Below are 134,849 nucleotides of genomic sequence, written 5' to 3' on the forward strand. Positions count from 1 at the left end.
TAATTAAACAACCATGTGATTCACCATATTATATCAACTGAAGTTTTTCTTTGCCGGTCAACTTCTTATCTTCATAAATAACGTTTTTTTTTTTTTTTAATCCTGGGATATATACAGTTTTATAGTTGGCATTAGCCTTTTTTTTTTTTTTTTTTTTTTTCCTGGGATATATATAGTTTAACAGTTGGCATTAGCCTTTTTTTTTTTTTTCCTTTTCCTGGGATATATACGGTTTTATAGTTGGCCTTAGCCACACATTGTAGGTCGGTCTGGCCTTTTTTTTTTTGTTAAATCAGCCTTTTTTCCCGGGAAAGTGCTATATCATCTCTACATACGTGTCTATCTAATGCGTGAATTGTGAATATGTGATAACTTATATATATATATATATATATATATATATGTAAGGACACGTTTCCTAACGAACCGTAACCGTGTTGGGTTCGCACGTAAAAATGCCCAAACAATATCATTTGTAGAGCGTGGGTTTGAAAAGTTAGGCCTCAGTCACCAGACGGTGGGTTTTTCGTAGTGTTCATACATGGTTAAGTCGTCTTCGCCCCTGGAGTCTTTCTCCTGAAGGCGGGCTGGGAGGCTTTGGTTTTTTAGCCATTTTTCCCCGCCTCTTCTATGAATTACTTACTTTTCCTTTTATACTAGCCTGTGTTTTTTTATCCTTCGTCCACGTGTAGGATCGACATTCCGAGACTGATACTTGTCCCATCAGCCCATACCTGGAGTGGTTGGGGGTGGTTGAAAAAGCTGGAGAGTATGGCTCTGTCAGGTGCAGAGTATTGAATGGCAGTAAGGGCAGCTTTCCCTGGTTGTTACACTTTCCAGCATACCCTTTTCTATTGGCACAGATATTTTAGATTTTTTCCCAAGTTGTTTCTATACCATTTTTGGTCTTTCTTCCGAGGAGACTTCGGACAGGCCAAGGACTGAATCGTCCTCGGCTGTATCCCAAGGCTACTTTGTACTTGTATTACCGAGCCTGGGCCATAACCTTCCTCGGCTTGGGCCTTTGGGCTCCAACGAATAAATGGAGCTGGCCCAAAAATTGTTGGGCCCCACAATAGTCCCTCAAAACCCTGCTGTCCGACCTCTTGGTTGGAGAGGAAGGTTTTGGTAATACCAAGCCTTTATTACGGCTTGTCTAACTTAGCCTATTTAATGTTGGCGTTCCTTCATCTGCCCGGGAAATGTACCGGTCTACGAGACATTCCTCTGAATTCATTCACAAGGCGTTCCTGCCGTTTGGTTATCCAAAACGTGCCTTTAATGACTTACCTTTACGAGACTATTTAAATTCGACGGTTTGTTGACGATGTGGGGAAGTGGAACGAGTATATTCTCGTTTACAGATTTTCTTGGAAATCTGGACTGATTAAATACCTTCCGCTCCACCCTTCATATAAGAAGGAAGGCAAGAGTTTATTTCTCTTGTACAGAGTCCCTTTTAATCCTTCTGAAATCTGAAACCTTTTAGCTTTCTCCAGAGTTTACTTTATCCACTAGTTGTATCTTAACTTGTGACACACTCGAGATAGGAGTAAGTAATGAGAGAACCATACCCCTCCTAGAAACACCACATTTTTACGAAACTCAAAATGGCTCGGTCAGGGCAAGGATGGCGGAGACTCAAGATCCTTCTTATCCTCCTTTCAGCCAAAATCCGAAGCAGGAGCTCGTCACGTCAAACTTTCGGCGTGACTGAGCTGGGGTCACCCATTATCAGTACCAGCCGCTCTCTTACGAGCATAGCTAACATGGCACCAGCATGTTAGGAGTCAGGACTAACGCAGGGATAAAATATCCCTGTTTCTTCCTCTCTTCCTCCACTGGTGCCTCTCTTCTTCTTTCTTTCTTCTTCTTTCCACCGCCAGATCCATCCTGACGCTTTTCTTTCTGCCTCTTCTTCTCCTCCTTCTTTCTTTTCATCTCCTCCCTCTTCTTCTCCTCCTTCTTTCTCCTCATCTCCTCCATCTTCTTCTGAAGAAGGTTCTTCTCTCAATATGGATGCTACTGGGGCAGAGTTTGGAAGGACTTCGGAGGCCAGTTTAAGAAGACATTTGACCGTTTATTTGTTATATTGTTGTTGTTTTCCTTTTATTATTTTTGTAATCCACTTTCTGTATAGGCTTGCTTAAGCCCTTCTTTGTACGTTGTAATACCTCTTTATATTAATAAAAGTTGTTATTGTTTTATCTCGCACATTCTATCTCTTTATTTCTGAAATGGGTACGCCGTGAATAGATATACTATCTTGTAAATTCTTTTTATCTTTACACTTTGACCGATGTCTAAAACCGAAATCCTAGTTAATAAAAAGATCTTACTCTGTGTCTATAGACACTATCCGACTTAATACTACTGAATCGAATTAGTGATATTTTAGGGTTGAAACCCCTATTAAGAAGAAAAAGAAAGGAACATTATGGTGAGCTTATTGAGGCGGCCTGGCACAATACCGCCGACCTTAGAGGACGATACTTAGGGCCGAAATCCCTTATCAAAGAAAAAGGCACTATTATGAACTTACGAGTGCTGCTCGGCACAATAATACAGACTTTGAACTTATGACACTTAGGGTCAAAATTCTTGCTAAGGAAAAGATATTATCACGACTTTTATAGAATTGTTTGGCACAGCAATGCCGGCCTGCAAAAACAACACTTACCCCAAAATAGCCGAGGTGACAACTGAATGCTCAGTGCGGTGTAGGAAGTAATCATCCGAAGACATACAACCCACAAAATAAACAGCCCCTCTAAGTTGCTGAGTAGTAGGGTGTTTCACCATCCTCTTAACAACTTTAATAGTTTTAATCTTTTATGGAATTTGAGCTGAGGATTGAGTAGCTTAGAATTTTTACTAAGTAGCCGATCTTACGAAACTCAATTTTTCTTCCAAAGCCCAGTTTTCTCATCTAAGTAGTTGGTTTCCCCATAGGTTTGAGTCCGAGGACCATACAATACCTTGATTCTGTCCAAAACTCAGTTTTCTCATCTAAGTAGTTGGTTTCCCCATAGGTTTGAGTCCGAGGACCATGCAATACCTGGGTTCTGTCCAAAACTCAATTTTCTCATCTAAGTAGTTGGTTTTCCCATAGGTTTGAGTCTGAGGACCATGCAATATCTTGGTTCTGTCCAAAACTCAGTTTTCTCATCTAAGTAGTTGGTTTCCCCATAGGTTTGAGTCCGAGGACCATGCAATACCTTGGTTCTGTCCAAAACTCAGTTTTCTCATCTAAGTAGTTGGTTTCCCCATAGGTTTGAGTCCGAGGACCATGCAATACCTTGGTTTTCTCGCGTGGGACCTTGGCTTTAGGGGAATTAGCTCCTCGGCCAAGCCCCTAGAACCATCCATACGGTTGACGCTACCAAGCGTAGCCCCTAGTCAGGAATCATAGCCCCTAGCGGAATTTAACACTAGAACTCTATAACCAGCTGTTAAAAATAACAAAGGAACTCTCTCGACCTACCGCCTATGCCAACACACAAGCCTTCCCCACAGACGACGCCAATTGTAAGGACACGTTTCGTAACGAACTGTAACCGTGTTGGGTTCGCACGTAAAAAGGCCCAAACAATATCATTTGTAGAGCGTGAGCTTGAAAGGTTAGGCCTCAGTCACCAGACGGTGGGTTTTTCGTAGTGTTCATACATGGTTAAGTCGTCTTCGCCCCTGGAGTCTTTCTCCTGGAGGCGGGCTGGGAGGTTTTGGTTTTTGGCCATTTTTTCCCGCCTCTTCTATGAATTACTTACTTTTCCTTTTATACTAACCTGTATTTTTTTATCCTTCGTCCACGTGTAGGATCGACATTCCGAGACTGATACTTGTCCCATCAACCCGTACCCGGAGTGGTTGGTGGTGGTTGAAAAAGCTGGAGAGTATGACTCTGTCAGGTGCAGAGTATTGAATGGCAGTAAGGGCAGCTTTCCCTGATCGTTACACTTTCCAGCATACCCTTTTCTATTGGCACAGATATTTTAGATTTTTTCCCAAGTTGTTTCTATACCATTTTTGGCCTTTCTTCCGAGGAGATTTCGGACAGAATGAGGACTGAATCGTCATCGGCTGTATCCCAAGGCTACTTTGTACTTGTATTACCGAGCCTGGGTCATAACCTTCCTCGGCTTAGGCCTTTGAGCTCCAACGAATAAATGGAGCTGGCCCAAAAATTGTTGGGCCCCACAATATATATATATATATATATATATATATATAACAATTAGGTAAAACGAATCAACACGTCGTCTAATAGTTCCCAGTTGTTTTAATCAAGTTTTCTGGTCCATGCTTGTCTTCATTTTTTTTTTTTTTTTTTTTTTTTGAGAAACTATTTGTCTTCATTGATTGCCTTTAAACTTCCCTGGATGTTTCCTTTTGCTTGAAAATTTTTTATAATGTTAAGTACATGTGTTTGACATTTTGATAAAAAGCATGTTAAAAAAAAAAAAGTGCAAATCAAATAGTGCTTGAAATATTTCAATTATTTCAAATAAAAATACATCAAGCATTTGAAATAAAAAGTGTTTTTTTTTTAATAACGAAATAAAGTGTTTTTTTATGTATACTTATAAGTGGGGATATTTGATGATTTAAAAAATTGGCCTGGGTCTAGCCCCTTTGGAATTGGACCCATCTGTCTCTCTCTCTCTCTCTCTCTCTCTCTCGACTCTTTCATGTTTTTTTTTTTTTTTTTTTTTTTTGGTGATGAATTTGGTTTGCATGTACCGTCAGTTAAAAGGGTTAATGGGTTTTTAATTTGCTTTTAGTTGGGCTGGGCTCTAGGATATTTGGGCAAGGCTGGAAACGGGGGCTAAGAATTTGGAACATAAGGGTGCATCAATTAAAAATACAAATTATACTTAATAAAAATAATAATAATAAATTTTTTTTTAAAAAAAAAGCAAATTACAACTTACCCACATGTAATTTGCTGAAATTTAAGTTACCTACTTATGATTTAAAATTTAACACTTTACCCACTTGAGATTTGACTAAAATTTAAGTTACCTACCTGTGATTTAAAATCTCATAATACAAGTATTCCGATGAATTCTTTTTAATCTTATTTGACCTTGTATTTTTATGTTTTTTGTGTTTTTAGAGGAGGGAAACATAAAAGTAAAGCAAAATCACATATTTAGCCATGTTTTTAACAGATGTGAGTTAAGGAAATCTAATCGAAGTAATCTCAGGTGGATAAAGTGTCAAATTTCAAAGTACAAATAGGCAACTTAAATTTTGGTCAAACCACAGGTAGGTAAGTTGTAATTTACCCTAAAAAAATCGTTGGTTGTTGACTGCTATAATTGCTTTGACCTCCCTTTTTCTTCCACTACGGATCTTTCTCACTATTTTTTCAAGTGAATTCCAAATTTGAGGTTCATTTTGTCGTTGAAGACTTACAAATGGCCTCACACAGAATTGCTCCATTAAAATATGAAAATGAAAGTTAACAAATGTCCTAACTCCTAAGCTAGTATTGGTTTAAAAAAAATTAATTTGTTTGTGGAAAAAGAAAAAAAATTAATTAATTTTTTCGGTTTCTTTTTATATTTCTCATTAAAGTGGTATTAAAATTTTCTAAAATGGACGATTAACCATTTTTTTTCTCCCCCACTCACAATCTATAGTATAGGATAGTTATAGCAAAATATGTGTGAAAAAGTGTGTGATGCATTATTGTTATACATATAATCCAAAGAACTTAGACAATTAGACCCCTAAACTAGTCGGCTTGCTTAAAAATATTCTCTTTTTTCTTTCTTTCTTTCTTTCTTTTTTCTTTTTTCTTTTTTTTTTTTTTTGAGAAAGAGCTTAAAAATATTCTGAAAAAGAAAATATTTCCAATTGTCGATGGAAACTAAACCCTATATCATAAATAAAATATTTTTAATTTTTATATATTACGGTAACTTTCTTTTATGTTATATTCACAGAATTGGAAGATTTGATCCACTGGCGGAGCCTAAGGGGGGCAAGGGGGGGCACCTGCCCCCCTTACTTCTCCTAAAATTTTTTAGCAATAGTAGTCTAAAGTAGTTACATTCTGACATGGAGGAAAAAAAATTGAAAAAAAAGGACTTCTACTTGGTTGAAAGTCACCAAACCATTGCTTTTGTCTTATCCTAATGCAACTTGCACCTATTTCACTATTTTTTATTTTTTATTTTATATCACTATTTACACCATTTTTAATATTTATGATACTTTTCACAGTATTTTATTCTTGAATGATGCTAGAGATATTACAAATTTTACTACTTATATCTTACAAATTGGCATGTCACCAATCACAAAAAATAATTTCTAACATTTATTCATTATATTTTTTTAAGTAACACTAATCGTATTCTTACTCTATCAGTTTATAAATTTTCTAGTAGCTATGAATTGGTTATTTTTGTTTATTTATTTTAATAATATGAAATATATTCATATTTTCTTACAACTGTTTATTTATTTTGTTATTATTGTTGGTTAATATTTTTTAGATTAATTTCACTTTTAATATCATCTTTTAATTTTGCCCCCTCTAGACTAAAATTCTGCCTCCACCACTGATTTGATCTAGAAGTATATTCGGTATCAATGCTTGAAAGTTTACAATTATATTTTTCTCTACAACCAAGAGGATGATTCTAATTGTCTCGAAATATCCTAGCATACAATAATTAAGAATTTTGGCCTAAAAAGGCCATTGGGCCTGTGTAATATTATATAAAAGGACGTAGTTAATTTTTTTTTTTTTTAATTTCTTTAAATTTTACATACCTTGATGTAGGTGGAGTGGATTAATTTCAATATTTCTTGTTCAACACAACCCATTTTTATACCAACACAAGAGAGCACCTTGCATCTGGCTAATAGATGGAAATTGAACTAGCAAGAGAGCTCCTTGGCAGATATCCATGTCCTTGTTTGCTTATCAAACTGGCAAGTGGCATCCAATGTCACCAAATGCAAAATTGACGTAGGAAGTCATCTGCAGACTCTTCTACAAGCAAACTTTATTAAATGTGAACTTTTGCTCACAACCTGAAGTATACACTAAAAAGTTCACTCCATCAACTCTTTGTTAATCGGATGAAGTAACTTCACTTTCATCACCAGATCTTCGAGAACATGAATTTTGATCTCCAGTTAACACTTTGAGAGAGCTTGGAAATCTCCTATCACATGCGTACACCACAAGACTCTAAAAAAGTCTTTAAAAGTGTGCATTAAGATTGCTTTTATACCTTTGCTTGAAAAACACGAAATCCTTACTTCATGACTGTTGATAAAAACAAATTTGGAATCAGCTTTTCACTAATCTTGATTAAACATATTGCTAATGTGGTTCACCCGTTGCAGTAAATAATTTCCCCTAATTGAGATGATCATGGATCAATAACTATTTCATCATTAAATGTTTAAATATTAAGTTTTTGTATTTTAAAATCACAAAAAATGAGTTTAAGAATTGAATTGTAAATAACATTTTATTAACATGAAATTTAGCATAAGTGTTAAAAATAAAGAGAAAATTGTAATTTAATAGTAGAATTTTCTCAAATTATTAATCCAATAAAACACTACATAGTAATGTATAGTTCTGAATCAAACCTAAACTTCTAAAATAATAATTTATTAATTTAAACCCTCAATATAATGCAAAACCAAACCACCAAATCAAACTTCAAACAACGTGTAGGTTTAAATTTAAATGATTTTAAAAGTCAATCCAATTTAAAACTAGCAAAATTATAATTTTTTTTGTTAGTAATAGTCTTAAATTTTAAATTTTAGTTTGAAACTTTTGAAACTATTTACCAAAGAATAAGAAGAAATGGGAAAAACAAAAAAAAACAAAAACAAAAACAAAAACAAAAAAAACAAACAAAAACAAAAACAAAAAACAAAAAACAAAAACAAAAACAAAAAACAAAAAAACATTATTGGGTTAGGTAGAATGGATAGGCTCTTCATACATTGGGTAAAAGCTAGACCGGCCCAAATATTAAGAACAGCCAGGCCTTATGCTCTTGATGGTCCAATGTATTATGTGTGAGGAAATGAGAGGCCCACTGTTGTTAAGTAACTCGTGCTTCAAGACTTTCCCATCTCGCACCATTCAGTTTGTTCAATGATGAATACTTGCATGAAAATGAAGCCCATATAATGTTCCCGCTCTATCTGATGTTAATTTGAAGTTTTTTTTTTTTTTTTTTTTTTTTTTTTTAAATTAATGTTTAATGAAAAATACAAGAAGTAACTATTAAAACAAAGGAGCAGAAATGTCACCTTAAAAAAAAAAAAAAAAAAAAAAAAAAAAAAAACTACTATACCCACGACACTTTCATAACAAATCGTAAATAACAAATTATTATTGATTGTAACAAGTAGGTAAAAAAGTAATTTTAATGATAGGTAAAAGATTTTTTTTTTTTAATAATAATTTTAATATGGGTTAAAATTAAAATCAATAACAACTTACTACCTAGATTTGTTAGGAAAATATTGTGGATAAATGTAGCAGTTCTCTTAAAGACAACATTTGATTATATAATAGAACAAAAAGGACAATAATTAATATGACTTGTCGGGAGTTGGGTTTTGAGCGTTTGATCATAGAAGGGGACTCAGAAGTCATCATCAATGCCATCAAAGATGGTGACGCTATGTTTTCATCCGAGCTTGGTCACATTTTGCAAGATATTCATTCACTCGCATCTTCTTTTCAGTCTGTTTCTTTCCAGCATGTAAGACGTTTAGGCAATTGCGTGGCGCATAGGTTAGCTAGAAGATCAATTTGTAATCCCTTTCTCGTATGGATGGAGGATGTCCTCCGGACATTATTGATGTTTACAACTATGATCATAGTCGAATTTCTTAATAAAATTGCCCATCTCTAAGGGGCTGTTTCTCAAAAAAAAAATAATAATAATATGACTTGTTATTGTTAAGCTAATCCGAATTCATCAAACACATAGTATTACAAAATTCCAAGAGCATGACTACCAAAGCCTGGCCGGTTAGACAAGACAATGTTTAAAAGATTTAATACAGTCTTAATTTTCGTCGCTAATTTAGAGCTAATGGTTTTTAATATTCCTACTCTTACTTTTCTTACCTTTTGATATAAACTTCATGATTGTAAAAAAATTGCTTGGATTCAGAAATTCTAATCATTACTCTGATGCGTTGAACCTAGCTCACAGTACCGACTTTTGAGGGAGGAATGAGAGATAGGTTACATAGAGCTAAGAACAATAATAGCTTTCGTGAATATTTGTAGCTGTCAATTACAGCACATCTTTCCAACCCAGATATTGGTGGCTCAAAACATCTGTTGTTGGCAGATGAGGTAGGTTGCATTGAATTGAATTAAGAACTAAAACCTTTATTAGCAAAATTTTGTTTATAGCTGTAGCTGTCTCGTGCAGCTCAGAAAGGTGTTAGAAGTTAGAACATCAGACTATGCTGGCATTCATTGATTTTCATTCTTCTAACTTCAGTGCAAAACTGCAAATGCCATGTTCCCCTGTTTAATCATCTCATTCAGTATTTCTATTCATTGTAATTACCTATCGTGATTATATAATCAAGCTAGTGAGTAGGAGTACAAGAAATGAAAAGTTTTATAATCATATTTCAACACTTTGACACATGCATTAAACTTGATGATTTTGTATTAGTATTGGCAAACTATGTCAAATTGTGTGTTAAATTGTGAGTTTTATTGTGTCTTAGAGTAGTAATTTAAGATCAAGTTGAAGACACAAAAACCTTTCAAGAACTATTCAAGAAAAGAGAAGTATTTGCCTCTTCAATAACAAGCTTGATTGCAACTCAATTCTTCTCGATCGGTCAAGCTACCTCGACTCCATCTCGGTAAGTTGAAATTGTGTAAATCAACAAAAATTAGCAATGTAAAAGGCCCAATAATCTGCCTATTTCATGCCCAATTTGAGTCCTACTTGTTGGGACTAAAAATGGACATTATAAGGGTTCTTAAAGATTTTGTGACTATTCCAATGATTCCCAAACACCAAATAGCAACAAGAAATTCAAAGAATTGTTTGTGTCTACTAGTTTTTAATCTCCTCTCATAAAATTTGATACATAGAGAGGTATAAGGATAGGTACGTAAGAGAAAGAAATAACAAACTTGTCTCAAGTTCTAGCAATCTCACTCGACTGAGCTGAAAGGCAAAGAGAGAGGCAAGATTGTTGTGCAATTGACTATCAAAATGCTTAGCTTACTTAACACTTTGCCTAACCCTCACAATTTTCGCTCCATTGAGATTCAATAGATTGTAGCTCTTAACCTCTTCAGCCCTTGACAAATAAACCCACAAATGTAAATGCTACAATGAAATTAAGTACTTGACAATTATATGTAAAGTTGGCAGAAAATATGCCAACACACTAAAATCCTAATAGAAGGTTTCCTTTGAATGGTTTCTCCTTTGGAATAGTCTTTACATTAGTTTTCCAAGATCGTTGTCTCCATTGTGTTTGATTTTGTGCAATTAATCACACATTATTTAATTTGCCATCACAATCTTAAATTGTTTCTTGTGAATTGGAAATTTGCATAATTGGATAAATTTAACCACATGACTAATTCACTTGTAATTCAACAACCGGGTTTAAACCCAAATCGATTCCATACAAACAAAAACTAATACTATACCAATGCTTAGAAGCAAAGATGGTGAATATATTTAATGACCTTGTTAAAGACTTGTAGTACTTAGCGATGCTTCACAAAAGCTAATTCTTGCTGGTGTAGGTACAGGCATATCTGTTGGAAGATTTGGCATTGTTGCCTCAAACTTAAGAACTTGAATTGCTTGCCTTATGGACGGCCTTAGATTTTGATCAGGGTGAGAACACCAAAGTCCAATGATCATCAAACACTCTACTTGTTTTTCATCAAAATTTGTTTGTAACTCCTTATACAAAGCCAAAAGAAGGTCCCCCTTTCCATGAAGATTCCAAATCCAATCTACCAACCCCATTTCAAAATCCTTTCCCATTGGATTAATTGACCTTCTTCCAATAACAATTTCTAAGTAAACTACTCCAAAACTATACAAATCTAACTCTTTACTAGCCCTACCCATTCTTAAATATTTTGGAGCCATGTATCCTAAAGTTCCAGCCACTCCAGTTGTTTGGGGACCTGGCTCATGATCCATAAATCGAGCTAACTCAAAGTCACCAAGCTTGACATTGAAACTAGAGTCTAACATGACATTGCTTGTTTTGATATCTCGATGCACCACACATTGTTCCCACTCTTCATGAAAATAAAGCAATGCAGAGGCCAATTCAAGAGATATATTGTATCTCAATTCTCAAGTGAGAGGAGTCCTCTTCCCAAAGAGGTGAGTATCAAGACTACTGTTTGGCATAAACTCGTAGATAAGTAAGAACTCACCTTTTTCATGACACCATCCTATGAGTTGTACCAGATTTCGATGCCTAAGCTGGTTAAAGATCTTCACCTCAGTTATGTATTCTTTCTTCCCCTGTTTAGACCCTCTTGAAATTTTCTTCACAGCAACTAGCATATCTAAATCAGCTAAGTAACCCTTGTAAACAACACCAAAACCTCCTTGACCCAACTTCGTCTCGTCTGAGAAGTTATTGGTAGCTGAAACAAGATCACTATAAGAGAACCTTCTTGGTCCTGCACCTTTCTCAAGATCCTCATTAATTGATGTTAAGTTTTTTGTTGCAGCTCTCTCCTTTCTCTTTCCCTTCCATATCCACAATATTGCAAATGCTATAACCATCCCAGCTATCAGAGCACCACCGGAAACGATCAGGTCCACTATGTGTGTGATGTTTCGCTTCTGTTCCACCATGTATATCCAAGCATGAATTGAATTCCCATGACAAAAGCGTATGTCGCTCAATATATTGACTGGTAGCAGCTAAAAAACCAATTGTGACCCACTCAGGCAGAACCTTAGTCAATTCAATTTGGTAAGAAAGACTAGTATCCTCCTTTGTGTTAGAGGTCCTTTGGTAGGTCCAAGAGACGCTCAAATTGTTAGTGACAGCGTTGTAGAGAATCGATACATTTGCAGTATCTCCACCGTGTAAACTAGCATTCCAAGTGGTGTAAACTGCAGAAGAAATTGAGTTGTTGTTAATTCCGACATGCTGAACTGTAGGATCCCATTCCTGGTTCACGAAAGAGTCGAACTCAACATGAACAATTTGGTTCTGAGATGAATCACTGTTTGTGGTATTGAATAGGCCCAGAAAGCCACCAACAGAATTTGGTGGGATCTCCAGCCCAACAGGAGCCAAGAAGAATGCAAGCCCATGACCATAATTAGGACTGCCTGCGTATCAATAATGAAGGAGAAACACGGCATAGAAAATTGACTTTATTCATCTCTATGGCTCGAACGGAAGGTACAGCATCTCCATGATATATTATGTTTGACGTATTAGACTCAAAGGGAGGCATTTGGAAATAAACTGAATGAGCAGAGGGAAGAAGATAAAGGAAGAAAATTAGAGGTAGCTTGAGTAAGTTGTAGAAAGTGGTAGCCATGGCTTGGAAAAGAGAGAGGACTGTGGGAGAACAAAACTGCCTATTTGATCTGAACTTTTATGTCAAGGCTATATGAATAAAAATGATAACCATTAACTTATGTCCTGATGATGTTCAAGTTTCAATGAAATAGAATTATATTTCTTCCTGCAAATATAGAGATAAACTTTCTACAAATTCATCGCCTGCAAGCAGCAAAATAGGGTCAACTATGAAATGGAGTGAAATTTAAAATAATAAGGTAAAACGCATCAATACGTCTAATACTTTCTGATTGTTTTGATCAAGTATTTTTCAAATAAAACACTTAAGCATTTTATATCAATTATCAAGTGTTGAAGATCAGTTTCTAAAATTAAAAACAAAGCTTTTTTTTTTTTTTTTTTTTAAAGAAAAAGTGTTGAATATAATTTTATAAAGGACGTACTGCCGGAGATTTTTTTTTTTGAGGATTAACAAAAATTGACCCGGGTTTTTCCCTGTTGGAATCGATCCACATATGTAGACAAGGGCATCCAACTCCAAAAAAATAAATAGAAACCAATGTTTTACTTTCCTCCATACATTTCCATAAGTTTCATTTTTGGTCATCTAGTTTTTTAACATCCTTTTATTATTATCCCTACTATCCTCTTGCTAACAAAAAATACTGATATGACTAACGAAATTTTAACATGGCACACTTAAAAATGACATAGTTATGAAAATGATTAAAAAATATTTAATTAACATTAAAAAAGCTACATAAACATTTTAATGAAAAAAAAAAAAAAATCCATGTCAAGAAAAAATCTTTGTTCCTTGGTTTGAAAAAATAAAAATAAAAAAAATAATAATTTTTTCCAAATTTCTCATGTCAAATGTTCAAGTCACTTTTCAGTTAATCCATATGAATGAATCAAAATAAGGTACTATCGGAAGATGGGTGTTGTAAGTTGTTTAACACATTTTTCATGTGTAATTAAGTTTCCAAATCTGTATCTTCTAGATTGAGGTGTGATTTTAGACTTTAGTTTAGCTTAGGATATTTTGTAGTTTGAATTTGGATATATAATCAATTAGACATAAATGACCAATCACAACTTAAAAATCTAATAGTAGGTGATGACTCACTTAAATGAATAAAGAATAAATGAAAAGATATATATGCACATACACCCACTCCAAAATCACACAATTCATGAATAGCAAATAATTTGTGTTGCCAAAACTCTAAGTGGAGAGGATTGATGTTGAAATTCAGCATCAACACACCTCACACACCACCACATGCTACTAATAGAAAAGAATCTACAATACATCCAATGCATGTAATACCACCTCCACTCACAGGTTCTACCCATTCACATGGGCTAGCCACATGCCTCACATATCTACCATGCACCAATCAAAATCCTCTTATACAAATGTAGCCACCCATCACACAAGCATATACCCACGTCAATTGTAGCCATATCAACAGAGCCCTATCATTTTAAAAAGAAAAATCCTAGGGTCATCACAATCAATTCCACACATATTTTTATTATATTTTGGTATAACTAATTGTGTAAGCAGTAGGAAAAAAGAAAATAATTAATTTATATTAAAGTAATAAGCAACCAATTAAAATTTACTACCTAGAACAATTGTGAAAATATACTTATAGAACTAATTGTGAACATGTGATTCTAAAATAACTACAACTTACTACCACAACAGTAATCATGTCACACCGACACGTGAGTTTGATGCCATGTCAACATTTGTGCCATGCCACCTTGCCACACCAACATCATGCAATGCAACCACACCATACAAAATTAGCACCCATGCCGCATCATCATTTTTGTCATGTGATGAAAGCCACATTGTTGGCGCGCCAACATTTATTGACGGTTGACTGCCACTATTGAATATTGATAGCTTTTAGACCTCATCAGTTTTTTTCTGTCACCAGGGATCTTTCTCACTCCATTTTTCAGGTAGATACCAAATTTACCTTGGAGTAGTCTTCGGCTTCAATGTCTCACACTTCCCTTTTCCCCCAAAAAAAAAAAAAAAAAAAAGTCTCACACTGCCATCTCTAACAGGTCCTCCAATACCACAACAACAATTTAGTTCCGAGGTGATTCATTGATTATGGTGTAGAATAGGAATAGATATATAGAAATCCACCAGCTGAAAGTTGGTGGAATTTCAAATCAAATGGAGAAGACAAAAAGAATCTCAGCCATTATCTTAGTGGAGATGCCTTGGGTGTCCATAAATATAATGAATGAGAAGTGCGTATTACAGTCAATGGATTTTCTTTAATTTAGGGTGGCAAAGTAAGCCCAAACTTATTTGTCCATTTAAATTTATCTACTCTAATTAAATTTAAATCCACCTAATTATTAGTTGAGTTAAATGGACATCAACCCAATTCAACCCAATGATTATTGGGTTTTATCTAAAAACCCAATGAGGCTCATTTAACTTAAAAACAATATACCTAAATTCAACTCAGTCCATCCCATTAAAAAAAAAAAAAAAAAAAAGACCTCAGACGTTTCAGTGTTTTGGGGTTTTCATTTTCCATCATTTTCTCGACCTCCAAACACTTCTCTCTCTCTCTCTCTCTCTCTCTCTCTCTCTCTCTACACAAAACCTCATAAAAAGACGAAATAAAATACAGAACACAAAAATATATACAGAAATGAAGCTCGCTCAATCGGTAATTAAGATCCAGATCCGTTGTTTCAAATAGCGACCCCTTCGTCGTCGAGTGGTTGACCCCATAGAGAGTAGAGAACATTGTTTGCAACGCACAGTTGACTTCCACGGTGGTCTTGTAGGGTTTTGGCAAAATATTGAACGCCAAAGCCAGCTCCAGCGGTATCAACAACTACGAAAATAGTGTCAAATCATCGATGCTCAGTAGCCCAACCTCCCATTCCGTCACTCGGTCTTCATCGCCGCCATTTCTACCGCCCACGAATTCGTACTCACTCATCTTCATCAACATCAAATCATATCTGAATACTCTTAGAATTTGTGAATTCGATATTTGGATCTAAAAGAAAAGAAAGAAAGAAATGAAAATAAAGAGAGATATTTTCTCTCTCTCTCTCTCTCTCTCTCTCTCTCTCTCTCTCTCTCTCTCCACCCTGTTTGGTTTCGTAGAAAGTGTGGTAAAATATATGGAAGAGAAAATTGATATACTTGTTTTGTAAAGTAAAGCGTGGGAAATGTTTATAAGAAAAGTTTTTTCTTTTTCCCGGGAAAGTAGAGTGGAGACTAGAGAGAGTGGAAAAGGGAATCTAAGAAAATGTTGGGGTTTTCACTTTAATGGCATTTTGGTAATTTTGATAATTGAGTAAGTTGGGGTTTACCCATAATAATTGAGTTGGGTTAGATTTGGGTTAGAAGAAATTAATTAAATGGGTTTTATATACCCAACCCAATTATGCCCACCCCAAACCCACCCATTTGACACCCCTAATTTTCTTGTATGAGGGTCCTATAAATAGAGGCACCCTCTTAGCATAAATGGCTCAACCTGTTTATCCACTCCTTATTTCTTTTTTTAATTCTTTTCTTTTTTGAGAAAATCCTTATTTCCTTATACGTTGTACCATTCCCATCCTTTTGACTAAGATAAAGTATTTATTTATTTTCTTAAGTTGAAATTGCTTGTTCGTTTAAACCCCACAAACAGATTGTTTAACCTAATTTATTAACCAAGATTACTTAGACTAATTCTCAGATTTAAGTTAAACACAAATGAATCATATCATGTAAAGATGTAGAAAAATAAATAACACCATGATATGATTACCCAAGAAAACCAATGAAATTAACCGTTTCAAGGTAAAAATTTGGGGAGGATTTGACCTAGCTATCCTCAAGGTAAACCAATTTTACTAAAAAAGAATTGAATTTTTTACAAAAGATTTAACCCAAAATCTAATGCAACCTCTAGTAGTAACTTACTGACACGACCACGTGCAAGCTCCGAATCTACGGACTCCTTCTCTTCTTGAACTTACAGCAACACAAGCCGCCTTGCTTGTGACTTTGAGATCCCACTCAAAGGTTTCAACAACACAAACTCTCCAGTTTGTGACTTCAAGACCACCCTTGAAGGTTTAGATCATCAGCAGTTGTTGATCTTGTTGCAGCAACTTCAGACCTATCGGATCTAATGATATGAGAATGATTTCTTGTAGTGACTTTAATAGAGGAAGGCACAATACCTTTTAGATCTCACAAGAGCACCTCCAAAGTCTCTCAAAAGTAGGGGTGTGCAAAAAACCAAAGAACCGAAAAAATCGATTCAAACCGACCGAACCGAAGCAAAAATTTCGGTTCGGTTTCGGTTCGGTTCGGTTTCGGTTTTATTAAATAAAAACCGAAAAGTTCGGTTCGGTTTTCGATTGCAAATTTTAATAAACCGAACCGACCGAACCGAACCGAAATATATTATTATAATATAATTTATATTAAATATAATAATATATAACATTTTGTAAATATTTAACTTATGACTACTGACTCACCTTCTGACGCTTTGGCTATTCCAAAAAAAAAGCAAAAAACACATACACGCTTTGGGGCATTGGGCAGTGTACTTCCATCACTTCATATTAAAACAATTCAGATTATTTAGTGATTTAAAATTAAATTTTCAGTGATTCAAAATTCAAACAAATGAAAATAATCTAACGTTGGTGGTCAACCAGGGGATATGATTTGGTCTAAAGTAGCTTTTTCAATTTTTTATTCTTTACTTTAGTCATTTTCTTGGCCTGCCACAGCTTTTATAATTTTTTATTAATTTCCTTTAGTCATATCTCTGGTTATGGCAGTGTTTAGCCTGCTTCTTGTCCTGTAGCTGAGGCGGATAGGCCTGTTGTGGCTCAAGCTCCTATTCTCATACTTTTGTACTCTTGCCTTTTTTAATATATCAATTTCTACATTCATACCTCACATTTTTCAGTTTACACCCTCAGACTTTCCACTCTCTCTCTCTCTCTCGTTCAGACTTCAGTTCAGACAACCTCCACAGTCCCTACCTCTCACGCCGAATCACCCTCTGCCGTCGCCTCCACACGCCACCCTCTCTTATCGCTGTGACTATGGCTGTGTGACGAAAATGGCATCAGCAGCAGGGTCTCCACCATTGCCACCACTCCAAGACAACGTCAACGTCGAGCGCCGCCTCCGGGAAGCCGAGGACCATCTCCGCGAAGCCATAGAGGAGCTCCAAATCTGCTTGATCATCGGCTTCTCATCTCAAGAGTCAAGACTCACAGTGAGTCTCTTTTGAAAATCTTGATACCCTCTCTCTGTTTTCTGTTTTGGGTTTTGTTTAATACTGAATCTGAATCAATAAAGTTATGGCTTTGAAAATAGTGAATCAAGATCAAGATCAAGATCAAGATGTTTATTTTTTCAAGTTTTATTTGTTAGGGATTTGAAAAAATGATAACCCATGTGCTGGGCTGAATCTCTGTTTTGTGTAACAACATACTGAATACTGCATTTTTTTTTAAGCCCAAAATAGAAAATTTTTGGAAAAAACCAAAGTCCCAATTGGCCCAAACTCCAGGCCCAAAAACTGAAACCGACCGAAACACCGACCGAAACCGAAACAAACCGAAACCGACGGTTTGTCAACTATTTCGGTCGGTTTCGACTGAGACTTTTACCAACCGAAAATTTCGGTTTCGGTTGGCTGGATAAAAAAAAACCGACCGAACCGAACCGATTACAGCTCTACTCAAAAGCTCATAAAACGTAGTTAGGGTTTTTCTTTATATACTAGAAGTGTTTCGCTTGAAACCCAAAACGTTTAAGCAAAATTTGGGCAGAAATAAAATTCTGCAGAAATTTCATGTCTGCAATTTTCAATCAGTCGGATCTAATTTTCAATTGGTCGAATTTCACTGAATTCAAATTCTCCTTTCTGCAGCTTGAATGTTCTTGTATTTTGACATGTAGTACCTTGAGCATTGTCTAATCAAACCTATAAATCTAGGAATCTATATCTAGACAAGTTTGTGCTCACAATTTACCAATTGTTCTAAACTTTAGAACCTAACAATCTCCTCCTTGGCAATCCGTGACAAAACTTACATACACAATGAAATGTTCAAATACAAGAACAACCCTATTACAATAAAATGCGCAATTATATCACAAATCCCAATCTAAGACTCCTAACCTAGAAGTTGCTAGAAGAGGTAGAAGGTCTTGATTAGGATGTGTCTGTCTTTCTTGAAACACTCAAAAGAGTACATCACCGCATGTGTGGAAATAAAGACAGATAAACAAAAAATAACATATATGCAAACTAACTCTCCCCCTAAGTTAGATACATCAAAAACAATAAAATTTATTTTCTCCCATTTTCAAAAACAATTTCATCTATTTCTCCCCCTTTTTGTTATGTATTGACAAAGACAACCCAATCAGAAGGTAGAATTAAACATACAAAATAGAGGATAAGAGAAAAAAGATAATCAAGGGAATACAAAACAATTTAACTCTATAGAAAATAGAGGCAACTCCCCCTATGAAGAGCAACAACTCCCCCTATAAAAATATGGAAAACAAAACAAGTTTTGGGAAAAGCAATTTTAGGAAAAATTTAGAAGGTGGAGAAAACTAAAAAGACACATTAGTTGAGGATACACATGAAGGAAAATATTTTCTTTCAATATATGCAAACTTGACACTATGTGACCCATAAACAAATCTCAACAGTAGAGAATATTTGCACATTTATTATCCACCATATCTCAAAAAAAATATTTCCAATTTTCATTAGTTCACACATCAAAAAAAAAAAAAAAAATAGCATATACTAAAATGTACAGAACTCAAAAATTAATCAACCAATTTTTAAATCAAGTTGAGTACCCAATTTAACAAAGTGTGTGCGTGATGTGTGTGAAAACAATGAGAGATATGACTACAAAAATGCAAGATAGATAAAGAAAACAATATAATGCATGTTAATCCTAACAAAAATGATGCATGAAAAGACAGATTGATCAAGAAACTAAAAACCGAAAATTTTCTAGTTTCAATCGGTCAAAAGAAATCGAGAGAACCCAAGACTTTTAAAAGAAAAGGCCATTTTTCTCATTCACAATTCGATCGGTCAAAAAACAGACTCGGTCGATCGAATTTCAAAGAGACAAATTTTGAAAAATTCTGGAAAATTTTTATGTAGAATCATTTGAAAAACTGTTTTTATGATATGACATGAATGTTCATGACTTCAAAACCAAATTTTTCAAAAAGAAATTCAACTTTAACAAATTTCCTCACTCTTATCTTTTCTCACCCTAAAAATGCATTAAACACTTCAAGAATTTTAATTTTGGTAGGCCATAAAACATAACATACAATCACATGTACAGAGTTTAACAAAGATTTGCTTGTGACGTGTGCAACTGCTAAGTGTATGAGATACTCACAAGGTGATATGTAAACAGAAAATAAGCACAATTTCTACAGTATTCATTACATAAGTTTGAAAGTGACTATCACCTAAGAAGTTACATCATATAACTCCCACATCTCTTAGAAAACACGCTTACACCCATGCAATTTTTTCTTTTTCTTTTTCTTTTGAAGCTTATTTTTCCTTTCTCTTTTTTTTCTTTTTTTCTTTTTTTTTTCTTTTATCTATTGTACAATAACATCTTAAGTATTTTGCTATGCAAGTGCTACACCTTACCGAGCACAGCTTTTATAATTTGCACATAGGTGTTCATGATTGGTGAGTAACAGTGGTGAGACGGTTATTTATGCCTTAATCCTTACAATCAAAAGAATGTGACTTCAAAATCAAGAGCATGTGATTAAAAACTATAAACAACTTACACAATATAAGCACTACATAGCACAAACTGGTAAAGTGCAAAAAAATAAAACTTATCAAAGCTAAATAAGGTACACAGTCATGAAATGTAAATTTCATAGGCCAACCTCAATTACACATCTTAAAGATGCATAATACCAAAAAAAAAAAAAGATTTTCAAATTTTCATAATGACCAAAAACAAAATGCACACATTATGCTAAATGAATAAAATGCAAAACAATGCATAACAATGCTCAACTAAGCTATAGAGGGTACACAAATAAGAAATATTAATTTCTTAATTAACCCATGAGTACATGTACAAACTAGTACATACTCATACAAAATTGCATTTATCTCAAAATAGTCATGAACTTAGTTATGCAATATACACTTTCTATGTTTCTCTACAATGTCAAGTATGTTCTAAATCAAGAGAGAGATATCATAATTCATGTAATCCTCAAGAAAACAAGGCACAATTTTTTTTTTTTTTTTTTTTTTTTTGTCTTTTTGAAATTTTTCAATGTTTTTGAATTTTTTTTTTAAACAAAACAACCTAAAAATAAAAAATAAAACAACCAAAAATGGAAAGTAAACATGTCCACAAATAATTGAAAGAAGTATATCAAGGATAAATAAACAATACTCACCTTAGAAAGTCTTTTCTCACCCATATAGCACGCGTCTTTGGCTTTGTAGGTGAAAAATCATGAGAACCAGAGTGTATATGAGGGACTACACACTTTTTCTGAGAGAGACAAAAATCCTGCAATTTCATTTCACAAGCCAACAATCTTATATTTTTCAAAAGCATATGAAACAATTTATTTGGACTTATGGTAGGAGAAATATCATCACATATCCTAAACTGAAACACAGAATGCTTAAATTTCAATATATGATAATTAGGACGAATGTGACTAGACACACCACAAAAGTGATAGACAAGAACAAATTTAGGAACATCAGTTTTCCTAATAGCAGATCTAGTCTCAGATTTTGGTTTTTGCCTCAATAAAGAAGAATTTGATCTAATATGATCAACAACCCCACAAAGATGATAGGTAAGCACAAAAACAGATTTCTTATGCAATCTATCAGTAGGTTTAGACTTAGATTTAGAAACTTTAGCATCTACATCAGAACTATTATCTTTATCTAACCTAACAGAATAAGCTTTTTCTTTATAAGTCCTCTTGAAAGGAGGAATATAAATTTTTTCAACTTTAGGCTTAAGAGAAACAGAAACAAATCTATCAACAACAGTAGACTTGGTACTAGTCAAATTTTTAAGTTTAGCTTTAGACTCAACTAACTCTTGTTCCAAGCTTTTCATCTTCTCATCTTTAGAGGGAAGTTGATTTCTCAAAAGTTCATTCTTTTTATTAGATTCATCTAATCTTATAATCAATTCCTCTTTTTCGAGATTAGCCAATTTTAAATCTTCCTTGAATTCTTAGCAATTTTCATAGATTTAGATAATTCCCTATGGAGAGTTTCACAAGCATCAACAAGATCAACAGAAACAATAGTGTCCTTTTTATTCAAATCATCACAAATATAAGCAGATAGACACTTAAAATTATCCATGATAGCAAGGATCAAGGATCTCACTCAGGACGTTAATCCAATCAAAGTGAACCCGCTCTGATACCACTTGTTTATTCGTTTAGACCCTTAAACAGATTTTTTAACCTAATTTATTAGCCAAGGGATTGCTTAGATTAATTCTTAGATCTAGGTTAAACACAAATGAATCATATCATGTAAAGATGCGGAAAAATAAATAACACCACGATATGATTACCCAAGAAAACCAATGAAACTAACTATTTTAAGGTAAAAACCTAAGGATGATTTGACCTAACTATCCTCAAGATAAACCAAATCCACTATAAGAGAATTGAAGTTTTTACAAAAGATTTAACCCTAAATCTAATGCTACCTCCAGTAGTAACTCATTGACACGACCACGTGTAAGCTCCGAATCCACAAACTCCTTCTTTTCTTGAATTTACAGCAACACAAGCAGCCTTGCCTATGACTTTGAGATCCCACTCAAAGGTTTCAGCAACACAGACTCTCTAGTTTGTGACTTCAAGACTACCCTTGAAGGTTTAGATCATCAGCAGTTGTTGATCTTGTTGCTACAACTTCAAATCTATCAGATCTAATGATATGAAAATGATTTCCGGCATTTACTTTGATAGAGGAAGGCACAATACCTTTTAAATCTCACAAGAGCAACTACAAAGTCTCTCAAAAGCTCACAAAACGTAGTTAGTGTTTTCCTTTATATACTAGAAGTGTTTCGCTTGAAACCCAAAACATTTAAGTAGAGTTTGGGCTGAAATAAAATTCTATAGAAATTTCGTGTTTGCAATTTTCGATCAGTCGGATTTCACTGAATTCGAATTCTCCTTTCTGCAGCTTAGATGTTCTTGTATTTTAACATGTAGTACCTTAAGTATTTTCTAATCAAACTTATAGATCTAGGAATCTATATCTAAGCAAGTTTGTGCTCACGATTTGCCAATTGTTCTAAACTTTAGAACCTAATAGAAATATCTATTTCTTTTTATTAGTACTCAAATCAAATTTACTCTATTGTTTGATCTTTGTAGGCATGTCCTACGAATTCCTCTCTCTCTCTCTCTCTCTCTCAAAAGTAACGTGAAAGAATGAGAGTTTCTCTTTTATCATCAAAATTTTCTTATTTATATTATATTATATTATATTATATTATATTATATATATATATATAAAATATAATATAATATAATTTGTGTCCTAATTTAAGAAAATATATATATTTAAAAATTTTATTTCAATAAAATTATATTACCAAAAGTTTGTGTAATTTAAAATAAAATTTTAATATTTACTTAATTATTTTGAGTATATATCATAATTTGTGTTTTAATATGGTAAAACTTATACACTATACACGATAGTTGCACTAATTGGCTCAAAATATATATATATATATATATATATATATATATATGTAAGTATTAAACATCATAAAAATTATGTTTTTCTAACATATGATTCATTAAATATTAAAATAGTTAATTTACTTTAGGTGAAACTCTATTAAAAATTTTAAGCAGATTACTAATTATTAATAGAGTTTCGATGATATTAGTAATATGTAGGGACACGATTTTTAACGACCCAAGGGTAACGTTGGGCTCGCATGTAAAGGGCCCGAACAATATGATTTGTAGAGAGTGGGTTTGGAAAGGCTTGCCCTTGAGCGCTGGGCAGCGGTCTGGTCCTGGTTTCACGAGAGCTAATACAAAGGCAGGTTTGGACAATATGACTGAGCCTTACATCGATATGGTTTGAGAGGTTTGGCTTCTCGGAATTAGTCTGAGGAGCATTACATTTTCACCATTCTTCCTCATTTTCTTTCTTTTGTTCCTCCCCCCCCCCCCCCCCGCTTTTTAGCTCTCTTTCCCTTTTATACTAGCATTCGCTTCCCGTTCTTCTCCCATGCGTCAGTCTTTCCTTGTTTGGGGCAATTACTCGTCCTATCAATCCTCACGTCAGAGTGGTTGGAAAAAGCTGGATAACATGGTATGGGGTATGGGCTTGTCAGGTGTTGGGCTCCACGTTATGGTGTTGGCAGCTTTCTCGCTTGTACTGCTCTTATACTGAGTTTGTCCTTTTCTTCAGGCGTTTTGTGAGGTGTTGAGCGTGAGATTGTCCTCGGCCACATTCTTGAGCCATTAAGGGGTTCTCATCATACATCCTCGGCAGTAGGGCTCCTCGGCTTGGGCTTTGGGCCTTTAATGTGAAGTAGGCCGGGATTCCAAATTTCAGACCCCACAATAGCCCCTCAAAATCCTGCTTCCCGACTTTTTAGTTAGGGAGGAGGGTTTTGGTGATGCTGAGCCCACCTCGTGACTTGCTCAAGTTCCGTACCTTACTGCTGCTTGTGTTCTTCCATTTGCATGGGAAATGTGCCGAATTAAGAGGCATTACTTTATTCATCATCCGCGCAGTGTCCTTTGACGTTTCAGTATTCGAGGCGCGCCTTCACGGGGACCTTTAAATCTTGTGGTGGCGGATAGTGTTGGAAATCGTGCCAGAGCTGCCTTGTCCGCAGCGTTCCTTGGGAATCTGCTCGAATTAAATGACATCACCTTACTCTTTATATAAGTAGGATAGGTGGTTATTCTCCTGGCGTATAAACCCTTCTGCTCTCTTCAAGATCTTAACCCTTTATCCATGACCAATTCCCACATCCAGTGTCGTTTTCCCTTAGTGCAATATGTCTGAGGCTTGGGTGGAGGTGGAGGAACTTCACCCGCCACAGAGGCACCGAACCCTTCCAAGACTTAAGGTGGTGTGGTCTGGGCAGGGGAGGCACAGGTTTAAGGTAACCTCCCGCTTGGATAAGGTGGGGACGATACCCCCACCTCTTTTAGTCAAAATCCGAAGCAGGTTCTGGTCACATCAGACTTTTGGTGTGTCAGAAGAAAGGTTTTCCGCCATCAGCATCGTCTGCTCTTTCGCAGGCATGGTTCCATGGAGGCTCATCAACTTCCGGTTCCCTGCACCTTTTCTTCAGCAGGGCTAGCCTCGAGTTGGACTCCCGGCACCTTTTCTTCAACGGTGCCGACCCGAAGTCGGGCTCTTTTGCTACCTGAGTTGTAGGCATGTAAAAGTATTGAGGAATGGCTCCCCTGGACGAAATTTTGAAGCGGCAGCACGTCTCTCCCCTGCACCTATTCTTCGGCTTTTTCTTAATTCCCTTGTATTTTCTCTATTTGTTTTGTGTAGTTAGTTTTAGTATGAGCTTATTTGAGCTCTTTCAATGTACGCTATACTGTTTCTTTGTCTTAATAAAAGATGAATTTATTTCTTTTTAAATATTTTTCCTTTCTGCAACAATTGTTTTGTGCATGGGTGTGCTACATGTGTGCTTTCCTTAGATGATATTTAGAGCAGGAAACCTTGAAACAGAAACCTACTAATTCTAGTTTATCGATATTACCAAGCATAATAATGATAATTCCCAGTAAATTAAAACTCATAAAACTAACCGGGATAATGGCCGAGTGCTTCGTAATGCATGCAAGGCGACCGTCCGAGAACGATAAACTCTAAATAATTCATCCGAGAGAGTAGCCGAGCAGTGAGGGACTTCGGCTCTGTGTTTTTGGCAACATATTGCCCTATATTGCATCAATCCTCTTGGTATTGAGAATCCGAGGATAAACCGGGGAATCCATGTAGTTTAGGGATTAGCCCAACTATTAATGGGGAATTCTCCTCGGATAGATTCTAAGGGCCATATAACGTCCAAGTCGTGTCCATAGCTTGTAGTTTTTCTGTTGAGTAGTTGGTTTCCCCATAGGCTTAAGTCCGAGGACCATACAAGGCCTTGGTTCTGTCCAAAACTTGTAATTTTCCTTTTGAGTACTTGGTTTTCCCATAGGCTTGAATCCGAGGACCATGCAAGGCCTTGGTTCTGTCCAAAACTTGTAATTTTTTCTTTTGAGTACTTGGTTTCCCCATAGGCTTGAATCCGAGGACCATGCAAGGCCTTGGTTCTGTCCAAAACTTGTAATTTTTCTTTTGAGTACTTGGTTTCCCCATAGGCTTGAGTCCGAGTACCATGCAAGACCTTGGTTCTGTCCAAAACTTGTAATTTTTCTTTCGAGTACTTGGTTTCCCCATAGGCTTGAGTCCGAGGACCATGCAAGGCCTTGGTTCTGTCCAAAACTTGTAGTTTTTTCTCTGTATTTATTTATTTTTCGAAGGTAAGCCCCTAGACTAGGGCGGGGAGAGCTGGCTTGAGGCCAGAAGCCCCTAGAGCTGCCCGCGCTATTGGCACTGCAAGGCGTAGCCCCTAGCAGAAGTTTATGTCGGAGCAACAACTACATGTCTCCGGAGATGGAGGAAACCCCGCGAACCTCTGCTTGCTAGAGAGTTGACTCCACCGCCACCTGCGCCAACGCGCAAGCCTTCCCACAGACAGCGCCAATTGTAGGGATACGATTTTTAACGACCCAAGGGTAACGTTGGGCTCACATGTAAAAGGCCCGAACAATATGATTTGTAGAGAGTGGGTTTGGAAAGGCCTGCCCTTGAGCACTGGGCAGCAGTCTGGTCCTGGTTTCATGAGAGCTAATACAAAGGCAGGTTTGAACAGTATGACTGAGCCTTACATCGATATGGTTTGAGAGGTTTCGCTCCTCGGAATTAGTCCGAGGAGCATTACAATCTCACCATTCTTCCTCCTCCCCCCCCCCCGCTTTTTAGCTCTCTTTCCCTTTTATACTAGCATTCGCTTCCCGTTCTTCTCCCACGCGTCAGTCTTTCCTTGTTTGGGGCAATTACTCGTCCTATCAATCCTCACGTCAGAGTAGTTGGGAAAAACTGGATAGCATGGTATGGAGTATGGGCTTGTCAGGTGCTGGGCTCCACGTTATGGTGTTGGCATCTTTCTCGCTTGTACTGCTCTTGTATTGAGTTTGTCCTTTTCTTCAGGCGTTTTGTGAAGTGTTGAGCGTGAAATTGTCCTCGGCCACATTCTTGGGCCATTAAGGGGTTCTCATCATACATCCTCGGCAGTAGGGCTCCTCGGCTTGGGTTTTGGGCCCTTAATGTGAAGTGGGCCGAGATTCCAAATTTCAGGCCCCACATAATATATTTTCTTTTATTTCATATAATTAGTTTTTTTTTTTTTTTCATTTGTAAGTTCTATATCATATCATATCATACACTATAAATAAAAGTTGGGTTTAAAAGTCATTGTTGCTCCAAGTGGCTAAACCAAATTGCAGAAATTTTTTTAATTTTTTTAAAATAGATATAATTAGTTGTTGTTATCTTCTTCTCTTATAATTTCTAAATTGATAAAAATCTTAATTTGACTACAATTCAAAGTCTTCGTCTGATCCTTTTATTATTCATTTATTTTTACTTAAATTATATTTGTTAGGACATATGTGATTCAATGTTAGGAACATATGTCATCATTTTATGTAATTGGCTAATCCTTTGACAAAACGCACTTTACTTGTAATTTGGTAGATCTAGGATGTGTTTAATACTTCAAGAAACAAGGTTTCTAGTTCAAATGTTAAAGTCATGCAAGTCTGTCCAAGAATCAAGCAATGAAGTACTGGATTTTAAAGCTCGACAGCTAGCATCTATCGAGATTTAAAAGCTGCTTAAGCCCATGGCTCGACAACTAGCGCCATCTATCAAGGTTTATGAAACTCAGTTTTTCAGAACTGATTTTCATTTAATCTGTGGGTATATGTTTGGGCTTTTTTTTCTCACAACCCTAAACATGTATAAGGATTATTTTGAGGGCCGTAAAAGGTTACACAAGTTGCAATAGAGCACAATTCCACAAGTGTGAAGAAAAGTGTAACCAGAAACCTAGTTTGCCCTAGTTCATCTTTCTCTTGAAGAAGCTGTTGTGTTTGTACACCTTAGGGTTTTGTGACCAAGCAACTTCATGATCTTCATCGTGTGATGAACTGAAGAATTTTTAACCAACATTCTTCTCAAGTTGGTGATTAAGTCGTGTACTGGGATCCGCGCAATTGGTTAGTCACGTACCAAGAATCGTGCATTGAAAATGAGAGATTGTCACTACAGAACAAGTCCAATTAGGTATTGGGGTAAAGGTTCAATTGTAGGTTGATATAAGGTACTAGGATTCCTTTACTTGTAACCGCTTGTTTTGATAATAGTGGATTCTCGGGAGTGGTGACCTTAAAATCACTTGGTAGGGTTTTTGTCTTATAGGTTTTTATCATACATAAACAAATCACCGTGTCAATTTAATTTCCGATGCATACTTAGTTTAATTGGTGATTTGTTTGTACTACCATGTACATTGCATCTTAATTTGAATAATTGATAAACTCGGCTAATTAATCAATTAATTTATCACAAGGGGTCAATACATTTTTGGTCTATCAATATTACTACACAGTCATAAAAAATAAAATAAATAAATAAATAAATAAATAAGCAATGTTATTGGTTCATATTCTATAAAAATAAAAATAAAAATACAAAACAAAACAAAAGATAGCAAGTCATTTGTTCATACCTATTTATCAAAAATGTTTTTGGATCAAGTTAAAAAAAAAAAAATTGTAAATAATGTAATAATTAAGCATTTGAGTTTAAAGTAAACACCTTTTCTTTCTTATAAAAAAAAAAAAAAAAAAAAAAAAAAAAAAAAAAAAAAAAAAAAAAATCAACTTCTATATGTAATGATGGAATATACATATACGTATATCAACATTTCCTCTCTTTTTTCCATAAAAAACGTTTTCTTTTTTCTTTTTTCTTTTTTGAGAAGAAACTTTCTTTTTTCTTTCTATTCATATGACCTTTTTTTTATTCCACTTTTTCTCACATACGTACCTAAATTCATGAAATCTACATTAGAAATTAACAGACAAATTAATCCAATTCATAATATTAAACTTTTGTACTCATTTGTTCTCTTCTACAATAATTGGTTCAAGTTTTTGTTACATATTCACACTTTCATCTCTTCAAATGATAGAAGAAACAAACATGTATATTTTGTGTGCGTTTAGATACCGCTTACTTTGCTATAAACTGAAAACTGAAAACAATAAAAAAAAAAAAATTTATGGTTACTGTTTATTATTATTCACTACTGTTCAGCACTGTTCATTGGCCTAAATACATTATTCATGTCCCATGAACAGTGCATTAAGCACTAGTCAAAAAAAAAAAAAAAAAAAGCCAAAAACGCCAGACGCGTGAACACGAACGCGCAAAGCAAACAAACACTCTTTGTTCTTTTTCTACATTTATATCTTAATTTATGATTTTTTTTTTAATTTCGTAATTTTAAATTATGAATAAGTTTGATTATATTCTTAATATTAAATGTAAATTATTTTTTATAAGTTTTTAGTTGTTTCTATACTACTAATAAGAGGATTATCCTATTTCGTCTTCAATTTTTGACGTACCAAAATATCCTCATACAAATTCTAAAATAACATACCCTTTAATTTAATTATTTTTCCTAAAAAAACAAAAAAATGTTAAAAGAGTAATACTATCTCATGTGCAAAAGGGAAAAAAAAAAAAAAAAAACTGTTATTCTCATTTGTATTCAAATGTTTGATACCTATCTATATTTGTTATCTATTTGAATTCAAATACATTTATTAAAAAAATACAAAATTACTTCTTCCAAAACAAACTCACTACCACACATAAAAACTAATCATTCTTATCTTGTATTTAAATGTCTGATTCCTATTTGTATTTGTTACCTATTTTGTACGTTTTTAAACCCCTTAAACACAAACAGATTAACCTAGTAATTTAGCCAAGTGATTAACTTAGGTAAATTATGCAGATCTAGGTTAATACAGATAAATCATATCATTGAAACAGTGCAGAAAATAAAATAACACAACGGTATGATAACCTAAGAAAACCAAATCGGTAAAAAAACCTAGAGAGGATTTAACCTAGCTATTCTCAAGGTAAAACAGATCCACTATGAAAGAATTGAAGTTTACACAATAGTAACTTAGACCACTAACATCCTATTGCTATCTCGAGTAGGAAAATTACTACCACGACCACATGACTGCTTCGAGTCCACAGATTACTTCTTTCTTGGATTCACAACAACCACAAGTACTCTCATTTGTGTTTTCTTTAAGCTCTTTATGCAGCAACTGAAACGATCACCAAGCTCTCGACATCAATCTTGCAATTGGAAACCCTAAGTATGTATGAAGGCAAACACATCTATATCTCATAAGAGATTCATACACACAGCATAAAAAACAACATTAAAATGTGGCTAGGGTTTTTCCTTTTATATTTAAGGCAAAACATAAAACCCTACACATCAAACGGGCTTGGGCTGAGTTGGAAAATTCTACAGAAAAATAATCTACACGAGCTTCGATCGATCGAGTCTAATTCTCGATCGATCGAGCTAGGCAGATTTACACAATAAATCCTACAGTACATTCGATTCCAACTTTACACATAAACATACTTTGAGCAATATTACAAAATGGAGTTCTAATACATTTAAACCTAAAGTCTTAGAACCCAAAAAACTCCCCCTTTGGCAATCTATGACAAAACACAAAATAAATAAAATGCTCAAAGTTTACAAAAACAACCCATTACAATAACATTGCCCAATAAAAACAAATTCATCCTAACTACTATCTATTAGTTGCAATTGTAGACAGCAGCACGACTGAATCAACTTGTATATTCCTGTAACACTTAACAAACACATAAACGCATATGTGAAAAATACAAATAAAACAAAATAAATTATTGATTTCACATAATCATAAACTACAAGACATATATCATGAATAACCTCATAAATATAAATCAATAATCAATGTAGCACAATGTGAAACAAGAGACAAAAATAAACACAAGATGTCTCCCCCTATCATATACAACTCATCAAAAAAAAAAAGACATCAAAATAAATACATCATGAGCCAAAACAAATAAGTACAAAGTGAAGCACCTAGATACAATCTAAAGCTCCAAAGCTCAACAACAACAACAACAACAACAACAACAACAACAAAAAAACTCTATCTCCATTCATATGTAATCCCCCTTTTTGTGACGAATTGCCAAAGGGCAATCAAGACTCATTATCAAAAGGAGGTGGAGGAGGTGACCGTCTAATGCTCGTCAAATTTGCTCTCAAGGTCTGAAGCTCGGTAAGCACGTCCACCAAAAGTTGACCATGAGCCGCATGAATGGTCATGATAGTGTCCAACGTACGACGAATGTTAGAAACATCCGAAGCAGAAGGTGGAGGATCAGCAGTAGTAGTCAAATCAACGAACGCATCAGTAGCTGGATCACTTGAAGAAGAAGAAGAAGGAGGTGCACCAGAGGAAGACTCTACTCTAGGGCATTTAGAGCTAGCTCGCATCTGAGCAGCCCTCTGCCTAAGGAAGGTAACACCTATACGAGCTATGATATGAACAGGCTCAGACGTCGGAAACTCCACTAAACCTAAATGTAAAAAAATCCAATGAATAAAAACGGGGAAAAATAGACCATGACCAGTAGAACAACTCCTATGAACCTCAACCAAAGAACAAATGAAAAGATGAGGAAAACTCATAGGAGCGTTTGTGACAAGAGCATACAAAAATGCACATTTCTCGATAGGAATTTTATGCAAATGAGAGATGGGCCCGATAGAATGGCAAGAAATCTGGAAAAAGAGATAATGAATCTCGGTCAACTTATGGGTGGTGAACAGAGGATCAAAACCCCATTGAATAGAAGTCCTAGTAAGATATGACATAATGTCATCAAGGGGAGGAGACTCATCGTAAGGATAAACAGGATGCTGGATCTTAGGCACCCCAAGAGTAGAGGCCACTACTGTAGGACTTATGGTGTACTCTTCACCCCGTATCCAACTTTTCACATACTGAGTGTTGGAATCATAGAGAGTTCGAGTAGAACTTTGTGATCAAGGTAGCCAGAGGAGGATGATCAACATCCAACAAAGGTAACCAACACCTACGCTCAAAGTTTCTCCTAATCTTCAGGTCAAGCTCATCTAAAACTACTTTCTTCTTAGCCCACACATTCCTAAGAATGTTCAGCTTGTCATAAGTTTCCTGATTTTTCTCACTAAGAAACCTCTCACTATCAAAAGATGGAGCAGAAGAAGAAGAGGATGTCCTATGGGCTCTAGTCTTCCTAACCATGATGCTAAAGAGCAGAAAGGACAAACAGAAAAGAGACAAAAGATAAAAACACAAGAGAGAGAAAAAACCAAGGGTGGACTGCATCAGACACAATTAGAGCAAAAAAAATATAGAAAATAACAATCTATATGATACATGAACAGAATTAATGCATGATGCATACTCTGATGCATTGAGAATAGTCCAATTACACTTTAGAAACACAAAATTGGCTTGAACATAGAGTTTATACCAAAAACCCCAAATTTTGAAAACCCTCTTTCAAAAATCCCAACAAATTGACCAATTGCATTACACAAGTTAGATAACAGAATATAATGACCAAATCAATCAATCAAACAAGTCAATTTCATCAATTAATGCTTAATTGAACAAAAGCCCCAATTCGGGTAGTTTCAAGTCCTAGAAAATCCAATTTTTCTCAATTCATCAAATTGATCAAATTAAACCTTAAAGAACAGTTTACTATCATCCAATAACAAAAACCCATTGATCAATTTTGAAAGAAAATAGCTAGAACATCAAAAACCCCAAATTTTATGAAGTCCAAAAATTTTCCCTTAAATGCATGAAAAATGAAAAGAAACTGAAAAAGGAAGGGTATAATAGTCTTACCGGTGCTAGAAGACAAAAACCCTTGAGAAAATATGAGGGAAAATGACAAACAAATTTGCTTTGAATCTGGACCGGTCGAAGAGAGTGAGAAAAGCTTTTGAAAAATTTTGAAATAGTGAAAGGCACATGAGAGAAAAAGCTTTTTAAAAGACCTTCAAACTGATTTTCAATTGATCGAAATACAGGTTCGATCAATCGAAAATTACATTCGATTGATCCAGCATCAATTGAGCCAGGCAAATTCAAACCAAATTTGTAATCGCAATTTCGATCGATCAAGAAACAGGTTTGATCAATTGAAATTCTAGAAAAAACAAATTTTTGAAAAACAGAGCATTTTAATGCAGAAACTCTTCAAAACACAATATATTATGAATAGAATAGATGAGTATGAGATGTAATGTTGTTCAAAAACACTTGTATTGAACCCAGATCTCCCAAAAATAAGATTTTCAATCAATATTTTCTTAAATCTCAAACTTCAAACACATTTTGCATTAAAATCAAGGAATTTTCAATCTTGGATGGCCACAACAAAATCACAAACAATAAAATGTACAAAGTTTAGCAAAGAGTAACTTGTGTAATGTGTGCAACTAGCAAAAACTTGAGATACATGTAAGGTGATATGTGAATAGTAAGCAATCACAATTTCTACAAAATTCATCACATAAATTTGAAAGAGACTATCACCTAAAAAGTTACATCGTATAACTTCCACATCTCCTAAAAAACAAGCTTACAATCATGTAAGTTTCTTGATTTGCTTCATAATGTACACACCAATTTTATTTGATCAGTTACTTATTAAAATAGCCAAGATAATGTACACACCAATTGTTGGGAAATTTAGACCCCGGTTGATAGAATTAACAAGTTTTAAACTCAAGTTGTTAATTAGATTTATTATGAATAAAACTTGTTAAAACAAACAAACATCAATATCATGTCAAAAACATGCAGCGAAAAAATAAATAAGATAAGATATAATGACCCAGGAAAACCAATGAAACAAACTAGTTTCACAATAAAAAATCTAGGGGAAAACCTTCCCGAAAGCAATTCACTATAGTAAAGAAAAGTTTCAGATCTAGTACAAAACATTTGTCCCTAGATTCTACAATCTCCGTAGATGAACTCACAATAGAAACCTTCTACCACTTTAGAACCTCTGAACTCTTCAATATATGAACGGCACCCTTTTTGTTGCACGGATCCTTATACGTGACAACCAATGATGCACGGATCTTAATACGTGACTAACACATCAACTAGAAGAAAATGTTGGCTGCAAAGTTCTTCACTTCATCAACAATGAAGATCAAGAAGCACTTGGTTACAAAACCCTAAGGCGCAAAGACGCAGTAGCTTCTTTCAGAGATAATAAGGCATCGATCACCTTTTGCATATGTTCTCCTTGTATTCTCTTATGTGACGGCCTCTAAAATAAGCCTTATAAAGGTCTAGGGTTGTAAGAAAAGAAACCCTACACATACATGTCAACATGGGCCGAAAATCAGATCTAAAAAACTGAATTTCGTAAAGCTCGATCGACCGAGGAGATGTCGAGCAGGTGTCGAAGTGACAGAAATTTGCTCGATCGATCGACGTAGCTACCGAGAGATGTCGAGATTGCGATAAGAAGCAACTGAAGAGCTCGACAGATAAGCCAAGTGTCGAGAGGTGTCAAGTAGCTATTGAGCTTTAAAATTCAACACTTTCTCACTTGATTTTTGGACAGACTTGCATGGCTTTAACACTTGAACTTGAAACAAGGTTTCTTGAAGTATTAAACACATCCTAAATCTTACCAAATACAAGTAAAGTGCATTTTGTCAAAGGATTAGCCAATTACATAAAATAGTGACATATGTTCCTAACAAGTGAATCACATATGTCCTAACACCAATTTTAATTAATTGAATTTATTATATCTCAATAATGTACACATCAATTTTAGGATTTAAACCAAGACTATACCTTATGCTCTTTTTGTGCATGTGCTACACTTTTCGAGAATAAAATCTTATGATGTGCACTAAGGTGTTTATGATTAGCTAGTAAACAATGACGAGATGGTTATTTATACCTTTCTCAATAAGTTCAAGTCCAACAATTAAAGGTATGTGATTTCAAGATCAAGATCAAGTGATCAAAAACTATAAACATCTTCCCACACAACATGCACTACAAAGCTCAAACTAGTAAAGTGCAATAAATAAGCTCATCCAAGCTAAACAAGGTACATAGACATGTTATGTAAAGATAATATGGCCACCCTTGATTTCAAATTCAAGAAAATAATGCAAAACACATTTTGCTTCCCTTTTCCTTTTTTTTTTTTTTTTTAAAAAAAAAAAACAAAAACAACCTAGCATGAAATGCATGAATAATATGCAATGCAAATCCTAGAAAAAAACAAAGAAAACACAAAAATAATAAAGAAGAATGGTCACAAAGAAAAGAGCGATGAAGCACAAGGACCATGTTAGACGGACTCAATTAAATTGAGTTTTTTGCATCCAAAACTTTTTAGATGCAACTTTTGCATTGGAGTTATTATTCATATTAGAATGCTGAACAACTCCAGGATTGGAATAAAGGTTTAGAACCTTTACCAACTCACCTACAAGTACCATAGGATCTTGTGCTTGAGGCACAGGTACTTTTGGCTTATTTACTCGCTTAGCAACTTGCAACTTGAAACAGTTTGGATGAATGTGCCCAAACTTTCCACAAAAATGACAAACCCAAGCATGTCTATCATACAACTTGTCCTTAGAAAGGGTAGAATTCTTAGGCTCAAACTCTATAAGATCAACCCTAATCTTCCTAGGAGGTGTAACTTCTACAAATTTGACAACCTCACTCACAGAGGGCTTAGAAGAAGGAACAAAGTTTGTGGAATGAGTTTCAGGCACAAAAATGGTTTCTACAAAACCTAAACCAGTTTTGTTTGAGGGAGACTTTTGAACACTCAGCATGTAATCAAGTTTGGAACTAGCAGACCTATTTGTTTGTTCTTTAGCAATAAATAATTCAAGTTCCAAATTCTTAGTTTTATCAAGCAAAAGCATGTTCTTAGTCTTCACATTATTTAATAATTCATTAGTATCAAACAGTTTCAAAAGGAAAATTTTCTTGTCAAGTTCAAGAGATGCAATTTTCTCTAAGCTTAAATCAACACTCATAACATCCTTTGCAACAACTTTGCAAAGTTTATTGTAGGTTTCTTGCAAATCTGCATCCTCAGAGAGTTCCCCATCAGAAGGAATCTCTTCAACAGCAACACTTTCATCAACTACAACAGTAGCTGTGAAAGTAATGAAGTTTTCATCCTCATCACTACTAGACTCATTGTCAGAAACTTCATCATCATTAAGGGTTACAACCATAGCCTTACCCTTAGACCTCAAGAATGTAGGACATTTTGATTTTACATGACCATACTCTTGACATCCAAAACATTGTTGACCCATAGAATTATTAGGAGTTTGACCTACTTTCTCTCTAGGTTTTTCAGTATTATTCACCTTAGTGGGATCATTCCTCCTAAAATTTCTAGGTTCAGCATTGTTTTTTCCTCTTGCCCTTTTGTTATTATTCCTAAGAAAATTTCTAAAGTTCTTGGCAAGGTAAGCAATCTCTGTAGCAAAGAACTCATCATCAAATCCATTCACATCAACATCATCAACAGACTTAAGAGCCATTGATTTGAATTTGCTTGTCTTAGGTAGATCCAACTCATAGGACTGAAGAGATCCTACAAGTTCATTAATAAGAATGGAGTCAACATCCTTGCTTTCAGTGATGATAGTCACTTTGGGTCAAAAGTCCTCAGTCAAGGATCTAAGAATCTTCCTAACAATTTTAGGTTGATCATATGAATTTCACCCATTTTATAAGCAGAGTTAACAATATCATTCAATTTAGTATAGAATTCATCAAAACATTTATCATCAAACATTCTATTACTTTCAAATCTAGAAGTTAACTATTGCAGTTTATTAATCTTAACTGCCTTTGTGCCTTTATGCACAGTTTGGAGAATATTCCAAGCAATATGAGCAACCTCAACATTAGAGATTCTCTTGAATTCCTCCATAAAAACAGTATTCATAGCTTTGCTATTAAAAGCAGCTGCTTCTTTCTGAGAATTTTGCCACTCATTAATTGGAGTAGTGGGCTTCTCCCATCCGTATTCAACGGAGTTCCAAACTCTAACATCAATAAATTTCAGGAATGCTTTCATCCTTATTTTCCAATAAGTATAGTTGTTCCCATCAAAGTGAGGTGGGATCACAAGAGAGTGACCGTGTTCCACAACAGCAGGGGTCAAGGATCAACTTTTAGATCAAAGGATCTAAAAAATGGAGCTAACCTGCTCTGATACCACTTGTACATTTTTAGACCCCTTAAACACAAACAGATTAATCTAGTAATTTAGTCAAGTGATTAACTTAGGTAAATTATGTAGATCTAGGTTAATACAGATATATCATATCATTGAAATGATGCAAAAAATAAATAACACAACGATATAATAACCCAGGAAAACCAAACCGATAAAAAAACCTGAAGAGGATTTAACCTAACTATCCTCAAGGTAAAACAGATCCACTATGAAAGAATTGAAGTTTACACAATAGTGACTTAGACTACCAAGATCCTATTGCTACCTCAAGTAGAAAACTTACTACCACGACCACATGACAGCTCCGAGTCCACGAACTACTTCTTTCTTAGATTCACAGCAACCACAAGTACTCCCACTTGTGTTTTCTTTAAGCTCTTTATGCAACAATTGAAATGATCACCAAGCTCTCAACATCAATCTTGAGATATATCTCACGAGAGATTCATACACATAGCATAAACAACAACATTAAAACGTGGTTAGGGTTTTTCCTTTTATACTTAAGGCAAAACATAAAACCCTACACATCAAACAGGCTTGGGCTGAGTTGGAAAATTCTGCAGAAAAACAATCTGCACAAGCTTCGATCGATCGAGTCTAATTCTCGATCGATCGAGCTAGGTAGATTTACACAATAAATCCTACAGTACACTCGATTTCAACTTTACACATAAACATATTTTGAGCAAGTCTAAAATAAGACTAAACGTTTTGATCATGGTTTGTCAATATTACAAAATGAAGTTCTAATACATTTAAACCTAAAGTCTTAGAACCCAACATATTTGAATTCAAATACTTCAATTATTTTTTAGCCTTTCTTCCTTTATCTTCTTCATTCTGCCTAAAATTTAGGACACTCTCTCTATCTCATTTTTAAACATTATTCTATATTACCTTACCATTCTTTTAAATATTATAACACTAAACCAAAAAAAAAAAAAACATTATTACACGCGCAAGGCGCGTGTGATGAGTCTAGTTTACTAATAATAGTTTTATCAGTAACTTTTTATTCAAGTGATTTTAAAAAAAAAAAAAAATGAATAGAGAGTTAATTTATTAAAAAAAGAAATAAAATAAAAGAGTTGATATCAAATTGGCAATAAAGCTAAATAGATAAGCCTAAGAAACTTTTACTAATAATAGTTTTATCAAAAAATTTTATTAACGTGATTTTAAAAAATGAATAGTGAGTTAATTTATTTACGTGATTTAAACTCTACTAAATCTTTTTAAGGGATTGGTTTAAAAAAAAAATCATTAATTTGCTAATTATTAAATACTATATGCCAACCTTTTTTTTTTTTTTTTTTTGAGAAAATACTATTTGCTAACTTCTACCTACCAAAATCCAAAATTAAAATATTAATCCATATGAGATACCACTTCCAAATATTAGTATCTTTGCTATTATATAATATACACTAATAATAAATTACAAGGTAAGCACAACCCATTACTTTACTATATAATAAAAGTTGATTTTAGAAGTCGTAGTTGCGCAAAGTGGTTACATCAAATTATAGCAAATCTTTAAAAACAAAGATTATGCCAAGTGGCTGCACTAAATTGCAAAAACAATTTAGAAAAAAAAAAAAAAAAAAAAACTTATTTATTCTTATCAACTATTACTTTCTATCACTTTTTTTTTTTTTTTTAATGAGAGTTAGCTGTGTTCTTGCAAGGAATTTTGAGAGTTATATGTGTATATATATATATATATATATATATTCCAAATTCTATTTGAATATTGAGATAATATCAATCTTAATGAGTTATAGTATAATAACAATTCCTAATTAGTATGGTATTCTACCATTTATATTTATCTACTATATATATATATATATATATATATATCAGCTAATAAAAAAAATGCATAAACAGAATAAGCTCATGCAATTACTGTAGGATGAAGAAGAGCACGAACTCCTAGGAGCTTAGACCATCTATGATAAGCAACTTCACAAGATGTAATCATGCAATAAGTGTTTCTGTGTTTATGATGTTATTTTGTTTAATCATGCTTATTTTCCTTTTCTTTTTCTACATATTATGTATGTTGTTGTCACACAAATTTTTTTGTTGGTTATTTCAGATGGCAAAAATTAAGGCAGTACTTGATACAATCTGGGTCTAGCGCACTTAAGGGCTAGGACCTACAAACCCCTAGATCACAACATTCAATAGAGCTTACTACTGCCACCTTAAAATTTTAGCAATACGCACGGGCTTTCTTTAAAGAAGTTGACACACACACGTCTCATTGTATGTCCTATTAGAGTTCATTTGAAAATTTTCTTTAAATACAATTGAATTGTTTATGCAATCATAGCATTTTCTGGCTATATAAGATTATTGATCTTTACCTATACAATGTTATGATCCTAATGCCCCACATAAATTGAGTATAAGTTTGACCATATGTTTATAAACTCTTGGGTACCCTTCCCTTGCAAGTCGGTTTTTAAAAATGAGTTCTACTAATGTGTTTGTAACATTTGGTATCAGAACCAACAACCACCCTGATTAATCTTTAATCTGGGGTAGCTCATTGTCAGCTACGGAGCATGGTGGTATGTTATAGAAATACACTAATATACTAAGAAATTGGTTTATTCTTCAATGATAGAAATATGATTACAAATATGTATTTATAGAACCAGAAAACTATTTTATTGGCCCACATGACTTTATCCTATTGGTCCTATTATTTCCCATATGCATTAATAATTTCAACATGTGTTAAATGTGGTTAACATGCTTGGAATTATAACTAACTAACTAATAAAATGCATTCTGTACCCAACTATGAGTTCCTAACATACAAATTATTGTATGAATGATTGTTATTCATGTATGTATAGATTTATGAATTTTAGTGTGGATAGATAGGCAATCATGGACCTCTTTTTTTAGGTTGAAATCATTATTACTATTCTATTTAATGTGGTTGGTAAAAATACATTATTTGATTATAAATTCTTGCTAATTTATCACATATTGTAGTATTGCAGTTTTCCTAGAAACAAGTAGTATCTATAGATGCTTCAAGGTTCATACCTATTTGTCTCCAAAAAAAAAAAAAAAAAGCAAACAAACAAACAAACAGTTGATCAGATATATGAAAAGAACATAAAACTATTTTTAAGGTAATTGGTTACATAAAACTATTTTCTATTAAGTCGTGCATCACACGGGCATAATACTAGTAATTAATTTGAAATTGAGTCTAAGAAACCATGGTTGCACCAAGAGGCTCAATATATGTGTTACACATCATATAATGAACTTTTATCATGTGATTCATTAATTAATAAAATATTTTACATGAAACTTCATTATGAATGATAACTGCTTCAATTAAATATATATATATATATATATATATACAAGACAACATTTTATTACATGTCAAGTGCATTGTAACTCAATTAATTGGCACTACCTAATGTTTTCAATTGAGACATACAAGATTGAAATCTCTCATTATAACTATCAAGTTATAATAAAAAAAATTAAATGCTAAATTGCAAATTACACCTCTAAAGTTTGAAAGTGTTTGAATTTTACACCTTGAAATTTCAGAATTTAAATTTTATCCCATAAAATTCTATTTTGTTTACATTAACAGCCCTTCCATATGTATTTTCCGTTAAATGTCATATACACTTGCTACACATGTTTAATTTCTACATTAAAATAATGTCACATTATTTTTGTAGTCTAAAAAAATATTAAATAATTAAAAATGACATGAGATAAAAATCATGGGTCCTTTATCATTAAAATTTTAATTTGGTATTTATTTTCTTTTCTTTCCTGTGTTTTTTCTTTCTTTCTTTCTTTCTTTCTTTCTTTCTTTCTTTCTTTTTTTTGAAAAGGAAACTTTCATTCAATTATAATAATGAAATATCATGAAACAAAGCAGCCAAAGCGGGTGGATGAGAATCCTCAATCCAAACTAAATCCTCATCTAAATTTCTAGCAAATTGGGCAAGAACATGTGCCATTGTATTCCCTCCCCTCCTAATCTAATTAGTCCTAGCCCAATATAGCCCATTTATCAAGTGGTGAATATCATCCACCACACATCCAAGATAAGAATTGTTAGGGAGAGATGAAGAAATGGCTTGAATGGCATTAGCATTATCACCCTCAATTATCAAACTTGAAAACCTAGCATCAATGGCAAACTCCAACGATCTTCTACAGGCCATCAACTCAGCTTCTTCATTGTTTTCTGCACTTGGTCCAATAGCAAACATTGCAGCCATAATCTCCCCCTTATCATTTCGAATAATGGTACCTATACCTATTCTGTTCAGCCCCGAAAACACAGCAGCATCAAAGTTTAGCTTGTAGACATCCAGCGGTGGAGGTTGCCACTGATCAGAAATATTTTGCTCAGTCCAAGCCACTGTCAACTGCACCTGAGCTTGCTGAAATTCCAGAATATAGTCCTCTGCTCACTTGTTAAGGCATTTAGGATCCTTTAATTTACCTCCATGCACAACACAGTTTCGCTGGTTCCAAATAATCCATGCCTGCACCCAGAACAGCTCCAGCTCTTCAACCGTTAACCTGTCCACTAGAAACTCCATTAGTTGAAGTGTATCACGAAAAACAGAGGGACCTTTCTGCAACTTGGAAATGCTACCAGCCCATACGTCTTGCACCGCAGCACATTCCCACAAAGCATGAGTTGTTGTCTCCACCTCTCCGGTACACAGTTGACAATTATCTTCATTTATGATTCTCCGACGTGATAGATTGTAGGATGTTGGTAAAATATCATGGCAAGCTCTCCATCCAAATATTTTGACTTTATTTGGAATTTTAAGCTTCCACAATACTAGCCAAATTATTCTCCCAGCACAGCCACTTGAAGTCTCGGCCCTGCCTCCATGGAGTTGAAGCTGTCTAGCAAGCTTATGCAGACTTAACAGAAAAATTACCGCTCCTATTGTGCAGCCAATAAATTGAGTCTGGAACATTTCTTTGACTGAGGGGGATTCTACAAATAGCCTTAGCATCTTCTCTATGAAACATTCCCATAATCATGTCTCTCCTCCATATATGTAATTCCGGATCAATCAAATCTGATACTGCTAAATCTCCAATCAACTCATGTCTTGGGTATAGAATTTTATTAGTGGGATGGTTAGGAAGCCACCTATCCCCTACAACACTTATAGAAGACCCATTACCAACTCTTCAACAAGAACCCGATCTAAGAATAGGCAAGGCAGCCAATATACTTCTCCACACATAGGAACACCCAGGGGATTCTTTGGCCTCTAGAAATGAAGTCCGAGGGAAATATCTTGCTTTGAAACACCTGTGTAGCAAAGAGTCATTCCCTTGGATCAATTTCCAACCCTGTTTAGCCAACATGGCTAAATTAAAATCTCTCAAGTCTCGAAAACCCATACCACCGTCCTTCTTTGGAATTGACAGCTTATCCCACCTCTTCCAATGGATTTTTCTTTCATCACCTACTTGACCTCACCAGAATCTGGCACACATGCTATTCAGTTCATCACAGAGTTTCCTAGGAAGCTGGAACACACTCATTGTGTAAGTGGAGATAGATTGGGCCACCGCCTTTATCAAAATTTCCTTACCGGCTCTTGATAACACTAAACCTTTCCAACCTTGCAGCTTCTTCCTTTTTTTTTGATAATTCCCCGTGGATTCTAGATGTCTATCTTATAGATTTAAAGTATGCTTGCTTGGGGTTTACTAAGGCATTAATTCTTCTTACGTACGCTTTAACGTTTGTGTCACGAATAATGGTTATGATCGATTTTGTTACATCTTTGAGACAACTATAGTTACTACCTGAGGTTGAGAAGAACTGAGGAGGAGTAATGATACTGATAAATTTTGTTACATCTTTGAGACAACTATAGTTACTACCTGAGGTAGAGAAGAACTGAGGAGGAGAAATAGCACCATATACAAAATCTCTAACATAAGCACAACCACAGACTGTATCCAGTTTAAGAAAGAAAAAAAAATTAGAATACATTCTAATTTTAAAAAAATTAAAATGATTTGTGTTTTGAAGATTTAGAACGCCAGTGTTTCTGATGAAGAGCATTTTGAACGTGGGATGGCACAATTATAATGGCATTTGGAGTGAAGAGAAAAGGGACAGACAAACCCTAATTACAAGGAGATAGGTTAAAGTGTAAATTGACAACAATATTGGAATCTATTCATCTTTCTAGACTCACCCATTAAAGTCCTCCATGCACAAGTACTGAAGGTTTTGTCCGGTAATATTACGTGAAGTTTTGCAACTCTGTCCCATCCATGAGCATGTGAGTTTAGGGCATCAAATGGACATACCTAGAAAAAAAACAGGCCATATCTACTTTACTTGGGTGGTGGAAATTGAAATTCATGATGAAGCTCATGTGCTCTCTTATTAATTTATGATTACCATTTTACATCACAACCTAAAAAGAAGTCATTTTCGATCAAGACTGTGATGACTCAGTGAAGCCACACAAAAATCCATTGTTGGGATGATCAACTAAGTGGAAATGTTAGCCAAATAACCTTTTTCTTGGTCTATGTCCAATTATGATTTTCTGATGATTGACACCTGGCCTAGATCACAGTAACAGGGATTAAATTATACTGTTTAATCTAGTCTAATCTAGAAGTACTCATCGATCAGTGACTCCTTAATTCAAGGGACCCATTTGAATTTCTAGAAAGATCGAATCTTATTGGTTTAACAAATCACATTCACGTGGGCTCAGCCAATAGGAAGTTGTGTTTACAGACAATCACCAGAACTTCATGATTATTGGTGCGTTAGCAACAGCCTAACCACTATATTAGTGCATATAATTAAAACTAAAACCTATATGCCCATATCTATTAAGATTTATGCTTAACTAATAAGCTACTTTATACCATATTGAGCATATTCAGCAAAAATAATAAGCTTCTCTATTTTTGGCCAGACAAAAACTCGCACACCATTGGCTTGTTGGTACGGTTTGTTTGCCAATGGGCTAAGCTCGATAAAGCGTGCGAAGACCCCCCCTCGATTGGCGGATATGGTGATTCTACCCCTTCACATGTGCGTCAATCAATCATCCAGTGACACATTCTGATCCAAATATAGTTCAATACTCATGGACATAACTTTTCATCCCAACCGTCCGATAGAGGGAAAAAAAAACAGTAACTTTTTAAGTTCTTACTCTTTTTTTTTTTTTTTTCAAATTTTTATCTTTTTTGATCATACGATTGTGATGAAAAGTTGAGTTTTTAACTTTTCATCTCAGCCATCCGTCAGGTATTGTATCCTATACAATACTTATACGAGATCTTTGCCTGACACATACTATTTCTCCACATACTACGCCTTTAAAGTTTGAAGAGATTCCTGAGTAAGGGAAACCAAAGTACATTGAAATTTCTTGGATCGGTAAATTCTTAAACGTTGTCTAGAAGTTACTAGTAATATGAATTATCAAATTAATGGTTAATTTATATGATCCAATTAAATTTGAATTTTTTTTTTCACAAATTAGCAGAATTCAAATTCTTATAAAGAAGACCGAGCAATATCACTGAACCATAAGTTTCTTACAAATAAATTTGGGTAATTTAAATGTTCGGGCACATGCTTATGTTGATTGATGTTTAAAATGAAGAAAGGAGATTGGTGCTGTTGAAGACAATCAAACATATATTAAACAATATATTGAAGAATGCAAAATTCACCTAATGACATGGTGACACATTATAGATGTACAAATTAAACTTTCTTTCAATCATTTCCATCAAGAGACTTACATTTCTTTGTTTATTAAAGAGCTTCTGTCTCAGTAAGTTTTATTTAATGGCTCTTTAAAATCAGTAACCATACCTCATAAACATTTATCTGGCCGGGCATAAGCAGGTTCCAGCATAAACTAGCTTGCATGAGTGTCAAAGTTGCATCTAGCTAGGTCACTAGAGAGAGAGAGAGAGAGAGAGAGACAACAACAACAGCAAGCGACCAAACAGAAAGATTAAAAAACAAAACAAAAGAAAGTGAATTTAGGTAATCACACAAGAATTAGGGAGAAACCTTAATGAAAGAGATAACATACATATATACAATTAAAATAACTTCAGAGGTCAAGGATATTGATGTACTCTCTTTATTGCCTCTATGCTAAATGTGTGTTATATATTATACATTACATTAGCCAAGAAAATTTTCTGGCTCAGTTACTCTAATGCACTCATATACCCACGTGTCACTAACTAATTCCACAGACGGCGCCATCAAAATACTCGAATAAAGTACGAATATACAGTGTTTATGTATCCATTTCTAGAGTTGTGCACTGTAGACAGTACAACTGTATAAGTCATTCATTATTGTTTAATTTCTCAAATAACTCTTGTAATCTCCACATTCTAAGCTATTTTATATTCATCCCTAAACTACTTTTTCTTATATAAAGCTCTTGATGCGAAAAGAAGATGTAGCACAAAACTTAAACACCATCTACACCACTATCTGATTCATACTAAAAAAAGGTGTTGCTTTGGCTCAACAAAGTAAGCTTTTCATCAGATCCTTTTTAGTTTTATGCTTTTAATCTTTATAATCTTTTTTTTTTTTTTTACTTTTTGATTAATAATCTTTAAAATCTTTATTCCTTAAGGTTTTTTTTTGTTTTTTTTATTGCAGGAACCCTAAGACTAAGAGTATAGAAAATAGAAAGCAGAAGGGATGGGGAGAGGGAAGATTGCAATTCAAAGGATCGATAATTCATCGAGCAGGCAAGTGACTTTCTCGAAGAGGAGAAAGGGATTAATCAAAAAGGCGAAGGAGCTAGCAATTCTGTGTGATGCTGAAGTTGGACTTGCAATTTTCTCCAGCACTGCAAAGCTATATGAATTTGCAAGCACCAGGTATGGCCCTTGTATTCTTTTTCCTTGATTTGTTCTTGTTTCAGTGGTATGATTTTTAGAAAATGCTTTGTTGAACATAGCAATTTTTTTCAACCTCAGGTTTATATTATGTGTTGCAGATAATGTAATTATATGTTTAATATATCTTCCTAAAACTTTTCACGTCTTTATCTTCTATATATCAATAATCACACGCGCATACACATGTTAATCTATGTTATCCGATTTATAAAATTTGTTTGCATGGCATTAATTAAGTTGAGAGAGACTAGGAATTTTTGGCTAGGTGTGCGGATTCATGAATCTACATATGACTAGATAAGAAGAAAAATCACGTACTTCCATCAGTCTTAATCTATTTATTTAAGCATTGGTAAACCTGAAGATATCTACTTTGGGAATGGGAGAATCAAATAGGGAACATAATAAAGGGACTATTGCTTTGACAGTACCTATACCCTAGCCTCCATTCCAAGAACATCTAGTTGAGGTTTGAGCATAAACCTGCTATAGTGGGACTGATGATTGCATTTTGGGTACTAAATATATAGTTCACTCAATCAAACATGGCAGAAGATACCTAAAGATAAAGAATGGGGAATAAAAATGCGGAAGTCATCGGGTAGATAGAAAAGGACTGATGGAATGCATGCCTTTCCTAATCCCTTTGTAAAGCGCATCAGTTACTATCGTAGGTTTGGAAGTGCCAGACTTCACATAGTATCTTATTTGAAGTGTAGTCTGTTCCATCCTAAATATATTTTTGACAATATGCAATCAATTTGCACTTCTTTAGCTCTCTTACTTCCTAAATGTGTTTATCTAACAATACAGATTAATCCTCTATTCCATATTCTATGTTCCACTTTCCACTTCTTTACCTCTCTTATTTCCTGAATATATTTCTCTGAAAATACTAATTAATCATCTCTCCCATATTCTATGTTCCACTTTATAAAATAGCCAAAGTTTAAGATGGACAAAATAAAAAACATAGCAAAATATACAATCAATTAGCACAACTTAAATTGTGTACTCAAGATTCTAGAAATAGGTTAAGCATCACTAAGACAAGATCAATCAAATGTAAGTTTCATATAATTAGGAGCATGAACAAGAGTGAAAGATAGAGAAATAATCAACAACTAACAATATAGCGAGATCCTTCTCTGGTAGGGACCAAAGCAAGACCCCAAATATCATAATAAACTAAATTAAAAGGTACAGAGAATAAAAGAATGGAAAGGAAAGTTGCCCAAATAAGAGGAGTAACTTGGATATAGCAAATAAGTGCATTATGAATCCTTATGTGATTGAAAATATCTATCAAATCAAATTGGATTAGGATATCTTATGATCAAGCATGCCTTGTTAACATAATAAACTAAATCAAAAGGTACAGAGTGTACGTTTTTAGACTCCCTTAAAACACAAGTTGTTTAAACTAGTCATTTAGCCAAGTGATTATTTAGATAAATTATTAGTTCTAGGTTAACATATCCAAATCATATCATGTAAATAATGCAGAAATATAAAGAATACACAATATGATAACCCAGGAAAAACCAAACCTATAAAAAACTTGGGGATGATTCAACCTAACTATCCTCAAGGTAAAGCAAATCCACTATGAAAGAATTGAATTTTATACAATAGAACTTAAACCACTAACATCCTATTGCTACCTCATGTAAAAAACTTACTACCACGACCACGTGATAACTCCAAATCCACAGACTACTTCTTTCCTTAATTCACTGCAACCACAAGTACTCCCACTTGTGACTTTGAGACTCCACTCAAAGGTTTCAGATCTTCTTTAAGTTCTTTATACAGCAACTAAAGCGATCAACAAGTTCTTGACATGAATCTTGATCTTGATAACCCTAAGTGTGTATGAAGGTAAACACCTCTAGATCTCACAAGAGATTCAACACACAGCACATCAAAGACTTCTAAAACGTAGTTAAGATTTTTCTTTTTATACTTGGAGTAAAATATAAAACCCTACACGTCATATGAACTTGGGCTGAATTGGAAATTCTGTAGAAAAATAAATCTGCACGAGATTCGATTTATCGAGTCTAATTTTCAATCAATCGAGTCTTGTAGATTTAGACCAATAAATCCTGCAATCACTCGATTCCAATTTTACAAATAAACACACTTTGAGCAAGCCTAAATCTAGACTCAATGTTTTAATCATGGTTTGCCAACACATTACAAATTGAAGTTCTAATACATTTAGTTCCTAAAATCTTAGAACCTAACACAGAACATAAAAGAATGGAAATGAAAGTTACCCAAATAAGAGGAGTAACATGGCTATAGCAAATAAGTGCATTATGAATCATTATGTGACTGAAAATATCTAGAGTAATGCTACAGTCATAAACTATTTCACAACATTTTTACAAAATGTTGATATAGCTAACCTCTTATTGGTTTTCATCTAGGCTCACCATTAATATCACTTTTTCATTTATCAATAATTACTCACAACATCAACAGTTTGTAAAAAATTTGTAAAATAGTTTGTATCTCTAACATTATTCAATTATCTATCAAATCAAATTGGATTAGGATATCTTATGATGAAGCATGGCTTGTCAACATAATCTAAGCATTTAAAATTAATATATTTGAGTAAAGAGTATATACAAATACAGAAAAATGATTATGAGATGAGAGAATGACAATATGAGAAATTAAAATACAAGATACATAGGTTTCTTAGGCGTAAGACCTGGAACCAAAAAAGAGCCAGACCATTTGAAAGAAAAGTACAACACAGATTAATCTAAGCTCATTTCAGTAATATATTAACCAAAGGTCATTTTACGAATATTTTTAACCACATGTGTCTTAATTAACCTAGTCAGAAAATTATCACCGTGTGTCAACATCCTTCTTTAAAAATTTGAACAAGAAAAAGACAAAAAATATAAAGTACTTTCCTCAAGTTGAAGATTTGAGGAAGATAATAGGAATGCTTTATTTAAATCTATATGTGTGGTAAGAAACTAAGAAATGATGGAGCATGATCAAATAGAGAATGTGACTTGATTATCTACTACAAGACTTTTTGGAGAGTAAGGAGGGAACACAAGTATATACTCACGATAAATAAGTTTACCATTCAAAGGAATCCACTCAAGATATACAAAGCATAGGATAAGAACATTCATCATTCTAGAGAATCCATTTTAGAGACAGAAAGAAACTTGTCACCTATCAAAATGAGTAGTGATTGTTACACATTAATAGTATGTAGGGACACACAAGTGTGCAAACAATTGAAAACTTGAGTTGAAAATACAATTTTAAATTCTTAATAGACTTCATGCTTTCCTCAGTATCTCCATTAAATCGGTGAGTAGAAGGAGCTAACGAGATTTTGACCATAAACAACTACAAATGTACTACAACCAATTTTGGCCAATAGACCAATTGTAAGAAATTTCAACTTGAGCTAGAAGAAGATCCCATTGTTGTAAGTTTTTGGCCACGAAATTTCTTTATAAACTTCCCAAACTTTGATTAACAACTTCTATCTGCCCATCTCTTTGAGGATGACAAGTTGAGATAAATTGAATATTAGTTCCAAAGATTGAGAGTCTTGCTACAAGGAAAAAAAAAATGGCATCTTATAATATCAATCAACAACCACCATACGAGAATCTTTGTTCCTTTGTATCTCTGATATAAATCCCAAAACAAAATTCATACTAACATCTTCCTAAGGTATCTTAGGAATGAGTAGTGGCATGTATAAACCAGTGTTTTGGCCATGACTCAAGGCACCGTGACAACTGACAAGTCCTACTATGCTTTTATTGTTATATAACATCACACTCTATTTTTGCCAATAGAAATTTTCTTTGGCAAGAGCAAGAGTCTTATCTCTTCCAAAGTGACCAACAAGTCCACAACCATGAGTTTCAATGATAATGGTGTTCCTTAAAGATCATTATGGAACATATAATCGGTTACCTTTGAATAAATAGCCATCTTGCAATAAGAAATAATGATAAGGACCCTTTGAACACTCTTCCCACACCTTGAAAAGTAGGATCCTCTTGGTACAACTCCTTCAAAAGTTTAAGCCTAAGACTTTCACTTGCATTAATGTAGAAAGCAATTAAGGAATGTCATCGACTTAAAGCACCAACCACTAATTTGGAACACCAGCCTTATACTAGGGAACAAAAGAAAAATATTGCAAAAACTCACTTCATTTGACATGTCAACCTTGATCCAAGAAGAGAATGAATTCCTTATGAAGGAGGTTGTGACTCCAATATATAGCTCAAGAAAAAAACAATGGCATAGAACTCTTTGCCATAGGTTAAATACTTCTTGTAGGATTCACTTAATGTTTCATAAAAGAAAGTGATAGGATTTCCTTCTTGGCTGAGTACGGCACCAATGCCCACATTAGAAGAATCACAATCAACCCCGAATACCTTGTCAAAAGTTGGTAATGAGATAATAGTAGTTTTTGTTTCCCTTTTCTTGATGAGTTCAAAACTATTTTAGCTTCATTCGTCCACTTGAAAGTTCCTCTCTTAAGGCATTCAATGATAGGTTCAATGACGTTCATCAAGTGTTTTTGAATAAAGCCTCAGGTTGTTCTCAGTCTGGTTTCTAAATAATAAAAAAATAATAATCTTTTGTTGTGCCTCATTACATATACTATATAAATGCTTAATTTAAATTCAAATTTTTCCTTTAATTTTATGAATCTTCTAACTGCTCAGTAAAATGCGACTTGTTCCATTTTATAAGAAAGGTAGTATCTAATCAAATTTTTGACGTTGAAAAATCTAAAAATAAAATAAATATAATCAAGAATTTCCTTGTGATATTAGCTTTTGTCATCTCCTAAGTACAAAATGTTTTAGTCAACTTTTCAAACAAAAAGTTGTGCTTTGAATTTTATAAATTAAATTTTATTTTGTTAGTAAAGGTTGGACCCCAATGAAAATTTTCCAGTGTTTGGCAAAAAATAGGGGAAGTAAGAGAAAGGAAAGAGATGAGGGGAGAGGGGAAAGATGGGAAGAGAAATTAAAGAAACTTTCCTTTCAAGTGTTTACTTTGTACGAGGGAAAGTGAAAGAAACATAGTCTATTAGTGCGTCCCACCCTCTGGAGCCTCTTCTCTCTCCCTCTTTCCTCTCAATTCTAGAAAGAAAGAAAATGGTTTTGGTTTGAGGGAAGAGGCCGGGAAAGGAAAGAAGATGAGAGAGAGGGAGAGAGAAAATAAAACCCTATCCAAATATGGACAATTCAAGTGTGCTCTCTGATGATATCGGAAAAGCTTTGTTTTAATGCTGAGCATGATATTTTCTTATGGCTTAATTTCAAATGGAATATGTATCTTTCTTACACATCTCTCTCATGGCTGCTCTATTTCATACTGATGCATATAATACTGATAATTACACTGCAAAATCTGATCATTCTAATTACTTTCACCAGCATGAATTCGGTACTTGAAAGATATAACAAATCAAAGGGGGAATATCAGCAACCGCAAAATCCAGCATCAGAAGTCAAGGTATACTCCATTATGCTACCTTCAACATTGATTCTCTGCAAATGTTCCACAATAAATGGAGCTTCGTTTGAAACTATTTGCAAGTGTGCTCCTAAGTTACAATCATGAAAACATTATGAAAAAATTCTAGGATTAATACTCAGTACTTTCCTCTTTTTGGATAAATAATAAGTTTAATTGAAAAAAAAAATGGACTGCACAAAAGTACACAGGACTTATACTGGATGATGCATATCACAACCAAGCTCTAACATTAAAATGATCTATATATTCTAATAAGTTAGAGAAAGAAAATATTCTTGATGCTGTCATCAATCACACAAGGTTCTAAAGAGCTGAAACTTTGTATTAAATAGTCCGTTCACACTTCACACCCTTTGAAATTTTTAGCATTTCTTTCCCGTCAAATGCACCACATCAAGCAATGAGGGATAGCTTTCCAAATCTCACTATCTGATGTCTCCCAAAACTACATTGCCAGCAAGCAAGTAAATCTCTAACCCCATGAGGCATCACCCGTTGAACCCCAAATAAAGCCACCTACAACTCATTGGCAAGAGTACAATGAAGCAACAAATGATCAATTGTCTCCCAACTCGTTTACATATACAACACTAACTAACCAAGTAACTAAATTAATGTTTCTCTTCCTCGGGTTATCTATAGTTAAGATTTTTCCAGAACTTTAGGCTTCCAAATACATTTTCATGGGACAATATCCACTCCAATAGGTGTTAAGGCTTTATAATAGAGTACTTTCTTTTTCTCTCAGATACTACCAAAACATCTAACATAATATACATCTTAAACTCATATATTCATAAGCAACATACAAGATTACCTAATTTACAATTAGAGACATCCAATGAGCATTTCATATAAAATGTAGGAGCTGTCACCGTGTCATGCTCAACACCTTGGTTATCTCAGAGCATCTCAGAACTAGTACACAATGCAACTAGTCTATTATAACTGCATAGTGTAATTAGTCTACTCAAACTGTTTCATATACGTACATTCATCTATACACATGCATCAGCCTCCAGGCATTACTGCCAATGATTTTCTCACTTTCTCATCCCATTTTCTGTGAGCATACACAGAATATGCCAACTCAGGAAATTCTAAAAGAACAAAACAGTATACTATTATTCTATCACCTGGAATATGTATGTTTGTATAGTTGCCTGAAACCTCCACCTTCTTGCTCCCTTCCCAACAGTTTCCAAATTTGACACATTTGCAGTGTTGGTCATTTAAACTTGACTAGCAAAACTACCACAGCCACTGATTGAATCCAAACTTTCAAGTTTTACTTTTCAATAAGTATATACACATTCATTGAATAAGAAGTTTAAGTTTAAATGAAATGACACATCTCCTGCAATGTGTATCTCACGATCATCTCCAAAAGATATTGTTTGCTCTTCAACCTGAGCATGTCTAAGCCAAATCTATGTCGATTTGGACACAAGCATAGCTCCTTTTTTTTTCCTTCTATGAATAAGCATAGTTCCTTGAGTGGGCACACTACTCACATTTCAAGTATGTGAATTAAGTTGAAGATCCTTTCAGACACTACAGCAAAATACAAGGTATAATGTTTTCCTATGTATAATTGCACAAGAGGATGCCAAAGTCATATCTAACTTCTTTTTCTTCTTTCCCTATTTTACTTAATCATGTAATCTTAACCAACCACCATCCCACCATATTATACGATGTTGGTGTAATCAAGTGGTGTTCCAGAAACCCTTTGGCAACCTCAACTTGCCAACCACTCAGTTTGAAAGTTATTCCTTCCCCAATAAGAATTTTTTTTGTAAAAAGAGAGAGAGAGAGAGAGAGAGAGAGATGGCTAGGATTTCTTTTTTAGAAAAAGGGTGATGAGAAAAACATAAATTATACACTCCCTTGCCACGGAAGCTTTCAAGTGCCATCCTCATCTGTCTAATTATAAAATTTTCATACAGATAAATGACAGTATTCTTGCAGAAGACTTAAATATTTAGGCACCAAATACAACATTTCACTATCATGTTTCAACATTTTAATTAATATACTAAAGCTTTGCAGACAGAAACAATAAATAAATGTAAATTTTTCTAACAGCAAAGGACTCAGTATTGGCCCTTTGTATTAAGCAAATAAATTCAATACTCCTATCCTACTAAACATTGTTGGCTCTAAAACAAAAGGATATCCAACTCTTTTTTCTTTCTTTTCTTTTTTTTTTTTTTTAATTGGCAAGAGTTACATATTCATCTAATGAGTTTTGAACCCACAACTTCACCCTTCATCCATTCTTGTGATAGGAGGAAGTGTCATTTGAGATAAAGCTCATTGGCAAACAGATATCCAACACTCAGTTAGTGGTCACATACTAATTGTAGTAATACAAAGAATGCAGTATCACAATATTGTAGAATCCTGCTAGGCCAAGTCATAAAACGAACTATCTTTAATGGAATTATCTTATCAAGAAATGAAGCAAAGATGGAAAAGAAAGAATCAGGGAACAGAAGTTCTCTAGATGTGAGCATCAAAGGGCAATATTTTTGCAAGAACATCCTACTATCTCCCTTCCTGGTCAAGTTCACCAATTTCCTCACAAAGAAAACTTACTTTCTTTGTTGGCCCTCACTTCTCATACAACATGATCTTCAACAAGCAAGTTAAACATAGCAGCACTCATTTATTTCCTTGGCTGAGACAAACAGCATAACCATGTCACATCATGATTGATTAAATTCTTATGAAAAAAATTATTTAGAATTATAATTGAATATGACCATGGTCACAAAGTAGATTTTACTAATAAAATAAAAGTTATATGATTAAATTCATCATTTCTATTAGTATAAGCTTTTAAGATTAATGGTAATTTATCATGGTATTAGAATAGACTATCCCAAGTTTGAATCTTGTCTCCTCCCATATAAATTAAGTTAAAATTTTAACATATTGAAGAAAATTTAGGCTTACACTTGATGGGGAGTATTAGAATAATGATTAACTGATTAAATTCACCATCTCTTATAAACTTAAACTTTTAGGAAAAATGGTAATTTATTAGTTACTCTTGACATTGATAAATGAAAACCCTTTTAACATAGGCTTTGCCCCACATTGCTAAGGAGGGAGTTGGATGTTGGATTTATAAGTGCCAAGCTACTTTGGGAGTTTAACATGGCTTGGGATTTATGTCTAAAACCTTCATCTACTCCTCTCTTTCTCCTTACTTAGCGAAAATAAAAAATAATTTTTCAAAAAAAAAAAAGGATATTTTAAATTATGACATTATAACATTGTAATGTCTTCAAACCATTTTTTACTTCTGTTCAAGATTAGCAAAGACTAACTAAATCCTGAGTCAATAAATCTAATCACAAAAATCTTCTGACTTCATAACTTCATAAAAAATGAGATCAATTAGGGCTAGCTTAAAAGAAAAGGAAAGAAAGAAATAGAAGAGAAAAGAAAGATGAGCACATCTCTCTCTCTCTCTCTCTCTCTCTCTATATATATATATATATATGGGGAGAGCATATCAGAAAATATCATAAATTTTGACTGATCTCCAGGCAAAAGGATTTATGTATAAATCAGCTCCCAAAAATAAAAAGTGAAAATTATTTCATCTACTTAGAGTAACATATAGTCTTCATGTATATCAGTCAAGGATATTAGCTGCTGCCTATTTGCTTACACTTGCAAAATCACAAATATAAGCTTGCTAACTAGTACATGTTATCTTCCAAATAAGCAATTGATGCCTCTTAAATGTTTTTAAGTTTTAACATAACTAGTCGCAAACTCACACGATACATAGGAATATATATAAATATTATATAATAGGGTGTAATATATAAAAAGTAACACTTATTTCAAGTATTTTCAATTTTTTTTAAAGATTTCTGCAAGTATTTTTTTTTATCTTTTTATCTCTACAAATATATCATTCTATTATTTTTTGTGTGTTTGATTAATATTTTTTTAAGGTGAACCGTATCTTTCTAATTTTTGTTGTAGTGTGTTATATTAACCTAATATACAACTAAACTTTATAAGTTTCAACTCTCTTAAGGAATAAGTAGATATCATGATAATCAAAACTCATCACAAAATTACAAATTTATCTTAACCAAAATTAAAACAAAAGCAAAGAAATAAAAGATAGACCTTATCATAATTATTATTTAAACAATTAGTAGGCATATTCAAATTCATAGTCATATTGTTGATTGTGTTTTGATATAAACTCAAATTCCTATTTCTAAAAAATAAAAACTAAGTATTAACTCAAACCAAAATTCAACCAAAGCTATAAAAGGGAGAGAGAAGACTTTGTAAAGGGAAATTTTAAAATTTTAAAATTTAAAAAAAAAAAAAAAAAAAAAAAAAAAGAACAACAAAACACATATTAAAAAAAAAAAACATCAATCTTAATTAGAGTTATAAAAAAGAACAAAAAATCACCAAAAGAAAGGAGAGAGAGAGTACTCACAGTCTTTGTATGAGAAAAATATGGATTGAATGGGAGAAATAATATCAAATTTATACAAAGAAAATAGGAAGAAGAAGAGTCAAGTTATAAAAAAGAGAAAAGGACGAAGGAAGTGTAACGGTGAAATAGAAAGTAGTGGGAGAGGCAAAGAGACAAAGAAGGAAGGGAAATGTTGGAGAAAGTGTAACCGTAGGTGTATACAAATAAAATGAGAAGAAGAAGAGTCAAGTTATAAAAAAAGGAAAAGGATGAAGGATTTGTAACGGTGAAGTAGAGAGTAATGTGGGAGGTAAAGAGGCAAAGAGGGAAAGGAAAGGTTGGAGGAAGTGTAACCGTAGATGTGTACAAATAAAATGGGAAGAAGAAGAGTCAAATTCTAAATTAAAAAATTTTATAAAAAAAAAAAAGTAAAAAGGATGAAGGAAGTTTAACCGTAAAGTAGCGAGTAGTGGGAGGAAGTAAAGAGGCAAAGAGGGAAGGGAAATGTTGGAGAAAGTGTAACCGTAGGTGTAGACAGATAAAATGAGAAGAAGAAGAGTCAAGTTATAAAAAAGGGAAAAGGATGAAGGAATTGTAACGGTGAAGTAGAGAATAATGGGAGAGGTAAAGAGGCAAAGAGGGAAAGGAAAGGTTGGAGGAAGTGTAACCGTAGATGTGTACAAATAAAATGGGAAGAAGAAGAGACAAATTCAAAATTAAAAAATTTTATAAAAAAGAAATTGAAAAGGATGAAGGAAGTTTAACCGTAAAGTAGCAAGTAGTGGGAGGAAGTAAAGAGGCAAAGAGAGAAGGGAAAGGCTGGAGGAAGTGTAATCGTAGGTGTGTACTAATAGGGAGAAGAAGAGGTTTTTGTTTTTGTTTTTTTGTAGAGAGTAGTGAGAAGAAAAGTTTAAAAAAGAAAAGAATAAATAAAAAATAAGTAAATGATGTGGCTCAATGATTGAGTAGCAAAATGTATTGTGTGTGTGTGTGTATAAAAGGATGGAAAGAAATTGACACACAATGTTGAAAGGATTTTTCAATATAGACAATAGATAATTAGAATTTATAATGGCATGTATTGCATCACATTTGGCTCCAAAAAATTAATTTTGCAATAGACAATCAATAAAGATGGAAAACCAAAAAAATAAAATAAAATAGTGACGTAACCGCTAATGTGGCTCAATAGGAGCGTAACAATAATAATTGCTACGCTTAAACTTTTAGATATATATAAATTACTTTATAGGATAGTTCGTTTGTCTTGCCAAAGCTGTATCACTAGAAAAGTATGCATCATGTTATTCTTGAGAAATTGCAAGATGTAGTTGGCATATTTGCTCAAATTAGTGATGGTATTACACTAAGAGAGCTGGATGTACGTAGTATGCATGCTAAATCAACCACATTGCCATGAAACCCTATCATTTTGCTTTACCATTCAAATTATACATATCTGGACTACACATGAATTAATGTGGGCGCCACATAATGGACATCATAAATATTAGCATTTAAGGAAGTGTAGAGGCAAAAATTGCAGTTTGGATCCCATTGTGTCCACTACCCCAATAAACAAAAAAAAGAGGAGGCTAGTTATGCCTTTTACCCATATTGTTGACACACTGTTATAGCAAATGTCAAAATTCACATGCACAGCATAACTCCACAACTTTAACATTAAAACGAACTGATCACAGACAAAAAAGAGAATGTACCTAAGTTAAACAAGATTTTTCCATATCCATCAATGCCAAAATACATAGGAAAAAGAGGTTTCAATATTCAATCACATGCCCATGCTTTTTAACTCAGTAATAGGTATCTTGAAAACTTGTTTTAATCAACACTAAACACTAGGTAAGCCTTATTATTTATAAGGCCTTCAGTTAATGGTTGACAGATAGACCATTGTTTATTACTGTACAAGTGATAGATCACTACTGACCCCATAACCACAAGCCAAGAGAGTATGGAAGAGTGGAGAACAAATCAACATAACTCTGAATCAGGCATGATGGTTGCACCTTAATTGATTACATAAGTGTATGCAACAACCAAAAACTTAAGCTAATATTTAATTAATTGATTCTTGATAGTCAATGCATCAGCAAAAATGTTAAGCTATCATGGATAATATTCAAACATATCAGAGAGAACCATATACTGAATAGATTGAATGTTGCCGCAACTCTTAAACAGTCCAATATTTCTTTTGTAGCTTGGCTTCAAGCAATTCCAAATCAGCATATGATCATTAGTTAAATTTCTTGAACATCAATGGAAGCTTATCTTATTTCTAGTAGTTAGTGTTTATGGATACTTTTTTAAATACCTTTGTTTCCATTTCGTCGGATGAAGAAAATATTTTTGTAAATTTTTCATGCACTTGATTTTTTTGCTGTACTTGCTAGTTTTGGCAGAGGGAGGCAGCAATCTTAAGGCAACAACTAGAGGACTTGCGAGAAAACCACCGGTACATTCTCTCCTTCAGCTTAGATTACATAATTTCACAAGCTTAGATTACAAACTTTCACCAGATTATTAAAAAAAGATGATCAACTCGGAAGCGATCAGAATTTATAATCCACATATGTTGACCATTTCACAGATACAACACACAATGTTTGTACTATAATAGCATAGGAATTATTTGAGTTCAACACATATAATTAAGATAAATATTACAGTAAGTAATATGTACAGTAATATATTTGCTAACACTGAAAAACATCCAGTAACATTGTAGGACAAATAAAAGAACTTGTCTAGAAGGGCTTGTGACGGGTTAATGTTTAAGAGAATTTGTGGATTTTTGGATTAAAACACTTTTTAGAAGAAGGATTAGGGTTAAAGAGAGAAAAGATTGGAATTACAGTTGAAAAGAGAAGAAAAGAAACATAAATATAATGATTTCAAGTCTGTGAACAGTAACCATGAACAGATCTGCAAAAAAGAATAGAAAGAAGAGAAAGGGAGAAACAACAAACACTAAGGCCAAATGAATAGAGAGAAGAGAAAGGGAGAAACAACAAACACTAAGGCCAAATGGCCAATGTACCTCAAGACTCAAAACACTAAATATTTTTATGATTGAATACGTTGAGCACAAATATATAGGACTCTTTCTTGTACTAGTATTAGGATTGCTAGTTTGACTAGTAAACTAAAAACTTGATAAATATTACAGTAAAATATTTGATAACACTGAAAAACATCCAGTAAAATCATAGGAAAAAATAAAGAATTTGTCTAGAAGTTCTTGTGACGGGTTAATGTTTATAAGAGAATTTGTGGATTTTTGGGTTAGAACCTTTTTAGAAGGATGATTTGGGTTTAAGAGAGAAAAGATTTGAATTACTGTTGAAAAGAGAAGAAAAGAAATAAAAATATAATGATTTCGAATCTGTGAAGTGTAACCATGAAAAAAACTGCAAAAAAGAAAAGAAAGAGGAGAAAGGAGAAACCGAGAAAGAAAAATCACTAAGGCCAATGTGCTCAATGTCTTATTATTGAATACATTGAGCACAAAAATATAGGACTCTTTTATGTACTAGTAGTATTAAGATTTCTAGTTTGAATAGTAAAATAAAAACTTGATAAAATACTAGTTTGAACCCAAGAAAATAAAACCTGAGATACATAGGATCTCCTAGAAAATTATAGACTCTATTAAACAATCAAAATACCCTTAATTTGTAGGAATTACAATTAGAGATTTAACCTTGAAAAAAAAAAATTGACCATGACTAATAAAATAAAATTTAAATAAAAAAAACAAAAAAAAAAAACTGTTTAAACACTAAAGTTGTAATAAATTGATATTCATGAGGGCTTCAATAATCAATTAACTATATATGCATAAACCCTAATGGAAAATAAATATGTTAAGGCAGGAGAAAAGAGGGGGCTGACAGAATTACATTCCATACCTTGCTTTTTCATAAAATACCCAGTCAGTCAAACTAAAAATAGATCTACCTGTAGTTAAAAGGATATGTGTGTGTGTGTATATTCAAAGTCAACTTTTTAGATGTTTAAATTATGATATAATCCAGAATACCAGATAAATGTGCACTAAAACACATCAAAAACTAGTCTCGCTACCATCTAATTCCAACACTACCACAGTTCATCATGCAATTTACAATAAATTATATATTCCATATAACAGAAAAATAATGAATATGATTCAATAGCAACAAATATGTTATTAATAGATACCGCATAAAGAGCATAAATCTGAACCCTAGTGATTAACCTAAATTAAAATGCCATGATAAGACAGGTATATGATGGGAGAACAGCTTTTTGGTCTGGGTGTCAAAGACCTACAAAATCTGGAGAATAAACTAGAAATGAGTCTGCAGGGCATACGAATGAAGAAGGTAAGAAGCCTAATATTCATGCAATGCTTGTGTGTGTGTGTGTGTGTGTGTGTGTGAAGTCCATAGAGGTTAAATCTTAAGCACATGCATGACAATTGACACGCTCCTTTAACTTCTGCAGGAACAAATCTTAACTGATGAAATACAAGAGCTAAGCCGAAGGGTATTTCCAGGAAATAAAAAATGAAAAATTACTTGTTCCTTGTCAGAATTTTCTATTAAGAACTATTTCAGTTATAAAAGTTACTCTTTTTTTAAAAATTTCAGGGCAATCTTATCCATCAGGAGAATATAGAACTGTACAAGAAGGTAAACATTATACGTCAAGAAAACTCAGAATTATGCAAGAAGGTATTCTGGTTTATAACCACCAGAACTCCAAACATCACTAAATAAGTTATTAGCCATCATTACATCTTTTGAACTGTAAGATGTGAGAATAGTGAAGTTCTTGAGCATAACAATCAGACTCATGTCTCAGGCTTGCAGCACAAGGCATGTGAATGCAGAAAGCATAAGTCCCTTCATTCCATTTGGAACTAACTTCGGAGAGGACTTGCATGTCCCTATCCATCTTCAGCTAAGCCAGCCAGACCGACAACTTTATGAGACACCGGCAAGAGAAACAGACTAAAAGTAAAAAATTTCTTCACACCCTCTAAAAAAGTAATCAAAAACTGATTTTTGTTCTATTTCAGTATTGATCCCTATTCCCAAATATAATTAATGAAATTGCAGCAGAGTACAACTACGTCAAAGAAATGCACCAAGGACTTTGAACAGATGTTATTCAACACACTCTAAACAAATAACCAAGCACAGGGGAACATGCTTCTTGGTGTCAGATGATCGACATAAAATCCAATCAGCACAGTCACCAGTATGACATTGCTTATGAAATTAACTACAAATAGAGCAAAATTTATTGGTGAAAGCAGATATTTAGTGTATCTACATAAATTGCATGCAGAAAAAATCTGAATGAAACCTATCTTGTGTATCTGTGTATATTTCATATGGAAAAATTCTGAATGGAACTTTTCGGGAACATACTTGTTCGGCTCTAAAAGGAAACATATAACAATAAAAATTATATTCTTATTGTTGTGGGTATTATAATTGCTGATATTTTATATTGGTAAGATGTAAACCTACGACCCAACCAAGCCAACCCTACCTCATCTGCTAACGACCTGAGCCAAGATCTACAATTGAGATCATTCACACAAGAACTGAATTCCATTCTTTGGAGTTGAGTAAGGTAATGAACCCGGATTTTTTTTTTTTTTTTTTTTTTTGAAGTCACTAACATTAACCAAATCAGAGAATAATCAACAATTTTAAGATTGATCTATACAAGATGTCATCTTGAGCCAGAATGTTCTTACAAACAAAACTGGATCTAAAACCTGTACCAGAAATGAGAAAGTTATAATGATAACATATAGGAAGACAAAATCAGAAGTACATTAAGTGACCCCATTATCTAAAATATAAATCAATAATGATTGTACCTGAGAAAAACTCAAAAAATAGATATTTGCAGGACAGCAACCTTCAGCACCTTAATTCTCCCATTTCTCATCAAATATTCAACAATCATGAGTGTTGTTCCAATATTTGATTGTTCTACGGGGCATCCACTCTCCAGTCATGTTTACAAGTATCGTATATGGTTTCAGTTTTGTTCATAAAGAAGGCACCTCAAGGGTTGAGACATTTAATGTGGATACACCTATACGTGGTATATAACAATGATTACACCTCAAGAGACAAAAGGTTTCTTCTTCAAAACCGATAGTGAACATGAAAAACGTGAGCAGAAAACTTCTGCATATGATCTAACAAAGTTATCCTTCTTCTCAACAAGGTAAGCTATCACTAAATAACTGATAATAAGTGTTGCAATAATCTAACGTTTGCCTTCATTCTATAAATAAAACAGCAAATAGAAATATTTTAGGAAAATACCCAGCCTGAGAATGCGATTCATGAGAACTTTGGAAAGAATTTGAAAATTCTTATTGAAAAAGTTTAAGAACACAACTTTTGTCACAATTCTGATGCAATCGACTGCTACTAATGGTGGAGAAAAAGTTATCAATCCATGTAAAGTGACTGTTCACTACTCACAGTCAATCCCTTCAACAAGTTATGACAAATTGGGTGGTCATAGAAGAAATGTTTTCTACATGTACATTGCATAGTTGTCACAGTATTTATACTGTTGTTTTCTTTTTGGCAAAAGTATTTTTAACAATCTTTTTGGCAAAAGTATTTTTAACAATGAAAATATTACTGTATTTATTTTTTTGATGGTAAACGCCTAGTGTTATCATCAATGCTATGATAAGTACTGTTGAATTAAACAACTTGCAGTTGTTTATTTTATATGGTTATTGTAGTAGCCTAGAAGGAGAGGAATCAAAAAGAAGAGATGAAATATCCAATAGGCAAGTGAAACGATCCAATTAATGACGTGGCTTTTACTAGTTCAATGGAGAAAAAGAAAATATTATGTTAACATAGTGGGCTTCCTGTTTTCTTTTTTTTCTTTTTTCTTTTTTTCTTTTTTTTTTTTTTTTGATTAGAAAAGGGATACATAAGCAAACAGAAAAGGCAATACAACAGAGTAAAGAAAGAAAAACAAGAGCTACATCCGAAACAAAACACAATCTTTCTGGATGAGATGTTGCACCATAGGCGGGCAAACTCCTTTCCAACATTGAGAAGCTTCATTCCTTTTGGTAGACTGTGTGAGCTCATGTGCAACTCTGTTGTAGACTCATTTCAAATGCTTTAATTCCCAGCTCTTAAAGGACTTGAGAAGAACAATGATTCCAAGATACAGGTGGCCCATACCTCCATCAAATTCACTAGCAGCAATACTTTGAATTACTGATAGAGCATCAGTTTCAATGATTATCTGCTCTAACTCCATCTCCCGAGCAAGAAGGATGCCACATTCAACTGCTAAAGTTTCAGTTTCTAAAGCTGAAAACTGACCTGAAAGGTAATTTGCGCAAGCAGCAACTGTGATTCCTTTGGAGTCTCTAATAATCACTCCCACACTTGAATTCCTTCCATTTTTTGAAGTAGCTCCATCCACATTTATTTTAAATACTCCAGCAGGAGGGGGACGCCAATTATTGCTATCACAGGTCTTATCTTGGCCTGAAGATGAAGAGGCTTCTTTGTAATCTTGAAGGAACCTTTTAGCAAAATTCCAAATCTGATTGGGAAGTTGGCAGGTTGATTCATGCACCACCTGGTTTCAGTTATACCATATTGACCATGCCGTGACAAAAAAAGCCTCAAGATCCATAGCTGTCCCTTGTTCCAAAATTTCCAATGCTACATCAGAAAAATCCCACTGACTTGATGGAATATCTACTGGACACTCCCGCCAGCAATTCCAGACTTTCTTGGCAAACTCACATCTCAACAAGGAGTGAGTTATTGATTCAGGATCTTTTCCGCAGCATGGACAAAGCTCGCTTGTATTAATTCCCCTCTTCTTTAAGTTCTCAGCAGTTGGGCAGTCCATTCAAGCATGCCCTCCATCCAAAAATTCTGATCTTTGAAGGGATTTTTAAGTGCCAAATTCTTTTCCATAGAGCAGCTCTATAATCTACTGAAGAGCATTCCTCATCATCCTCCCCTTTGCTCAGTTTAAGGGCAATGTAATATGCACTTTTCACTATAAACTCCCCCTTTTTATTTCCAACCCAAATGATCTTATCTTCAAGCAAGTTGTAACTCAGGGGAATGTTGAGGATTGTGGATGCTTCAAAAGGTAGAAACAATGCTCTAACTAAATCTGCCTTCCACCTTCTAGTATCTTTGTCGATGAGATTAGAGACCATAGGGAAGCCATCAAAAGGCCGAGGGGGAGAGATTACTTTGTAAGTTGTGGAAGTAGGCATCCATTTATCCTCCCATATGTGAATCAAATTCCCATTTCCAACCCGCCATCAGGTTCCTCTCCTTATCACTTCAAGCCCATTCCTAATACTTCTCCACGTATATGAGGGGTTGGATCCAAGCTTTGCCCTAAGAACATCTCCGTGGGGGTAGTAGCGAGCTTTATAAATCCGGGCAACTAAGGAGTCCGGATTTGTTAACAGTCTCCAGCCCTGCTTTGCTAACATAGCCAAATTGAAGGCTTGAAGGTCTCTAAACCCCATGCCACCTCTATCCTTTGATTTGCAAAGCTTCCTCCAACTGACCCATGCAATTTTTAACTCTTATTGGCGCTGCCCCAACCAGAATCTTCGCATCATCCCTTCCATTTCTTCACAAAGACATTTCGGTAGCTGAAAACAGCTCATTGTATAAGCCGGAATTGCTTGGACAACCGCTTTTATGAGAATTTCCCTATCACCCATGGAGAGCATTTTTTCCTTCCATCCAGCTAACTTTTTCCCTACTCTCTCTTTAATTTCTGCAAAGACTTCTGTTTTGGACTTACCAATGATAGTGGGAAGACCAAGGTATTTACCATGCCGAGAGTTCTACATAGGACCAAGAACATTCAACACCTCATTCTTTAAAGCTTCAGGAGCATTACGGCTAAAAAATACTGATGATTTATCAGTATCAACTTTCTGGCCTGATGCAGCCTCATATAGTTGGAGGATTTCAACAAGTTGATGGCATTCTTGGCTGCTAGCTTTGCAAAACAATAAGCTATCATCAGCAAAGAAGAGGTGGGTGATCATAGGGCAGCCTCTACACATGCTTATACCACTCAGCCGCTGATTTCTAGCAGCGTTATTAATGAGCGAGGAAAGACCATCTGCACACAGTAAGAATATATATGAGTGGGAATATACTACCATGGGCTACACCGTTTATGAGAATAAAATAAGAAACAGTGGATATACAATACATAACTAAACCAATCCATCTTTCATGAAAGCTCATTCTCTCCATAACTTTCTCAATAAAGCCCCATTTAACCCTATCATATGCCTTACTCATATCTAATTTGACAGCCATATAGCAGTCTTTGCCATCTCTTTTATGTTCAAGATAGTGCATAATTTCAAAGGCTACAAGGACATTGTCAGAGATTAGCCTTTCAGAGAGAAAAGCACTTTGGTTTTCTGTGATAAGATGAGAGAGGATGGCTTTCAGTCTATTGGCTAATACTTATGATATGAGCTTATACACTACGTTGCAAAGACTTATAGGCCTATATTCTATCATTTTAGATGGGCTTTTTATCTTTGGATCCAGGGTGATGTAGGTTTTGTTAATTTCAACTATAGAATTATTACAATTCAACACATTCAAAACCATACTAGTAACATCATTACCCACTACATCCCAATATTTTTGAAAGAATATAGCAAACATACCATCAGGGCCAGGGGCTTTGGTTGGATGCATTTGCTTTAGGGCAGCCAGCACTTCTTCTTTGGTAAACTCCTTGATAAGACTTTGATTCATTTCTGAAGAAACTTTGGTGGGAATTGTATCAATGACCTTTGAGATATGACTAGGATAGGAGGTAGTATACAGCTTCTCAAAATAGGACACAGTAACATTTGCAATACCTTCCTTGGTTTCATGCCAGATTCCATTTTCATCCATAATTCTTGATATGGCATTTTTCCTCTTTCTATCTGAGGCTTTTGAGTGAAAATACCTGGTATTGCAATCACCCAGCATCATCCATTGCACTCTTGATCGTTGGTGCCACATAATTTCTTCACTATCTAGGAGGTCATTGATCTCCTTTCTCACACTGTTAATTTCACTACCCAAACTTCCATCTCTGTCTCTCAAAACTAAAGCATTGAGAATTTTCCTTTTATTTTGAATCAGTTTTGGAACATGTCCAAACACTAATTTGTTCCACCGAGAGAGGTCAGAAGCACATTGTCTAAGCCCATTTGCAATCCCACTTCGCGAACTGAGATCCCCACACCCATTCCAAGCATCTTTAATAACATCTTTACAATCTTCTCTTTTAATCCACATTGCTTCACAATGGAATCTTCTCTTTCTAGGCGGCTGTTGAGTCATAGAGTTAGTGATTAACAATGCACAATGGTCAGATGTAGAGTCAACCAGGTGGTGCACCCTTGTTTCTCTATAGTGATCTATCCAATCAACAGTGGCTAAGGCCCTATCCAATCTTAAATATATTTTATCATCTCCTTCTTGCATGTTACACCATGTATAATCAGGACCACGATATCCCAGGTCTCTAAAACCACATTGATGAATAGCATTTCGAAAATCTTCCATCTGCCTTTGAGACCTCACAGCCCCACCTTTCTTTTCTTCCATGGAAACAATTTCATTGAAGTCTCCAAAGCACATCCATGGTATTCTGTATCTTCTATTCAAATCTCTAAGTAAATTCCATGACTCTTTCCTACGATGGGTTTCTGGGTGCCCATAGAATCCAGTAATTCACCATTTAAACCCGGTGGTTGGATCAGTGACAATTGCATCGATATAGTTGTCAAAGTAACCTTGGACTTCCACCATTATATCTTTTTTCCATAACAATGCAAGACCTCCACTTCTACCTGTACTGGGACCAGACCATTGTTAAAACCTGCCTTTTCTTTCTCCTTTTCCATCCTTTTCTTTTTTAGTTTAGTCTCCATTAAGAAGACTATTTTGGGATCCCATTGTTGCACAAATTCACGCAACACTCTAACTGTCCGAGGGTTCCCAAACCCTCGGCATTTCCATCCTAAGGCAATCATTGTTCTCGGCGGTGCTGCATTGTAGTCACCGCCGTTTCATCAGATAAAAATTCATCCTCCCTAACACTCCTTTCACAAATACATTTTTTGAGCCTTTCCTTCTGTTACAGACAGAGTTTCTATATTATTAGGCCTTTTTTTACTAACCTTAGTAGGGGTAATATCCACTTCAGCGCCTTGGGCCTTTCCAACTTCTCTGGCAATTTTCTTTAACTTAACGCACTCTTCTTTCTATTAATTGGGTCGGCCTCTTCTTTTTTTCGCCACTTCATTATCTATTCCCCCGTGATCTTTCTTCTTTGGGCTGGAGGCTTCTTGCTTTTCTGGGCCTATCTGCCTGGCCCACACTTAATTGAGTATCCTGGTTCTCTTTGGACAATTCCCTGACTATATCAGCTCTAGTTACACTTTGCTTGTTACGTACCTCAAGATCTGGCAGCCTTTCTATCTCCATCACATAGGCGTTGTCCCATCTGCTCAGATGATGTTGCTCATTGGGTTCTGTCATACCAGTATCCTTACCTTCTCCCGAGGCGCGTTCTTCGTTCAAGCTCCAATTACCAGCGCTCCTCTCATCCTCTGTTTGCATCCATGGCTGCAAACATTCAGTTTCCGAAGGTGATTTGAACCTTGTTTCATCACTTCTCATTTTTTCCTCCCTCCTATTAGTCGACGCACCGGCATATTCACCTCCGGGTTTAGTACTTCCTCCAACTTTTAGCCACTCTCCGTATTGCTTTCCTTGTTGATGCTCCTTTAGAGTTTCCTTACAATGCTTGTCATCGTGCCCCAGCTTTCCACAAAGAAAACAGAAAGTGGGGAGCCGTTCATACTTAAAGGTCACCCAATATCGTTCACCATCTTCAACACTAATAAATCCTCCTCTTCGGAGTGGTTTGTCAATGGGCAGACTGATCCTTAATCTGATATACTCCGCCTGATCTGCTTGCATGGATCGTTTGTCTACCTCCAAAACATTGCCCAATTTGCACCCAATTTCTATCACTACTTCTTCAGACATATGCTCAAAAGGAAGTCCCCATACTTGGACCCAAAAGGGGGAATGGGAGAAGGAAATATTTGTGGATGTCAACCCTTTCCTCCAACGGCAAAGAAGGAGAAGGTTGTTATCAAAATTCCAAGGACCACTTCTTTCCACCCAATCTAGTTGAAACATAGAGCTAAATTTAAATTGCAAGATATTGTTTCCTACCTCAATGATTCTTAGATCAGACCCCATCTTCCAATCTGCCCTTAAGGTGCTTTTGAGAGCCCTCAGATTCTGATGGCGATAGGCAAGGAGACGACCAAAGAGGCTGTGATGACATTCTTCAATCAGTTCTGGTTTACTGGCTTTTGTAATGGAAATGCTTTCTTCTTCTTCCTTGGTTAGCTGTAAATTTTTCAGCTGGTTGACTACTTTGTTTTCCATGGTTTAGATTTAAATGGCCACTACCCCAGCAACAAGGAGGGCAGGCCAAGAAAGAAACCCTTGAAAAGTACTAAGGGAGAAAAGAAACTCACACCGTGAAAAGGGGAGAGAAAAGAGCTCCTACAGGGGAGAGGACCTGGCTTCCTCTTTTCTGGTATTAGAAAGAATTCAAGAAATCTAAAAGGTGCCAAAGACGTATAAGATAATCATTTATTTGTTGCTTTCTATTTCTTGGAGCATATAAATGGCTAGTACTCTAGAATCTAGATTCTTTTTTTGTACTTTTCCCAGCAGCCAACCAAATTAAAGCACCACTTCAGCCAATGCATTACAAGCAAAGATGCCCTAACCCCAGGATCAGTTTGACACAAAAATCATAATATGGAACATCTTTGCAGCCCAAGAGCTGAAAATAGTCTTCCACCAGTAGGCCAGAAGAGGGAGAACCAACCCATTCTACGTGCATCAGCTGCAGCTTCACGGGGATCCCTCTGAATTATTTGCATCCAAATCCTCCTTATCAAAATTTGTCTGGCTTTCACCCATATCATTATCTTCTCTATCTTCAGCTCCAGAAACAGCAATTTCCCCTAGTTTCTAGTCAAATAATCCTTTAAATTGTTTCCGATCCTTCCTCTCAATTTCCTGCATATCAAATGATGGACATTTAGAAAGGCATAAAGCATTTAAACTCCGTTTCAGATTGTAAATAGGAAAGTTAACAGTGTTTCAACCCACCTGCTCCTTCTGCTTCAGTTTTAGAAGAGCAGCTGTTGCATCAATTTCAGATGACTTGTCAATTTTCATCATCTAATAGCATCCAGAAGCAAGATTTAAAATGGGGTCAAGAATGTAATGCTCAACTACTAATATAACCGAATAATAAGCATTACCATTTTGAAATCACCCCTTGCTTCCTCAAAATCTCCAGCTGCCATGTAGGCCATTCCACGGCAGTAAAGAGCCTTCACATGTGCAGGGTTTGCATCTAAAACCCACGCAGTTCCATCAGGAAAATATGTACCAGAAAAACTCAAGTTAATTAATCTTGGTCTGTGAGAGCAGTTACAAGTACCACTGTACCAGTTGAACGTATATACAACATAAGGAAGATTTAACACCTATTAGCATGCTAGGTTTCTTTCAAAGTCAGATAGGAGAATTTTCTGATTAATTACAGCTCTTTAGATACCGTTTCCATTCATTCACCAATCAATTAAATCTTCTAAGGTTCATTATTAATTGTGACATTAGAGAGTGATAAGGCCAAGCTAAGTATTTGTTTCTTGCAGCACAAGCACTTAATTGTAACAATTTCTATATTACTGTATGTTAGGAAATGAGAAACCTAACCCAATATCTATGAGATGCAAACAACAAAGATAAAAACAGAAGAAATGATCAAAGCGCACACAAGAACACTAGATTTGCATGGTCTGCCCAAACCTTTTTATTCTTAGAAAGTAAGTATGATCCTATGGGGAGGGGGAACGAGAGATTTGAACACCAGTTTTTTATTATGATGTCTTATCAAAAGAAGCTACAGTAATCAAAGGTATAGATACCACCCTATTCCGCCATTACTAGCGTTACATACATGAGGAAAACTATTCTAGTGCATCTAGGGCTTCTAATGCATTTTTAAATACCAAAAATACCCTCAAACTGTACGGACATCATCCAGCCAGGCGGCCATCTTATTTGCAATACTTTATTTGTTCAATAAAATGGAGTGACGCCTTGATTTCAATTACACGTGCTAAGCACTGATTTCATTGCTTTTTTTTCCAATGAAACAAGCATGCCTACTCACATGTTGAAGTCATAAAACAAACCTTATTGCATGTATCGATGGAATTTCTGCATTCTCCCAGTTTCAGTTGGCATGCAGCCACATCCAAATGTAATAGATTCTTCAAACACGTGAAGCAAAAAAACAAAAAACAAAACAAAACAAACAAACACTCAAATAGACAGTCATCCAACTTGAATATAGAGGCTAAAGTGATAGAAAATGAGAAAATCAAGAATCAACCAATCGCAGCTCCTTTTCATCATGAATGGAAAGAACAAAAAGGAACCCACTAGTGTATTTATAAACTCCTTCCCTTCGTCATCATCTTGTGGATTAACATGATACAGTATTGTATGACAATGAAAGGACAATGGATACATTTTAAATATATTATAGCAGAAATTCTAGTTTTTGATTCAGAAGAATATTTTTAATATTAATAGAATCTACAATTTTCATAAGTTTGTAAGAAATATCATTTAAGAACTTAGTGGGTAATACATGCAAAATCAATTCTTTCTAAGGCATTAAATGACAGGACATTACATCACCTGAAAGCCTTGAATATTCTAGGTCCCACAAACCAAATTATCAAATTATCAGCAATTACTATCCCTTAACTTCCTATATTTAGCTTGGTATGAGATAGAGTTGTTTTCCACTAAAATTTTCTGGAAAACAACTTTATCTCACGCAAAACTAAATGAGGAAAATAACTCTATCTCACACAAAGCTAAATAAAGAAGTCAAGAGAAAGTTTTCCAACTCATTTTAAGGTCAATATCAAACATAGAAAAATGAAATAGATTTCTAGAAAATGCTTTTTGGAAAATGATTCATTTTCCAGAAAATCTTAATGCCAAAACAAACTAACCGGTGATCCTTTGCTTTAGCATGGAACAAAATGGTCAACCAAACAAAAGTACTCACAATAAAAGGTGAAGAAAATAATACCTTCTCACAAAAGAACAAAGACCATTCTCAAATAGAAGTTTCTCTGACCACTGAATAAATACTATTGTGGTATAGCACTAACCAAACTGGGCAACAGGATTGCTAGTTATCAGCAATTACTATCCCTTAACTTCCTATATTTAGCTTGGAATGAGATAGAGTTGTTTTCCACTAAAAATTTTTGGAAAACAACTTTATCTCACGCAAAACTAAGGTCAATATCAAACATAGGAAAATGAGATAGTTTTCTAGAAAATGCTTTTTGGAAAATGATTCATTTTCCAGAAAATCTTAATGCCAAAACAAACTAACCGGTAATCCTTTGCTTTAGCATGGAACAAAATGGTCAACCAAACAAAAGTACTCACAATAAAAGGTGAAGAAAATAATAACTTCTCACAAAAGAACAAAGACCATTCTCAAATAGAAGTTTCTCTGACCACTGAATAAATACTATTGTGGTATAGCACTAACCAAACTGGGCAACAGGATTGCTAGTTATCAGCAATTACTATCCCTTAACTTCTTATATTTAGCTTGGAATGAGATAGAGTTGTTTTCCACTAAAATTTTTTGGAAAACAACTTTATCTTATGCAAAACTAAATAAGAAAAATAACTATATCTCACACAAAGCTAAATAAGGGAAGTTAAGAGATAGTTTTCCAACTCATTTTAAGGTCAATATCAAACATAAGAAAATTAGATAGTTTTCTAAAAAATGCTTTTTGGAAAATGATTCATTTTCCAAAAAATCTTAATGCCAAAACAAACTATCCGGTAATCCTTTGCTTTAGCATGGAACAGAATGGTCAACCAAACAAAAGTACTCGCAATATAAGGTGAAGAAAAATAATACCTTCTCATACTTTGCTTTAGCAAGTTCAAATTTTCCTTCTTTGAATAGCCTGTTCCCCTGACCATGAACAATAGCATCAAAGATCTAACTTGCCTTGGTCCTAAGAGAAACCGACTGGATAATATTTTTTTGATTCATCACCATAACAAGGATAAAACATGCGATTGTATTGATAGACAACTTGGCACACATGTGCAAACATTGAACATATGCAAGTTTGATGTGATAATGACGATAGACAAAACCAAAACTTGATGCAATACAAAAATTGAAAAACATGAACAATGAAAATTATAATATAATATAAAAAAGCACCTAGGAGTCAACACCTAGGGTTGCTTGGAGTAAGCACAAAGTGGGATAGTTTACTTAGAAGCCAGCACCTTGTGTTGGCTAAAGTTAACACCAAACCATTAAAAAAATCCAAGAGAAATATTCATAAATCGAGCAAATTGTAAAATGTCTCCATAAGAGTACAATTATTGAACTACAAAAATACCCTTGACCCAAGGAAATTAAACACTAATAACATAATTAACTACAAAGACCTATAATAAAATCCAATCAACTTATAAAGATACAATTGACTTCCAAACTTCAATAAATAAAAATTAAATCAATATTTATTTGTGCTTCAAGCAACAGATAAGTTGTGTTTAAACATCAAATAGCAGCAAGGTGTACAGATGCAGCAAAATTACAAGTTAATAACATACTGTTAGTCTTATCTTCTCTGCTTCATCCATTATACTTTTCAAGTTCAAACCACGTAAATAGTGCAATAAAATTTATGCAATATAAGCATTAGATGATTCATCAATTAAACCAGAGAAAGATCTCGAAGTACGCATGGTTCAATCAAAAAAAGAATCCTCAAAACTCAAAGCACCTACCATAATTTAAGTCTATATCCACCTCTCTTGAAGAAACTTAAAAGTGATAATTTACACTCAATATGCAACTACTTCCAAAGAATTTTAAAGCCAAAAGCACATTTCAACACAAAATCTAATAGGAATTTCCTGTCATGAATTAGTTTCTATATATGATGAAAAAAACAACTTAAAATTAGATAAATTCATGTTTTGAATATCCAAATGACCACTCAACAATGAGAGTTCTCATCTATAAGTAAAAACTAGTGTGATGGTCAACAATAGCACTTCCACAGCCATCTTGGAATATATGCAACGATGACAACCATTTCAAACAAAGTTTCTACTGCAAAAAAAAAAAAAAAAAAAAAAAAAAAAAAAAAAAAGAGGAAGAAGAAGAAGAAGAAGAAGAAGAAGAAGAGAGATAGAGAAACAGAGAAGAAGAACTCTGTTTTTTGAAATTAAAACAAAGAACAATTTTAAAGTAATTGGAATCATCATGTAAGTGTTTGATTCTCCTAATGGTGGATTGCATTTTCTTAGTCAAAATACATTTGGATAAGAAAAATTGTAAAACAGTGTTCAGAAAACCAAAAACAAAGAACATGTTTGGAATAATTTGTAATCTTTATGTTTGATTCTCCTAATGGTGGATTCACTGGATTGCATAACAACTGATTCAAGGAAAGGGGGAATTATGAAACTAAAATTAGCGAACCAATCTACTAAACAAACTGTTTCAACACATTTTAACACCTTTGCGTCATTAGCAATCTTCTGATAACAAACTGATTCAAGAATTAAGGGAACTAATAAAAATATGGAATTAGAAAGGACTGAAGGAATTGGCAAACTGTTCACTCAAGTGAACATTTTCATACGACCCATGGTAAATTGCAGCGTGCACTCAAGTGAGCAGTGCCTTTTCTCAGTGTTTTCAGTTGTTCCCAAAACAAGTTTTTCAGAAACATCAAAAAGATGTTCTCTGCTTTCCCCTGATTTTGCAATTTTATTTTTCTGAAATTTGTTCTCAACGAACATCAGAAAACCAGCTTTTACAACAGTTACCACACAAATGCCTAATATTTCACATAAAAAAGGGATATTTATAATTTAGAAAGGATTGAAGGAATTGGCAAACTGTTCACTCAAGTGAACATTTTCATATGACCCATAGTGAATTGCACAGAGCACTCAACTGAGCACTGCCTTTTCTCAGTGTTTTCAGTTGTTCCCAAAACAAGTTTTTCGGAAACATCAAAAAGATGTTCTCTGCTTTCCCCCGATTTTGCAATTTTATTTTCTGAAATTTGTTCTCAATGAACATCAGAAAACCAGCTTTTACAACAGTTACCACACAAATGCCTAATATTTCACATAAAAAGGGGACATTTATAATTTAATTTCATCTTGAAGCACAGGACTAAATATTCTGAATGACTCGTTAGATTTGAGAAAAAGGGAAAAACTCGTTCCTTTTAAAACATGTAATTCACCTTTGTAAGAAAAGGCATCATCAACAATCCACCACACCATTAAGTGGATGCAAATTAAAGACTCAAAAGTTCAAATACTCATCTTGTTACAACAAAGATTTAGATACAGATGGATGAAGAAACACTATGATTTGCAATGAGGAAGAACTTCAGACCTGAATGAAGTGGAAAAGCTGCATCTCTAAGTGAACTTCTTCCAAACCTTCTATCACAGGGATCAAAGGAGATTGAGTTAGGTACTGACTGGTGACATATACTACTGCCTTCTCTCCACGTGCCATCATTCCAATCCCCATCTCAAGACTTTTAGGTACCTACTTTATACATGAGCAATGATGCCCATATAGAAAAAGAGCATAAGTTAGGGGACAGAGAATAGTAGTTTCCTCTAAAGCTATGCCAATGAAGATAGTTTTCCTATTCAGCTAAAAAGTTCAATAGTTTCCTGAGTTACCTTAACAAATAAGTACAGTATGTTGAATTATAAAAGAGGGCCTAAATATCAAACTCAGCAAATATAACACACATCAGAAAATTCTAATGATGCACGTTATTTCACTCAGAAAACCAAGCACACCAAACAAATTGAAGAAAGTAAATTATGAGAGATGTCTTACTGACCTCTGATTTTCCAAAAGTAAAGAAATATGGTTCTCCTTCCATATATAACAGAATCAATTTGCCATCACCAGTCTCTGCAGAAATCTTGGAAACAATCATACTCCACTAGAATCTTCAAGCATTCCAATTGGCAGTTTCACATAAAAACAGAAGCGAATATATATGGGCAAGAATAAGTTCCTACCAAGCTGTTACTTCATAAGGTTCCCTTGGTGATTCCCAACCCAGCCCTTCATTTATTACCTGTTCATGTAGGAGTATCTTAATACTATAGTTATTGCATACTTACCCAAGAAAGAAAAGGTGATATTGCCATCACATTTCTTTTTCTGGACAGCAGATTATAATCATGGATATTACAAAATACAGAATATCCACTCATATGTGTTTATATTTTGTTTTATTCAAATTCACTTTTTGACCAATTATAACATTAAAACAATATGATTTTAAAATAAAAAAGTGCTCCTCATTAGCATCAAAAAACAAAACAGAATCATAAGCAAAGAGTAGATGAGCAACCATTATATTATCTTTACTGTGGATTAGAAATTGCCTTATTGGATATGGTTTTTATTTGATACAGCTTTGCATGATTTTCTTTTTCTCAAGTTCACTATCATCTAGTCATGTCAAGTAAATCTTCAGTATGATCCATTAGAGAGGCCCGGCTACCTTAAATTAGTCAGAAATATTGTTCCCGGTTATTTGTTACTTCTGTTTTGGATCGATATGGGTGGATTCCACAGTTTTTTTATTGAATCGAAGTTGTTTCAATTGGTGGTTGAAGAAGGAGGGAACTTTTTCTCCCTTAGGATTTTTGAACGGGGGAAGTATTTCATGCAATCAGTTTTTATGGGTAAGAATGCAGCACGATGGTTAATGCAAAGCTTGGAACACATGGTGATTGGGGTTAACCCCAAACAATTCTTCATGCTCAGGGAAGGAGACACCGCATACACAGTGCAACGGGGTTCTAACTCGTTTGGGCAATATTTGTTAGTAACAGAGTTAAAAGTAGGCGGGATGAGAAGATCTATCATTATTCCTGCAGGCAAGGCACAACAAGGTTGGAGGGCCTTTGGGATTGAATTAAGGAGAATGTTGGAACCTTCTCAGTATGCGTTGGGTGGTCTAAAAGCTTTACTGTACAAGTCTAAGCTGGGTTCAGAGATTCACCCTTCTCGGTCCTTTGCTGAAATGGTAAAAGTGTCGGTGCAAGTAAGGAAGCATTCGCACCAGCCCCCCATTAGAGACAGAGAAGATCCAAGTAGTGGAGAACACAATGCCACTTCCGAGAGACGAAGCTGGGATTCTGGTGGTGGCTATTGAAGTTCCGGCTGATAATACTATACCGATTGCCGTAGGTGAGGTGGAGGGGAGTCACCGTGGTATTAATGGAGATACTAAGATTAAGGAGAAAATCCCGGAACAAAATAAATTAAGGTTGAATAATTTGAATTTGAAAGATGTTGATTCTGGTAGGGAGCGTCAAATTAAGAGGTCTAGCTGGTTAGGGAAAGGTTTGAGTGTGGAAGTAAATGAATTTGGTAAGAAGCGGGTATATTGGCAATGTTATAATGGTGATAAGCAAGTTGTAAAGTGGGTGGCATGTGGGGACTATTCTACCCAGGGTATTCTTAAGGTAATGGACCATGGACCTTTTGAAGCCCATGCACATTGGGTGGGTAATGACTCTGGCCCACTGTTGTCAAGCCCTTTTATTTTTGAGGCTGTTGCGGATGGTAATTTAGAGTCAAGCTCAGTTGACCCAAGCTCAATATCGTTACCATCGAGCTCGGTGCTTGAGTCTCTACCACCAAGGACGACAGCGATGGCTCCGATGGTCTCTATGGGCTTGAAATATTCCATATCGGCACCAGAAGAACCAAGCGGGAGTGGATCTAGCAACCAGGTGAGCCCAAGCTGAGTTACCCAGTCCCTTACCTTGCCGATATTGACAGCGAAAGTGGTCCAGGCTGCATGCGAGCTGGGTTCATCTTCCTTAGCTCCGATATGTCCTTTGTTGGAGCCGGCAGAGCCACAGGTGCTGTCATCTGGGGACTCGTAAGAAAATTTGGTGGAAAAGTCGTCATCTCCGACGGCGATGAAGGATGAGGATGATGAATCAATGGGTCCGGAGGAAAGGGTGATGGTGCATGAGGCTTTTGATTTGAAGGTGGTATTTAATTCTTATCCCACTATTAGGGAATCGATCAGTGACTTGGATAAATCATGGGGTAACTCCAAAGAGTGGATGCTACAATTGCAGGATGGTTGACAAGTAGTGATTCCTCTATCTTTATATCGATCCCCAGAGAGTGTGTCAGATTGTTCAGTCACGGATGTAGAGACTATAACAGGTAATGATTGCTTTATCAATGAAGGTCAGATGGTGAGCTGGGCAGAGGATTGTGATGGGTTAGTAGACTCTTTGTCTATTGTTAATGAGGCAAAGGAGGAGATGTGGGATTTTGATGAGAGGTCGATGAATTGGGAGTGTAGTGGCAAGCCTTTAGATATGGTACCATTGGCCATAGAAGTTCCTTTGGAGTGGGAGTGTACTTCTGAGCTGGGGGTTGGGTGTAAGGAGTCAGTTGATGGTAATCATTTATCACAATGGGTAACAAATCGGATTAAGGCTTTTAGAAAATTAGTGGGCACTTCCTTGGAAGGTTTTGAGGAGCAAATTACGAGATTGTTGCTAGCTATAGGGGCCAGGAAAAAGAATAAAAAGCTTCAGACAGTAGATGATCAAATGAAGCACAGCAAGTCAGGGCAGAAAGGTCAGTGAGAGTTGAAAAATTTATTGACCTCTTTGAATGTTGAGGTTGGTTCAACGAAATCAAGGAATGTAAGTAAGGAGCGGGCTGTGGCGGTTCATCAATGAATTTGAAGATTATTTCTTGGAATGTTAGAGGGCTGAATGATAGGGATAAAAGGCTTCGGGTTCGTAATCTGGTTAGGAAATGGGGGCCAGATGTTATTTGTCTTCAAGAAACTAAAATGGAGTTGATAACTAGAGCTGTGATTCGCAGTTTGTGGAGGGGTCAACATGTTGATTGGTCTTATCTAGGCTCTTGTGGAGCTTCTGGAGGGGTGCTCCTGATGTGGGATACACGGGTTGTAAATAAAGTGGAGGAAGCTATGGGGCGATTTTCGGTTTCTTGTAGATTTACAAGTATGTCAGATCAGTTTGTCTAGGCATTTACTGGCATATATGGTCCTAATTCTTTGAGAGACAGACGATTCTTGTGGGAGGAATTATTTGGTTTGTACAGTTGGTGGAATGTCCCATGATGTGTGGGTGGTGACTTTAATGTTGTAAGGTTCCCTTCCGAGCGGTATGGTTCTACCTCTTTTACTGCTGCTATGCGGGAATTCTCCAATTTCATTTTTGAGCAAGGCCTCATTGATATTCCACTTCAAGGGGGATATTTCACTTGGTCTAATTCTCGTGAAGTTGCTTCGAAGGCTTGACTGGACAGATTTTTGTTTTCTGCAGATTGGGAGGATAAGTTTCCATCTATCTCTCAACAACGCTTGCCTAGGCTGTTATCTGATCACTTCCCGATTGTTCTTGAGGGTGGTTCCTTTCACAGAGGCAGGATGCCGTTTAGATTTGAGAATATGTGGCTTAAAGAAGAGGGTTTTGTGGAGAGGGTGCAATCTCGGTGGGAATCTTATAATGTCCTAGGAGCTCCTAGTTTTGTTTTGGCCAATAAATTGAAGCTTTTGAAAAATGATTTGAAAAAATGGAATGTGGAGGTTTTTGGAAATGTTGAAGATCGAGTGAGAAAATTGTGGAAAGAGCTTAGTAATTTAGAGATGATTGAGGATGGTCGAGCTTTATTGGAGGAGGAAAGGCTAGAGTTGGAGAGAATTCGAGGTGAATTAGAAAAAGTTACTTTGATGGAGGAAATCTGTTGGAGGCAGAAGTCTAGAGTCCTTTGTATTAGAGAAGGAGACAGGAATACCAGATTCTTTCATTGTATAGCTAACTCTCACAGAAGATTTAATTCCATTGATAGGCTTATGGTGGATGGAGAATTGTCTTCAGACCCGGAGGCTATAGCAGGTTGTATTTCTCAGTTCTATAGGCAACTATATGCTGAAACTGTGGCTCATAGACCTTTATTAGATGATGTGGAGTTCTCTTGTATCTCGGAGGAAGATGCACTTTGGCTAGATAGGCCATTTGATGAGGAAGAGGTGTTTGGGGTAATTAGTGATTTTAAGGGTGATAAGGCTCCTGGCCCGGATGGCTTTTCTATGGCATTCTTTCAGTCTTGCTGGTGTATTATGAAGGCTGAAATTATGGCAGTGTTTCAAAACTTTCATTCTCAGGCTGTGTTTGAGAAGAGCCTTAATGCTTCTTTCCTTGCTCTTATTCCCAAAAAGGTGGATGCTGTGGAGATCAAGAATTTTCAGCCTATTAGCTTAGTTGGTGGGATTTATAAGATTATTTCTAAGGTGTTGGCCAATCGTCTTCGAAGGGTGGCTCATGTGCTTATTTCAGATTCTCAGAATGCATTTGTGAAAGGTAGACAGATATTGGACTCTTTTTTAATTGCTTCAGAATGTATTGATAGTAGATTGAAGTCAGGTGTTCCAGGAGTGTTGTGTAAGTTGGATGTGGAGAAGGCATATGACCATGTGAGTTGGGGTTTTTTAATGTATATGCTTCAACGCTATAGGTTTTCAGAGAAATGGAGAAAATGGATACTGTGTTGCATCTCTACTGTTAAATTCTCCATTCTGATCAATGGTAGTCCTTCTGATTTCTTTGGTAGTTCTAGGGGGATTCAGCAAGAGGACCCCTTGTTGTCTCTGTTGCTATTTGATATTGTTATGAAGGGTTTGAGTCGTATGTTGGATGTGGCTGCTACTACTAGTCAGTTCTCAGGCTTCTCTGTAGGTAATACGGCTGGTAACTCGATGATGGTGTCTCATCTTTTATTTGCTAATGACACTCTTATTTTTTGTGATGTTGATCCTACGCAAATAGCTAGTTTGAGAGCAATTTTGGCTAGATTTAAGGAGGTCTCAGGTTTAAGGATTAATTTGGAGAAATCTGAGTTGGTTCCTATAGGTGTGGTGCATAATATGGATGTTTTGGTGGGGATGGTGGGTTGTAGGCAATCCTCTCTTCCTTTGAGATATTTGGGGCTACCATTAGGAGCTAAATTTAAGGAGTTGTCAATTTAGAATCCTATTTTGGAGAAGATGGAGAGGAGATTAGCAAGGTGGAAGAGGTTGTATCTATCTAAGGGGGGTAAGGTAACTCTTATTAAAAGTACTCTTTCCTCCTTACCTACATACTTTCTTTCCCTTCTGCCTTTACCTGGGAAGGTGACAAATCATATGGAGAAGTTACAAAGAGATTTTCTGTGGAGTGGTATTAGTGGGGATTCTAAATTACACCTAGTCAATTGGGCTCAGATTTGTAAGCCATTGCAGGTTGGAAGGTTGGGTATTAGACGATTGAGGAGTTTTAATTCTGCCTTGTTAGGAAAATGGTTATGGAGGTATGGCATAGAGACCGATGCTCTATGGAGGAGGGTTATTGAGGTGAAATATGGGAATGATTGGGGTGCTTGGTCCACGAAAAATGTGACCAGTGATTATGGTGTTAGCTTGTGGAGACATATTAGGTGTGGTTGGATAAGTTTTTCCAAACTCCTTCTATATGATGTGGGGGATGGTACTAGAGTGAAGTTTTGAAAACATGTGTGGTGTGGAGATTGTACTCTCCAAGAGGCTTTTCCGAAACTTTATTGTATTAGTAGAACAAAGGATTCTTCAGTAGCGGAGGTTATGTGTTGGTCGGGTGAGAGGATTCATTGGGATGCTAAATTTCGTCGTCCTCCACAAGATTGAGAACAAGAATCCTTTGATCGGTTTATGGATATGGTCTACTCTTCGAAGGTAAGGGGATTGGGTCCGGACCGAGTTTGTTGGAAGCCAACAAGGAGTAGAGGTTTTGAGGTTAGAGGATTCTATCTTTCTTTCTACCCTTCTACCCTATTATCCTTCCCTTGGAGAATGATTTGGAATTCGAAGGTTCCTCCTAGGGTAGCTTTCTTTTCATGGTCTGCTTCCTTAGGTAAGATTTTAACCACGGACAACCTTCGCAAACAACATGTGCTAGTTCTTGATTGGTGCTATATGTGTAAGAATTGTGGGGAGTCAGTGGATCATCTTCTTCTTCTTCATTGCCCCATTGCTTGTGAGTTGTGGTCGTTGGTGTTTTGTTTGTTTGGAATTCATTGGGTTATGCCTCAGAAGGTTATTGAGTTGTTTGAGTCTTGGCAGGGTAGGTTTGGACGACATAGAAATATAGAGTTGTGGAGAATTGTGCCTCATTGCTTGTTATGGTGTATTTGGTGCGAAAGAAATGCTAGAAACTTTGAGGGATGTAAACGCTCTATGTTAGAGATTAAGTCTTTGTTTTTACACACTCTCCTTGACTGGAGTGTGGTCTTTTGTCATTTTTCTTGTTCTTCTCTTCCTGTTTTACTTGATCGTTGTAATCTTAGTTTTTGATTTATGCCCCCATAGTACATTCCCAATATACTCGGGTTGGCTGTTTTTTGTTTTTTAATTAAATTTTCGTCACTTATCAAAAAAAATTTTTTTTTTTTGTTTTGGTGCAAAGCATATATTAAAATAACTAATAAAAAACATGTTGACCATATTGAATTTATTTGTTCCCTCAATTCTACAATCTAACAGGAAAATATTAAAAAATATCATTCTTGACCCAATTATATACCAGATGAGAATGTCCTCAGGATTATCCGTTCAGTTCAATATAAGAATAATGAGGCAATGTAACAATTCAGAACAGAAACTCCCATTAGTAAACTAAAAAAGGAAGTTAAAAACACACAAATTTAAAAGGTTGCAGTGAGCAGCCAATAGAATAGAGACAACCTTCTTATGCAGACAATATAGTGAAGGAGATTAATCATAATGAATTTTTCACTGTTTTCATCATTTGAAAGCATATCAGAATCACAATATGGCCCCCTTAAATAATAACAAGATGTTCCTATCAAAATTACTGAAATGCAACAATTCATATAGTTGCCAATACCTTCTTTACAACTCCCAAATCATCACTTACATCCTGAAAATCAACACATTAATGAAAATCTTGATTAGATTTAAAAGAAGTTGGATGCAAATTTTTTTATTCTTTTCCTTCATAGGTAGAAAATGGAGATGAGGGGAAAGGCTGGTAAATGTGTGTTTGTTGTTAGGATCACCATAGGGAGTCTTCATGAAAGTTGGATGCAATTATAGAACTACTCCTTAGATCTAAAATGTCAAAATTAGGTTTAATGTTAGTCAAGAGATACCAACATTGGATTTCAGATATAAAGGCCCTCCAATTGAAGGTCTATGATCTTGAATAAATTCCAATGAATGGAATTGACATTGCTAGTAATAACTCCATGTAATGATGAAATCCACGTGTGCAGTGTGCTGGTTGTAAAGTTCAAAATGTCATGATTTTTTAAAGATGAATATCATGAATCATTCCCATGATAAAGAATTGAAAGTGGACATTATTGCCTTGGCTTTGAAGAAATCTATCATCTCAATCTCAAAATGAAGTTCATCATCATTCGGAAAGTCATAGGCAACAGAAACTGGACAATCATCCTCACTATTGTGCAATTGAGGTTTCATCACTGAAACAAGAAACATTACAACCTCGTAGTAAGTTAAATATATAAGCATAATTTTTGCTCTGGATAAAGTAAAATATACCAGCATGATCAAACCATCATTTAACATAATTTTCACTCCCAAACAAAATCTGTATTTTTTTTTTTTCCTTTTCTTTTTCAAATTAAACTTGTCTTGCTGTAGAAGGTTCTTTTTCCAGGAAACAAAGAAAAAAAATTGTCAGAAATGCCAACTAAAAATGAAACCTAATAGGATTAAAAAAAAAAAAAAAAAAAGCAACACGCCTTTCTTCAAATATGCATTGTATACATAACATAATGATTAATTTGTTCCATTCTTTGCCATATTTTTTGCCAATTGTTTTGTGATATGCAGAGTTTAAGAAACTAGGAAAACATTACCATTGCCACTTCACCCTTCAACATCGTTGAGATTCCTTCTAGCAATCCCACTATCATCTTACTTTTGCCCAAAACATGTCTTATTGGAGCACCTCTGCCTGTCATGTATGGTAAATATTTATTCAAGCCAATAACTGTAGCAGAAGGCATTTTAACATTGAAATCAATTTAGTCGAGGCCTAATTATTAAAGAAAGAATCCTCAATATTGTGTTGGAGGCAAAGGGACAACTTTCTTACAAAACTTCGGTACATCCATTACAGGCTAAACGAGATGTAACAAACACAATTACATAAAATTAACTAGAAATATGTTGAAGCTTCCAATGGAATTTTGAAAAGCATCTGAACAAAAAAACCTTAAAACATGGAGCAAAGAACTCAAATGCAAGGGTTAAAGTCAGCATTAACAATGATTTTTCAACACTCATTGCAAGAGTAAAGAGTGGCCTAAGCCAGATGATACAAAACTACCCGACCACATAGGCATCAGTGGTGCATAGGATAGAATAGCAACAAATTTTTAAAATATACCATATAACCAGGAAAAAAAGATAGAACTGTTTTTCTAGTTTAGCCAGAATGTGCTTAGACACATAAAATCATGCTGACCTCCATTTTCTGATCTAGTAGATTCAACAACAACTCCATCCAACGTTTGAATGGTGCAATGATATATGACCTGCAAAACATAAATTCAACATAAATTTCTTACTTCACTTCCCAACTATAAATTCCAATAGCCCAAGTTCCTGATGATAATACAGCCACTTTAGTATAAGACACCATTTCAATTGCAAGAATGTCCACTAAACAGGTTGTAAATTTATAAATTAAAACATTTACCGCCACTCAGATGCCCAATTGAGCATATATAGTACTGCCTGTTAAACCGGTCACAAACATTTAAGACTAAAAAGAGTACAATCAAGAACGACTAGAGAGAAACAAATAAATAAATAAAAGAGTAACCTGATCACCATCTGAAGGCCTTGAATCACCCCCACCAGGCCTCATCAAAGCTTTCATCAAACTTCCAAGCACAATTTTCTCTCTCCTTTTTATCACAAATGAAAGAATAAACCAAACAAGTTTGAAATAGCATTTCCTTCAAAAATATTCTTTATTAGGAAACACACACACATATATTACATACATACATACAAGGTTATGATCCTGGTCTAACTCCTTGCAATGTTACACCAGTCCATAGTTTAGGATTAATATTTTAAAAATCCAACCATTGGATTACAAATTTTCATAGTTTTTAATATGGACACCAAATTTCATGTTGATTAGAGTTTATCTACTATCTGATCCACAACTCATGTTTTGTGCATAATTTTTAAGTTTAAAAAACTTAAAATGTAAATATTTTATGACAGGATAGCGACTGTTCTCCAATCATCTTGATATGTGGCAAGCATGGAGGGTATAAGAAGATAACCCACATCTGCCAAGAGCCTTATCATGAAAAAGAAGAAGATAACCCACCCACATCTTATTTGTTCAACTTTTTGAGAATAGGCTCTTTGCAAAAAGCTGTAACTAGTCCCGTTAACATTGAGTTTTTTATTGCAATCAAGACATTTAGTTAAAAGGGTATTTGTTTATTTGCTTTCCCTACTTCACAATGCAATGCCACCTGCTTAAGTCTTCCTTAACTAGTGCATTCGCAAACCCATTAACAAAAGCCAAAAAAAGGTGAGCTTTGAAAAAAAAAATGTGGGGTTTTAAACACGCACAATGTAATTCAACCCAACAGTCAATTTTGAAATTATGGAATGGTGTAATATAGCATAGAGCCTGACTCATATATATATATATATATATATATATACAGCCATAGCCAATCACAACAGTGACTGCAAAATCGATGACCAGTGCAGATTTTAATTACCAGAGTTTCGCAGTGAATTGAGCTTAAAGTTAATTATAACTAAGCATATCATATCATATCATATGTATAGCAAACCCATTGATCACAAACCCTAATTTTCCTTACTGTTTTTTCAGTATTAACTTCACGCAACTTAGCTTGGCATAGCATAATTCAAATGGTTGGTAGTTCGTTCATCTTTCCCTCAATTTTCTCGGCAACCAAACAGAAAGAATAATTTTGCATATGGAAGTGTTCAAAACGGAGTAGAACGGTAATGACAATTACCTGAAGAAGACGAATCGAGACCGATTGATTGACCCAAAGTCGTTGACTTTCCAAGCCCAATATCCAATAGCCATTCATCACCGTTGATTTGAATTATAGGTTTTTTTTTACAGCTATTGCTTAGACGCTTTTCTTCTTTTTTTTCTTTTTTTTTTTAATAAAGGTTAATAATTTACGTGGATTATAATTTAGAAATATATATTTTTACTTTTCAAACAAATAAAAATGATAAACTTTAAAGATAAACAGTAATTGTAATTTTTTTTTAACGTGAAAGGAAAAAAATCCTAAATTTTAAGAAATCTTTGTTTTCAAATTCAAAATGAAATTTGTTATTTAACATTTATGACCCTATTTCTAAATGAAGTTACCATTTATTAATGAGTGTATTTTTGACATGAAAAAAGTCTAACTAAAATAGGGGAATCCTTTTATATATAGTATAGATTTTTAAAATGGATAATTAATATATGTCTTAAGGACATACTGTTCAGAGCCACTGCAAAGTTTCTCTCCGCCGTCTCGCCGCCCTTGTTCTGGTGGCGCCTTGGTGGTTCTACCGCACTTTTCAATCTAATATGTCTTCCCCCCCCCCCCCTTACGTATTGCTATTTAAATCTTCTAAGAACTTTTGTTTTTTTTTTAATCTCCATGTGCGAATTTTTATAGTAGAAATTCTTGTTTTGGTTTAATTTTTGGGTTGGGTCTCTGTGAAATTCTTGGTTTTTTATTATCCTCATGTGCCTTTCACCAGCTGTTGCATTTGAGTTTGCCATAGAGTTGTTTGATAAAATGCTTGAGAGAGAGATATGGCTACTACTAATGGGGTTTAGTTGCTTGGTTTAATCTTTGGGATTGGTGTTTCAACAAGGTTGTTTGCAAAGGCCTCATCAACAACAATTTCATGTTTGACATTGGTGAAAGAAAACAACAAATACACAAAAATTCATAAGAAAAATGTGATACGTTGGTATCAAGCACGTTGTTACTGACTTAAAATAGAGCAAGGCTTTCTAGATTCTCTAGTTTAGTGTTAAAGTTATGGCTTTTGGTTAGTTTTTTTTTTATATAAATCTTAGGACTCCATGAGGTTTAGCTTCCCCACCTTAAGGGTCTCAGTGTAATGATTTCAGCCATATGGTCTATTGATTAAGCCACCATCCAAAAGAAAGAAAGAAAAAGGAGCACAACAAAGCAAGTAAAGAATATAAAACAAATTGAGTTGGTATTTGTTGCAATTATTACCCCATCTTTGAACAATTCCTTGCTCCATTACTTTTTTCAAAGTTTAGTTGTTTAATTAATATCGTAAAAACTAAGAAGATGTAATAGAATTTGAGTATAATAAGCATTTTGGGGGTCATGCTAAGCCACTACCATGGAAACTAGCATAATTGATCATGTGCATAATCCATTTATAAATGGTAAACAATGATATTGATTAGCAGCAATCATGCATATTATAATATTTTGAATTATGTTAATTGAATTAGCAGCAATCATGCATATGTGCATGTGCAAATTGTAATATATATTTTTCCCACTACTCTCTCTCTCTCTCTCTCTCTCTCTCTCTCTCTATATATATATATATATATATTTTTTTTTTTTTTTTTCTTTAGCTCTTCTATTGATGTTCTTGTTAATTTTGTATTGTAGCCATGGATGAATGTCCACTATCACTCCCTGGAAATTCATCTTCTATGCCAAATGTACATGCCCCTCAATCCCAATATGATTCTATTGAGGCTGATGGTCAATTTGAAATTTTTAATGTTCCAATTGATGTGGAGGATGAAGAAGATTACAATTTGAGTGATTTTTCTAAATCTAATGATGATATAAATTAAGATTTTGGTATGGAGGATAATGGAATCGATAGAGCAATTGGAGGCAAACAGCTTAAGGGAGTTTGGAATGGTGAAGAAAACTCAGACCATAGGGATAGTGATGAGTTGAGGAGTGCAAAAGGGTCATCTGATGATGAAGAGAATTCAAAGCCTAGGTTCCCTGAGTTTAACCAACACATTGGATTGAAGAATGTACAGCTAGTGAAGGATCAAAAATTTGCATCACATGTAGTCTTCAAGGAGGCACTAAAGGAGTGGTGTATTAAAGAAAAACACAATTTTGAGTATAAGCACAATGATAAGTGAAGATTGACAACTGTATGTAAAATAAAAAAATAAAAAAATAAGAAATGGTTGGAAGATACATGCATCCCAAACACAAATGGGAGATGCCTTTCAAATCAAAAGTTTTAAGAGCATACATACGTGTGGCAAGGATCATAAGAATAGTAACATTTCTTCAAGGTGGCTAGCCAATAAATATTTGCCATTCTTTAGAGATGATCATACTTGGACAGCAAATGCATTGAAGGGTGCAGTGTTTGGGGACCATGAAGTTGATGTGACTTTGGACCAATGTTATAAGGCTAAGAGAATGGCCTTCAAGATGATACATGGTGCTGAGGAGTAGTATAAGAGACTTTGGGACTATGTAACTGCTATTAGGAAGTGGAATGTAGGTAGCACAAGGAAGATACAAACTGCTAATAATGTGTTTGAGAGAATGTATGTTTGTCTTTTGCAAAAGAGGATTCTTAGCAAGTTGTAGTCCATTTATTGGGATAGATGGTTGTCATTTGAAGGGGATAATAAGGGGACAATTGCTAGTTACTGGTTGCTGTTAGGAAGGATGGGAATGATAATATCTTCCCAATCGCTTATGCTATCGTTAAAATTGAGAATAAAAGCTCTTGGACCTAGTTTCTACAATTCTTTTTGGATGACATCGGACATGTGGACGAGAATGGATGGGTCTTTATCTCATATCGACAGAAGGCAAGAAACAATTAATGTGCATGTGAATTATTTATTTATTTTTTAAAAATATCATGATCTATAACCTGAATATGAATTACTAATGTATATTTGTGTATTTTTTATGGTAGGGATTAGTAGAGACCTTTAAGGATTTGATGCCTAATGCAGAGCACAGATTTTGTGTTAGGCATTTACATGCAAATTTTAAGAAGGATTTTCCTGGAAAGGTACTCAAAGATGCAATGTAGAGTGCTACTAGGGTAGCAACAAAGAATTCTTTTGACTTCCACATAGATGAGTTGAAGAAGCTAGATGTGAAGGCATTGAGTGGCTTGTGAAGTTAGATGTGAGAACATGGAGCAGACATGCTTTAATCCAAGAAGCAAGAGTAACACTCTAGTAAACAATATAGCAAAGTCTTTCAATGCTTGGTTTTTGGAGGCTAGGGATAAACCAATGTTGACAATGATGGAGATCATAAGAGTGATGTTGATGCAAAGGTTGCAAACCAAAAGAGATCATATGAGAAGGTATGGAGGGAGGGTTTGTCCAAGAATCCATAAGAATCTTGAGAGGATAAAAAGCGAGATTGGACATTGCATTTCTCGTTGGAATGGAGAGTCCAAATATGAGGCGGAGTATATTTATGGTGGAAGATATGTGGTGGACTTGAATGAGAGGACTTGTGGTTGTGGGAGATGAGGATTGAGTAGAATCCCATGTTTTCATGCTATTGCTGCAATAATTGAGCATGGAGAGCAACTTGAGATTTATGTAGACATTGCTTACAATAAGGAGACATTCCTAAGTTGTTACCAATGGATGGTAAGCCCACTTCCAAACCATGAACAGTGGCCAAAAACACCCTATTACCCAACCAAGCCCCCAAAATTTACAAAAAAAGTAGGCAAGCGTAAAAATGTAAGAAAGAGGGAGGTAGGAGAACCTATTAATACATTTAAGGTGAGCAAGAAAGAAACAGCCATGAAATGTGGGAATTGTTTCCAATAGGGCCATAATCAACTTGTAAAGCTCCTGATAACCCCAACAAGAAGGCCTATAAAAAGAAAAAGAAAGGGCAATCAAGACAATCAACTACGTCTGGAGTTAAAGGGAGTAAAAAATTATCGATAAATTTCAAGTACTACTTTGTTGAACTTTTCATCCAAATTCCAAGTACTACTTTATTTAACTTTTCCAGCCTTTTTGGCTTTTTATAAGGTACTCAGCAATCAAATATTGGTAATCAACAATCAAGTCAAAGTCATACAAAGGACAACACTAGTAGAAGAAAAAAGGATAATGAAAAGGTTAAGACCTAGTGGTAGTAAGAAGATAAATAATTTTTTAGTTCAATATTTTGTTTAGTGATACATGGCCTTTTAAAAATACTGATGGAATCGGTATATTTTGTTTTTCAATATTGCTGAAAAAGTGTAATTATTGATTCATTGAGTGTTATTTTTTGGCAAACAATATACTATTTGATAGTCCTCGATATATATTCGTCCATCTATGGACGAAGAATAATGGACGAGGATGACCCCAGGATTAGCCTAGCTCTGGATAAACCACCTGGCGAGGACGAGGCCATCACCCCTCCATCAATGACGAAACGTTACAAAGTCAATAATGAATTTCCATACCATTGAAAGTGTATCTCTCCATTTAACACCCAATAGGGACGTTATAGATTCGGAAATGATACCACCATTAAGAAGATGATGCCAACGGCTAGAAGGAAGAAGGAAGCACTTATATATACCCACTCTCGAGACCCAACGCAAAGGTACAAAAACTCTATTTCACAGTGGTTGATATCCTGATATTGCTATTTTTTCCAATGTTATGAATACCATTTTAGACCCTGTTTCGGTTTGTCCATTGGAACGGAATATTTTGGTACCGGCCTATTTCAGCGTACCGTTTCAGAGTGTTTCAGAGTTATGTTATTTTATAATAAAAAATATATATATTATTAATAATAAAAAAACCTATATAAATTATTAAGGGTTTTAAAGAAGTTATAATTACATATTTCAACTAATATGTAATCTTTAAGCCCAAATAATAATAATAATAAGTATCAGTTCAATCATTTATAAAATATAATAAGAGTAATAATATAACTTGAAGTATGAAAAAAAAAAAAAAAATTAAAACACAAGTGACAAAAGAGGAGTATGTGGGCTGGCAAAATCTAAACAAATAAAAAATTTAAAACAAAGGACATAGCATTTAAAGGAAAGGCTGACAAATAGTAACATACATTACCTATACAGCACACAAATAAAAAAGGAAAGGCAGACTGGCAGCCCACAGCAAAATTGAAACAGAAAAAATAAAAAAAGAGAAGAAGAGAAGAAGAAGGGTCCAAAACCCACCAGAAGAAGAAGAAAAAGAAAAAGAAGAAGAAGGGTCTGAAACCCAAAAGAAGAAGGGGGGGAAAAAAAAAGAGGAAGAAGAAGGGTTCGTAACCAAGAAGAAGAAGAAGAAGGTGGTATGATTTTTTTTTTTTTTTTTTTTAAAAGCCAAAATCTGGTACCAGGCTACCAGCCAAAATTTGTATTTCGGCCGAAATTGGCCAAAATGGTCGGAACACCTTGAAATAAGCCGAAATTTGACCCGAGGTGGAACAGAGGGTATTATGGTACTGGTTTGCATGCCGGTACAAAATATTCCTGCCGGAACGGAACAGAATCAATAACAATGATTTTTTCCAATCATTCTAACTTTGGCATCGGAGGTTCTGTGGCAAGCACCACACCGGTGACCCATATTTCTTCCTTTCACCATCTATTTCGACAGGGTCAAGCTGGCATAGGACGAAACCACTTTAGACGAGCATTCTGACTAACGATCTCGAGTATCATCACTATTTGTAACTCATTTGATATTTCAATTCATGGCATATTGAGATCCTTTTAACTAATTGAGATCCTTAGAGTTATTGCATAAAGTTCAATTCACGGTAGATTGGGACATAATCATTTTTTGGTGGTTATTGATTCATTCATGGCAACTTGCTTTTCATTTATTACACCATATATGCAGTTAAAATGCACATCTCTATTTAAATTTATACGCGTTTAAACTTTTATGTAGTTAGAATGCACATCTCTGTTAGGGTGACATACTGACATTTCTTTGGTCATCTTGAAAGCTATGACAGTTACAATAAAAGCACAGAGATGAATCTACAACCTTTCCTGCCAGTATTTTTCCTCCCACACCCTAAATTAAATGGTTAGTTTCAATTAGTTCCTCCAAGAACCAACATTTGGAATGGACCAATATATATTGAATGAATTAAGGAATTACAAATGGAAATGTGGCAAGTGGACAATGCTGTGGTGCAATTTCATTGAAACATTCAAACTGGAGAAAAGCTTTTCAAGAGATCACAGGCCTTGGTGCTTAGAGACACTACTTCCATTGATACTAAGTTTTGGCAGTGGACTAAATAATAAGATGGGAAAAGGGAGATGTGGTAAATTGCATCTTAACAAACATAGGGCAATTTGAACAATAAAATCTAAGGATATTTGGCTCCAAAAAGTTCCAAAAGCTCTTTTTTAAAGGAAAATACAAATCTGAGCATGGCAACAGATAATTACTAAACTTGAGAAAAAATATTGCCATTAATTTCATAAGTTGAACATTACATGGTTATGAACATTTTTATATTACATTACATCTAATTTTCACATATAGATACATTACATTACAAATCCTTTTTTTTTTTAGTACTCCTACATATATAGTCACTGCAAATAAAGATGACTTTCAACGTTAACACTTGGACCCCATACAAAAGGCTATCACGATCCCGTTATTGATTTAAGAAACCACTAATAATCACCAAAGCCACTTAGAGATTCTCTTATGCATTGCAGCTTTATTCTTCAGCCTTCAATTAGTGTCCAATAGCCTAGTAATTACACTTTTTTCTCATTGGTGCGAATTCAATGTCATGCCTCTCAAAGTAGTTACATACATTACATTCTTCAGTCTTCAATTTGATCACCTGAGATAGCTGCAATAAAAGTTCCCTGCAACAAACAGTTTTTAAAATCATAAGAACCCCAGGTTACATAAACCAATAATTTTTTATATTACATTCTACTACAATTATATACTACCAAATGCCAAGTTTGAATTAAATTTTAACACAACTCATTTATAAGTTGTGTGCACCTAAACTGACTGTTACCCTTCATCAGAAAATGATTAATAAAACTGGACAGGAAAAGGTTATAGATAAGAGGTGTGTCACTGCCACTTTCCCTGTAGGTTTGTATCATGAGAATTTAACCAAACCAACACAATTTTGATGCAAAGAACTCTGATTCAAATAGAGTCAAAAACACAAAATGCAATTAAGCTAGACAAAGCTTTTTGTACCATAGAAGGAGTTAGACCTATGAAAAAAATCAAATACTAAGGCCCATCTATTGGAAATTAATTTATAATATATAATCCTATATATAAACAAAATAAAATCAGTTTAATAGTAAACCTTCTTGTTATGTCGGCTGCGATCATATCTTATGATGGGGAGATCACTAGTTCAAAACTCCTTGGGGGTGGGGGGAGAAGTAGAACTCCACCTTACATGATAAGGCACTCCAATGGTCGATGTAGGCATGAAAATTATGGCAAGAACTCGATATCAGCTTGATGAAGTAATGGTGTGGCAAGGGGAAGCCAATAAGTGATAGTTGCATATTTTCTTTTGTGGCAAGGAAGCAAATAAGTCTCTGTAGTAAATGAAAATTTGAAGCCAACGTATTTGACAATTACTCTAAAGAAAGTTTTTCATATTTGACAATTACAACATTGAAATTATTTGCAATTTGTATCTTCACTGATGCGTGCAACCAGTTTCAGGCTACATTGGTTAAATCATCAGAGTAGTAGCCATATGTCTCTCAGGCATTTAATCAAACACTCAGTGAACGACACATGGAGATATAAATAATAAATAAAAATAAAAAGAAAAGAATTTCGCAGAGACCCAATCCAAAAATTAAAACAAACAAATAATTCTTACTATAGAAATTCTCACATGGGGATTGAAAAAAAAAGTTCTTTGTAGATTTAAATAGCAATACATAAGAGGGAAAAAACAAACATCCTGGTGGTACAACACCAAACCAAGCTCACAGAGACTTAACCCAAAAATTAAACCAAACCAATAATTTCTATTATAGAAATTAGACATGAAGATTATAAAATTAAAAAAAAAAAATCAATGTGGATTTAAACTCAGAAGAAAAAAAAAAAAAAAAAAAAAAAAAAAAAAAAAAACCCACCAAAGAGACATACCAGGATTGAACAGTGTGGTGGAACCACCAAGGCGCCGTTGAGACAAGGGTGGCGAGACGGCAGGGAAAAGCTCTCAATGGCTCTAAACTGACCACCTCTCTCTCTTTCACCATCGGACCTGTTTCTCTTCCCTCTTCTTTTTGCTGAGTTTGGGACTTTTGGAATTTTTTTTGCCTTTAACTTTATTTTTTTAATATTTTAGTTAGTTGTCTAATTTGCAAAACTATTCAGCAAACTAACATCTCGAGTTTCTGAAACTTGAGTTCTAAGATAGAACTCGAGTTTTTAAGACTCGAGTTGCAAGTGGTAGCATCTGATGAAAAAAAAATCCACGTGGAACTCGAGTTTTTAAGACTCGAGTTCCACCATTTTCTTTTAGATCAGACTGTTTGGCTTCTTCTTCTTCTTCTTCTTCTCCTTCCCCTGTTCTTTTTCATTTGCTTTTGCACTTCTTCATTCTAGATCACTTCATTTGTTTTTCAGATCATTCTGCTTTATCGAATCTGCTTCTCCAGATTCTTCCTCTGCTTCCCCAAATCTCTGTTTTGCTTCTCCAGATTCTTCCTTCGATTCTGGCTTAAGATCTGGTCCTTCAGTTCTTCTTCATCTTCATCTGCAAATACTTCTATACAAATCGAGTTTGAAAAACTCGAGTTCCACGTGGATCAATTGCTCTAGTTTAGCACCAGAACTCGAGTCTTTGAAGCTCGAGTTTGTCACCGAACTCGAGCTTCATAGACTTGAGATGCTAGTTTCCAATTTTGTTTCCACCGCATGCTAACTTGTTATATTGACTCCCACAATTATGCTAGTTGGAAAATTACCTCGGACTTTTGGGTGATTAAGTTTGTTTTTAAAAGTCACGTGAGTCTCACGTGCTTATTCTGTTAGTGTTTTAACGTGAGATTAATTGAAATATTGATTTGGTAGTTGTGAATAGTTTAAAGAGTAAATTGGCCAATATAAAAGTTAGAAAGGTCTTTCGGCCCGTAGTTGAAAGTTTAGGAAGTGTACGACCATTTTCCCCAAACTATGAATTGAAATTTATGAACTTTTTGTGAAGATTTTGAATGCAGATAGGATGCGTGCCCTCAAACAAAAGATCTCAGTGGTTATAAATGAGAAAGTGAGTAAAATTTTCTCTTGGATGGAAGAAGTAAGACTGTAAAAGAGGTGACAAGGGTTGTCTTGTCTAGATAAAAAGGGTTTTTATTCTTTTACCATAAAGTCTAGTGAAGTTATTACCTGACAGACTCTTCCACTCTCATAGTCGTAGAGGATGGATCCCATCCTGTGTGGAAATTGGAATCCATGAATGGAATTTCGAGGATTCGGCCAAGACACAGTTATTTCTCTTACAAATGAATGTTGCATTAAACCATCACCCAGTAAAATTTGTTTAATTTAATGACATTACCTGCTTTCTTCATTGCCTTTTCGTACAATTTAATGAATTTATGACTCCTCAAAATGTCATAAATTTTGAGCTTCCTCCTTGTACTTCTTGTCCCATCGTATTAAAAGAGCATGTGGATTCTTCTAATTTTTATCATCCAGAATGTGCCACGGTATATTGGGCTCAAAAAAAGAGGAATATTGGGCTCAAATGTAAAAAACTAAATGGCTATTATTAAGGTTGTGCTATATCAACAAGCTGGAATAGCTCAGTTGGATAGAGCGTGTGGCCCTTAACCACAAGGTCGGAAATTCAAGCCATCCTTCTTGCGGTATAAGATTTTTTTTCCTTCAACCACAAAGCCCAAGCTCGTATCCTTATGAGTTATGACCCACAAAGATCGGGCCTCTTTTCTGGACCAACCCAGTTGTGGGCTTATAATTATGGACCGTGCTAATCAACTGTAAGAGCCTTTTAGGTTTCGGCTGTAATGTCTTAACAATTCTGAGTGCAATCTCCAAGAAAATGACACCCAATTGAGTTGGTAGAGGTCCTAGATAGAGGAGGAAGTATTCAAAATGCATCAGTGACCAAGTTTGTCTCTCAAACATCGCATTCTATCATGTTTATATCTTTAGGCCTCACTTTGTGGCGAAGAAAATGTGAAGATCGGATAGGGTTTTCATGGCTTGTTTTGGTGGTGTTGTATCTCTAGTCCACAATTTTAAATAATTATTTCATTTATAAATGATGTCTTATTGTGCATAAGCAGTTGGGTAAACAAGTTTTTGAGGTTTTTATTTTTTATTTTTTTTAATACAATAGAATTTTAATATATATGCCGATTTTACAAGTTGAGTTAAGTAGAATCCACAGTAAGTTTTGAACTTATACTTGGATACAAGTGTTTTATTCAAGTTCAAAAAAGCATCAATATATACTCAGATTAATTTTGACTCTTAATGAATACGATCAAATTATATAATTTCTCTTGGAATAACAATTATAAAAAAATTTTACTGATATAGTATAATTTGTAATGCAGGACTCTTAATACACAAGATTAAAATTACTTACCATGTAATTTTACCATGCAAGTGATCTTATACATATAATTTTGGCTAAAAAAATCCATTAAAATGAACCCTGAAACATACAAATTTTCATTTTTGTTTATTTTTTTTTACAATAGTAAGTACTAAGTATAAATAAAAAAGTACCATTATAATTCAAATTTTGATTATCTTTTGTTATTATTAGAACTGGAATTTTTGTTTTTATTCATCAATAAGAGGAAGTCTTTTCCCCTCACTTAAAACCATCTCCTTCTGGCAAATTTCTTATGGAGTTTTTGAATTATTTAGCAATTTGACACCCATATCAACACAACTTATCTAACCTCTAGAGATAGGGAACACAAGTCACCCAAACAGTATTATAGAGAACCCGCAATTCGAGAACCTGCAATTCAATGTATATATCGAACCAAGAAATAACAAGATTGTCATGTGTTTGGAGTTCATAATTTTTTTGTAACAGGGAATTCACACCCTTAGCACAGAGGGTTAATCTAATCAATGACAAAATCTTCTCCAAATCAAAATCAATTTAAAAAGAAAGTTTTGTATATTTAAGATTGGCAAAGTATATATATATATATATATATATATATATATATATATATATATATAGGGTTGGGTTCAAGTTACACCTGGTGTAACTTTGAGTAATATTACACCACCCAATATTTTTTAATCAGATGTGAATTTTGATAAATCCACCGCTGGATTACATTATCTTCGCATATTCTCCATGCTTACAAAATTTAAAAATGATCAAAGAACAATAGCCATTTCATCAATCAACTGTTTAAATTCAAGTTTTTATAGTTTAAAATAATGAATAAAAGATGAGTTTATAGATCGAATGGTAAATTACATCCGATTAGCATGAAAATTTGTATGCATGTTAAGAACATATAGAACATGTAATTCAACAGTTGAATTTTCAAAATATGAATTTAATAAGTTATTGGGTGGTATAACATTACATCGAGTTACACTAAGTGTAACTTGAACTCAACCCATATATATATATATATATATATATATAAAGTTTGGTGTATTTAAATGTCATTGCACTATGTAATTTTAAGGGTCAAATGAACTATCTTCATTTTAATTTTATAGATTATCAAAATTGTCCTTTGGAGTAAAACTTTGTCTAATTGATCAAGTCCATTAATCACAAAAATTCATGTCATAAGAGGAAGGTGAAGGAAATAGATATGGTGGGGTCCCTGGCGCCTATGCTCTGTTTGTGAAGCTAGGCAGAACCAGAGACAGAGTGGGATAACGAATACATCAGCAACCACCAAAACCAAACCTCGGATAGTGACAAATCCCAAGCCAAAATCTCACAACCCCCATATACTACACACACACAACGATACATCAAAAAAGCAAGATAGAGAGCTTTTAGAGAGAGACGGAGAGAGAGTGAGAGAGAAAGATATGTCAATGGCAATGGCACTTCGCAGGCTTGCCTCATCCGTTGACAAGCCGTTTCGCCCTCTCTTCAATGGCGGTTCCCTCTATTAAATGGTTCTCTTTCTCTTTTTCTTTCTTCCTTTGTGTTCCCAATCATTAACTTTCTTACAACTTATTACCGTTCGTTTTGTTTCATAATTGATAGTCATCTTTGCCTAACGAGGCTGCGTACGAGAAGGAAAAAACCCGTCTCACTATAACTTTATCTATATCTATATATATATATATATATATATATATATATCTAAAAGCTAAAGTGTAGTAATTATTATTGTTACGCTCCAGTTGAACCACATTAGCGTCCATGTTATTATTTTTTTTCTTTCCAATTTTCCTATAATTTTTTTAACATTTATTTTTTGTAATATTTACACTTCTCCAACATTTTTTCCTCCCTTACCTTTTCATCTCCCTACTACTTCTCCAACCTTTCTCACTCTCTTACTTTTTCATCTCCCTACTACCCTCTACATTAATATCATTCTTCCTTTATTTTTATCTATTCTTATTTACACTCTTTTACTATAAATTTGTCACTATCTCTTCCATTCTATGCATAGTTTTCCTTCACAAAAACAGGTTGTCTCTCTCTCTCAATTTTTTGTTGGATTTTAAATTTTTTTTTTTTTACATCTCTGCTTTAGGTTGATAATCTTTTATATTCTTTAAAACTCTACTTTAGGTTAATGTGATTTTGTTTTGTTTTTTAAATTGTTGCTGTTGCTGTTATTGTGTTTTTTTTTTCCTTTGATTGTTAAATGTTATCCTATTGCAATATAAAGAATTAAATATAGCATATAAAAATAAAATATTATTTTATTACATAGCATGATTTGGATAATTTGGTATTTATTCTATTACACAACATGATTTTTTATAGTGCTCAATTTAGATGTTAAGTTATGAGACTTTACTAATTTTTGTTTATTTTTTAATCCTTTGTGGCAGATAAAGTACTCTTAATAGTTGTATTAGAAGTACTATATAATACCATTTATTTGGAGAAAAACAAAGATTAGCCAAATCTATATCTATATATATATCTAAAAGTTGAAGTGTAGCATTTATTGTTACTATGCTCTAGTTGAGCCACATCAGCGTCCATGTCATTATCATTTTTCTTTCCAATTTTCCTATAATTTTTTTAACATTTAGTTTTTGTAATATTTACACTTCTCCAACCTTTTTCTCTCCCTTACCTTTTTATCTCTCCACTACTTCTCCAACTTTTCTCCCTCTCTTACCTTTTCATCTCCCCACTACCCTTTACATTAATATCATTCTTCATTTTTCCCTTCATTTTCCTTTATTTTTGTCTCTTTTTATTCACATTCTCTTACTATAAATTTGTTACTATCTTTCATTCTATGCATATTTTTCCCTCACAAAAATAGGTTGTCTCTCTCTCTCTCTCTCTCTCAATTTTTTGTTGGATTTTTTTTTCTTACATCTCTGCTTTAGGTTGATAATTTTTTACATTCTTTAAAACTCTACTTTGGGTTAATGTGATTTTTTTTTTTTATTGTTAAATGTTATCCTATTGCGTTAAAAAGAATTAAATATAGCATATAAAAATATAATATTATTCTATTATATAGCATGATTTGGATAATTTAGTATTTATTTTATTACATAGCATGATATTTTTATAGTGCTCAATTTATTTGTAAAACTATGAGACTTTACTAATTTTTGTTTATTTTTTAATCCTTTGTGGCGGATAAAGTACTCTTAATAGTTGTATTAGAAGTACTCTATAATACCATTAACTTAGAGAAAAACAAAGGTTAACCAAATGAAAATAATCGGATGGGTGACAAATTTTAGCTTTTGCAATTTCATTTTTATTTTTATTTTATAAAAATGCATATATAGAAATTTAATTCTTAGATTTTGCTCATAATTGTTTATTCAATAATATGTTTTGAGTGGATGAAATTAAAATTTCTGTAAAGAAAATAACCTTAATAGATTATCAACAACAAATTATTTTCCTAATTGTTCCAATTAATCATTGTTAAGTTTTATTAATTTTCTTAGTTACATTTTTTGATATTTTGGATCTTAGGCCGAAAAAAATAAGGTTTGAGAAAGTTTGTTTAAAAATAAAAGAATAATTTCTAAATTTTTTTTAATGATTCAAAAAATATTATAAATAACTTTTTATTTAAAAATGAATATTTTTATTAAATTACCTTTTTAATTTCAGAGAAAAATTATATTGTTTTCATTTTGGTATGACAAGATTTATATTTATGATTTATAATTGTTACTGTGGGACCCGAAATCTGAGGTCCCAGCCCACTTTGTATTAAGGGCCCAAAACCCAGGCCGAGGAGCCTTACTGCCAAGGACGTATGATGAAAGCCCCTTAAAGGCCCAATGATGTGGCCGAGGACGATCTCACACTCAACACCTCCCAAAACGCCTGAAGAAAAGGACAAACTCAGTACAAGAGCAGTACAAGGGAGAAAGCTGCCAACACCGTAATGTGGAGCCCTGCACTTGACAAGCCCATACTCCAAACCATGCTATTCAACCTTTCCCAACCACTCCCAACCACTCAGATGTACGGATGGATAGGACGGGTCTATATCTCAAAAAACAAAACTTACACGTGGACACTAAGGGGGAAGTAAACACTATTATAAAAGGGAAAGATAGCTGAAAAAAGAGGGGGGGGGGGGGAAGAAAGACCCTACAAAAAAGAAGAATGGGGAGAATGTGATGCTCCTCGGACTAAATCCGAGGAGACAAACCCTTTACGCTACATCGATGTAAGGCTTAGTTATTCAGGCCAAACCTACCTTTGTATGAGCTCCCATAAAATCAGGACCAGACCACTGCCCGGCCACCAAGGGCAAGCCTTTCTAGCCCACTCTCTACAAATTATATTGTTTGGGCCCATCACATGCGAACCCAATGTCACTCTTGGGTTGTTAAAAATCGTGTCCCTACAATTGGGGCCGTTTGTGGGAAGGCTTGTGCATTGGCGCAAGTGGCGGTGGAGTCAAGTCTCTATCAAGCAGAGGTCCGCGAAGTCTCCTCCATTTCCAGCGACATGCTGTTGTTGCTCCGACATAAACTTCCGCTAGGGGCTACGCCTTGCAGTGCCAATGGCACGGGCAGCTCTAGGGGCTTCCAACCTCAAGCTAACCCTCCCCACCTTGGTCGAGGGGCTAACCTTCGAAAAAATACAAGTTTTGGACAGAACCAAGGCCTTGTATGGTCCTCAGACTCAAGCCTATGGGGAAACCAACTACTTAAAAGAAAAAATGCAAGTTTTGGACAGAACTAAGGCCTTGTATGGTCCTCGGACTCAAGCCTATGGGAAAACCAACTACTTAAAAGAAAAAATACGAGTTTTGGACAGAACCAAGGCCTTGTATGGTCCTCGGACTCAAGCTTATGGGGAAACCAACTACTTAAAAGAAAAAATATGAGTTTTGGACAGAATCAAGGTCTTGTATGGTCCTCGGACTCAAGCCTATGGGGAAACCAACTACTTAAAAGAAAAAATACGAGTTTTGGACAGAACCAAGGCCTTGTATGGTCCTCGGACTCAAGCCTATGGGGAAACCAACTACTTAAAGGAAAAAATACGAGTTTTGGACAGAACCAAAGCCTTGTATGGTCCTCGGACTCAAGCCTATGGGGAAACCAACTACTTAAAGGAAAAAATACGAGTTTTGGACAGAACCAAGGCCTTGTATGGTCCTCGGACTCAAGCCTATGGGGAAACCAACTACTTAAAAGAAAAAATACGAGTTTTGGATAAAACCAAGGTCTTGTATGGTCCTCGGACTCAAGCCTATGGGGAAACCAACTACTTAAAAGAAAAAATACAAGTTTTGGACAGAACCAAGGCCTTGTATGGTCCTCAGACTCAAGCCTATGGGGAAACCAACTACTTAAAAGAAAAAATACGAGTTTTGGACAGAACCAAGGCCTTGTATGGTCCTCGGACTCAAGCCTATGGGGAAATCAACTACTTAAAAGAAAAAATACGAGTTTTGGACAAAATCAAGGCCTTGTATGGTCCTCGGACTCAAGCCTATGGGGAAACCAACTACTTAAAAGAAAAAATACGAGTTTTGGACAGAACCAAGGCCTTGTATGGTCCTCGGACTCAAGCCTATGGGGAAACCAACTACTTAAAGGAAAAAATACAAGTTTTGGACAGAATCAAGACCTTGTATGGTCCTCGGACTCAAGCCTATGGGGAAACCAACTACTTAAAAGAAAAAATACGAGTTTTGGATAGAACCAAGGCCTTGTATGGTCCTCGGACTCAAGCCTATGGGGAAACCAACTACTTAAAAGAAAAAATACGAGTTTTGGACAAAACCAAGGCTTTGTATGGTCCTCGAACTCAAGCCTATGGGGAAACCAACTACTTAAAAGAAAAAATGCAAGTTTTGGACACAACCTGGACGTTATATGGCACTTAGAATCTACCCCGGAAAGGAGTTACCAATTGATAGTAGGGTTAACCCATAAACTGAAGGGGATCCCCAGTCTACCCTCGGATCCTCAATACCAAGGGAACTGATGCGACTATCATAGGGTGAGGTATTATCAAAAACACGGCCAATGCCCCTTACTGCTCGGCAACCCTCTCGGACTGTTTATTTAGGATTTATCGTTCTCGGGCGGTCGCCTTGTGCACGTTGCAGAGCACTCAGCTATTATCTCGGTTAGTTTCATGAGTTTAATCTACTGTGAGTTAGCATTATTATACTTGATATTGTTGATAAGTTCGAATTAATAGGATTATGTTTAAGGTTTCCTGCTCTAAGTATCATTAAAGGAAAATATAAATGTAGTATCCCATTCACAAAGTAGTTGTTGCAAAAAAAGAAAAATATTTAAAAAGAAACAAATCCATTTCTTATTAAGACAAAGAAACAGTATAGTGTACAATGAAAGAGCTTAAATAAACTCGTACTGAAACTAACTACATAAGCGAAAAGAAAAGATACAAGGGAGCGAAGAAAAAGCCGAAGAAGAGGTGCAGAGAAGAGACGTGCTGCCGTTCCAAAATTTTGTCTAAAGAAACCATTCCTCAATACTTTTACATGCCTATAACTCAGGCAGCAAAAGAGCCCAACTTGGGGCTTGCACCGTTGAAAAAAAGGTGCAGAAAGCCCGACTTTGAGCTAGCACCGTTGAAGAAAAGGTGCAGGGAGCCTAACTTGAGGCCAGCATCGTTGAAGAAAATGTGCAGGGAACCGGAAGTTGATGAGCCTCCACGTAACCATGCCTGCGATAAAGCAGACGGCGCTGATGGCGGAAAACCTTACTCCTGACACACCAAGAATCTGGTGTGACCAGTACCTGTTTCGGATTTTGACTGAAAGAGGGAGAAATACAATTTCCCCCTTGTCAAGGCGGAAGATTATCTTGAATCTGTGCCTCCCCTGTCCAGACCACGTCACCTTGAGCTTCGGAAGGACCCGGCGCCTCTGTGGCGGATGTAGTTCCTTTATCCCTGCCCGTGTCTCAAACATATTGCGCAAAGGGTGGGTAACACTGAATATGAAAACTGTGATTATAGCTGGAGGATTATGATTTTGAAGAGAGCCGAAGGGTTTGTATGTAAGGAGAGTAACCTTCTATCCTATTTATATAAAAGATAAGGTGGTGGCATTCAATTCGTGCAGCTTTCGGAATGCTACAGACAAAGCAGACTTGGCTCAATTTTCAACATCATCTGCAGCCGTAGGATCTGAAGATCCTCGTGAAGGCACGCCTCGAATACTGGAGCATCAAAGGACTCCGCGTGAGTGAATAAAGGAATGCTCTCAATTTGGCACGTCTCACATGTGAGTGGAAAAACACAAATATTAGTAGAAGTACAGAATTTGAGTAAGCCATGATGTAGGCCCAACATCACCAAAACCCTCCTCCCCAACTAAAAAATCGGGCAACAGGATTTTGAGGGGCTATTGTGGGGCCCGAAATCTGAGATCCCAGCCCACTTTGTATTAAGGGCCCAAAGCCCAGGCCGAGGAGCCCTACTGCCAAGGACGTATGATGAAAGCCCCTTAAAGGCCCAATGATGTGGCCGAGGACGATCTCATGCTCAACACCTCCCAAAACGCCTGAAGAAAAGGACAAACTCAGTACAAGAGCAATACAAGGGAGAAAGCTGCCAACACTGTAATGTGGAGCCCTGCACCTGACAAGCCCATACTCCAAACCATACTATTCAACCTTTCCCAACCACCCCCAACCACTCGGATGTACGGATGGATAAGACGGGTCTATATCTCAAAAAACAAAACTTACACGTGGACACTAAGGGGGAAGTAAACACTAGTATAAAAGGGAAAGATAGCTAAAAAAAGAGGGGGGGGGGGGAAGAAAGACCCTACAAAAAAGAAGAATGGGGAGAATGTGATGCTCCTCGGACTAATTCCGAGGAGACAAACCCTTTACGCTACATCGATGTAAGGCTTAGTTATTCAGGCCAAACCTACCTTTGTATGAGCTCCCATAAAATCAGGACCAGACCGCTGCCTGGCGACCAAGGGCAAGCCTTTCTAGCCCACTCTCTACAAATTATATTGTTTGGGCCCATCACATGCGAACCCAATGTCACTCTAGGGTCGTTAAAAATCGTGTCCCTACAGTTCCTATATTACATTTATATATTGTTCCTATAATAAATAAAAATATAATTATGAAATACATTACTCTTTATTAAATTAGTTTAAAATGTAAATTTTTTTTAATAAAACCACCATAAAAATAATTATCACGTGCAATGCATGGGTTTACGGCTAGTCTATATATATATATATATATATATATAATCAAAGCCTCTGAAACTCTTACAATTTTCCACGTTAGCACAATATTTAAATAAAATTATCATTTTATTTAAAGAAAATTATTATTTTTAGTTCAAACATAACCGGGAGTGAAACTCTATCTCTTTAATAAGTCCAACTTAAACTCAAACTCATAATTATCAATTTTTTTAAAATAAGATTATTTTTGTTTAATCAAAACTTAACAAGGAGTGAAACTCTAATTCTCTAATAAGTCTAATTTAAATTCAAACTCAAATATTGATCATCTATATAAAAACAAAAATTATGATAGACTTAAAAAAGAAAAAAAAAAAAAAAAGAGACTAATATTGAAAAAAAAGAGACTCATGTTGATAATCGTGGGTTTGGTTTTTAAGTTAAAATTTTTACTAATTATTTTTTTTTTATTGTATATGGCAGATAAAGCATCTCTATTTTTTTGGAAAAAATAAAAATAAAAAATGCAACCTATGTCTTCCAGCCTAAGGAACGATAAATTTTTATTTGGTATGTTATATATAAATTTGTTAAATTTAGTTTGGTTCTGAAGAAGAATTTGGGGATTCTATAAATTTTAAAGTTTTAGGTCTTGGGGTTTTTGGTATTTGCGTCTTAGTAGGTTGATCTTAATTCTTCACCTCAAATGCTTTTTATTTAGGTTCATATGATTTTTAGTTTTCTTATTAAAAGCTATATTTTTGGTTGATTAATTATTTGTTTGGATTAATTTCAATTAATTTTTTTTCTTCAAAATTTCTATTTACTCATTATTGGTTTTTTTTTTTTCTTCAGAGTTAATAGTTTTTCCATGTATCGCATGGGTTAGCGACTAGTTTTTTTAATCTCCAGTCCCACTCCACCATAACTTTATTATATATGTACTTTTATTTTTGTTTTACTACACATGTACGTGTTCACTGCATTTCCTACATTACTTTGTTTTTTTTTTTTTTTTTTTTTTTTTTTTTTTTTTTTTTTTTTTTTTTTTTTAATACAGTCGCCGAAGCAATTGAATTCTCTCTTGGAGGCTGTTGATCCCGAGATTGCAAACATTATAGAGCATGAGAAAGCTAGACAATGGAAGGTACACTTACTCATTCTCTGTTAATCTTTGGACATACTGTGCTCATTTGTTAGTTTGATTAGGAGTAATTGTTCCAAACAACTCATACATTTGAGGTTGATTTTACAATGTTAGACTTGGTCTTGAACTTGATTTACAATGTTACAACTCAATCAAGACCTATATTGTCATGGATTTGCCAACACAATACCTAACATTTTTTTTTTGGTGGAGGGGTGAAACTTTCTATGTGTTTTGTATAATCTATATATATATTTAAAAACCCAAGCGTAGCATTTATTATTACTACGCTATAGTTTAGCCACATCAGCGTCCAAGTTATTATCTTTTTTTCTTTTCAATTTTCCTATAATTGTTTTTAACATTTATTTTTTTAAAATTTTTTTTACACTTTTCCAACTTTTCTCCTTCCCTTACCTTTTTATTTCCCCACTACTTCTCCAACCTTTCTCCCTCCCTTACCTTTTCATCTTTCCACTACCCTCTACATTAATATCATTGATGCTTTTTCCCTTCATCTTCCTTTATTTTTGCCTCTTCTTATTCACAACCTCTTACTATAAATCTGTCACTATCTCTTCCATTCCATGCATAATTTTCCCTCACAAAGAAAAGGTTCTCTCTCTCTCAATATTTTAGTGGATTTTTTTTTCTTATATCTCTGCTTTAGGTTGATAATCTTTTATATTCTTTAAAACTCCACTTTAGGTTAATGCAATTTAGTTTTGTTTTTTAAATTTTTTTTTTTTGGTTGTTCTCTTTGATTGTTAAATATTATCCTATTATGTTATAAAGAATTAAATATAGCATATAAAAATATAATATTATTCTATTACATAGCATGATTTGGATAATTTGATATTTATTCTATTACACAACATGATTTTTTATAGTGCTTAATTTAGATGTTAAACTACGAGACTTTACTAATTTTTGTTTATTTTTTGGTCCCTTGTGGTGAACAAAATACTCTTAATAGTTATATTAGAAGTACTCTATAATGCCATTTATTTAGAGAAAAGTAAAGGTTAGCCAAACAAAAATAATCAGATGGGTGACAAATTTTAGTTTTTGCAATTTTACTTTAATTGTTATTATTATTATTTTATAACAATGCATATATAGAAATTTAATTCTTAGATTTTGCTAATAATTATTGTTGAGGACCGTTTTTTCGGCTCACGTGGCATTACTTCATTGACAACCCATGCCACATCAACATATTATTGATTTTTTTGGGTAAATCTATTTAAAACCCAAAATAAGCTCATATCTCATTCAACTACATAGATTGGGCTTACATAACCTGCAAGATCCTTACTTTAAGAGGCGGATTCATGGTCCACATTTCCTCTTCATCAATTGGGATCATAACCCCACGACATTATCAACATCAACATATGGATTGGGCTTAAGCAATGAATCAAAGCTCACGGTTCATATCACCTCTCTTATACTCATGGCAAGCGGCTTCTTCAACAAGAACCCATATTTACACAAAATGACAACAAAACCCGAGGTATGTCATCTTATCTTCGACTTATGATCCAAACTCATAAGTCTCTTTGGGGAAACTTTGGGAGTCGTGGTTTGGAGGGCTAAGAGGTAGGTTCAGTAAAACTCCAGCGGTTTAAAGTTGATAAAAGAGACATGTTACTTGGCGTGTCTTCTCCAAATCTTTGAACTCTGACGAGCCCGTGTGTAGCAGGTAATATATGGTAAGCATCTCTTATCACATAGCATTTTAAATGATAAAATTCTCCATTGCTCTTTTCTTAAAATTTAATATTTATCATATGACAAATACTTAATATCTCCAGCTATCTAGCTGCTGGGTAACTGTTTATTCAATCCCCAGCTGTTGCTAAAAAAATTTAGAAACTTTATTATATTATTCTACATAAATCTCATTACTTCTTTCAGCTAAAATCCAACTCAAACACATGGCCTAATCTGATTGGCTACCTTTAATATCCAACTATATACAAAATATTTATGATATCTCTGATATCTAGCTGTAGTTTGCCACAATCAGACCATATATGTCTCTGCTAGCTGCCAGAGCAAAGCATTAAATACTCTTCTTGCTCACCAAGATTATGTCACAACACAATGAGATCTTGACCAAATCTCTAAAGCTTTCTTAGCCTTCAACCAATCCTTCTATTACTTGCTAGAAATGTGTTGTAATGGAACCTTGGACCAAAAACACAAACACCCGAAAATGAAACGTTTCCAATTGAACCCCAACAGTGTATTCAGCACTTGACACTTGGTTGGAAGTGATATCATCAGCCATTTAATGCTGAAATCCCAGCAACTAGCTGTTATACCCAAAATAGCAAGATACCCTTAAAAGAGATCTTACCATTTTTCAGCCAAATCCATGAAATGACCTCCCCAGCAATCTAAAATCACCCATCTAATCTCATTGGCTTCTATCCAAAATTTTTCTTGACAACTAGGACAGCCTTTTCAGAACAGTTGTGACAGTTGACCCAGCAGCCTGAGCATTATTGATTTTCCCCATTTGGCTAAAACCAAAACCAACTATTGAAACTACCTTTCTCTTGCTAAAATACCTTATTTTTCTGTTACTCTTTCCCCAGTAGCTCTTACCCGAAACATCAAGAATACCTTAAAGCTAAACATACCTTTTTTGGCCAAATCTTAAGATAGATTCTCTGAAAATTTATTACTATTTGGGACAGATTTTGGCTAATATTATTTGCTAAAATACCCCTTTAAACTCAGTTAACTGGAACCCTTCATCAACACCTCAAAGGGGACACCAATGGAGGAGAACTCTCGGGAAAAACTTCTCTATTCTCTCTCCCTCTAAGGATCTTCTTAAGCTCTCAATGAAGTTCTAAACTTCTGAGTTTTTTAGTTTCCAGATTAGAAACTAAACTCTTTAGCCCTTAGTTCATAAATGCCTTCATAAGCCTTCATACAATCCCAGTAGAAAATCCCAGTAGTTTTGCTAAACACACTACAATACTATTACTCTCATATACTCATTATCTCATTATCCATATTTTGAAAATACATATATCTTGCTGTCCATATCTCTAAACATCTCTTTCTTCACTTCTCCTACACAATATCATACACACTTACTACATCATTACATATAACACACCACAACTCTTCTAAACTCCACTCTCATACTCTCTCACTTTGAAATTCTATTGTTTTGCTGCCTATAAACACATCTGAATAATCTTCTACACCTATCTTACTGCTCCTATCTCGAAATACCTAAACACATCTCCATGCTCTTCTCTTACAAAATCTTTCCTCTTGGAAAGCAATCTCTACAACTTCTCCAACGGTTATAATCTCACATTCTTATTGTCTTTAAACTCCATGTCTCTCATACTTCTATATATCATACATATTACAAATACTATATCTCATAAAACATCTATATTTTTTACCATCTCTATATTTCTCAAAAGGTATCAAACACTCATACTAAAAGCCCTTCTCATGAAAGACATGAACTTCTATTACTAAAGTCCTTCTCCTAGAAGGCACTAAGATCTCATATCAAATCCCTTTTCTTAGAAGACACAACTACTTTTTACAAAAGCCCTTCTCTTAGAAGGCACAACTACTTCTTACATAAAACTCTTCTCTTAAAAGACACAAATACTCCATGCAAAAGCCCTTCTCTGGGAAGGTAATACTATTCATAACTTCACAACAACTAAAAGAGCATTGTCAAGGAGAAAACTCATTTAAGTGCATGATAAGAGGGGCAAGCTTAACCAGCCCCTACACATAGCTAAACATACTCTCTCTCCCTCCAATTGCACCCATTTCCCCCCCCCCCTCAATCTTGAAGTTATCATGGCAAATTGCCTCTTTACCGCTGGGGTCACTCTGCTGGGATATTATCAACTCACAGAAGCTGTACAACTGGGGCTGCAAACCATCAGAGATAAGTGACCTCGCTTTTTTATCTTTAAATTTACATCATTAAGTATATGATTATTTCACATTTAAATACATATTACTTTATTCCAATTACTATTATATCTATTAACTAAGGTTTAAACTCATTTAAATGCAGGATAAGAGGGGCAAACTTAACTAGCCTCTACCGCTGGCATTCTGCTAAAATCCCATCAGCTCACTGGTGCTACACAGCTGGATTGCAAACCATCAGAGATAAGTGACTTTGCTTTCATATCTTTAAATTTACATCATTGAGTACATGATTACTTTACCTCTAAATAAATACTACTTTATTTCAATTGTTATCACAATTACTAATCAAAGCTATCATGCCAAACACATATTACATATTTATTCGACCATTATTGCGATTCTTAGACTTTGGCTTTAATGATTTTATAGGCTTAAAAAATACGCCGGTAGCCGTTGGACCACGTGGCCCAATGTTGAGTTCCGGACGCAACTCTACAAAAAGAACCCGGACCTAGTAAGATCATCCCTCCAACGGACCACATGTGGCTGGGCATCCGAAAAAGGCCCCCAAACAATTGTTTATTTGATAATATGTTTTGGGTGGATGAAATTACAATTTCTGCAAAGAAAATAACCTTAATAGATTATCCACAACAAATGGTTTTTCTTAATTGGTCCAATTAATCATTGTTAAATTTATTAATTTTCTTAGTTACGTTTTTTGGTGTTTTGGATTGTAGGCAGAAAAAATAAGGTTTGAGAAAGTTTTTTTAAAACTAAAAGAATAATTTCCAAATTTTATATTCTTTTTAATAATTCACAAAATGTTATAAATAAATTTTATTAAAAAATGAATATTTTTGTTAACTTGCCTTTTGAATTTATGAGAAAATTGTATTATTTTCATTTTGATACAACAAAATTTATATTTATGATTTATAATTGTTCTTATATTACATTAATGATTGTTCCTATAATAAATAAAATATAATTAAGAAATGCATTATTCTTTATTTAATTAGTTTAAATTGTAAAAAAAAAAAATTAATAAAACCACCATAAAAATGAATGTCACGTGCAACACACGGATTCGCGGCTAGCTCATTTAAAAAGTTAATAAATTCTTAGTTTTTTGTACCCTTCATGTGAGAACATAATTTAGAATTTATTTATTTTCTATTGTAAAGTAGTGTGAAAAACCAAATTCAACTAAGCCGCATAGTTGTATTAGGTTTATGGACAAATTTAAGAATAAAATAAAATTTTTTCTTTTCTTTCATACTCTAGGTGATAGATGAAGGATTAGGGGTTTTGCTATTGCACAAATGTGTAATTACAGTATATTGTGTAATCTAGTATCTTATTGGAATTCATTATTGTGTTGGTAAAGGGGCTACAACTCATTCCCTCAGAGAACTTCACTTCTGTCTCTGTAATGCAAGCAGTTGGATCTGTCATGACTAACACTGTCAGGTACATTGACATGGCACAATCCTTATGCCAGAAGCGTGCTCTGGAAGCATTTCGATTGGATCCAGCAAAATGGGGAGGTAAATATGTGCGATACATGCGCATGAAATTTGTCTAAAAACCTTTCTGAATCAAATAAATGGTTAGCTGTAATTACCCGTTCTTATGTCTCATGGACATGATAAGAAGTAACTTACTAAATTTTAGGTTTGGTGGCAAATGGAGATGTGTTATTTGGACGTTTGCTTAACAGGAAGTTTAATGGGCTTGACTTTTCTTAGTATGGGATGGCTAACAAATTCTCCTAAATTCATATCACCTTTGTCGTTGTAGTGAACGTGCAGCCTCTATCTGGCTCTTCAGCCAATTTTCAAGTTTACACTGGGTTGTTAAAACCTCATGATTGAATCATGGCACATGATCTTCCTCATATTGGGCATCTATCCTTTGGATATCAGGTATTAACAGCTTTCATATAAATGAATTTAGATTTTATCTCCCTTGAAGATCAGTAGGCATCATTTCCGCGAATTTCGGTAACATTTCTTTTATTTGGGAAGTCGTCATAGCTGTGTGGCATACGATGATCATAAAATTTAATCTTGTTGAGTTTTGAACTTTAAAGTGGATTTAGTCTTTTTTCTTGTAACAAATTTTGATTAACTCTCCTTGTTTGTGACACTGTTTTTGGCTTGTCTTATAACCTTACATTGTTTCTTTTGCTGCTGTGCAGACTGATCACACCAAAAAGATATCTGCAGTCTCTATATATTTTGAGACAATGCCATATCGATTGGATGAGAGCACTGGCTATATTGACTATGACCAGGTAGCTTTGCAGCCCAACTCCCTTATTTATTTTCAAATCCCCCATATCCATGTGTAAGTCTAAATTGTGTAACATGAAAAGATGCGAATCACAGTTGGAGAAAAGTGCCACACTATTCAGACCAAAGTTGATAGTAGCTGGTGCTAGTGCTTATGCACGGCTATATGATTATGCACGTATTCGTAAGGTAATATATTGATCTCTATCAAGAAATTATCGTGCATTAGTGTATATGGTTTTTAGCTAATGATTTTCTTGAGAATCCACGGTAACATTTTTTTGCTATTTGATAGGTCTGTGATAAACAGAAAGCTATATTGTTAGCAGATATGGCACATATTAGCGGGCTGGTGGCAGCTGGTGTCATCCCATCTCCTTTTGAGTATGCGGATGTAGTGACCACCACAACTCACAAGTCACTTCGTGGGCCACGTGGAGCAATGATTTTCTTCAGGAAGGGGGTAAAAGAGATTAACAAACAAGGGAAAGAGGTATATTTGATCTTGCCTTGTCGACCCCATTTTTTACTTATTATAATTTACTTTTCCCCTAATATTGTGATAAATTTTATGAAATATATCAAAAGTTTATACTTTTTGCTTTTCCTGAAGGTATTATATGATTACGAAGACAAAATAAATCGGGCTGTATTTCCTGGACTTCAAACTAGCCCACATAACCACACAATTTCTGGTTTAGCAGTTGCGTTGAAACAGGTTGGCAGCTAATAAGATTGTCATCATTTAATTATTTCCATAATTGTTGATTTTGTTCCAATTATTTGCAGCAGAAAGGAATCCACACCACTTACAATTTTTATTAGAATTGAGGTTTTTTGGGTTGCATTGTGACCACGCCCCTAAAAAAGGTTGTTTCATAGTAATGCATACTTAGTTGACATTAAATTGGTTTTGAATGTTGAAGTTCCCAACAAAGTGAGTTCTTTTTTTTCTTTTTTTTTTTTCCTTTATTGCACATTCTAAATTGTACTAGGTTCATATTGTTTGATGGGGCAGTTGATACATGCTGGTGCAAAGGCATTATTGCATGAATATTGTTTTGCCTGAAGCTCATGGTACATTTTATGAGATTCACAGAATGAGAGTGGAAGTGCCAACTTGGTTGGGAAAAAAATGAGAATACTTTAAAAGATGTGCTTAAAAAGAAATTTTTAGGACCATCCCACCCCACTTTTATTTTTTGGGAGGGGAGGTAAAATATATATAAAATTAGTTTGTCCATCACTCGGGCTCTTTTCTATATTTTCAAAATCGCACTTCTTATTTTCTTAATCTGTGTGGATGTAGGCTACAACTCCAGAATACAGAGCCTATGAAGAGCAAGTTCTCAGTAATTGCTCAAGATTTGCACAGGTATAATATTTATGAGATATAGAAAAACTTATGCTTGAGTCAAAATTTTGGAAATACAACTTTACCTTGTTGACTTGCATTGGATTTTGTAATTAATATGATGTTCTCTCATCAATGGATGGGTCTAATTAATTTGCTTCTATTATTGTATTGTTGAAATTTTGCAGACTCTGGTTGAGAAGGGTTATGAACTAGTTTCTGGTGGTACTGAGAACGACCTTGTTTTGGTGAATTTAAAGAACAAGGTAACCAAGGCAAACTTTTTTTTTTTCTCTTGACTTTTCTAGAGAAGCTTCGATACAAAAATTTGTGTCTTATGAAATCACCAACGCTACCAATTAGTTGTGCTTTACATTAGACAACAACTTTGAAACAAATCTGCTACTGAATTTTGGTTAAAAGCTATGAAGCACAGGTGCGTTTCAGGACTCGGGTGCGGGTGCGAGACTCGGCAATTTTTGAAAAAGTAGGATGCGGGTGCGGTGGGACTCGGTGATTAAAAAATTATTAAAAATATTTTTATTTATATTTTCTATATATTTTTACTATTAAAATATTCTTAAAAAACACATTACTGTGCTTGATTCACAAAACAAAGAAAGAAGAAGGCAAGAAACACATTATTATGTCTCTGGGGTGAGAATTTCGGCTATTCCGCCTAGATTCAAGGCTGATTTTGGCCTGTTTCGATCGCCGGCCGATATGACTTGATATGACTGATACAACCCGATTCTGGCCAAATCAGCTCAATTCGGCGCGAATCGAAGCCGATTCGGCGCGAATTGAGCCGCGTCGGTGCGAATCTGAGAAAAAAAAAAAAAAAGCTCAAACACGGCACCGACGCACGGGCAACGGCGTCGGATGCCGCGTCCCGTGTCAGACTCAGGTGCGACACCCTCCCAGCCGCATCTGTGCTTTCTAGGTTAAAAGACAATACCATGTGTCTTGGCAGAATGCATTAAAGATGTCAACTCTCTCCAATAGACGTTGGATGAGTAATTAACACAACTGTTATTAATTTCTCTGTGTACAGGGTATTGATGGCTCCAGAGTTGAAAAGGTCTTGGAATCTGTTCACATTGCAGCCAACAAAAATATTGTTCCTGGAGATGTATCTGCCATGGTTCCTGGTGGCATCAGGATGGGTAAAGGCTTTTCATTTATCAGAAATTGGGTCCGTTTGGATACAGCTAAAAACTGAAAACTAAAAATATTGTAGTAAAATAATTTTTAAATGTGTAAATAGTACCGTAAGATCCATTTTTAATATTTTTTTTGAATAAAGTGGTTGTAAGTCCCGTGAACAGTGCACAATATAATCCGCGTGCATGAACAGTGCGGGTTACTATTCATGCGCTAAAAAAATTAAAAATAAAAATAAAAAAGAAGGTTGAAATGCAGACGCAAAACGCGTTGCATTTTAGCTATCCAAACTGCACCTAATTATTGCTTAATAATTTAACCTGATGAATTCTTGTGAACTTTAGGAACCCCGGCTCTTACGTCTAGGGGATTTGTTGAGGAGGGTTTTGCTAAGGTAGTAGAATTCTTTGATGCTTCTGTGAAGTTGGTGGTTAAGATCATGGCAGAAACCAAAGGTATCTTTGATATTTGAATTTCATGCTTCTTAAGGATCTGTTTAAGATCTGCTTATTTTGCTAAAATTGAAAATTTTTTGCTGAAAATACTATGAATAAATGTAAAAGTTAGCTGAAATAGTACAGTGAGACTCATGAATAGTATCGAAAGGTGTAATGGAACCTATGAATAGTAGCAAAAATAAGCTAAATAATAAAATAAGTTGGCAAAAATTATTTTTGCCAAACACACTTGGTCTTGTGTTTGTCTGATTACCAGTCATATGAACATGTACACATGCTGTTGTTTGTAATGGTTGGTGTAGGGAAAATCTAGGCGCATGAATCCTGCTTAAAGCAATCCCATTAGCTTGTGTAAAGTTTTGCAAAATAGAAAAAGTTACTCCTTTTACACAATTTATCCCCAAAAAAACACCCATATCAGTGGGTGTAAAATTGTGCATTTATGCACAATTGCTACAACACTTGCATTTAATATTTTATTAATTTTTTCTCTTTCTTGTCTTTGGTTGCTCTCCATTTTTCTCATTTTTTCTCTCTCTCGTCTCTGCTTCTTTTTCCTTTTGGCTCAACCCTTGCCATCCTTGTCACTAGCCTCACCAACTCTGGCCTCACCGTCCTCGTCACCGGTGCCGCTGGCTTCATTGGAACCCACGTCTCCATGGCCCTGAAGTGACAAGGCAACGGGGTTTTGAATGGGTCTATTCGTTGACTTGAATGGGTCTAAGGCTAATCGGGGTGGGTGATGACTTTGGGTCTTGAATGGGTCTTGGGTCTGTTCGCTGACTTGAATGGGTCTAAGGCTGATCGGGGTGGGTGATGACTTTGGGTCTTGAATGGGTCTTGGGTCTGTTCGCTGACTTGAATGGTCTAGGGTTGATTGGTTTTTTGATCTTGAATCGGTTTCTGATCTTGGGTTGGTGGTTGGGTCTGAGAGAGAGATTGGGGTAGTGATGATGGTGGTTGGGTTTGAGAGAGAGATCGAGGTAGTGATGATGATGGTGGTTGGGTTGGGTCTAAGAGAGAGATTGGAGTAGTGATGATGATGGTGGTTGGGTTTGAGAGAGAGAGAGAGAAGCAGTGAAGAAAATAATAAAAAATTGTAAAAGAATGAATATTTTATTGAATAAATGTGTAGAATAGATAAACTGATGTGGGTGTTTTGTAAAAATAGGTGTGTAAAATAGAAAAAGTAGTTTTTTGTGTAAAATATATGAAAAATTTGCGCCCACGGTGGATGCTCTTATATAGGGCTAATTGTGATGTAAAAACCAGGAACAAAGTTGAAGGACTTCTTGGCAGTACAGTCTGCTCCTCACTTCCAATCTGAGATCACAAAGCTCCGCCAAGAGGTTGAGGCATATGCAAAGCAATTTCCTACAATAGGGTTTGAGAAAGAAACCATGAAGTACAAGGACTGAGAAAGAAATCCTGTTGTGTTAGGTAACTCATCACCTGATTATCTTTAGAGTCTTGCATTTGTGCTTTCGAGGCCACTGTGATAGGGTTAAATCATATTTTTTGTTTGTACCTCTTTTAATTGAGAATAATCTATCAAGAACAAGAGGGTAGAATTTCAATGAATGTAACTAATATTAGACAATCAGACTGATGATTAAGAGACTGAAAATAGGACCTCCTAAGGGATAAACATGGTGTTAAGTAAATATTTATTCAAGCCAATAACTGCAGCAAAAGGCATCTTAACATTGAAATCAATTTAGTCGAGGCCTAATTATTAAAGAAAGAATCCTTGATATTGTGCTGGAGGCAAAGGGACAACATTCTTACAAAACTTCGGTACATCCATTACAGTCTAAACGAGATGTAACAAACACAATTACATAAAATTAACTAGAAATATGTTGAAGCTTCCAATGGAATTTTGAAAAGCATCTGAACAAAAAAACCTTAAAACATGGAGCAAAGAACTCAAATGCAAGGGTTAAAGTCAGCATTAACAATGATTTTTCTACACTCATCCCAAGAGTAAAGAGCGGCCTAAGCCAGATGATACAAAACTACCCGACCATGTAGGCATCAGTGGTGCGCATAGGATAGAATAGCAACAAATTTTTAAAATATACCATATAACCAGGAAAATAGATAGAACTGTTTTTCTAGTTTAGCCACAATGTGCTTTGACACATAAAATCATGCTGACCTCCATTTTCTGATCTAGTAGATTCAACAACAACTCCATCCAAAGTTTGAATGGTGCAATGATATATGACCTGCAAAACATAAACTCAACGTAAATTTCTTACTTCACTTCCCAACTATAAATTCCAATAGCCGAAGTTCCTGATGATAATACAGCCACATTAGTATAAGACACCATTTCAATTGCAAGAATGTCCACTAAACAGGTTGTAAATTTATAAATTAAAACATTTACCGCCACTCAGATGCCCAATTGAGCATATATAGTACTGCCTGTTAAACTGGTCGCAAACATTTAAGACTAAAAAGAGTACAATCAAGCACGACTAGAGAAAAGCAGATTAATAAATAAAAGAGTAACCTGATCACCATCTGAAGGCCTTGAATCACCCCCGCCAGGCCTCATCAAACTTCCAGGCACAACTTTCTTTCTCCTTTTCATCACAAATGAAAGAAAAAAAAAAAAACAAACAAACAAGTTTGAAATAGCATTTCTTTCAATAATATTCTTTATCAGGACACACACAAACACTCATACATGCATACATACATACACACATACAAGGATTAGGATTAAGTTACACCTAATCAAACTTTTTGCAATGTTACACCAGTCCATAGGCCATAACTTTTTATAAGATTGATATTTTGAAAATCTAATCAATGGATTACTTATTTTTATTGTTCTTAACATGCGTGCCAAATTTCATGTTAATTGGAGTTTATCTACTATCTGATTCACAAACTCATGTTTTGTGTATAATTTTAAGTTTAAAAAACTCAAAATGTAAACACTTTGTTGATCAGAAACCCTAATAGTTCCACTTGCTTATAAAATCATAAATTTTCCTTACTGTTTTTCCAGTATTAGGGGAGCTCATGCTCATAGTGAGAGCAATAACTTTCACGCAATTTAGCATAGCATAATTCAACTGGTTGGTGATTCGGCTCATTTTTTCCTCAATTTTCTCAGCAACCAAACAGAAGGAATAATTTTGCATATGGAAGTGTTCAAAACAGAGTAGAATCATAATGACAATTACCTGAAGAAGACGAATCAGAACCGCTTGATTGACCCAAAGTCGTTGACTTTCCAAGCCCAATATCCAATAGCATCAGTTTGTTTTATAATAGGGGCCATTCATCACCGTTGATTTGAATTATAGGTTGATTTTTAGGGCTTTCTGAACTCCTAGTCAAAATTTTTTTAAATGGATAATTAATATTTGCCTTAATTAATATGTGCCTTAAAGACATACATTAACTTAACACATTTTTTATGGGATTTTTTTTTTTTTCCTTTTCTGGGAGAAAATATAACATAGGAGTTGGATGACACAAACAAATATTGATCATTAATCCAAGGAAGATAAATGATATTCGGAGAGCTAAGGACCTTCTTTTTTTTTTTTTTTTTTTTTTGTACAATTGTGTACAATTTAAAAAAAAAATTGAATATGATAAAAAAATAAAAAATTTCCGTACATTAAATATATAGAATTGGATATTTTCTTTGAAAATTTATGTATATATGGAATATACAAAATTATGTACATTCTTTATAAAAGTTTGTACATTTATTGAAAAATTGGTATATTCTTTGTAAAATTGTATAAATTGAATTTACAAAATTATATACATTGAACATACAGAATAGTGTAGATTTTGTGAATGAACATATTTTTGGATGTTTGGATATTAAATGTATAGGCATTACTTACACTTTCAGTTATTTGTAAAGAAAAAGTTCACGTCAAAAAGTTTGCACATTAAATATATAGAATTGTGTACATTTTTAAATTTAAAAAAAAAAAATTGTGTACAATAAATATAGGACTACGAATACACCCATTCTCATTCTCAATTTCACAACTTTCTTAATTGTACAAATCATGAGTGGTTGACAAAAGTGATGGGTCCATATTGGCAAAAAATGTCCACCAGTCATAGTCACACAAGTCAATAAATTGTGAAATTGGTGTAAAATTGAATGTCTCTAGAATTATTCTAGAAAAATAGAAGTACACAAAATTCAGCATTTTTTTTTTTTTTTGGGTAACATATGGAACTGTTAGGACCTTAGTTTGTCGGCAAATTTCATGCCAAATTTGCATGTAATTTTTAAGCTTTTAATTATATTGTCTCATGTACAATTGTGAGTTACTTTGTAATGGGGAAGAAGTCAAAAGCTGCAAGTTGGAGCCGTAGTCCACAAAATCTTGGTCGAGCGAAATTGTAAGGGTTAGGTGAAGTGTCAAGGGTGTTATGTTTTTTTAGTCAAATTTGTTATTCCATTCTTTGTTGTTCCTATCCTTATACCTCTGTATATAGCCCTCGTTACCCATAATATTCTACACCCAATTCCAATATTGATGGCTGGAGAGAGTCCTACATTCCTAGAGCTAAAACTCATTTCTTCTTTCTAACTTCTCCCTCTCCAATTGCCAAGTTCTATGAGAGGAGATTAAAACTAATACACACAAGGAATCTTTCAAATTAAAGTTCTTGTTGTTGTTTGGTGTTGGGGAATCATTGGAGCTTCCAGAAATCTCCAAGAAGCTATGGAGTGGCCAATGAGACTTGGTCTTGTAATTTGTAGATCCAGAAACTAATAAGAAGAAAATATTAGAGGTATCAATTACTAGCAAGAGCTAGAGACTCAACTACATAGTCATTACTTAGCTCGAAGGGTTTTGTAAGTGATTTGTACTGTAATTATTCTTGTTTAGTAGATTGCTTGGTGCTATAGGCTTCGAAGAGTTTATCCCTGATTTGGGTTTTTATCTCCATGAACACTTCCAGTGTTCTTGTGGGAGTAATTGATTGTTTGGGGTTTGTTTTGTTTATGTTTCCATGCATATGTTATTTGGCTAATTACATTAATAATTGGGTGTAATTTGATAGTTAGCTTAAAATTAACATAAATCTTAAAATCGATATCTGCAGTGTAACTCTCAAAAATCAACCCTTAATTATTATTATTATTATTATTATTATTATTATTATTTTATGTAATACTTTGTTGTATATGTAAGAGTAAATTTCAAATTACACTCCTAAAGTTTGAGGGTAATTGAATTTTATACCCTAAAACTTCAAATTTTGAAATTTACCCTCTAAAATTTGGAAGTTTTGGATTTTACACCCCCAAAATTTGAAAATTTAGGGCGTAAAATCCAAATACCCTTAAACTTAAAAGAGTAAAATCAAAACACCTCCAAAATTTAGTAGGTAAAATCCAAATTCTAAAACGTTTAGATGTAAAATCCAAACACTTCCAAACTTCAAGGGGAAAAATTCAAATTCTGAAATTTCAGGGTCTAAAATCCAAAAACTCTCAAATTTTAGAGTTGTAATTTGCAATTTACCCTATACTTAAACATTAAACATCCTATAAATAAATTTTGAGTTGCTCATTTGATGATACATCCATATTTAAAAGTGTATTTACACAACCAACCATTTTTTTTCTCTTTTATGTATACACAATTAATGATTTACACATAAAACAATAAAATATGAAAATTAAGTATTACACTTAAATCTTAAGGGGTTTTTGTATATTACGAAAAAACCACATGAGATTTTGTATATTACACTTAAATCATTTTATTTAGTGTGATGGCAAAACTTTGGCTTTGTATTGTCCAACATCATCATCTTCTTCTCCTGTATATTACACTTAAATCATTTTATTTAGTGTGATGGCAAAACTTTGGCTTTGTATTATCCAACATCTTATTCAATCCATGACAATGCTGTCATATGTGAGTGATGAGTGCCTTCTAAATCATCCCTAACTACAGATTATCATAACTAGAAGACTTTATGTCAAAGGATTTATATCGTATGTCTCTCTTTCATTGGATATGGGATTTAAGTAATCGGATGGCTTACTTTCGTGTTGTAATACATATTTTACATATTATAATGATGTGTTTGGATAACAGGATTTGGTACGTGAGTTTGAATTTGAGCGCTCAAATATCATGTTAGAGTAGTTTTAAAAGGTCAAGCATTAGAATTTAACCAAATCCAACAAAGATTTTAAGAGGATTTTATACCTTTAAAATCCATAGATTCGAAATTATATCTAAAATTTATGAATTTGAAATCAATGCATTTTAATTTTTAAGCATATAAATTTAAAATCTAAATTGAAGCTACCAAACAGGCAAACACAACCGTGAATATCCAAAAACCGTGAAGTATTCTTGTAAGACTACATTACACTGATTACAGGACAAGAAATCCTCCAAATTTGAGACCACCTTATCATGACGCTCTTCAGATGCAATGAATAATATATGAGTACGTTAAAAACTAAAAGGAGAACAAGTTCAACGTAAAGAAACAAAATAAAAAATAAAAAAAATAAGCAGCCACACTGTCGCTTGTACGGTTTCTGTCGTTCTGTGACCTTTTTATATGGCTCTCTCCAGCAACGCCAAGTAAGGCTCTCCCCCACCCAATAGGCCAACACTAACGGGACCAAATTAGAATATGGTGTCCCGTCTACGTCCGCTTTCTCTTTAGGAGTTGGAACTTGGGACTAGAAAACTTGTGCGGACAGGATGGGTCGAAGGTATTTTGCTATTTCTAATAAGGTAGCTTAGGCATTCCCAAATAGTAGCCAAAGAAAAACAAAGTATTCTGTAACCTAGCTGTATATTCTTATTCCAAATGCAGTTCTACATTATTCATTCTCTAGTTAAAATGATCTTGTCCATTATTAAATTTTTATTTTTTATTTTTTTTTTAAACGACCTCTTGATTAGTTACTCTAATTGAAAAAGGTGGGGGAAAAGAAAGAGGGTAATGTCCTCATGGCATAGTTGACAGCCATGACCGGCCGCGCCTTTTCAAGTAAAACAATAATTCATAATCCTATGACGATCTCATATCTATAAAGTATAATGACTTGAACAATAAACCTTCACTTTCAAAAGAAAAAAAAAAATACAATTAAGCACTAGTAATTAAACTATTCATATATTTATCACCAAAAGCGTCTAAATATTGCCTAAATTTATAGGTGGTGCAGCCTGTATCACTGATGATTGCATGAATTGCAGGGATCATGTTGAGTGGATCACAATCCAAATATTTATGCATATATGGTACATAATCCACAGCCAATAGATGAGCAGCCAGAAAATTTTAGATCACAAAATATTCACTTTGGGATAATTCAAATAAGTTGAGTGGATCAAGTTCAAGAGGATAAAGTTAATTTAAAGACCAAGGTCTTTTTTTTCTTCTTCTTTTTTTTGTTGCTAAAAGACCAAGGTCTTAATCTTCTTTAGCTTATAGATTTGTAAATGCACCAGAATATGGCATGGGCACTTGTGCAGTTCCAATGATTAATGTAAAGTAATTCTAAGTAGATCCATAATTCTCAGCTTAACACTAACACCATCGTTTTATACTTTTATTATACATCAATGGTGCACATGGAAAAAAAAAAGAAATTTGCAAAAAGAGTTGTAAGGTTTTTGACAAAAAAAACATATATAATCCTTGAAATGCAATAGATCTTAATAGTAATGACAATTATATAGAGACTTACAAAATCACTAATTAAACACACAGCTTCATGATTCATGGAACTCCCATCTAACATCTTGAAACACTTTAGAATGGCGTGCAGGTACTTCATCATTGTGACAACCCTCGTCGAAATTCTGTGAATAGCTAACAGCATCGTAGTGGAAAGACAAAGGCTTTGAGTCTTTTGACCCATAAAAGTTCTTACTCTCTCTAACAAACCTCCTAAGAAGATTTCTCCATCTCCGGCTCCTTTTGTTATGGCTGCAGCAATGGATGCGAGAGTATTCAAGTTCTTCATGCACTGGAAAGCAAGAAGGGGAGCTCATGCACCCAGAGAAGTATGAGGATCTCCGGTGACTGAGATCACTCTCCATTTCGACACAAAATGTGGCTTTTAATTATCTTCTTTGATCTTGGTACCCTGGCTACCTAGCTAAGCTTGCTTCTCATATGGTTCCTCAATAATTATATGAGTGAGAAAGAGGATGCCATTTCTATAATAAGTGCCAATCATTTATGTAATAGATCCCTTTTTGAATGAATAGTTTTGTGGGCCTCACCAATGTTTTCCTCTCTGTCAATTTATATTTATATAGTCACATGACCCACAACTTTGTTACCTAGTATCAAAAATGACAGAACTTAACATGGCTTTCTCAAATGTATAATACTCCGCACTTTCCACCGACTTCAGTGTGATCAGTCAAATGGATCGACTTGACCCCGAGAGTCGCAACTTACACCCCAAGTTTTACTGCTAATGTCAATTTTATGTTAATTACATAATTTACTGCCCACTTCTTTAAGTGATTAGCCAATTAACACTTGCATGTATGGATTAGCATATAAATAACATATTAACAATATGTTAAAAACCAGACCAAACCAGATGGTTCAAACGGCTGAACCGAGAACCGAACATAGAACCAGTCCGGTAAAAACTTGAAAAATCAAAAAAAATGGTAAAAATCATAAACCAGTTCATTTTTTGATTCTTTGACCATTTCGGTTTTTAGAACCATGTTAAATAAAGCACAATCACCCACAACACACTGAAGTTGTTATAAAGAGAAAACCCCAAGTACCAAGTGGAAAAACCTCTTCGGAACGTCACAATACCAAACGATTCACTAGAGAAAATAGTTGCAATACATCTTACATACAAAACGTCCAAGCCAAGAAATAAAAAATGTACTTAAGCCCTCCAATCTCCCACTAGCAATCGACTCCTTGAGTCTTTCCTCTCCTCTAATCATCAAATCTATAATTTAGCTCCAATTGGAAACTCCAATTCTCCTTGGAAATTACGAGTTGCTCCAATGATTCTCAAGCTCCAATTACCCCCAAAACTTTGAAGGTTGATTTAAGTGTGATGAATTTCATCTCCTTTCAAGGATTTGACAATTGTTAAAGATAAATTAGACATATTAACCAAATAGAATAGGCCCAAGCTCACACCTACCTTGTGTGCAAGGCAAGTCTCCTAGTTATATTAGAAGTTTAGGGTTTAGCCTCCTATATATATCCATGTTATGTTCATTGTAACACAAGAATTGTACTACACTCTCATTTAATAAAGATGTAACCCTTAAGGGTTTGCTCCATGAATGTACATTGTTAGGCTGAACCACATAGCCATTGTGTTCTTGTGTTCTCTATTTTAACTTCCACTTCCGCATCCATTCTAACATATTCAACATAGTATATCAAAACTAATATTTAACAACAATAATGAGAGGGAGAAGATAGAGAAATTGATGAAGGTTTTAGCTCTAGGGTTTATGGGTTTTCTCTAGCTCTTTATATGGAAATTAGGTCACAAAAGTCATGGGAAATGAGAGCATATATAGTGAGGGTATGGGTTAGAATCAATAGCAAAGAAATATTCATAACAAAATTGTCTCAAGTTCTTTGAAATTTGCTCCTCCAAAGGTCGTTTGAGAGAGGGTGAACTTATTGGGTTAGTTGCTTTTCAAAATCAAGTTTTGTTCCTCACTTGGCCTCTTATAGAAAAGTTCATAGGAGTGAAAATCTGAAATAGCAAACTTCAATGTATGTACTTTGACCACTTCACCCACCAATACAAATGAAAATCCCACAAAATCACATAAACACTCATAAAGTTTAAGATTTAAAAAAATATATTAAAAAAAACTTCAAATTTGTCATGAAATTAGTCAACAAATACAAGACCTAACAAACTCAAACAAATGAGTATTTTCCCAAATTGTTCCTTCTTGAAGATGTGACTCCACGGAGAGTCTCTTACCCTTGGTGTAGTATTATGGAGGTTCATTCATAGTTTTGAAACCTGGACCATTCAAAGAACCGAAAAAGGGAGAGTTTCAAGGTTTTAGAGGTCAGACCGAGGTTTAACCGAGATTAAACCGTAATGATATCATAATGAATTAATAATTAAGTAAAATATCAATAAATGAAATAATTTTTTTTTTTAAATAAGCAATATTGATTAAATATATTTATTTATTTGTTTATATATCTATGCAAAATAAAATTATTCTCAAAAAATTATAAGAAAGTTTATAAATATTATAAAGTATAAAAGACCATTGAAAGTTATAGTTGATTGTTTAAGTATAAAACTATGAATATATTTAAAGAATTTTAATTATAATTATTTTAATATATCCCCCTTTTGACTTTTGAGATGGATAATTAAAATAAATGAAATAATAAAATATTATTAATTTTTATTATAATTGTACAGCATAAGGGCCCCCAGGCCTACTTGGGCCCTGGACCTTGCCCCACCTTGACCCAACAGTACGGCCTATGACCCTAACCCCTTTGTTCGAGACCAAGCCCTAGGCCCACTAGGGCCATAAGCTCAGGTCTTAGGCCGACCTAGGGCCCATTGGGTGAACAGACTGGGTTTGCACTCATCATGCTTTATCACCTGGGTCCCATCCAGCTAATTATATCCCGGGTGGAGTGGCAACTGCCTGGGGATACGCCCCTCGGCTACTCGGCATTGCCTTGGGAATGTTGCTGCCGAGCATATCTTCTGAGGTGGGAAGCAATTCCAATGCCGCTTCTCCCACTCCCACCTTAACACCCACTTTGAGACGATGGAATTAGACCCCCAAGCCCACTAATTATCCAGAGTAATCATAGCCCATCCACTAATATTGAGCTATAAATAAGAGATGGGAAGGGAGGAATGGGGGTTGGAAAAAAGCTGGAAAGAATACTAAAAAAATAGATGAAAACTTAGAGAAAGCAAAAAGAGTAATTATGTGAGGAAGAGTGAAAGGGGGAGGAAAAAGAAGCGTATTAGGGCTTATCGAGCATAGGACCACCCACAGTAGGAAATCCAAAAGCCCACGAAACAAATAGATTGTGAGCACAAATAGGAGTCAAGCCCAAATGTCTTGTATTTTGGGTGCCCACAATAATATAAATATATAGTAATGAAAGAATTATTCTTATGGCATTCTTTTAAATACACTTCAAATATATTAGTTTGCCACAGTGAACTTAAACAACCAGCTATGGTGTAGGAGTTGGTGTATTAATTAAAAATAGCTCTACTAGAACCCAAGTTCTAGACGTGGTGCAAATGGTTTATTTTTTATGATTTAAAAGTCAAGCTCTGACTGTGGTTATCTGGTCTAACTGCAGTTCAAGAGGTTCACTAATTATTTGAAAATTGTAGTTTTAGATGCTTAAAAAACTGGAAGTAAGATAAATATTTGGAAAGATAGACTTTGGGTGGTTACTCCTATTTGGTGTGGTTTCACTTTGTCATAAGTGGAAAGATACTCATTAGTCCATACTTTTCTAGGCGTGGTGCATGTAAATGGATTATTTTTTATGATTTAAAAGTCTAGCTTTGACTGTGATCATCCGGTCTAACTGCAGTTCAAGAGGTTCACTAATTTTTTATGATTTAAAAGTCTAGCTCTTTCTCTAATTATTCGGTCTAACTGCAGTTCAAGAGGTCTACTAATTATTTGAAAATTGCGGTTTTAGAAGCTTAAAAAACTGGAGGTAAGATAAATATTTGGAAAGATAGACTTTGGGTGGTTACTCCTGTTTGTTGTGGTTTCTCTTTGCCATTAGAGAAGAGATACTCATTAGTCCATACTTTTCTATTAAAGGTTTGTTTGTGGTTGCCTCACGTTACTTGTTACTTCTCCCAACCTGAACTAACTGAAATTCTATATTGTGGCGTGAACTCTGTGGAATTATAAGATTGTTGTTCAAATTAATGGAAAATGAAATAATTGGGCACTGAACCCAAGTCGATTTCAAAAAATATGACGTTATTTTGACAAATTAATTACGTAATATGTACCATATTTTGCAGGCAAATATGATTTGAGGATCATGCAACGGAGCTGACCCTTAGAGCATCCGCAGCCCAAATGCTATATGGCATATGTTGAGATATTTTAGCATTTCAGCCTTCAAATATTGCTTCAGTCGGACTTGCAAAATGTGTCCATTGTAAAAAATTTTACAATACTGCTACAGTAACATCTTACAAATAAGATGGTACTGTAGCAATATTGTATAATTATAAATTTTGGAAATTAAAATTTTTGTCACTTTGTCAGATGAATGGGCACATGCATCTGTACAAAAACAACTGCTGACAACATTGACTTTTATTATATGTTATATATTCTCTGAAAAATAATGTTATAATGTGAAACTGAAAAACATTCTCCTAGCTACATGAATCCTGCCTTATGAAGTTATGATAATTGAAATGAGAAAGAAGATCCGTTAATGATTTCAATTGATAAAACAGCTCGATTGTTAAAGAAAATTAATGGTGGTAGTTGCTTAAAGAGTGGTTGACAACTTTATTAAATATGAAAGATTCTAACAATAATGATGAGAACATATCACATAATCATAATGATAAACCAGCAAGGACATAATTTAATTATTATAGACCAACTTCTGGTACAATTGTAGTGTAAGTGGCTTTAATTTGATGGAGAAAATGAAACTACACATGATATTATCCGATCTCCTTATTAGGAAAATCAGATTTGAATTCTGCCTTTATTTATTGTAACAATTAAAAAAATGATTTAGAGGTAAAACAAATTTTATGTACAATAATTAGATTAAGCACTAAGAAATATAGACACTTTATTTAGAGTGTTATACTTGTGTCGTACTCATGTCATATCAATATTATACCAGTTATTTTATATTATAATTTTTTAAAATCACTTGTGTTGCTGTGTCATATTCGTATTCATACCCATAATTGTGTCGTGTCTATATCTATACATCTTAGATTGATCATGAGCTAAGCAAAAAGCATAATTTAGTTTTCAAAATTTATATCATAGAAGAATTTGAGGATTAAAAATGGAAGGGATATATAATTTAGAACAAAACTGTAAAAACAATAATTACAGAGAATAAAAATACAGGGTCTGATCTGAGTCTGTAAGATGAAGTGAAATAATGACAACTAGGAAAAAAAAAAAAAAAAAGAGGAGAATAGAGAATATTTGTATGATTAAGCATGTGACTTGGTAAAACCACATCAACATCACCAGTCACAGCAACCGAAATTTGTGGCGACTTGCTGCTTGTCGTGTTTCTTCAAATCCTGTAACGGAACAGATAAAAGCAGTGGACAATGTCATATACAAACATTTTAGCCCCTAGAATTTCGTTTCATGTCAGCACTTCCATGTCTTTGCTTATCTTTTTCTGACTCTCTTGGATTCCCTTTTATCTCTTTGCCTTCAACCAAAAGATTAATTATTAACTGTAACTATCTTACAGATGTGGCATACTGCTTCTGCTTGTTTAGTTTAACTGACATATGCGTCAACTATCAGTCTAATTTAATTTCCTCCATTCTAAGAAAATATAATAGCAAATCATTAGTTCAAACGCACACATAACTATCATTTAATAATAAAAATATATAATATATGTTTTGTTATTTAATGATGTAACAATGAAGTCTTAGTTCATGCACGGACTATGGTAATCATTTGCAAAGATGGATGATTGTCCACGCCATCTACCTTCAGGGCAGTGAGAGAGAGTAATTTGGTGTGTGTCATCTAGCTTAATCTTATTGATACTCAATCACATTGTTGGTGGACCAATTTAATGGATATAGTATCTTTTTTCCCTCATTAAACTCATACCATCAAGAATATTATTCCACTAAGCCCTAGACTACCTTAAGATCATCTTACTTGAGTATGTAATAAAGTTAGAATTTTTACTATTGATGATGCTTATTGTAATCTTGGTAAGACTCTATTTTTTTTCATTGTATAATGTTTTTCAAAAAATATTTTAAGCATTTTTTAGTGTTTGTTTTGTTGTAAAACTTTGGTTAATCCGAAAAAACATTTTCTCTTGAGTAAAGAACACAGTTGTAAAAATGGTAAAATGTTTTACCAATTTTTTTGGTAAAACATTTTCCAAACTAAGGCTTGAGCAACCACCCCTTTTTCCAACTTTTTTCTCACCAAAATCCCCCTACCCTCCCTTCTCTCTTTCTCGCACACAAAGGATATTGCTAATAAAGGGGCACAAGGTCGTTAGTACAGTGGCATGGGGTGAGCAGTGGCCGCCAGTGGTGGCTAGTTGGGAAGTGGCGCTCATTAGAAAACTCAACTTGATGAGGTTGCGGGCTTTGCAATCAACATAAATAGTCGACGTTCCAGTGGTTTGTGTGTGAATCTAGTTGAGTTTACGCCAATCTGGTTGTTTTGTGTGTGGATCCAATTAACTTTGCACCAATCTAGTTGTTTTGAGTGTAATTCGAATAGGTGTTAAGACATATGTGAATCAATGTTAGGAACATATGTCAATATAAAATTAGCTAATCCTTTGACAAAACGCACTTTATTTGTAATTGGGTAGATCTAGAATGTGTTTAATATTTCAAGGAACAAGATTTCAAGTTCAAGAGTTAAAATTATGCAAGTCTGTCCAAGAAACAAGTGGAGAAGTGCTGGATTTTAAAACTCAACAACTAGTATCTATCGAGGTTTAAAAAACTGTTTCAGCCTGATGCTCGACAGTTGCTCGACAGATAGAGTATCTATCGGGGTTTATGAAAATCAATTTTTCAGAGCTGATTTCACTCCAATCTGTGAATAGATGTTTAAGCTTTCTTTTCTCACAACCTTAAACATATATAAGGATTGTTTTAAAGGCCGTCACAGGCTCACAACTGATGTAACTCAATGCAAAAGTTTTTCACAAACATATTGTGAACCAGAAACATATGCCATAGTTCATATTTCTCTTCAAGAAGCTGCTGTGTTTTGTACACCGTAGGGTTTTGTAACCAAGAAATTTCATGATCTTCATTGTGTGATGAACTGAAGAACTTTGCAGCCAACATCCTTCTCAAGTTGGTGAGTAAGCCGTGTACTGGGATCTGCGCATCAAATTGGTTAGTCACGTACTAGAAGCCGTGCATTAAAAGGAGAGATTGTTACTATAGAACAAATCCAATTGGGTATTGGGTAAATGTTCAATTGTAGATTGGTATAAGGTATTGAGATTCATTTATTTGTAACCGCTTGTTGTGATAATAGTGAATTCTCGGGAGTGATAACCTTAAAATCACCCGGTGGAGTTTTTGCTATGTAGGTTTTCCCCATTTGTAAACAAAACATGTCAATTTATTTTTCGCTGTATTTTAACTTAGTTAGTGATTTGTTTGTGCTAACATGCTTATTGCATGTAAATTGAATTAATTAATTAATTGGTTAATTCATCACAAGGGATCAATACATTCTTAGCCTATCAATAGGGTTTGCACCAATCTAGTGGGTTATGAGATAAGTGGATTAGGTTATGAGATAGGAAAATATTTCATTTTTACGTTGCACCAAAAAATATTTTTAAGAATATAACCAAACCCTAGAAAAGAAAACATTTTGCAACAAAACAAATGAAGCCTTATTAATGTGTGTTTGATTTAGTTTTTTTTTTTTTTTTTTTTTACAAACTAATTTAGAGAAATCAAATTCTCAAAAAAAAAAATTTTAAAAAATTAAAGAAATCTCTTTTACCCCATCATATGATGATTCATAAAATCATTCACGTGTATTATTTAAACAAATCGCACTACTTATTAAATAAATCATATGATTAAAACTATACATGAATGGTTTATTAATTTCTACGCTTCTTTATTGTTTTAAATGGTTGTGCGTGAACTATGAATTCAAATTTATAAACTTTTTATGAAGATTTTGAATGCAGATAGAATGCGTGTCCTCTAACAAAAGGTCTCACTGGATATATATATGAGAAAGTGAGTGAAATTTTCTCTTGGATGGAAGAAGTAAGACTGTAAAAGAGGTGACAAGGGTTGTCTTGTCTACTTAAAAAGGGATTTTATTCTTTTACCATAAAGTCTAATGAAATTATTACATTTGCCTGACAGACTCTTCCACTCTCATTGTCGTAGAGGATGGATGGATCCCACCCTGTGTGGAAATTGGAATCCATGAATGGAATTTCGAGGATTCGACCAAGACAATTATTTCTCTTACTCATGAATTTGCATTAAACCATCACCCAATAAAATTTGTTCAATTGAATGACATTACCTCTTCATTGCCTTTCCGTATAATCTATGACTCCTCAAAATGTCATAAATTTTGAGCTTCTTCCTTGTACTTCTTGTCCCATCTTATTAAAATAGCATGTGGATTCTTCTACCTTTTAATATTGGGATAAAACCATTTTTCGTTCCTATATTTTCATACTATTCTTACTTAGGTTCCTAACTTTTTTTTTCACCGTTTTTAGTCCCTATCCTGAAAAACGCTTATCATTTTCGTCTCTGGCGTTACATCAGAAACGGAATTTGCACAGCTGACAGACGGCTTAAGTTAAGAACATTAAAATAATGCCACATAAACCACGTGGCTTTCCACGTCAGCATTTGAATTTAAAAAAAAAAATTTTAAATAGAAATAAAAACCAAAAATTACATTAATTGAGATCTAAGTGTGTTTTGAACAAGAACACAAACCCAGATCTAAGAATACAAAATTAAAATCTAAAAATCACAAACCCAGAAACACAAACACAAACCCAGCAACATTTATTCCTTGTCAACCAAACACAAAAACAATAAACACAAACCCAAACCCAAACATTAGTAAGAAATGGGTACAAGGAGCTGACTATAATGGATTTCTTCAAATTCGTCTTCTCTGAAGACCCGGACCAACCCCAAAATGACGACACTCCCAAACCAAACCTGGACCAAAATCCAAACCCAGATCCGGACTCGGACTCCACCGTGATTTGGAGTTTCGGCAGATTGATCAAAACGATCGCGTCGAAATCGGAGTCAGTGATCTAGACCTACCGACGCGATGTAGAGAATTTGGGTCCGGACTGAAGAAAGAAACGTCGGTGATCCGAGAAGTCGTGTCACGCGCCGTCATGGATTTCCCGACTTCGCTCGACGCTGGCGCTTCCGTCCCTCAGGACTCGCTCAAGTTGGTCAGTCAAGCCATCAACGATATCGACTCCTCCGTATGGAAATCGACGGCGGAGATCATTAGTCATGGCAAGGACAAGCTCTTCGTAGCCGTCGCCCCCAGCTCTGATTCCGATTCCGATTCCAATAACGATAGGCGATTGAGTAGTAGTAGTCAGGTTTGGATTTGGGTTTGTGTTTGGACTTGGGTTTTTTGAAGATGGATTGCTAGGTTTGTGTTTGTATTCTTACTGATGTTTGGGTTTGTGTTTGTTATTTTTATGTTTGGCTGACAAGAAAAATCAGTTGCTGGGTTTGTGTTTGGTTGACCAGGAAGATCTGTTGCTGGGTTTGTGTTTATGTTTTTGGGTTTGTGATTTTTGGATTTTAATTTTGTGTTCTTAGATCTGGGTTTGTGTTCTTGTTCAAGACACACTTAGATCTCAATTAATGTAATTTTTTTATTTCTGTTTTTAATTTAAATGCTGACGTGGAAAGCCACATGGTTTATGTGGCATTATTTTAATGTTCTTAACTTAAGCCATCTGCCAGTTGTGCAAGTTTCGTCTTTGATGTAACGGTAGGGACGAAAATGATAAGCGTTTTCTAGGATAGGGACTAAAAACGATGAAAAAAAAGTTAGGGACCAAAGTGAGAATCGTGTGAAAATGTAGGGATGAAAAAGGATTCCTTTAATATTTTATCATCCAGAATATGGCACGGAATATTGGGCTCAAATGTACAAAACTATATGATTAATATTAAGGTTGAACTATATCAACAAGCTGGAATAGCTCAGTTGGTTAGAGCGTGTGGCTGTTAACCACAAGGTCGGAGGTTCAAGCCCTCCTTCTAGCGGTATAAGATTTTTTTTCTTTTTTTTTTTTCCTTCAACCACAAAGCCCAAGCTCGTATCCTTATGAGTTATGACCCACAAAGATCGGGCCTCTTTTCTGGACTAACCCAGTTGTGGGCTTAGAATTATGGACCGTGCTAATTAACTGTAAGAGCCTTTTGGGTTTTGGCTTTAGGCTGTGGTGTCTTAACGACTCTGAGTGCAATCTCCAAGAAAATGACACAATTTAATGAAAAAAAATATTCTAAACTAAGGGTACATGGTACACTGAATATGGATTACAATAAGAATTGTAATCTTTATTCCTGAAAATAAAATGTGTTATAATGAAATAATTAAACATATTTATTAATTTGGTTGTGAGTTATAACATTATAATAAAAACTTATAATTTATTTTAGGAAATATCTCATTCCTATAATTATATTTTCTAAAAAATAATATATTTTAAATTTTAGAGAGATGAGTTATGTTTTGATGATTTTTTATTTCCATAATTGTTAGATAGATATGGAAAGTTTATTTATTTGGAAATATATTAATGTTATAAATTATTATATCTACTAAGGAATAGATATTACAACCCTTTTAGGGAGGAATAGTTATTCCTAATTTTAAAGAATAGCTATTCATAAGAAATGACTATTCCATGTAATAAAAACAGAACCAAATTATTAAATAACTAATCTATAAGAATAACTATTACATTACAGTACCTATTTACTATCTACTAAACATGCTCTCAAAGGTTCGGTGTGAGGATTGATAAGGATAACATTCAAACTTCAGCTAACTGCTAAAAAAGAAAAGAAAAGATAATGATGTGTTTTAAAAAGAAAACCAGAAAATTTTGTCAAAAGGTTGTGTATCTCTTTGTAATGGGGTTTGAAAGTGGAAAGTCAAAAGGTTGTATTAGAACAACACTCAAAACAGATTGTGTGTGGAAATTCTAGATTGGTAACATAGGGTGGAAATTCTATAATTCCTAAATGCAAGATTTACATCATCTAACACAATCTGTAACCAAAAAAATAAAAATAAATGTAAGAAATTAAGACAGCTTAATATTGATTGTCCTAAATTAAAAAAAAAAAAATGATATCAAACTCAATGACGAAGGATGGATTTCATTCAAAGTTTAAGGGGCTAAACAAGATATGGATAAGGAACTATATTTCTACACATATCACTTACATGCAAAGATTCTACGTATATTTCTATACATATCACTCACATGCAAAGATTCGTTTGACTTCTTCCTAATAATCGTGTTGCACTTACACACTTTAATTCATGGAAAATGCTAGAGTTATAAATTATTTTATAATTTTTTTTTTCAAATTGCTGATATGATGATTGGTTATTGATAAGTGAAAAAAAAAATGATGTTATTGGTGGATCCAAATGAGAACAAGTAGGAATTGGTCACATTAACAGTTTGTAAAAATGATATAAAATATTTTGTAACTGTAGCGTTACCTAACATGTAAACTGATATTATATATATATATATATATATATTTTACTTTAATAAACATTAAAATCATAGAAAAATCTTAAGTATTCTCGAAGCATGGAGAAATTGTGCTCTCTTCTCTCACATTCATGATAAACTCCATTATAAATGTGAGAGGAGAAAGCTTCATTTTTTGTGTTTTGAGAGTACTTAAGAATTACTCTAAAATCATTGGCATATTTTCATAATTAGATAAAATACAATTAATTCTCCCAAATTTGGACTAGTGCCAACCAAGCTCAAAATTCGGGATAATGACAACAAAATTTTGGAAGTGTTAATTGTATTTTATCCTTTTTCTAAAAGCAAAAGAGAAAATCACAAATCGACCGCCATACTATAAATAAAGGACATGTTAACAACTCCATTTTGCACTCATCAGTTATACATTTATAGACAAACAAAATGAATCAATTTAATAAAAACGTATCACCATTGTTGTTGCTTGCACTGTTTATAACTGTTACTACTTTCTCTATGAATGCAG

General features: G+C 34.5%; 3 protein-coding genes, 1 non-coding gene and 2 pseudogenes across 16 annotated transcripts; 3 read left to right on the forward strand and 3 right to left on the reverse strand.

Moving 5' to 3' along the window:
- Positions 1-10,736: 10,736 nt before the first annotated feature.
- On the reverse strand, positions 10,737-12,574 carry LOC115994026 (annotated as a pseudogene).
- Positions 12,575-45,957: 33,383 nt separating this feature from the next.
- On the forward strand, positions 45,958-61,487 carry LOC115950867 (MADS-box transcription factor 23-like). 2 transcript variants are annotated; one of them, XM_031068136.1, is made up of 8 exons: positions 45,958-46,139; positions 51,620-51,698; positions 58,602-58,663; positions 60,476-60,575; positions 60,697-60,738; positions 60,843-60,884; positions 61,057-61,211; positions 61,314-61,487. In XM_031068136.1, the coding sequence occupies exons 1-7, from the start codon at positions 45,958-45,960 to the stop codon at positions 61,207-61,209; spliced, it is 660 nt and encodes a 219-aa protein (XP_030923996.1). In that variant the 3' UTR covers positions 61,210-61,211; positions 61,314-61,487. The 2 variants fall into 2 exon arrangements, with proteins under 2 accessions (XP_030923996.1, XP_030923997.1); XM_031068137.1 differs by having other exon boundaries at positions 61,317-61,487.
- Positions 61,488-62,883: 1,396 nt separating this feature from the next.
- Positions 62,884-63,849, reverse strand: LOC115950226 (the record flags this gene model as incomplete). The annotated part of the gene is made up of 1 exon (XM_031067461.1): positions 62,884-63,849. A coding segment is annotated over one exon (489 nt), but the record flags the coding sequence as incomplete, so codon positions are not given.
- On the reverse strand, positions 63,826-83,522 carry LOC115994148 (peptidyl-prolyl cis-trans isomerase PASTICCINO1-like). 12 transcript variants are annotated; one of them, XM_031118200.1, is made up of 11 exons: positions 83,434-83,522; positions 82,434-83,034; positions 75,519-75,577; positions 75,335-75,408; positions 74,869-75,030; positions 72,343-72,391; positions 70,571-70,648; positions 69,629-69,723; positions 69,474-69,545; positions 65,939-69,380; positions 63,826-65,373 (listed from the first exon to the last, which is right to left on the reverse strand). In XM_031118200.1, the coding sequence occupies exon 10, from the start codon at positions 68,733-68,735 to the stop codon at positions 67,575-67,577; it is 1,161 nt and encodes a 386-aa protein (XP_030974060.1). In that variant the 5' UTR covers positions 68,736-69,380; positions 69,474-69,545; positions 69,629-69,723; positions 70,571-70,648; positions 72,343-72,391; positions 74,869-75,030; positions 75,335-75,408; positions 75,519-75,577; positions 82,434-83,034; positions 83,434-83,522; the 3' UTR covers positions 63,826-65,373; positions 65,939-67,574. The 12 variants fall into 12 exon arrangements, with proteins under 12 accessions (XP_030974060.1, XP_030974058.1, XP_030974055.1 ...); XM_031118198.1 differs by having other exon boundaries at positions 72,343-72,399; XM_031118195.1 differs by lacking the exon at positions 70,571-70,648 and having other exon boundaries at positions 72,343-72,399; positions 74,869-75,027.
- Positions 83,523-97,664: 14,142 nt separating this feature from the next.
- Positions 97,665-116,252, forward strand: LOC115994131 (annotated as a pseudogene).
- Positions 116,253-132,774: 16,522 nt separating this feature from the next.
- TRNAN-GUU lies at positions 132,775-132,848 on the forward strand. The gene has a single exon. It is a non-coding gene; the product is annotated as a tRNA-Asn (tRNA).
- The last annotated feature ends 2,001 nt before the right edge of the window (positions 132,849-134,849 follow it).

Source organism: Quercus lobata, chromosome 6 (assembly GCF_001633185.2).
Source record: "Quercus lobata isolate SW786 chromosome 6, ValleyOak3.0 Primary Assembly, whole genome shotgun sequence".
NCBI lineage: Eukaryota > Viridiplantae > Streptophyta > Magnoliopsida > Fagales > Fagaceae > Quercus > Quercus lobata.

What these genes read in the sequence shown, in the direction of transcription:
- LOC115994148 (XM_031118194.1), bottom strand. Translation starts at nt 66,908, where the DNA reads ATGTGCTTTGGAGACTTCAATGAAATTGTTTCCATGGAAGAAAAGAAA. An exon ending in CAAAGCCCCTGGCCCTGATG is followed by an intron (nt 65,374 to 65,938) that starts GTATGTTTGCTA and finishes TACTGTGTGCAG; the next exon opens with ATGGTCTTTCCTCGCTCATT.
- LOC115950867 (XM_031068136.1), top strand. Translation starts at nt 45,958, where the DNA reads ATGGGGAGAGGGAAGATTGCAATTCAAAGGATCGATAATTCATCGAGC. An exon ending in TATGAATTTGCAAGCACCAG is followed by an intron (nt 46,140 to 51,619) that starts GTATGGCCCTTG and finishes TACTTTCACCAG; the next exon opens with CATGAATTCGGTACTTGAAA. An exon ending in GACTTGCGAGAAAACCACCG is followed by an intron (nt 58,664 to 60,475) that starts GTACATTCTCTC and finishes ATGATAAGACAG; the next exon opens with GTATATGATGGGAGAACAGC.